This window comes from Sciurus carolinensis, chromosome 3 (assembly GCF_902686445.1).
Source record: "Sciurus carolinensis chromosome 3, mSciCar1.2, whole genome shotgun sequence".
NCBI classification, from domain to species: domain Eukaryota; kingdom Metazoa; phylum Chordata; class Mammalia; order Rodentia; family Sciuridae; genus Sciurus; species Sciurus carolinensis.
The window spans coordinates 53,642,586-53,786,764 of NC_062215.1; the positions used below are offsets into that span (position 1 = coordinate 53,642,586).

A 144,179-nucleotide genomic window follows, 5' to 3' on the forward strand; every position below is an offset into this window, starting at 1 on the left:
TTGAAACATCCTGTCAGGGGATGCCCTCTACTTCCTTTAGATTTCTTATGCTAGTTACTGATGGTGAAATTTATTTCTCCACTTAATAGATCTATTTTCTAAAGTGAACTTTCATGGCATTTAGGGCCTAACATAGCCTGTATCACATTAAATATTATAAAATCTTTTTATGATATTTTGCTAATGTAACTCTAATATTCTTCTTTCTAAATTTTACTTTGTATTGATTATATGCTAAATAAAGCAATCTTCTATAGACTCTCTGTTTTTGAGGGGTTGACATTACTAATTGAATCCCAGTTTCTTCTCTCAGGCAAGAGAGGAAATGCCAGTCCTGGTTTGCAGTTTGATGGGATATAAAATTCTGGTCTGCACCATTCACTTTGTGTTTATGTGAATGCAGCCCTGCTCCCCTGCAGTTGTATATTGTGTGACCCAGGAAGTCTTATGTGGCATCCTTGAGTGAAATACTATAGAGAGCCTCCAAGTCATTGATTCAATGTATTAAGAAACTACTATCTGCCCAGCACTGGACTCTGTGTGTCTGTCTTGGGGTGGGGGTTATAAAGAAGGTCTCTATGGGTGGATTATATGTCTCTGAAAGGCAATATACATGGAAATGCAGAGATATTAAAAGGTTTTGGGAGTCCCTAAAGCAGTCACTTCCCTTCAGTTTCTTCATGGGGTAGCAAATGCAGGCCTTGCAGACGTGTCCTGGTCCTGTTGCCCTGGTGTGCCCATGGCTTGTAGGCTCCTCTCCCAGCACCATAGCCTTGATCATCTCGGTCTTCAGTTTCCCCACTTCCCCTTCCCACTTGCTCTTCCTAGTGCAACAGTAACTGTATGTGGTTCAACATTCTTGTCCCACTGGTTTCTCTGTGGTCTCCAGGGACATCTTCTGTGTTCTCAGCATCAATCTGCTCCTCTGAGGAAGCCCTTTGGGATCATTTCACATTCATCAGAGAGGTCTCATGTATCCAACAAGATTTACTGACTTTTATGGGTTAAGCATTGTATTCAAAAGTTATGGATACTTCAAGGAAAGACACTCTCCCTGTTCCCTTAGAGTTTTTGCAGTTTAAGTAGAGACAGACATTTAACTGTCCCTTACCCCAATTTCATAAATTAATATTTTGCAGGTATGGTATGTGCTTATCTGATATAAAATTGGTACATTTGAATAACAGAGGGGTCTAAACTAGGTTGCATCACACTGAGAACAAATGTCATCTGGGTCAAGGGATGTGATGGTGGAACAGACTTTCAAGGAGTGAAAACACATGGGCAAGGACCCCAAGGTATTAGGGAACTTGGTGCATCTGAGGTCTGGAGAACCAAGCCTGTGTGGCCCAATGGCTGGAGCAAGGGGCCAAGTGACATGAGATGATGCTGGAGGGGTGACCATGGCCAGAGTGTAGGGCTTATCCCATCAAGGTGAGGCTTTCAGATCAAGAGTCAGGAAAAGCCACCAAAATGTCTCACATGGGGAATTATTCGGGAACTTCTCCCTATTTAATCCTATGGGGTTGCAGACTTAGAAGGGTGTTTTATTATTATTTTTCTCCTGCTGTCCTTCAAGATAGAGTAACAGTCTGAAGAGTGTAGAATGCAGTGAGTTTCACTCAGTAGAGATGGTGAGAAGACCCAGGAAGTGACTGAGAAAGAAGGAAAAAAGAAGGCAGAGAGATTGGTGAAAAGTGGAGATGTTTAGGTAGAGGAGGATATTTGAGCAAATTCATTATACATCTGACCTTTATTAGGCACGTAATAGATTGAAGACCTTGAAAAAGATGCTGTTAATGTCCTTGAGATGGCATAGAAGGAAGGAAGGGCAAAGAGGCAACTAAGTCAGAGAAAAAGAAGGCTTCATACATGAAAAGATAGTTGATTTGCATTTTGAAGGAGACACAAGGGCTGGGGTGGGTGTGTTAGGGGGATATACAAGAAAGTAGGAGAAATTTTTAGGGGGAAGAATCAATTTTGGTGAAGGTGTTCAGGAATAAAACAATATGAAGGGCATTAGAACACAGAGAATGGGAAAGGAGATGAGTCTAAAGAATATGTGGGGGAGCAAGTCAACAAGGATCTTTTGGATCCTAGGTTTGAACTAAGAGCTAGGCACTGAGTTAAGTGCTCACATGTATTAACTTGCTTCATCCTCACGATAGCCCAAAGGCAAAATCATTATTATTGTGATCACCACCATTTTATACATGAGAAAATGGAAACGGCAGATTGTTAGAAATAAATATAAAACTGAAAATGACTAAAACTCCACAGCCATGTGTTGTAGATTAAGAAAAAAAATCACATCTAATTAGAAACGCTGAAGACTATAACAATTGAGTCAGGAAATAGTAGACTCAATAGAAATAATAAATCCCAACTTACATCTGGAAAAACTGACCTTGAGGATTTGGACTCAAGATAAAATACAACAGAACATCAGAGAAGAACACTTGGTGAAATTACATGCTAAAGAACATTGAGACATTTTTACTACAACATTCAAAAGGACGTTTATTCCAATGAAATAATTTTGGCAAAGTATATAATTTTCCTACTGTAAAATTTAGAAATTATTTAATTGTGCTCTATAAAACAATGGATATGGAATGAAATTGGCTTAGTGGAGATGGCCTTGAAAGAATGAAAATATTTTTATATATGTGTGTGTGTATATATATGTGTGTAATAAAGGTCAGATGTATAATGAATTTGCTCAAATATCCTCCTCTACCTATACATCTCCACTTTTCACCAATCTCTCTGCCTTCTTTTTTCCTTCTTTCTCAGTCACTTCCTGGGTCTTCTCACCATCTCTACTGAGTGAAACTCACTGCATTCTACACTCTTCAGACTGTTACTCTATCTTGAAGGACAGCAGGAGAAAAAAATGTGTGTGTGTATATATATTATATATATATATATATATTCCAGATAATTTTAGTGTCTTGGGGTTCAAATCATAGGAAAAAGGTGCTCCTTACCTGGCTGCTATGGCCCAAAAAAAGGAGGGAAGGGTGGACTCTGAGGAAGGGGTGGGGAATGGACAGAGACAGTGACAGAGGGCCTTTGAAGATAAGAAACATGGGAGGTGAGGGGTTTCAGTATTAAAAAAATGGGACAATTTCTTGAAAGGATATGTTTGCAAACCAGAGACTTGGGTTAGGGTCACATTTTCAGTAATGTCCACTGTCCTCTGTTATGGGTTTTAGCCACCTAGGCTGGCAGCCAGTGGGGTCCAAAGATCTTCTCACATTTTGGCTAAGAATAAGAGTGAGTGTTCATCCAAAATGAGAAGTGACAGAAGCGAGAAATTTGCCTCTTCCCAACTGTCCATGTTGAGAAGTACTGGTAGCTTCTCAAGGCAAATTTAAGACATCAGTGATTGCAGATGTATTTGTCACTTTTACAATCAGCCCTCATTTCTCTTTAACATGTCATCTGAAGAAGATGGATATTGATAGTTTATGAACTGGATACTTAATACAGGGTCATTAACTCGATCATAAAAAATTTAAAAATAGTCTGCATGCTTAGTTTCTAGTAGAGCATAAACAATACTTGAAAACATACATTTCATGCCATGTTCAAGTTAATAACTTTGTACATAGTATCTATATCTTTCATACTTTGAAAATGAAGACTGTTTTTAAGAATGTTAAATTATCAAATTGTGAATGTATAAAAAGCTATAAAGAAACAGGGAGCTCACTTCTTTGAATAAGCTAAATAAATAAAATATGATAACTTTAAAAGGCTTTAATTAATTTAGTCTTATTTAAGACACTGGTGTGGATGTCTACTGCTTTGGAGGACTGGGTCAGCTGCTGTGAATATGAACTTGAACAAGGCACATCTCTGTTCTTGAGGAGGTTATAGGCTGGTCTTTTTTTCAAGATGCCCCACAAAAAGTGGGTTCCCACTGATAACTAGTGGAAAGAGGAGTGAATACTTTTTGCATTGAGAGTTAGTATTATTGTCTTTGCAGAAGCTTCTTTCTTTTCATAATATGCAGCCTTGTTCACAAACACCAGGTACAGGGTACAACCTCCACCCAACAGAATAGTCGTTCCATCAAGAGTCAAAAATGAGGGATTTCCAGGGTGCAGTGGTTTCTAGCCTTGATCCTTTCAGAGGGCAATTAAAATAATAAATTACAAAAATTTTATGTCAGATCCTAGATAATTAACCAGTACCTTTCCATTCTTTAAAAAGTGATACTTGAAGGATACATTGATAGGCATGCTAGTGACCTGACTCCGCTGAAGCCATGTTATTGTTTTTGACAGCAGTTTTAAGAGTTTCCCTTTTAAGTTTTATAGTTGATGTGTAATTAGGGTTTGCTCTGGAAAAAAAGCTTGCCTTGAATGTGGTCAGAGGTTTATAATATTAAGAAGAAAAATTAATTTCATATCCACCTAAGTGCATATTCTACTTTTTGCCATCTGAAGTTAAATTCTGTTCAACAAAATTTAGGAAATATTCTTTCAGAACCTTCTGTGTGACCAATGTTGAAGGATCACAGGCACTCTACAGCAGTTCTTTTCTAACTTGGATGTACTTACAAATCATCTGGGGATTTTGTTAAAATGCAGATTCTGATGCTGAAGATCAGGGGTGGTGCCCTGAGATTCTGCATTTCTAATATTTTCCAGCAGCATTAACATCACACCAGGAGTTTGTTAAAAAAAGCAAAAATTTGTTCCTCTCTGCAGATTTACTAAATCTAAATCTTTATGTTAACAACTTGACAGAAGTTTAAATGTAGAATATTGAAGTAGCAAAGTACTGCATGTGTCTCAGGCATTTTCTCAACTCTAGGCATACATTAGAATCACTTGGGATATTAATATACATTTACATGGTTACAGGGGCTGGTCAAATCAAATCAGAATCTAAAAGTGTCTTTGTTTTTAATAAATACATTTTTATTAAACTTTTATTCAGTAAATTTATATACAGTAAATTTATTAATTTGGTGTGCAGTTGTTACATTTTGATATGTACATAGCATAGCGTCATATAAGCTATAGCTATGTAATAAGTACATCTAAGTTATCACCCACCTCCTCCAGTCCTTCATACTTCTCATTTTCAGAGTTCACTCTTCCCTTTCCTTTTCCTCCCTCCCTTTCTTTCTTCCTATCTTTTCCTTCCTTCCTTTTTTTAAGGCCACCCTATGATTTTACAGTGTGGCCTGGTTGAGAATACTGCTCTGAATGAGTGCTTTTCAGGCACAGATATGCCCAGAATCACTGAAGGAACTTCCACACACATTGGTTAGTGGCATCTGCACAGGTTCCCATGTAGTGCAGTGCTACCCATACCCAAATCACATGAAATCATGTGGTGAAGTCATTTGATTCCCTGTTTCCATTTTGGTAAATTGAATCAGAACCTCTGGGGATGAAAACTGGGAACCTGGATTTTTGAAATGCTCCTCAGCTGGTTCTTACATGGCCTGAGTTTGAGAAGCAGTGCTTTAGTAGTTTGTGATGGGTTCCGTGCATTTGGGGAGAAATTCCACTGGAAAATTTTGATAAGGATCCCCAATAAAAACCATCACTCTTAGAATCTAGATAGGTAACCAAGTCCCTGCTGGTGTTTCTGGCGCTGGGACCAGCATCCTCTCTGTTCACACTTATATTCCACCAACAGTGCTCTTCCTACTATTCATCAAGTCCTCCAAATTTTTTCCAGCCCCAGGGCCTTTGCACTTATTTTCCATATGTCTGGCTTTTCATCTTCCAGGTTCCTGCTTCAGTGCCACCATTTCAGAAATAACTCTTCCCAAATACTCCATCTAATTGGAACCCTTTGCTGTCTCGGCTACATTATCATTCATTTCATTCATAGTACTTATTAGTTTGAAATGACCTATTTTATATATTTATTATTCAATCAATATGGAAGTTACATGAGGACTCTGCCTATCTTGAATCTCAGGGCCCAAAAGAGGCTTAGTAGTCATTCAAAAATATTTCTTGACATAACTAACCAATTGATCCCTCCTTGTAGAACACTGACTCATTCCTTATTGTCTATCAAATTTTCCAGACTATTGGAACCCATATCTAATGCTCTTAGTTGCTGATCTCAATGTCATTTCTCAGTCCCCCAGGATTGCTTTTTCTCTGCTTGAGGGTATTAAATGTGCCATCATCACTTTGACCTGTGTGTCCTGTGCTGGGTATTTTCGTCACCTGCAAGGCTTTCTTCCTTTCTCTCCCTGAGTCTTTACCTTTCCTATAAAACACTGCTATAGATGCCTTGCTCTCATTTCGACTGGATCCTACTAAACCACAAAGCAGGGTATGCTCCACTGGCCTGTATTAGGGGCAGAATGATTTATTCAGTTGCAAGTCCAGATGACTATTAGGATCATTAAATGGGGATTTTAAATGGACCAGTGGTTTTCAGCCACCATCACCCAAGTCAGTAAGATCAGATTATCTCAGAGTGGAGTCCTGGCATTGTTATTTCTAGAAAGTTCCCTAGGTAGACTGCAGTTAGAGTTGAAAGCCCTATACCAGATAGCCACTCCTCTCAGGTCTGAGACTGTATAGGACACCCTATGTGGGGAATGGGAACCTTACCAATTTGGAATCGTTGCTCCTGTCTTTCTCTTTCCCTTTTCCATTTGTAAGCCTCCTGAGTCTCCCTTTTCTTCCTCCCTCACTATGCCATCATGGATCAGTCCAGGTAAGGAGTTCAGATAGATACCAGGGTTCTGAGGAGGGTCAGGGAATGGAGACAATGTGGAGAAGCAGGTTCTGACTGTTTTGCTCTAACTTCATTGGTTGTGACCCCAGAGGTGGCAATAATGTCTCAGTTCTGGGTACTTCATTGATAGCTGTGGTAATGGATTGGCTCTAATTTCTAAGTCTCCATTTTCCTTCATTGCAAGAGGTATAATAGCTCCTCCCCATTGCACTTGTAGAGGAATTTCACTTTTGTGAGAAGCCTTGGTTGACCACCCCTTTCCCACCTCAATATTCTGCTTATCATTTCTAGACTTTATTATCATTTCTAGACTATAAATTAGATGTTTTTACATCAAGACTATAAATTCCATGAGACTATAGACAACACTCATTAGTATATCCCCTGAGTCAGCACAGGTTATGCTCAACAAGTATCCAGTGAAAGTCTGAATATCTTCCTTCTATAGGTTGACTATAGGTAGTGTCTCCCAAAAGTTCAGGTGATAAAAGCTTGGTTCCCATGGTGGCATTCTTGGGATGTGCTAGACCTTTAGAAGGTGGTGCCTTGTGGGAGGCCCTTAGGTCATTAAGGGTGTGCTCTTGAAGGAGGCTGTAGGACAAATCTCTGAGTTGCTCCTTGCTTCCTGACCCCAGATGTGAGCAGTTTGCTGTAATGCTTACTTCTGACTTACCACTCTGTACCCTGACTAGAGGCCCAAAGAAATGGAGACAAACAATCAATCTTGGACTGAGACTAAATGAACAATTTCCCTTTATAAAATAATTGCCACAGTTAGTTCATCTTAGTGATGGAAAGCTAACTAATACACTTTTCTACACTGCCGTGGCTTTGTGAGCATTAAATTAGCTAGTGTATATAAAATGCTGCATGAACTGTGAAGTTCTAGTTATAGGTACAGCATTATTAAAATATTTACAACATTTTAAAGAAACAGCAAAAGTTACCTGCAGATTGGGATGGATAATAGCAGCTATTATTCCACTTTCATTCCTGGGATAATCGACCTTCTCCATTATTTTATAGACCTCAGTAGTACAAGGAGGAAATTATTTTCCTACAGCAAAAATAATACATATTAATGCAACTAAAAATCTTCTTAAAAAGAAGTGAAGTTGATACTTAAAGTTATAAGGAGAACACATTAAGGTTAGTTAAAGATGTTCATAAATGATATGAAGCAAAAAAGTTCTCCAATTATTCTTATCAGTACACTGAAGAACAGAGGTAGAAAATAAAACTTTAAAAAATTAGTGTGGGAGAAAAAGAGCCTGAGACTGCAAGTCAGGATGCTGGGATCTGTTCTGCTAACTGTGTCATCTTTGTTTTCCTAGCTATGAGATTTTGAGCAAGATGCTTAACTTTTAGAGGTTCATTTTCACTACTTGTCAAAAGAGGGTTTTGGATTAGGTTATCTTGGAGGACCCTTCCAGCTCTGACATTCAGTGACTGTATATTCTCAGGGGGACTTTCAGCAAGTTAGGTGGTTACAGTCTAGTAGCTCTTTCTCTTAGCCAAGTTCATTAAACACTAAGATGGCTCCTAATCAGTGCAGTCTTGGGATGCAGGCAGTCTACTAGCAGTGGAGTTCAGCTTCCAAAGATATGACAACATCTAATAGCTCAGTTCCCAGAAACTTGGAAAAGGAGTAGTTTACACAGACACCACACAGTCTCTGAGAAAATGGGGTAAAAATGTGTCCAATGGAGTGTCCACAGGATGGTATGCTTTCGTCTCAAAGGAAAAGTCTTCCTTTGCCTTTAAAGCAGAGTTGGGATGGGGAGATCCTGAGATCAATCATCTGTCAGCTACCTTTTGCTGCCTAGCACACTTTCCCAGAACTTAGTGGCTTAAAGCAACAACCTTTTAACTGCTTGTAGTTCTGTTGGTTGTTTAGGCATTTCCTGTAGTCTGGACTGTCTTTGCTGATTTCTCAGTGTCTTGTTCATGCATCTGGGATGAGCCAGCAGATCAGCTTGTGGCTGGATGATCTGGGATGGCCTCAATCAAATATCTGGCAATTGACAGTCTGAAGGCTTGAGCTGCATGACTATTGACTGGGGTGTCTGAGGATGACCTTTTAGTATCCATCAGATTAGTGTGAACCAATTCACATAATAGCCATACAGGGTTCCCAAAAGCCACAAGAGGGCAAGTCCAAATGCAGAAATCCCTTCCAAGCCTCATTTGTGACACAAAAACAAGCCACCTGGGCAACCCAGATTCAAGAGATGGGTGACTGATGAATGCAGAAAAGGAGAGTGGAGTGTCCTTGAATTAATATTCCCCATCCCTGTGGTAGGGATATAGGGACCATGATTTGTAAACCGTATTTTCCACTCAGGTTTGTGGCATTCTCCGTGGGTATATCATTTAACATATTAGAGTTCCTCACTTACTATTTGTGACTATGTTGTGATCTTACCGAAACCAGGTCCGTTAGATAGTATAGAAACTGCCCTTATACAAAGAAGGTGAACAACTCATTTTCAGTTTTCATGACTTTGGAGTCAAGGAGTCCCAAACACAGAACTTTCTGTGATCACAGGGAACTGCACAATCTGAGGTTAAGGAATTATTTTCCCCATAGACACTGAACTACACAGTAGGTGAGTCACCATAATTACACCTTTTGTAAACAATTTCATATTTGTATGCATTCTAGCAAGAGATTATTATTATTTTGAAGTAAGTCATATATTTTGGTCTATGATTTTCTTTCTTTTAATCAATAATTTGCATTCAAGATTCTCCCATGTTATTATTATTTAACTGTTCACCAACTGATGCACATTTGAGTCAGTTCCATTGTAAACCATGCTATAATAACTACCCTTGAAAAAAACCCTCTGGGAATTTGTGAGCTTCTGTTTCTTTGAAATGTGGAGCTGCTAGGTCATAAGATCTGCACAATTTAATAATTAGATATAGTAAATATTTTAAAATTACCATTTAATGTGTCTTTACCAATTCAAATATTGGTCAGCAGGGAATGAGAGTACCTCCTTTTCCTATAGCAATACTTAATATTATCAGATTCAAAATGCTTTCTCACTATGATTTGCATTTCTCTGATTACTTGTGATGTTGAACATCTTTCCTACTTTCAATGGACGTTTGTATCTCAGACTCTGTCTTCATTTTTTAAATTGGAGATTAACAGGAAAATAGGATTTGATTTGGGTTGTTTATTTGGCAACTCTATTTCTGATATGCATGTTTTATGGTCACTGAGGAATAGCTGAAGTGAATAAAAAATTTGGAAAGGCATCTAAAATTATAGGCATGACAAATTTGACCTGGATGTCAACGTGCACTATGTATGTAATATGTAATATATGTATAGTATTGTTATGGTTTTGATATGAGGTGCTAATGCAGGAATATTGAGAAGTGAAATGATTTGATTATGAGAGTTTGATTTTTATAATCCGAGTTTGAATGGACTGACTAGGTGGTAACTTTAGGCAGGTGGGGAGTGGTTGGAAGAGGTAGGTCACTGGGAGTGTGCCTGGAAGGGTTCACCTTTCCTGAGGCCCCTCCCTCTCTGCTTCCCAGCTGCCATGTCCTAAGAAGCTTCTCTCCACTATGCCCTTCTACCATGATGTCTGCCTTGCCTTGGTCCAGAGCAATGGACCCAGACAATCATAGACTAAACTTTTAGGAAAATGATCTAAAATAAAGATTTCCTTCTCTAAATTTTACTTGCCAGATATTTTGGATATGATAATGACTAACACACACCTACATATGCAAATACCCACAATTAAGGAAACAACTCTTACCTTGGGGATGGGGACCAAATTCTATACCTAGGTACATAAGGGAAGATACTAATATTACATAAGTATTAGAATGTATTGTGATATTAAGCACTTTATTAAATCTAGAACCCCATTATTATAAACATTGAAATGTTAGACCAGTTAGCATCATGGAAAGTATCTGAGACAGAATGTCCAGCAAAAAATAAAGCAAAATATTTATGCATTTAAATATGCATAGTGATAAATGCAGTGAATAAAGACTGGAAGAGAACATGGAAAAAATTCCAGACATTTGAGTAGTTAGAACTCAGGGTTATTTTTTCTTCAAATTTACTTCAATATGATTCAAGTATTTAAATATCATAACATAACAAAAGAGGTAGACAAACCTGCAATGACAACATAGTAGGCAGCCACAAAGAGAAATTGTCAGAGACCTAACATTTAGCTCTAACAGGAGGAAAGACATCTAGTCAGTCATAGAAATCTAGGAATACGAAGTATGAATTTAAGTTAACATGCAATCTATGTGACTTCAGGACAACATTTTCATATGTAATATTAACCCATTCTGACAAGATAGTGCAATGGTTCTTATTTTCTTGGGTAAGAATATGGAAAGAGTGTTGGGGAATGATCCTGAGGCTTGTTGCAACAAACTTCTTGTTTCTGGGATAAAATTTATGAAAAACAATCATGTTATATTTCATTCACCTTGGCAATAGAAAGCAAAGGTGGTCCTTGTAGGTAGCTTGTAGAGGTCATAGGAAGTTTAGAGAAGAATCTGTCAGAATCATTTGAAGGGCCAAACATAACAGCGAAAGAAATAATATGAATGGAACCAGAAAGCTGCTCAGAAATATTGAGGAAATTAAGTATAGTGTCTGCCTGGGGATAATTTGATTATTATCTGATAATAAGTCTTAATAATGTGTAAGGTAGCTACAAATATTCTTTAATATTTCTTGGAGTTTCATGTAGGCATATTTTATTCAGTTATGCCAACAGACTTACCAACACAATACTTGACTATAGAACAAGTGGTTATGTATTTGGGGGAAGGATGTTTAATAAGATAAATGCAGCAGAGTAATGGATTCAAAGAAGTCTGAGAAGAATTTTTAAAACATCTTTCTTATTATGAAAAGACCATATGTTTTGTTCTCTTTGCTGCCATGGAGTCAGTAATGCCTTCATATTCTTTTCTTCATCAACCAAGATTAGTTTATGAAACCCTCTAAAACTCAATGTTATAGCTTTGAAAACATACAAAGAAATTGTATATAAAATTAATTACATGCAGCTTTCTGAGTAAAAGCACATTAAACAATTCTCCAGGGCCATGACCAAAGACTTGGAAATAAATTTTCTTTCTGAATGGATGTGGTTATTTTTGTTTTCCTCATTGGTCACCCTTACTATTTAGCTTATTTATTCTCTTAAGGACTGTGTTTCTATCCCTATAATTCAGGTTCTACAGATGTCAGGTGATTCCCCTTCATCCTGCTTATTTGAAAGAAATTTGAGTCACCACTCTTGGTTTTGATAACTGGGAATCCACCTTGTGGCTTTTCCATGTCTGGCCATCAAAGCATTCAGCTCTCTTCAAGGAGCAACACAGAACAGCTGCATAAGGATCTCCCCATCAGAACCACTACCTACTGATTGTTCAGAACTCAAGGGAGACAAAAGTAATAGTTAACCCTCACACTGGGTAGGCATTAGCCTAAATGCTTTGAATACTTTTTCTCACTTAATGCTTTTAGCAGTCATATGGGGTGAGTATTATTATGGCAATTTTACAAAAAGTTGTTTTCAGATTTGAACTTCTTGTTTAAGGTTAATGAAGGAGAAAGCCAAGATTTAAACCCAGCTTCTGGCTACATGGGTAAAACTTTTCACAGTAAACCATTTTAGCTCTCAGAAAGGAAGAACATCTATTATATATAATCAAACACAAAATCCATTATTTGTGTATTCACTTGTTTGGTATTTTCTAGCATTTTGTCTTTAGTTAAAGGCACTGGAATGCTGAAATTTTAATCTTGAAGATTCCCAAGTCTTAATAGGTTAGTTATATGAAGTACATAACAAAACATTGGGTGTATGTTAGGTTATCTCAATCAATTGTTGACAAGGGCTAGACTAAAGGGAGACAATGTCTTCACTGCTGGAAGTGACAATTTTTTTAAGCTCCCTGAAATCCTGTAATTTTGATACTTCAACAATACCATATAAAATTCTGATGTTCACTTTACTTGTTTTTAGTCAAATAACTTACGGTTTGGTGGCACTGGGAATAAAATTTATAATTTTATAGACAGAAGAATCCACAAGTGTCTCTTATTGTTTTGTTCATCACATTTGCTATTTTAATTGTTTCTTCTTTTCTCCTACCTGTCCCCACCATCTCTGTATCTGGGCATAACCTCCCATCCAGTTTCCCAGCCTGGCTGTGGAATAGACCAATTTCTCTTGGACCTTCCTTCCTAACCCTGTTCTGATTGTTTCACATCTATAATTAACTTCCTTCCTTCCTGACCCTGTTCTGATTGTTTCACATCTATAATTAACTTACGAAAACTTATACGTTAATAACATTGACATTACCTTATTAAAAAGAAACACCAGAATTAAAAAGTCATTCCTGAAATCTTCAAGAATAAGGGTGCACCCCATGTTAGAGGTTGGGTTATGAAGGTAAAAAATGATGTCGTAGGAATCTTCACTATTTTTTGGACCAAATAAATGATTTATTTCTTGAGCTCTTTTCAATTCATACAGCAAATCCTCTGACATCTTTTTGCTATTACTAGCAGAAAGAAAAAGATTAGCAATATTTATGACTAAGATAACACTAATAGTCAATAAGAATACAGTGTACAAAAACCAGTTGCCAAATCTTTAATATGGAAAATTTTGTGAGGGGAGTGAAAACATCTAAAATTTCATATATGAACAATTTTTTTTCACCATTTGTTTTCACATAACTAATATTGCATTGTATTCATGCAAAATAATAGGTTCATTATGTGGCTAGTCACAGGTAGGACATTTCAAACAGAATTTACCATATGACTTCAACCTTGAACAAAACGTTTCCATTAATCTTATTTATAGCTTCTTTAGTAGTTATGGTGCACTTTTACTTATTATGGAGATATACCATTAAATGAATCTTCCATCCAATCTTCACTGTGGCTAATTCAAGTTCTCAAAACATGGTCAAATTCAGCTGCTCACATCATCTTAATGTTAGGTATTTTTAATTGAGGCTCAACAGTCATCAGTGGTCCAGGGACAAGGTTTATAGATTCCAGTCTATAAACACTACAGAAATACAAAAACTTGCAGGTACATGTGTATATATTTTTGTGGGACAACTGTTAATAGTTATTAGAATAATCTCACTTTAGTTTCAATCAAACCTCTCCTCAGTTCCTGAAATTGTCAGGATACATTTTTTCTTGCTATGTGACAATGGTCTAAATTTCTTTTTTCTTCTTAAATCATTCAACCACATTTTCATGTAATTCCATCTCTTTCTATTTCCTGGCTATTTTTACTAGTATCTTCAAGACACCTACAGTTTGTACCTTAGTGTTTCCTATCTGGAATGCAGTCAAGGATGTGGATTAGCCATTTTGCAGTTATGAAGCAAAATCCATGACTACAAAAATGTTCATGTGAAGAAGAGCACAGTGGGAAGAGAGAAGCAACCTGTGGCACTGATGATATCATGAAGCCACCCCACTAGCCCTGGACTGCCTACCTTTGGACTTGATATTTGGGAATAAGAAACCCTGATTTGCTTAAGCTACTATGTTTATGTTTCTATTATATGCAACCAAACACAATTTCTAAAGGATAAATATACATGTATTGTACATGCACATATTATATACAGGTATTTTACATATTATACATGTGTGCACACACAAATATGTGTTTTAAAAGTTAATTCATGAAATAATCCCATGAGGCTGCCCCCAGCCCTACTTTCTTCTACATCTTTCTACCCCATTTGAGTAAATGTCACCACTGCCCAACCAGCTGCTCAGAGTTTAGGCTGGAAGTTTTGAAAGACAATGGACATTTTGAGTTCCCATGCCTAGAGTACAGGTGCCACTGGAACAGATTCATGGGATGAGGCTGAAAGAATAGACAGGGTCAAGATCCCAAAGGGCACTAACAGCTATACTAGGTCACTTAAATCTATTCTGAAGAAGAGACTTTAAAAAAATTTTGAGAGGGGAAAGGCATAAGATTTTCATGTTAGGATGACCTCTATAACTAACATAAGGGAAAGCAGAAAGGACTGGAGCCAGTCTTGATGTAGAGAAAGTCTGTGAAGTGGCTCTTCCAACTGTCTGCAGGAGAAATAAACTAAGGTAGTGAAAAGGGAGAGAAAGATTGGATTTGTGAAGTTCTTGTAAAGAATATTTGGAAGGACTTACCCACTAGACACAGGGGTTGAAGAACTGTGATTTCTATGGGGGATTTTCTATTGTGAGTGACAGTGTACTTACTGAGATGAGGAATATAGGAAAACAAATTGGGGGGGTTAGGAAAAGATAATTGCTTTGTCTACATCATAAATTTTCATACCTGCTTCAAGAGTGAATGGACTTACTTCTGAAAAGTATTGTGAATAAGAAGCAGAATGTGAATTCAATTTCAAAGACTTCTCTCACTGAAAGGCATACTTATGGGTGGCTGTAATAAGAAAACTCACCCCAGTTCATTTTAGCATTATGTGGGAACTTAATATACTGACAAAAAGTTATTCTTCAACAAATTACTACTTGTACTATAATACATATAATGCCCATTTTAGGTTAAAAAATATTTGTGTTGGTATCACCTCCATCATAAGATACAGCATTTCAAAAATTAAAATTTATGCAAGGAAACTAATGATTCAATACCAAAAGTATGACTACTGTAAAACTGCCCTGCAGTCTATTTGTACTGTAGTATTCATCTTTTGTTCCATAGTGATACTAATCCTAGGGACTTCTCTTACTCAATTAGTTTATCAGAAAATAGGTACATAAAGGAGTGCAGTTAGTTGTTCCTGTGCAAGTCTTATATCTTGGCTAGCAGTCTACCAACTCCTTGGAAGGAAAAAACATGTTGTACATTGTTATACTCCCATAGTACTTGGAACAATGATAAAAGATGTTTAATAATATTTTTAAATAAATGAAAGAAAGAAGTGGAAGAGGCAATCAGAGGCTTGTACAGTGATAGCTATCAGGACATAAACAAGGGCAACAATAGGATTCATCCAGAATATTAGGATTAAATACATTGTATGCAATGGATTGTAAATCAGGGGCAAATACAGAAAGTTCAGGGTGTCTTAGACTCTCATTATTTAATCCACCAATGAAGGTAAATACATCTATTCCTTAGGCCACAGAGTGGTCTGATGTTTTCTGAAAATGGGTACTCATTCACTCTTTGATTCAAGAAATTTAATTGGAGCATCATATTTTTCTTAACTAAAACTTTATGTGCTACCATAAACAGTTGCAAGGAAACATTGTAGTGAATTTCCTACACAGCTAACAAGTATGTATATAAACACTGATCAAACACTAAAATTAATGCACAGGATTATTAATTCTGTCTTTCAAGATATGATTTAAAAATAAAACCTTTCTTACATATTTTTGTAGTCTGCACAGAATATATTTAAAAAGAAAAATCAAATAATGTGGTATTTCAAAAGGTATATAAAAGAACATATGAATGCCCAGTTTCCACAACTGTGTAATTCACAAGGCAGCATGACTAAAAGTGAAAGGGATGTTACTCATTATAGGCACTACATGTACAAACACAAATATTCATTACATAGACATATGGGTACATGTTCTCTTACACACACACCACATTTCATATACAAGTATGCACACTATACAAAACATGTTCTTACCCAAGATTTTCAAGGTCAAAAATGCAATTCAGATCACAGTCAATATATCTGGTACACTTCTTCACAGCTCTAGGATTGGTAATAAATGGTTTTACTTCCATCTCTGTTCTCTCAACCTCAGGGTCATTCTCTAGTCAGTGCTTAACTAGAATACTCCTGTGAGCTCATTCCTGTGAGCTCCTCCAGAGACAGTGATCTTCTTTATAGGCTCTTCAGTCATGTGATGAGAGGTCATTTTACAAATCATTTTATCTTATTTCTGCAATTCAGAAGAGAGAAGATCAAAGGAAGCTTAAAATTCTAAGAAAAGTTTAGAAATTTAAATTTAAATGAGAATTTAACTAAAGTGCAAAATGCAGTTCCCTGGAGTGGAGGACTTTAAACATCTTCTGTTACAAGTTCTAAGCTCTGTATAGAAACTCCCTTCTGTAGCCCTGTCCTTTACCATATTTGGATTAAAATATGCAAAGCTCAACCAGAGATACAGTTGTTAACTTCTAACTCCCTCAGATGGTCAGTAGATTTAAGTACAATAATAAATTGGCATCTTCTACCAGTACAAAAGTCTGTTTTCCCTTCAGATAGATTGCCATCCAATGGAGATTTCATGATCATTTGTAATGATAAAAATAGTTCATACATTTCTAATCCTCCAAAATTAAAAAAACATTTCAAAAGTGACTCATTGAATATTTGTTTCCACTGGCATTAAACATAATTCTAAAGTGAATCTAGTCACTTTTCATGACCTTAGAGCATTGAGTCTCATGTCTATAAATAGTGAAAGGCAGATGCTCAGAGCCATCTCTTAAACCAGCACTCTTTCTCTTGGAATGCTTTTGCACAGACACACAGGGACCCAACAGGTGATCACTGGGTCTTGAAAACCTACTTTGAAACATCCCTTAGTTTCTTTCTCATGATGTTATTGGTTATTCTCTATCAATTTCCTTAGGAATCTTGCCTAAATACCAAAGGAAAAGCAAAACTGTTAGCATTTTCAAGTCCTTTTAATGAACAAAAATGTCTTGGGACATACTATATACATTGACAAATGATATGAATTTATAAAGACACGGCTTCATTTACTGACAGCAATTCCTCTCCACTGGAATGTGTTATGTGAAAGGGCGTCTTATTAGAGGAAATTACCCAGAATAGGAAGATGATTACATTCCTTTGGAGAAATGACTCTGAACCAAACCTCATTTGATTTCATGTTCGATCACCCAGAAAGTCAAGTATATTCAAATACTAAAATTCTATGTATTAGTAATACCAGGCTGTTTCATAGGTGTATAAGTATAATTCATTACAATTGCAGAGTACTTAAAGTTATGAAGTTCTTCCACATACATTTACTTCAATTTAGTCACATATCCACTTTGTAAGATGAGACAGGTTAGGTACTGACATCTCCATTGCAGGAATAAAGCAAAGAGAGGTTAAGCAACCTGATTTACTTTGCACAACTACATAAGAGATAACTAGGCCTGAGGCCCATGGTTCTGATTTAAGTCCAGTGCTTTTTCACAGGGCAAAAGGGTGCCTCGTTGTTATTTTTGGTCTCCTCTGAAGTTCTACTTTTGCTTTTTCAGAATTCACATAAGCAACCACTACAGTGTGCTCAGGAAACAAGCAAGCACACAAATAAAATACATGATAGGAATATGAAATATGAATGCTTCATGATATTTAATAAACCAATTCCCACATTTTTCCTGGAAGAGACCATAATGCAGACATAAAGCAAAATAACAAAAGATAAATTTACAAGTGAAAATTACTTTTCCAAGACAAAGTACTGCAGCCTTTGGATTTCTGCACATACTAGTGTACACTAAACACTTCAGAGTGAAGATGATAAAAACACATGGAAATGTAAACAGATAACACTTGTAATGTCATTTTGGTTTCAAGAGTAGTAATATGGTAAATTATTAACACTGGTATGTTTTGCTTCTTTCCTTGCTGATTTCTACTTTGTTCTGCTCTTTGCCCTAGTCTCTTTGGAAATGCTGCTTCTGTTATTTACTTGCAGCTGGCACAAATGGCTTGCATTTTGAGGCTTGCTTTACGGAATTTTAACAGGTCAACATTTTGAAGTACGCTTCACATTCATAAAATTTCTGATACAAGTTCAAATGAATAACTTATTTGAAAGTTAATGAATGGTAGTAATTCTTATACATACCTTGTTTCTTGTGTATAGTTTGTCTTCTGTGGAAAGCTTTATTAGAAAAAGAAGAGCATTTTCTTGGTATTAGAGCAACAGAGGCTTTTCATACCCTTATACCAATACCAACTTAACTTCCAAAACTTTTTTAACTCCCTGTCTCCTAAGGCACACTTCAGTTTAGATCCTTGCAACAATGATGCAGTATATTTAGTTCTTATTTGAGAACTTAGAGAACTGATATTATATGAAGTGATACCTTTTCCACTTGTCACTATCTCACTATTAAGTTGCATACTTAATGTTTTGAAGTGGGTTACGTATAATAACTTTCAGCACTGCAAATATCTTGTGCCAATGTAGGTGACTGATCTGCTAATAAAACAATGTAGTTTAAAACAGCAGGAGAGCAAATTTTTACTCATATTTATGCTATCCAACAGATCAATGTAAGAAATCTTGTAGGAGATGAATTTAAGGTGGACTTTTTTCCTATCTTGTATGATTGGGAAATAAGGATGGTTTTCTGTTATGAAGTGTCTCATACATAATGTGGCTGTCCAAGAGTCATGCCATCAAACTACTCTCACTACATTAGTGTCTTCCTTCCTCTGTGGTCCTGCTGCTGTCACCCATTCTGATCAACTTTTCATGTGGAAATAAATGAATCATAACCAGAATGAGACTGATATAGAACAGATAAGTTTACAAACTGCTAGCAAAACCCAACTGTGTTGGTGTACACCTGTAATCCCAGTGGCTCCGGAGGCTGAGGCAGAAGAATAATGAGTTCAAAGCCAGTCTACGAAATTTAGCAACTCGGTGAGACCCTGTCTCAAAATAAAATATGAAAGAAGGCTGGGAATGAGGCTCAGCGGTTAAGCACCCCTGAGTTGAATCCCTAGTACCAAAACCAAAAACAAACAAAAAAAAACTGTTAGCAAAAATTCCATATTGCTCATGTCTGCATTCCTTATAGATATAGCACAGGATATTGCTCTTCCTGGGAATGATGTTGTTTTGATGAGAGCTCTTTTATTTTTTTGAGGGAGTGGGTGCTATATGTATGCATGTGTTCATATGTATGTATCAGGTCAAAATCAGCTTCCTTGAGGTTCATGTATTGAGTCATCTAATTCAAACCAAGTCTCAGACATTTTGTTGTTTGAAATCTTCTTTCCAAATTAAAAAAGATGAACCTTTTCCTTCAAAACTTATTTCTTACCCTGGCACTCAAGGTCTACTATTATTTGGTGTCAGTCTATCTCTAATCTTATCTCCAAATATTCTTATTTGACCTCATTTTTGAAGAAACCAGGAATCTATTTTATTGTCTCATAGTCTTAGACTTTTATTAACAACCTTCCCCCATCTCTCAGCTCTTTCTAACTCTTGCTTTCACCAATATGAATAGCAGATGACACAGTAAAAAAAGAATATGGTCTTTGAACTCAGACCTAAAATTATTACAGCTGACCTACAGTAAGTAACCAATAAATAGTATTATGAAATAAGACATAACATTTATTGAGCACTTACTGTGTGTTATGTAGGATTATTCATTTTCTCTTAATATTTATAGGGAAATGAAGTAATATTGATACTGCTACTTTACTGAGAAAGGAAATGTAGGTATAGAGGGTTAAGTTATCCAAAATCACAGGCCCAAGAACCCACAGTCTTCCCAGGCTGGAAGCCAGAGTTGGAGTGCAAGAGCTCGAAGGTGGTGCACCATTCTGCTTCCTTTGTTGAAAATATCTGTGTCTCCTGTGCTCTTTGGCTCCAGAGCACTGACTCTGCCTCACTGATTGCTCTCTGCCTTGCACAGCTGTCACCCACCCGCAGGCCTCAGCTCTCCCACCAACCTCCTGGGGACTCTCAGTCTAACGGAGAGATCTGACTCAGAAATGCAGCCAGAAAAGCAACACACTTATGCTTTCATTTTGTGGCCTGGGGAGTTGTTTACTTCTACACACAGACCAAGTTCCCCCAGCATCTTGCAAACTTAAGTCTGGAACCTAAGAGATGACCAGGGGGTGCAGGAAAGAGCGAGTCATAATTTTTCCATGTAGCTGGGGCAGAGGATGTCTGGATTGAACATGACTCTGCCTCTCCATTGACCAGAACAGGCTCCGTCCCTGTCTGGGTGAAGGACCCAAGAGGTCAGGGCATCCCCTTACAGTGCGAGAATGCAAAGAGAGGAAATTTAACCCTTCTCACTTTTCTCAGAGGCAAGAACACCACGCCTCCCCTCACCTTCGTGCAGATGGCCTGTAAGCCTGCGCAGTCAGCAGCGAGGTCAAGCGCGCCTGCGCACAGCCCCACTTCCTGCATTTCTTCGGAGGCGTGAAGGTCGGCAGTCGCTGACTAGGGTCTCTGCAGGATGGTTGACCAAGGCGAGGAAGCTCGAGGATTGAAGGTGTGTGTCCTGTTGTGGTGGGATCAGGACGGGAAAAGCCCTGTGTTGACCCTAATTACAAAATTCTGCGGGTCCCTGGGTGGGTCCAAAGGGTGTTTGGAACATAAATAAGAACATAAAACATGACAGGAATCTCGCCCCGCGCCCCTGGAGGAGCGGCCCAAATGCGCCTTTCTGGTTTCCACCTGAGGCAACGTGCTTGGGGGACATGAAGTGTTTGCAAATTGAACAAACTTTTTTCACACCTGTACCACACGACCACATCACTAAGCCTCTCAGGTCCGACTGGAAGTAGGAATTGGGCCACCTAGGGATCCAGGGGAGGATTTTTCTCTTTTAAAATGTGTTTACCTTGATCATAAATGTGATGACCCTTGTAATGTACTTGTAATGATGTAATGGCCCTTGTAAGCACCCTTAAGTTTAGGATATACGTTGCATTGGTATTTCTGTGTTGAGAAAAGTGGCATAAGTTCTGTTTTGGTTCCTAGAATAGAACCAAGAATATTTTCAAAAGGGCCTGCCATATCTAGTTTCACGTCAAGATAAAGAAACAGAAGGCAATCCCTCACCTCATGTTTCCCAAATTTTCTTTCTACAATGATAATTGGAAGTTAATATTTACCTAAGTCTGACATGAATCATTCCTTAGTTGTGTTTACATATGTATTATTGGGTAGGTAATTTGGAGAAGAAATTATCTTAATTAAACTTGTATGTTTCCTTTTCACACATGCAATGAGCAAATATTTGTTGAATTGAGATTGAAATGTATTAGGAGGCTATAGGTGGAAAAATCACAAGAGCAAATACGTTGCAAAAGAAAATAAACAGGAAAAAAAACCTGTATTTCATTTGTTTAAATTGTGAAAACTGAGTGGAAATTTATAATTTTATTTGTTTTGGATATTAAGTGAGGATTTAGTCTTTGGTAGTCTCAAATTAATGACCAAAACAGGTGATTTATGTAGTGTCATGAAGTAGGACATTAACAATGTTCTCCTGTGGCTAGTTCAGTACTGAATATTTCCTACCAGTGAGTTTTCCAGTGCTGTAGTCCATTTCCCTCTTTAGAGATGTGATTCAGAATCCCCATGGTGTGTCCTTGATTCTAAAGTAAATTCTATAGACAATGTGAAAATCTGCACATATTAGGAAGCAAGGTTATAGTCACCCCAGTCATAACTTTTTTTGAACAGAGCAGGAAAAATGAGTTTTGTTTTAAGTACTGACTCAGAATCAAAGGACTCCCTACAATGTTTACATTATCAGGTTTCAGTGTAGTTTTCCAGTATAATTTCCATAACTAGTGTGCTGGAAATTTATTTTGTTGTTGGTACAGTATAAGTTATGAGGTTCTTTCTTTGCAGGTTTGGTCCAACAACTTCATTTTTGAATTTAGAAGGCAAAAAAAAAAAACAGTTAATAAAGTGATATGGAAGAAAATGAAGAGAAGCTTAAATGAAAATTCAATTTAAAGGTATTGAACAACTTTACTTTTGAAGCTTCTTTATTTTGTATATGCCATATAAAGCTTGAGTAGTTTGTGGGTGAAACATTATGGAAGTAACTTGAAGAAAGGTGAAACATTGAGTTTGAGTTCTTTTCTTTTTAGGTCCAAGGAGGTAAAATAGAACTCATTCAACCAAAAGTATTTAGTGGCAGAGGTGAGAGTGCAATAAAAACTTAATTTCATTCTGGTGTTCTATAGAACCTATGTGCTTGAATTGTTCTATGCTTTTAAGATGAAAACAAAGTAGTAGATCTATTTTCATTGTATTTGTGATTGATTTATTAAATGTATTTCTAGAAATACATGTGTTTCCTAAGAACTATCATTTATGTTTTCCTAATGTATTAGGTAATGTAAGGACAGGGCAAGAATGTTGAGAACCAGGGGATAAGTATGATGCACATGAAAATAATAACAACTATTATTAATGTGAATGCTTCTAGATGTTTAATTATATGTATTAATTCATTTAATTCTTCCACCAACCCTCTAAGGTAGGTTGTTATCATTATCCCTGTTTTCCCTTTAAGAAACAAAGACATGAAGTGGTTACACAAGAAATGTGTTAAGTGGTAGAATCAGGATATAAACCTAGGAATCTGACTCTAGAGTTCATATCTTAATATTTATGTTATTCTGCCTCTCATTTTGTGTCATATTGGCACAGAGAGTTTAAGGAAATAGCGCATGTTTATAATTTGAAGTTGTAATTCAGACACATAACTTTTACCCAGGTAGTCTGACTCAAGAGCTCAGAGAATTTAATATTTGATCAAAGAGATATTAGAGTCAGTATTCTGTAGATCAGCTAGACAGTGGTATAGTGACCAGAGATCTGAGCTGAGATTTAGGAAGCTTGAGTCCTCTCTGGATTCTTCCAATGACTTCCTTTGAAGTCATAGACAAAATTTTCAGACCTCTTTTCCTCTGAGTTTCCTTATAGGTTTAAAGTCTATGCATTGTGACTTTTGGCCTGACTTGAGATCCTACTTCTGCCATCTGGAGGAAGTAGAGGTAGTTTTTTTTTTTTTCTTTATCATTTGGATTAGATATTGTCTCTCTCTAATGCAGTCTTAAAATTACCCATAAAGTACCATTACAGACACTGGGGGTGCTTGTTGAAAATGCAAAGTTTGGGCTCCAGACCAAATCTGTTGAAATAAAATTTTAGAAGAATGGGTTTATGGTCTTAGAACTTGCATATTAAGCAAAATTCTAGATTAAATCTAAATCAAACTAAACTTGGAGAACCATGACCCTAAAAGATGTGCTCTCTGTGCAGAGAGTGTTGGGGGTTTTGAAAAGCATGTATTCCTTACCTCTGTTGTACAGCATGTATTTTCTACAGTTGATATGGTAATAGGTAAGCACAGGAGAGAAATAAGGAAAACAAAAAATGGGATGAGAGAATAAATGGGAATTAATTCCAAACAGGAGGAATTAAAGCAATGTTAAGGTAGAACAAAGCAGTACTTTTCATGGAGAAAAATGAGGCTCTTTAGGATTTTAAAAAGAATGTAAAAGTCAATTCAAGGGCATAGAAATACATCTATAATAAATATACTAACATATAGAAGTAGACATTAAAATTGTGTACCATATATTAGTAATTATTCTTTAAGTAGATCTGATTACCTTTCTGTTATGTACTAATGTATGGTATAGTCAATATAGGCTATTTGTCTGTACCATTGTTCAATCAGAAGAAGAGGAATAGACAGCTGTTAACATCTAATTCACCTAAAAATGAAACAGGTACAAGTACTCCTTCTGACAGTTATGATTTCCCTCCTATGCCAACATGTAAGAAAATGAGTAGAAATTTTTCAGGAAGCAAGAACTTGGAATGTTGAAAATTGCAAATTTTACTTAATTATAATGAGAATAGAAAGGGTATTTTTTTCTTTTTGTACTCTACAAATACAGAGATTTCTTGGCTTTTCCTGAATGTTCTGGTACAAGAGTTTGAGTTTCTGTGTACAAGGGTTGCTTAGCATCTAAATGGAGTATCGTAGATTTGTTCTAATGAAGTAGTAACCTACATTGCAAAGATTATTTTTTTCCAAACAGATAAAGATTTTGTGATAAGTATGTTTATAGTAAAGAATGGAGAAACTCAAGTTGTTTCAGGAACAGGGGAAAATATGCATGGAACACAGCAAAAATGTGAACAAAAAAAAAGTAGACTTTAGGAAGAGTAGAAGCCCAGGGATTTCTGGTGGATGGTTCTAATTTTTTTTTCTCCTCTTTTGCCATTTTTGCCTTTCTTCATTTGCTGGTTCTTTACTCTTCTATGATGTGAAAATTCATGTGTTAAAATCAATCAACAATGAGATAGTATTAAATGATGGGACCTGTTGGACAGATTAAGTCATGAAGATTCTGCCCTCATGCATGGGATTTGTGTCACACAATGTGCATGTATCTTAGGGAGCTTTGTGGTTGTTCTGTCATATAAGAGGGGTCATCTGTGAAGCACAGAGTGAGCTTTTGTCAGATACCTAATGTATTGGTGGTTTGATATGGGATGTCCCAAATTCCCTAACTGTTAAAAAGTAAACTATTATTTTCAAAATACCAGTAAAGGTATTTTTTTATAGCAGCCTAAATGGACTGAGTCACTCCCATCCAGTTTGCTTCTTTATAACTTCAGCTAGCACATGAACTAAGTTTCTGTTGCTAGGAGTTTACATACTCTTTTAGTTGTAGCTCTCAAAGGTCACTGGTTGACAGCTTTTTGTGTGTCTCGATTATATCCTAGAGACAGGGAGGCTTTGGTTCATTTTATCACTTAAGTGAGACCACTAAAATCCCGACTTACTTTTATGGGTTGGACTCTCACTTCAGAACCAATTAACTATGGTGGTAAGTGCTGGGAAATGGGTTTGCTGACTTTGTATTGCCCTCTGGATGAAGACAGGGTCAGGCAGACATTTGGAAATATATTCATTGCATGATGACTATATACATTTAAATTTGGGAGATACTTAAAATTATTAATAGAATATTATGCAACTAGAATTCTTATATATAGAAGTACTTATTAATTTTTTGAGTAGTTTTGCATAGACGTTAATGTAGTTCTAAAATTATTTTTTTATTCCATGTTAGAGGAATTTGAGGTATAAACTTCCTATTATTCCCATTTTTATGTGTAGACATTTAGAAATTCATGTAAACCTGCAGAAGTCAGCATTTATCTGGTTATCCTCTACCATTTACTGTTTGCCACAGATACATTAAGATTCTTATACTGGGTAAGAGTGTTTTCAAATTTTTTGTCTTGACTCTGTAGTTGGGTTGGAATATAAACAGTTTGTAAAAAAAGAAATAGAAGAGACTAGAGTATGATAGAAAACATCAGTATGTGTCATTCATAGGAAGGATAAGATTTGATGGTGAAATTTTGTTATGTTCTCTCATCTTCTTTTTGTCTGCCTCTGTTCCTCTCTCTCATACAAATTATGTGTGTATGTGTTATGGGTTATGATGTATTTCTTGCTTTGGCATAGAATAAAAATTGGGATAGACTGCTTTTATGTTACAACATATAAGATATAATATTAGAATTTTTATGTTACAAAGTGTAAGTTTCTATGTTAGAATTTATTATCTTTGCTTAAAATACAAAGTATATAAAAGACATTTCTAAAAGTCATTAGGGCAGGCTGTGGCAAATTCAACAATGAAGTGCTATTGAAGATGACCTTTATCTTCAAGTGTTTACACTTTGAAATGACTTTGAAGTAGTTGTTTTGAACAATACTGCCTATTTCCTTTTGTATGTGTTCTTAGTCTTTTGAGATTGGGACTGGGAAGCTATGAAACCAGGAGGAGACTGCTATAATGCCAACAGTGAACCCAGGGTATGTTGAAAATACATAAGCCAATAAATGTGTGTCTGATGTCATTTTTCTGTGTATATTTTTCAGATATTGATTTGAAAACAAATTATTTATACTTAACAGGACAAATTTCCTTGAAAGTCAGATACCACCTTCAGTTTCTTATCTTCCAATTCATCAAGATTCTGTCCCTAAATCAATTCAGACAAATAGTGCAAGAAGCCAAAGTGGTTGGAGGTGAGTCTACTGAAAATTTGTCTATTCTTATCTTTTCCCTCCCCTCCTCTTTGCCCTTCCCCCTCCTTTATCTTTTCCTCCGTTTTTAGACAGAATTGCATTTAGGAAATTTCTATATTAATAACTTTGTTATTTGCATATAACTGAGGGACATTCTCATTATACATTTAAATCATCTCTAGATTGTATATAATAGCTAATACAATATAAATTCTGTGTAAATAGTTGTCATACTCTATTGTTTAAGAAATAATGACAAAGAAAAAGTCTGTATTTATTCAGTACAGACACTATTTCTTTTTTCCAAATAGTTCTGAGTTGTGGTTGGTTGAATCTGTAGATGTGGAAACCTATGGGTACAGATGTTCTGTTTTTATCTACCTATTTAACTTTGCCAGTGAGTTTCGTATGTATAATCTCATGTTGCTCTTTAACACCTTTCTGTTTCAACTTGAAGAACTCTATCATTTCTTGTAATGTATAACCCCTTGAGGTCTTTAAACTTCTTGGCAATTACTGGTAATTTAAAGTTAGCTTATATACTTGTGAACCAGAATTTTCCATGTCTTCACAGGTATTTGGTGAAGGGGGAAGAGAATTTTAGTTTCTTTCTCTTACAATTAACATGTTGTCTTTTCTTTTTATCACTGTGTTTCTCCCCTTCACTAACTTCTCTTCTTTTAGATGGTTCTGACTTTGAACCTAAGTTCTAATTTCTCCCTGAGATGTTTCTAGTTTCACTCCTCCAATAATTAGGTCCAACAATTTGTAGGGTCTTCTTTTAAATATGTTAGACATGTTCTCATAAAGAAATATTACTCAGCCATGAAGAAGAATAAAATTATGGTATTTGCTGGTAAATGGATGCAGTTGGAAAATATCATACTAACTGAGATAGACCAAGCCCATAAACCAAAGGCTGAATGTTTCCTTTGATAAATGCATGACAATTTATATAACATGGGGGGTGGGGAGGGGTAGAGAAGAATGAAGGAACTTTGGATGGTATAGAGGAAAATGGGGTGGGGGGGAGTGGGAAACAGAAAGATAGTAGAATGAAACAGGCAGTATTACCCTATATATGTATAATTATATGAATGGTGTGAATCTGCATTGTGTACAACCATAGAAATGAAAAGTTGTACCCCATTTGTGTACGATAAATCAATCTGTAAAAATAAACAAAAAAATTAGGAAAGAAGGTTAATCCCAGTGGCTGAAGGGTACAGAAGGTTGAAGGCAGAAGTGTTGTGAGTTCAAAGCCAGCTTCAGCAATTTAGTGAGGCCCTTAGCAACTCAGTGATACCCTGTTTCTAAATAAAATATAAAAAGGGCTGGTGTTGTGGCTTAGTGGTTAAATGCCCCCTGGGTTCAATTCCCAGCATATACACAAAAAGAATGTTAGAATGGTATGTATTTCAAAATTTACAGTATGAATTTTAGAAAATGTTCAAATAATATATATATATATATTAATTTTTATTGATTTTTCATGATGTTTTATTGCAGTGTAAGGAGATTTTGTATTCCTGCTGCTGGAAACTGAGTGATTGGCTGTAGTTCAGTAGGTTATTCAGAGTGTAGCAGGTTTATTTAGAATAGCAATCTTCAAAACACAATAATAAATGCTGGAAAGGATATGGGGGAAAAGGATCTCTCATACACTATTAATAGAATTGTAAATTAGTACAATCACTATGGACATCAGTATGGAGTTTCCTCAAGATATTGGGAATGAAACTACCATATTTCCCAACTCTACTACTCCTCAGTATTTGTCCAAGAGAACTTGAGTCAGCATACTGTAGTGATACATGCATACCCATGTTGATAGCAGTGTAATGCACAATAACCAAGTTATGGAACTAGCCTAGGTCTCTGTCAGCGAATGAATGGAAAAAGCAAATGTGGAATATGTATGCAGTAGAGTTTTCCTCAGCCATAAAGAAGAATGAGATTATATCAATTACAGGAAAATAGATGGAACTTGGGAGCTGAAACCCTGAACTGAAGATTGGGAATGGAATATGATGAGTGGCTTTGGTCAATCACAGGTCACCCCTGCATCATGGGGTGTGTACAACGCTCATCCAAATTTAAGAATGTAATAGATTTGGCTTGCATTGTAGGCTTCCTAAAGGAAAATCTGGATCTTATTAGGGTAAACGTAAGTGGATCTCCAAATATCAAATGCCCACTAGCAGTACTCAGTAAATGGCTGTTGAAGGAATATATAAGGTAATTTGATAAAAATTTCTGAAGCTAAGCGTAGATTAGGCTTTGCATCTTATAGATAAACAAACAAGTTTGTAAAGAGGTTGAATAGTTTGGTCAAGGGGAAGTAAATGGAGAGATGTAGGTGAAAGGGTACAAACTTTCAGTGTTGTACAATGAGTAAGCCTAGAGATCTAATTAACGTATTGTTGAGGGACTGAGGTTAATAATACTGTATCATATGTTGAAAATTGCAGAGAGTAGATCTTAGGTGCTCTTACGACATGCAAACTGGAACCAAGGAAGGTGATGAATGTGTTAATTTGCTCATCTGTACTAATTATTTCACATCTTCAATACCATATATATATATGTATCTTGTTTATACCCTAAATATATGCAGTAAAAATAAATTTAAAAACCAATTTTCTTGAAGTTACAAAATAGTAGTAAAATGAAGAACTGGGACTAGAACACATGACTTCCAATTATAATTCGGTGTTTTTCCTTTAAACTGTGATGCTTGTTTTAATAATGTACTTATTATTATAATGCAGTAGACTGGTGTAGGCATTTAACCACCATAGAGAACACAGGCTATGGATAAAGCTTCAGATGGCCCACCATTGTCAGTTGTACGAACTTGACGTGTAATGTTTCTAAATAGAAAAGGGTTCAAATTTTTCTTTAGTATAAAATTGTTTCAGAAACATCTTTCCTTTTTAAAATGTCTTCTTTATTAATGTAAATAGAACTATAAGAGGTTGATGTGGGATGTTATTTAAATACCAACTTCTTTGTTACATTTTATTTGCATTTCCAACATTGAGTTTTTTCCCCTTATTTCAATGTGGTTTAGTGCTCCTCAGTTTGGCTGTTACACCTGGCCTGTATTATTCAAAGAATTTTCTTATGAGAGATGGGAGAAATACTCTGCCTTGTGTATTTTGCGTAATTGTGAGTATTTTTTAAAGCATTCTTTGCAGAGCCTATGCCAACACATCAAAAATGCAGGCTGAAATTTCATTGTGATAGAAATTCTATTTGTTTAGTACTTTAAACATTTTGTTTGCTTTTAGTTCAAGTAGTAATGTTGTTCATTTGTTTAACTAACCTGGAGAGCCTCCTGGACCAAGGTCTGCACTGGGTGCAAGGGATATAATGTGAAATGCAAGTGTTAAATTCTCCTTTTCTCAAATAATTTCTAATCTCAGAAAGATAGATACGTGAATGGTACACTGTGTTATGACAGAGGTATAAGCAGGGTGCTACACATGTAGACAAAAAGGGTGGGCCAAATCAGAGGAAGACATTCAAAGGAGATCATCACCTATATTATCTTAGATATGTAAGTAAACACATGAGAGTTAGTGGCTCCAAGCTCTTAGAATGGGCAGAACTGTTCCAAGTCCTTTCAGAGCACTTCCTCATAGTTCCTGTCACAGATTCATGACAGTGATTAAAAAATGTCTTGGACACTCTTAAAACCTTAGAAGCCCAAAGTTGGTTTTGTGTGTGTAGATTATATTCATTGCTATTTACATGGTATCCTGGCTGCCACTGCACCTGTCGCAAAAGCTCTGAGTGGGAAGGAACAGAGGGCCAGAGTCAAGCACAGGAACCTTGGAGGCTGAGAGGTGGGGCCCTGGCCTCAGATCATGGCTACTTCCCACAATGCCCTTGAACAGAAAGTCTGCAGACTCCTCCCCACGTGGTCATCCTCCTCCCCTCCCACTCCTCCCATTTTCTCCTCAGGATACTTTTTCAGATATGATAAGTTCCTGTTTTCTGTCCCTATTTTCCAAGAGTTTTCCATGTTGTGGAAATATTCTGGTTAAATTTCACCACTTAACAACCTTTAAATTAATGATCGCATTCCTTAGTATAATTATGCAGTGTATTTTCTGAAGATTGTATCATTTAGCATACTGACATGTCTATGAGGTAGGTATTTACAAAGGTTCTTAATCTTTGCCTATGTAATTGAATTATTCAAGGAGCTTTAAAATTGCCTTGGCCCCCTCAAAGAGATTTTGATCACATTCAATGGGGGAATGGCACAGAAATCTGTACCTTAAAAATAAATAAGTAACACTCCCCCCATAAGAAAAATTATGTTTATTTTAGTGTTAATTAAATCTTAATGGAAAAACAAAAACTTATGATCATATTATTCATAGTATAGTCTGCAGACCAGTAGAGCTAGCACCACCAAATTAAAATTTTTAATCTTTTAAAATGCAGAATTTTAAGCAAGTCCCACACCCAAACTATTAAATCCATACCAAAACTTAACAACCAGGTGATTCATATGTTCGATGGACTTTTTGGAAGAACTATTCTTTGAGTCTTATATACAGTGCAGACTCAGAAGTACAGATGTAGAGATGAGGAAGATGAGAGGTGGCATTGATGGAGTACTGAAATGCTTATGCCTGATCAGTTGCACCATCTGCAAGTGGTATCTGTTTTTCATGATTCCTAATTAAAACCCATATCCCACTAGTTTCTCAGGGAAACAACATTCTGAGAAATTAGGTGTAACAAACTTGATTGATCCCTTTCCAGTTTATCAGTGTTATTATGGTAAATGTAAAAATCATGAATGCAGCTACATCAGACACCATCAGCAGGGTGAAAATTCCAGCAATTGGATTCACTTATATCTGTTTAGGGGAGGAACTTTCCACATGCTTTAATGTCCTCCTTCATTTTTCTTAGTCCAAGGCACTCTGTGTGTAGACATCTGAAGATAATTGGAGAGAGGTCTCAAATGTAGAAAATACCTTTGTTACTTTAATTCTCCCTAAATTACAAAACCTCTTTCTTGGATTAACATTTTTCATACTGATATCGATGAACCATGTGATTATCAACACAAGAAGCAAAATGTCATTGTGGTCTCATACACCAGAATGTGTGGTTGTCTGTTTAAGCTAAAGACTAGTGTGGTTGAGTTGTTTAATATTCTCCATGGGTCTGAAGCCATGTATTCAGTAACAAAGGTCAAAATCTAGTGTAAATGGTTCAAGCTAGTGAATTCCTCAGGGAGAATTTAGTAGGAATAGTGATTGTAACTTCAGAGGGAATTTGCTACCTTTGAACTTTTTTCTGATTTTATTATTTATTATAAACCTATAATCAAAATAGCATTTTAATGGGTTCTTTTTAGTTATACATAACATTAGGATTTCTTTTTGACATAATTACAAAATCTTGGAATATAATTTGCTTTACTTCAGTCTCCAGGACTTCCCTTTTCCCTCTCATTCCCTCCCCTGTTCCCTTCCCTGTGCCCTAATGATTTTTCTGCTATTTACCTCTAGTTGTTTTTATATAATTAGTTCCTTGTGGATACAAAATGGTGAGATACACTGTAGCATATTCATATATATACATAGGAAAGTAAGATCAGATTCATTCCAAAGCTTCTCTCTGTGAACTTTGCTGCATGTGATATCTCAGCCTGAAGGACAGTCAGCAAATATTCTTGAAACACTGGCCACATTCTGGTACCATGCCTGGTACTGGCTCTGTTGCAGACATGAAGGCTGACATGGCCTTTTCTGCATGGATTTATGCTCTGGTGGAAAGGCAGCTACAAATAAAGAGTCCAAGACAATTGAGTGCTGTTCAGTGAGTGTAGGACTCAGGTAGTCCAAGGAAGCAGGCAAGGTATAGCTAAGCAAGTCAAAAGCAATGATCCTGAAAAATAAGTGGGGTAAGCCACGTGAAGTAGAAAGAGGGAAGACAAGACTAGGCCAGAGGAACAGCAAATGTGAAAGGTTGGAATCAAGAAGTTATGACCTGTAAGTTGCAAAAGAAGGGATGTAAGAGTCATTGTGGGGTCAGTTGAGACATTGGAGGTAGTTAAGTGTCAAAGTGTGAAACATCTTTTTCTCCTCTGTCTTTCAAAGGAATTGTTCCTTGATCTTAAGAATAATGAACATCCACAAAACTTTCACCAGAATGGTGATTGGATTTTAATGTCAGAATGCCAGAGTGGGATGAGTTTGAAGCAGAGAGAGCATGGAAGCAGGGAGATGAAGCAATAGGATTTTCTAAAGTCCATACAAAGTATGTTGTCAGCCTGGTCCACATTGTGGCAGCTGGGATAAAGAGTGGATGAATTAAAGAGAATGAAGTGGCAAAATACATAGGGCTTGCTAGATGATCTCTTGATGTGAGGGAAATGAACAGGTGAAATACAACTCTCAGGTTTCTGACTTGAGCCTAGATTCCTTTTACTGAGGTCTGAAAGCATGGAGGAATGGATTGGGAGAAGATAGAGTGAGTCATGGGTTTCATTTGGGATCTGTTGAGCTGAAGATGGTTGTGGTATATCCATGGAGAGCTAATCAGTAAGTAGTTGGTGATATGGAACTGAAGGTAATAGAGCTATTTATCACAGGTTTAGATGGAAATCAATGCTATGGGATTAGGTGAGCATTTACAGTGCTGCATCTAGAGTATTATAAGGGAAGAGTGTTTAGGGAAAAGCTTAGGAAACTGACATGTAAGACAGGGTCAGAGAAGTAAGCAATCATATTTATTAACATTGTTATCAAAAAACCCAATGTGACCACACAGAATCTAGTAGATGAGGGTATGTCAGAAGGGGGAAAAGAGCATTGTTATTTTGAAATGATAAGTAAGGAAACTAAGTCTGAGAGATGGCTTGGCTTGATTGATGTGTCCATGTCATTAAATACTGAGTGTGTGATCAATGAGATCAAATACTGAAAAATGCTAAGAGATTGCACATCATTGAAATTGGTTTGGCTTTTCATTTATATTTTCAAAGAACCCAGTTTTCTCCTAAAGATGCTGGAGATAGAGCATGACAGGAAGGAACCAGTCTATCATCTCAGAGTTCCTCCTCCTGGTCCTACCCATACAACTATAATACCAGAACCTGCTCCCTGCCTTATTCCTGACCATGTATCTTACTGCTGTCCTGGGGAGCCTCATCATCATCATCCTCATTTACCTAGACTCCCATCTCCACACTCCCATTTATTTCTCAGCAACTTGTCCTTCTGTGACCTCTGCTTTTCCTCTGTAACACTTGCTATACTATTATTGCAAACCACGCAGAGTCAAGTTACAACCATCCTCTATGCAAGCTGCCTGACCGAACTGTACTTCTTCCTGGAGACCTGGAGAGCTTCCTTCTAGTGGTCATGGCCTTTCACCACTATGTGGCCATCACCTTCTCCCTGGACTACACCACTATCATGAGCCCAGGCTCTTTCTGTCCATGGTGGTGCTGTCCTGGGTGTTGACCACGTTCTATGCCATGCCCCACACCCTACTTACAGCCAGATTGTGTTTCTATGCAGAGAATGTGATCCTCCCTTTTTTCTGTGGTCTGGCTTCTCTTCTGAAGCTGTCCTGCTCTAACACTCACATCAGTGAGTTGGTGATATTCATCACAACAGGCCTCATTCTTGTAATTCCCTTTGTCCTCATTGTTTCCTATAGGCACATTGTGTCCTCCGTTCTCAAGGTCCCTTCTGTTCAAGGTATCCTTGAGGCTTTCTCCATCTGTGGCTCCCTCCTCTCTTTTGTGTCACTGATCTGTGGGACAGTCATTGGACTCTACTTCTGTCCATCAGCTAATATTTTTACTGTGAAATGAACTGTCATGGCTCTGATATACACAGTGATCACTCCCATGCTGAATCCCTTCATCTGTAGCTTGAGGAACAGAGACATGAAAGGAGTGATGGGAAGAATCCTTTAAAACATTCCTATTAACTTAGGATGGTAATGCTTGGGAGCATTGCATCATTTTCTGCTGCAAATGATAATAACAATATGTTGATATTGATATTTGAATACTATTCCAGATCTTTCTTCCTTTCATAGAAGTTACTATTCAAATACACTACATAATTATCCATTAAGTAATACAACTATAGTCCACATTTGTATTTTATATAAAAGGGTTTCTCACTAATCTTCTAATAAGACTTTCCTGTTTGTTAAATTCAGCTGAGTGTGAGGAGGCATACGGTAAAAGGTTTTAATTGACATTTCTGTCTGTAGCTGTTGAGCTACTAACTTAACTTGTGTTGTTTTTATAAGCAGTATCTTTTTTTTTTTTTTTTAGTGCTTGGGATTGAACCCAGGGCCTGTGTTTGCAAACTAAGCACTGTACCATATGAGCTATATCCCCAGCCCCAATAAGCAATATCTTGAAAAGCCTTATCTGTTGTAAGGCACAGTTCCCTCAACTGATATTCTGTGTACTGTTCCTTATTCTAATTTGACTTTCATTATATAATAAAAAAATTTTCTTTTTCTTAGAAGTGTTCACATCCTTATGTCTCTTAACCCATTTTTTTAAAAAAAACTTATTTCCCATGCCTTCATAGTATATTTTTAACCTGTTCTTAACCTCAGTGAACTTTCAGTTTGCTCTGTTATAATTGTTTTCCTTGAATTTGTCTGAGAACTCAGTTAGTCCCTGAATGTCATTCCTTCAAGTATGAGTAAGGAAGCCAGAGTTTGTTTATGAACCTCACTCTTTAATGATGTCTTTTTCCTCCTTGGTATTTTAAAAGGTATCACTAAACTTTATATCTGTGGTGTTATTTTACTCTTGTGAAGATTTGAGCATGGAAATAAAATTTTTATTACCCTGTTAAAGACTGAAAAACGTTGAATTTGAACTTGCCAATGTTCCAACATGGCAATGAATTATCATCCAAATTTAATTTATTATTTAATACTAAGATTACTGACTTATTTTAACATTCTTCATGTGTTGCTAAGGGAATGCTAGTTGCTATAGTGGATAGACTCTCAAAATTCAGTTAGCACTGGGGTGTGGGAGGCACGTATTTCAGGCTATCCAGCTGATGAAGGTATTGTCATCTTCAACATGTGGTTTCCAGAGTCACCTCAAGTTTTTCCATCCATTTGGAAAAAGATAATTGGTAGAGGATCCCATAGAAGAGTTTTATAGACCAGGCCTAGAAGTGGCATGTATCACTCTGATCTACATTTATCTCTCCAGAATTCAGTCATTTTCCTGAACTGAAATGCAGTTTTGAGAGGTAGTGAGATAATATTTTCTTCACCTGAATTCTATTCAGAGATTCACACTTTTTTATGTTCCATTTTTTTTCAGTGAAAAATAATACTTATATGGAAGAGTGGGATTCTTTGTGGAACATTTGTACACGCATGTAAACAAATTTGATCAGTTTCATTCTTGGGAACAGCCTCTTCCCTTTCCTTTTTCTCTCTGATCTTTTGCCTCTACCCTAGTAATGTCCCTTCTATTTTCATGATGTCCTTCTTTTTCCCCTTTTTTTTCTGTCTTCTGCATGTGAGAGAAAACTTCTATGATCTTTGACTTTTCGAGTCTGATTTAATTCACTTAACATGATGCTCCCATTTTCTTGCCAATGTAGGAACCATGAACTTTTGCTCTATACTTAGCTGTCTTTCTACTTTAATCAGGGAAGTTATATGAAATAACTGTAAAGTTCAGAAAGGGAGGGTAGGAGTCACTGAAATATATACATTTGGCTAATGATACCACACAATTTATTGTCAAAATGCATACATTTCTAAATTTTTTATTTTTATATAATTATAGAATCACTAGTTTAAGACAAAGCACCCAAAGGTCATTTGTACCTCCCCCAGATTCCTCTTGTGGTAAAATTCTTCACACTAGAATAGATTATGAAAACAAAGAAATTGATGTTGGTGCAAGATCATTAACTGGAACAAAGAACATACTTGAATTCCACCAGTTTTTTCATGCATCATTTTACAATGTGCCCTTTTGTGGAGTTTTTATTTATCTCATGCATGGATTCATATAACTCTCACCACAAGCAGAAGCTTGGGATATGCAGAGTTTATTAGTGTACAACTGGATATGAGGGTGAATACATGACTGATATGACATATCAGAAAGAGGAGCTTGTGGATAAGTGGGCACAAAATAAAAATGAGTATTATGTTTGGTATAGATTTATTAGACTTCTTAAAATGAAATATATGTTTTAAAATTGTATTTAACTTACAAAAGGGCTGAGGGTGTATCTCAATGGTAAGATGTCCCTGGTTCAAACCCTAGTACCAAAAAAAAATCCATATTCACGGAATATAATGTGATGTTTGGGTATGTACAATTATTGTGTACTATTTAAATAATATCAAACCGAATCAGCAAACATTCATCATTTCTTTATGGTGAAAATATTCAGAATTCTTTTTCTACTTTTGTTTTTGAAATGTACAGCACATTATGGTTATCTTTAGTCACCAGAACCTCTTACTCCTAACTATAATTTAGTACCTATTGATCAGTCTCCTCATCTCTTCCTGTCTATTTCTGTCTCTAGCCTCTATAGATAAATGATTTTATATACTATGGGTTAGAGTGTGAAACTTAGAAGTACAGTCAGACTGCAAATGATGACATTTCAGTCAGTGATGGACTACACGTACAAGGGTAGTTCCATAAGACTGTATTATTGAGTGATATCATAGCTGTGTTAGTATAAGTATACTCGATGATGTTTGCACAATTTAAAATTCCTAACAACACACTAAAAAGAACATGACCCAGCAAACCTGTCTTCAAGAATTCAGAATTTATGAAAAAATATAGACTTTACTAAGTAAAACTCTAGGCCTTCCTATAGGAACTTCTAATAAGGAAAATTTATTAAACAGAAACAAAAGCCTTCCAATTAGTAGCATAAAACTTACAGGAGTTTAAAAACCAGTGGTATACGTAATAGTGAATATTCAGAAGAGTCTGAGACTGTAAAGGCAGTTAAGTAATTTTATACCTAGTATAGGGGCAAATAACAAATTATTAGTTGCAACAGTCATTGAAATAAACTTTGAAGAGATACATATTACAAAATGATGTAAATTCAGACTCTAAAAACTCAAAATGTAAGAGTGTCAGTTTAAAGTTGTCATTTTCAGTTCAGGTAAAGTTGCTATCCATTTGGAATCAACTGTTACAAATGTAAGATCCTCTCTGTGGCCCCAGTGGAAACAGGGAGAAATCTATATGAGATACATAAAATCTATATGAGATACAGAAAAATTAATAAGATTCAAAGCACACCACTACAGAAAACCATCAAATCACTAAGGGAGACAAGAGTGGAAAAACCATTATATTTATATCTGCAAAAATACTAAGCACACAGCAGCAGTAGTGAGTTTATACCTATCAATAATAACCTTGTAAGAAGAAAATAGATTAAATTCTTCAATAAAAGACATTGAGTGAATGTACAAAACAAACAAAAAATCAAGCCCACATCTAAACCTCCTATGAGAGATATTTCACATTTGATAACCCACTGATATTGAAAGTGAAAGGATAGAAAAAGATATTCTATACAAATAGAATATTCTCTGTAAAACAGTAGAGAGGAAACATTGTTTATCTGATGAAACAGTCATTAAATAAAAATAATCAAAAGAGACAAAGGACATTATGTACTAATGAAATGATCAACTTGTCAAGAGGATATAACAGTTTTAAGTATATATGGAACAATGAGATAACTAACAATATGAAGCAAATATGAAAGGGCCTCTCCTTTCAGGCCCTTTAGTAGGGGACCTCAGCACAACACTTTCAGCATTGTGTACCAATCATCTAGACAGAAATTCAGTAAGGAAAACTGGACTTCAGCAACATTTTAGACAAAACAACTAGCAGATATATAGAAGAGCATTTCATCCAACAACAACAAAAGGGATGTTCTTTTCAAATGCACGTGGAACAGTCACGATATCATATGTTAGGCCAACATGCATCTTAGCAAATTTAAGAAGATTGAAATCATACCAAATGCCTTTTCTAAATACAATCGTATGAAACTACAACTCAATAATAAGCAATTTCAGAAAATTCACAAATACATGGAAATTAAGCAAGATGATCCTGTGCAACTAGTGGGTTAGTAAAGAAATTAAAAGGAAAATTTAAAAATATCTTGCAGCAAATGAAAACAGAAACACATCCTACAAAAGAATGTGGGATGCAGCAAGAGCAGTTGTAAGATAGCAGTGAATTGCAATAAACACCTATGTCCAAGGAGAAGGAAGATAAGCAACTTCACCTCATACTCAGGGAAAAGGAAAAGAACTACAAACCTTAGTTTGTTAGCAAAAGAAAAGATATAATAAATATCAGATCAAAATAAATGAAATAGAGACTAGAAAAACAATACAATGAAACAATATCTATGAAGCAAAGAGTTGGTTTTTTGAACAAAAAAGTAACAGACCAATGTCACTCTAGACTGATGAAGAGAAAAGGAAATGAATCAAGTGAAATCAGGAATGAAGAAAGAAACATTACAGTGGCCTCCACAGAACTGCAAGGGATCATGAGATGGTTATGAACAATTGTATGCCCCAAATTAGACACCCCAGAGGAAGTAGATACAAAGAACCTACCAAGATCAAATCACAAAGAAAGACAAAAATCTGAAAAGACGAATAATTGAGAGGTGAGATAGAGTTGATTTAAAAAAAATGTAAAAATGTTTCCCATCAAAGGAAGGCCCAAGACCTCAGGGTTCCACTGTTGAATTCTACAAAATATTTAAGAGCTATTATAAATTCTCCACAACTCTTCAAAAAATCAGAAGACAAAGGAATATTTCCAAATTATTTTTACAAGACGAGAGTTACCTTGAAATTATAGCCTGACAGGGACTTCCTGACAAAAGAAAACTACAGGTTCATATGCTTGATAACAGGGATGCAAAATACTCAGGTGAGTGCCATAGCACATTAAAAGAATCATTCATCATGATAAAGTGGGATTTATTCCTGAGATGCAAGGATGGCTCACCATTTGCAAATCAATAAAATGGCTATATTTCATTAACAAAACAAAGGAAAAAATCATGTGACCATCTCAGATGCAGGGAAAACATGAGAAAATTCAACTTCCTTTCATGATAAACCTCATAACTAATTATGTATAAGAGGACTGTACCTCAACACAATAAAGGTACAAATATAGGAAACCCACAGTGAGCATCATACTGAGCAAGGAAAAGTTCAGAGTGTTACTTCTAAGATCTAGAATAAGACAAAGATGTCCACTTCCACCACTCTTGCTCAAGATAGTACTGGGGGACTGGGGATATAGCTCAGTTTTGTAGAGTGCTTGCCTTGCAAGCACAAGGCCCTGGGTTCAATCCCCAGCACCGCAAAAAAAAAAGAAAAGAAAAGAAAAATAGTACTGGGCCTTGCAAATGACAGGAGAAAGAAGAGGCATCCACATTGGGAAGGAAGAAGTAAAATTATCCCTGTATATGTATGATATGGTCTTTTATGTACTAATTATATAGAAAAGTGGGTTTCAGTTTAGAACATTTGTATATGCATATAGCACTTGATTATTTTCTATTGTTCTTCCTTCACTCTTTCCCTTGATTCCCTTCTTCTTTTCTAGTAATCTTGTCTTTTCATGCCATCACTTTTTTCTTTCTAGATTCCACATATGAGAGAAGGCATGTGATACTTACCCTTTCTTAGTCTGGTTTATTTTGCTTAATACAGCACTCTCCAGATCCTTCTGTTTTCCTAGAGATGACATGATTTCATTTTTCTGTATGGTTGAATAATACTCTATTGTGTATGTTTACTGCATTTTCTTTACTGCTTCTTCCATTGTCAGGCACCTACATTGATTCCAAAAACTTGGCTATTGTGAATTGTGTTACAATACACATGGTTATGTATGTATGTATCCCTCAAGTACTGACTTTAACTCTTTTGGTAAATGGTAAGGAGTGGAATAGCTAAATCACATAGTAGTTTAATTGTTAGGATTCTGAGGAACCTCCATGCTGATTCTCATAGGGGCTGTACTTTACATTCCCACCAAAAGAATATAAGAATTCATTTTCCCCCACCTTCTTACCCGCATTTACTGTTATTTGTGTTCTTAATGAGTGTCATTCTGCCTGGAGTGAGATGGAACTCAGTGGAGTTTTGCTTTGCATGTCTCAGATGCTAAAGACATATAAATGCTTGCCAGTTAAGTTGTTCTTCTTCTTCTTCTTCTTTTTTTTTTTTTGAAAAGTATCTGTTTAGTTCATTTGCTCCCTTATTGATTGGGGAAAAATTAAATCTTGTTTTTTGGGTTCTTGATATATTCTGCTTATTTATCCTCTGTCAGAAGAGAGGTTGGCAAAGATTTTCTTTCATTCAATAGCTTGTGTTTTCACCCTGTTGTTTCCTTTGCTTAGATTCTTTTTAATTTCGTACCATCCCATTTAATATACATCAATAAAAATCATGAATTTTAAATGGTAAAGCCCTGTGTAGTAAATAAAAGAAACTTGATTCCTACCTAGATGAACTTTTACAGAAATGGTTTTTCATTCATAGTAGCTCTGCAACATGGTTAATTGGCAACTTAAGGAATGGATAGTAACAAATAGTCTTTGTTTTTAAAGTTTATTTGCAAAATCTTATTGTTTGGAAATTGGAATTAATGACTGTAGTAGGATGAATTTAATTAATCAGGTAAATACCAAGAAGTGATAATGTTGGGTCATATGTTGGTTCCATGCCTAGTGTTTTGCTGAATCTCCATACAGTTTTCCATAAGGGTTGTATGAATTTAGCATCCTACTAATAGTGTACAACTGTTCCTTTTTCTCTACTTCTTCCCTAGCATTTATAATTTCTTTTCATTCTTGATGGGTGCCATTTTGACTGGTGAGAGAGGAAATCTCAGTATAGTTGTGATTTGCATTTCCTAATTACTAAGATTTTGAACTTTTTTTCATGTATTTGTTGGCCATTTGTAGTTGTTCTTTTGAGAAGTGTCTGTTTAGTTCATTAGACCATTAATTAATTGGGTTATTTGATTTGGGGGTATAAAGTGTTTTGAGTTCTTTTTCTATTCTAGGTATTAAATCCTCTATTAGAAGAGGAGCTAGGAAAAATTTTCTCCCATTCTGTGGGTTCTATCTTCATACTCCTAATTTTTTCCTTTGTTGTGTGTTTTAATTTGATACTGTTCCATTTATTAACTCTTGGCATTATTTCCTGAACTTTTAGGGGTTCTATTGAGGAGATCATTACTTGTACCTAAAAAGCTGAGTTGTTGACCCTATGTTTTCCTCTAGAAGTTGCATAGTTTGTGGCCTAAGTCCTATATCTTTGAACCATTTTGTGTTGATTTTTCGTGCAGGGTGAGAGGTAAGGGTCTCATTTTTTCTGCTACATATGGATAACCAGTTTTCCCAGCAGCATTTGTTAAAAAGCCTGTCTTTTCTCCAAAGTGTATTGTCTTTTCTCCAAATTTTTGTTAGGGATTCGATAGACTCTATCTATGTGGGTTTGTCTCTGAGCCTTCTATTCTGCACCACTGGTCTGTTACCATGCAGTTTCTGTTATTATAATTCTGTATTCTAATTTGAAATCAGGTATGTGATGCCTTTAGCATTGATTTTTTGTTGTAAAATTGCTTTGGCTATTCTGGGTCTTTTATTCTTCCAAATGAATTTTAGGACTATTTTTTCTAGTTCTGTGAAGAATGTTATTGGTATTTTAATGGGTGTTGCTTTGAATCCGTATATTGCATTTTAACAATATTAATTCTGCTTATTGATGAAAATGTGAAATCTTTCCATCATTTGAGGTCTTCTTCAATTTCTTTCTTCAGTGGTTTTTAGTGTTCATTGTAGAGTTGTTTTTACCTCCTCAGTTAGATTTATTTCTAGACATCTTATTTTATTTTTTTAGGCTATTATGAATGGAATTAGAGAAACATTCTGTTGCTGATGAGCCTGGAGATACAGTTTTGATTTCAATTCCAAATGGACCTCATAGTATATTTTCTCTGTGCCTTCCTTGACCGAAATTATTGGGATTGATGCTGTGCATGCTGTGTTGGAGCCTAGGGGTTTGATTTCTCCATAGGTTTTGCAAGAGTGGGGTCCTTCTGGTAGTTCAGGCAGAAGTATTTTGGGTGCAGTTTCTGTGGTTACTCCTCCCATCTTGTCAGCGATGTGCACTCTGAAAGGGTGTGGGAACGACCTGTGATGAGGTTCCTCATAGGTGCTGCATCCTTAACTATCATGTTACTTCTTTCTACTATTGCTAATGACATGAATGTCCAGGAGTGGGACTTTAGACTTCTATAGCTTTTCCCACTTGTAACTGGGCCATCAGTTGAGGGTTATCTCCTCTACTCTAAGTTGAATTATCCACCAGGGTTCAATTAGGGTTAGGCTGTGGCTGGAGTAAGCCACATTTTCTCTCAACTGAACTCTGAGAGAAATCAAACAATCACACAATATGCTTGAAGTCCTGGGATTTATCCCCTGCAGCACTCAGGATAAAACAAGCAACAGTAACAACAATATAAAAGCAAATACCATAAAATCCCATGAATAGCAACAATAAGTACATCACCAATAACATTAGAAATGAAAGGGGCAAAAATAATCTAGAACACAGTCACTAAGTACCTAGGAATTGCAAGTCAAAACCACAATAAGTTATTGAAATGGAGTAAATACGTTATATACATTCACGAATATGTCAGAATGAACCCTACAGTTATCTAAAATTATACTGCACCAATAATAACATAAAAATGATATCACCTCATCCCAGCAAGAATGGCTGCCATCAAAAAGGTGAAAGAAAACAAATGCTGAAAAAGATGTAGAGAAAGGGAAGCACACGCATACTGTTTGTGGGAATAGAATTTAGTTCATCCATAAGGAGAACAGCATGGAGGTTCCTCAAAACATTAAAAATAGAATGACCTTTTACTTTATATTAGGTAGAGGGGAGTGAAGTGTAAGAAAGTGGTATGGGGAAGGAATGATAGTAGAGTGAAAAGACATAATTACCTCATGTACTTGTATGACTGCATGACCAATATGATTTTGAAATATGTATAATCAAAAAAATGAGAGATTATACTCTATTTATGTATGATCTATCAAAATATATAAATGCACTGTTATGTACAACTAATCAGAACAAATAAAAAATAAAATAAAAAAAATTTAAAAAATAGGACAGCCATGTAATACAGCAATCCTTCTACTGGATAAAGTTCCACAGGAAATAAATTCAATACATTGAAGGCACATCCTCTTCCCCATGTTCATTTGGGAACTACATATAATAGCCGTGAAATGAAATTCAACTGAGAAAGAAAGAAAATGGTGTACAGATATACAAGGAAATGCAGTTCTCCCATGAAAGAATGAAATCCTGTAATTTGTGATAACACAGATGGAACAGGAGAGTATTATGTTAAGTAAAATAGCCAAGCAGAGAGAGTGAGTGTATCACATGACCTTACTTTTATGTTGAATCTAAAGAGATTGATTTCATAGTTGGGAGTAGAATAGACCAGAGGCTAGGAAGAGCCAGGGATGGAGGAAGGGTGAGGTGGGGTTGATGTGTGGGCACTAAGACATAGTTACACAGGAACATGAATTTCTAGGGTGCTCTTGTATATTAGGTTGATAGATTATAATAATGTACAGTACATTTCAAGAAGATAGAAGAAAGGATTTTGAAAGTTTTCATCAAATGATAGGTGTTTAAGGAGGTGATGTGTTTAATGTGATTTAAGCATTACACAAGGTGCACATGTATCAAAACACTAATCAGTCCCTGTTTATATGTACAATATTTATACTTCTGTTTCAGTTTTAAAATGAAAAAAACTTAAAAAATATTAAGAGACATGACTTATGGGGGTCATTTTTACATTCTTATGCTGTGTTGTTTTTGATATCTCTCAGTAGAAGTTGGTTTCCTTCAGTTCCTGCATCTCATTTTCAGTCTTATTTAGCATAGGATCAATTCTTCATGTTCCTTTAATTACATTTTTATGTTATAAAGAAATAAAATTTAAATATTAATCATCTATCTTGTCACTGATAATTCTGTATTACCACATCACAGATTTCAGAGTTTGTCTGTAATAAGAACTGGTGTTACCTTAACAACCACATGGAAAATAACAAAATATTTCAGAATACTATGCAGTGGAAAAAGCATAATGCAAATAATGTAGGAATCATAGTCTCCTTTTTTTTTGAGTATACATATGCACATAGAAAAGTGGTTGCTCATGTAACTAAGTGGGAGGTTGTATTATAATTTTCAATATGAGGGATGAAGAAATACTTGAAGGGAACCTAGAGTTTCAAGTTCTGCATGCTGAGATTGCACTGTCCACAGATTCTCAATTGGAAATGCCCACTGGGCAATTGAAAAGAACATCCATGGCTTTAAACAGGTAAATGGATAAAGAAAATTAGGTATATATACATAATGGTATATTTCTCAGCCATAAAAGAATAACTTTAAGACATTTGCCAATAAATGAATGGATCTGGAGATTATCATGATAAGTGAAATAAGCCAATCCTGAAAATCCAGAAATCAAATATTCTCTTTAATATATGGATGCTAACACACAAAAAGGGGTGGGGGAAGAATGGAAATTTAGTGGATTAGATAAGACAGAGGAATGATTTGGACATAACTTCCCCTTGTTCATACATGAATACAACACCAGTGAAACTCCACATCATGTATAACCACAGTAATGGGATTCTAATTAGAATAAGATATACTCCACGTATGTACAACATGTCAAAATACACTCAACTGTCATGTATACCTAAAAAGAACAAATGTAAAAACTAAATAAATACAAGTAAATACAGAATGAAAGCTTTAAAAAAGAGCAGCTGAGAGCTCTGAAGAAAGATCTGGCCTTCAGATAAAGTAGTGAGGTCAGGAGACTATATGAAAGGAATGGATTTGAATATCATCACTTAGAGGGACAACTAAAGAAATGAATAGACCAAGGCAAGAAACCATCTATGTCATGGGGGTGCTACAGTTTTAAAAATGGATAGTTGCTAACCTTCATTTGTAAGTGGGAGAAAATGAGAAGAATCTTCAGTCTCTGATCTTTCACAGCCTTAACAGCTGGTCCAGTGGGTGGCAAGGAAAGTTGGTGAACTTCATAGCTTTTAGTATGCAAATAAGTCATAATGTCATTATTTCCATCAAATTGTCATGGGGATACAATAAATCATACAAGGACCTTCAGCAAAGTCAACAAACAGAGAAGCAACCTTAAAAACTAAAATTTTCTGACAGCCTCTTCCTTTATGCCCCATCCTGGGTCAATAAATTCTGTGTGTCCTGGACTAGTTAATTACAGGTGAACATAAAATTGTCAATGACAGGATTGCACAAGAAGTTAGAAAACTTTTGACAGAACAGGGAATAAAAGTGTAGACATGAAAATAAATAAAGGGTGTAGGAAAGTTAAAAGGTAGAATGATGACAGAATTTTTGCAGGAATATTATGTAGGAGACTCTAAAGGTTTTCTGGGAGATTGACCTATTGGGAAGTTATTGAGTATTAATCTTAAGATTATGGAGCAATATTTTTAAATGATACCAGTGTAAAAGCAGATTTGAGAAAAAAATTAAAGACCTAGGAATAACTTAATAATATAAGAACTGGAGAGCACATAAAATGTAGCTTTTATATAGGGTTTTCCATCATCACCTGGGAAAGACAGAGGAGGGCAAAGTCAGTTCTCTAAGACCACCTTCCCTCCTTCGCTACTCAGATAAACCTCCTTCCCTTTACCTATTGAATAATTATGTAGTATGCTACTTCAACTCAAGTTCCCATGGTGAGGCAAAACTGTATTCCAAAATTAATAATCACTAATAATATTAATGTAAAAATTATGTTAAAAGCCCTTCTCACACAAGGGAATTTTCTTCCACCAAAGGGCCCTTCCTAGGGCTCCATCCATATCTCTGTTTCTCAGGCTATAGATGAAGGGTTTCAGCATGGGAACCCCCACTGTGTACTTCAGAGCCATGACAGTATGTTTCACAGTTGAATTATTACCTGATGGACATAAGTACAGACCAATGACTGTCCCATAGAAGAGCAACACCATAGAGAGGTGGGAACCACAGGTGGAGAGGGCCTTACAGATACATCAAGCGGAAGGGACCTTGAGAGTAGAGGACACGATCCTTGTGTAGGACACAAGAATGAGTAACAATGGTATGACAACAATCCTGTAATAAATATCACCAGCACATTAACATGAGGGTCAGAGCAGGCCAGCTTCAGCAGGGTGGAAATTTCACAGAAAAAGTGTGGGATCACATTGTCTGCACAGAAGGACAGTCTGGGAATGAGCAGGGTGTGCAACAAGGAATAGATTGTGGACAGCACCCAGGACAGCACCACTACAGACAGACACCTTGGGGCTCATGATGGTGGTTTAGTGCAGGGGGAAGCAGATGGTCTATAGTGGTCATAGACCCTGCCATGAAGATGAAATTCCCAAGGTCTCCAGAAAATAGAAATAAATTTGGGTCAGGCAGCCTGCATAGGGGATGCATGGAACTTGACTCTCCATGTTCTGTAGTAATTTGGGCATTGTGAAAGAGGGAAAGCAGATTTCAGAGAAAGACAAGATGCTGAGAAACAAATGCGTGGGTGTGTGGAGATGAGAGTCCAGGCAAAAGAGGATGATGATAAAGAGGTTTCCCTTATCATGTGGCAAGATACATGGTCAGCAGTAAGGCATAGAACAGGTATTAGTGTTCTGACTGGATGGTCAGGTCCAGGAGGAGGAACTCTGAGCTGAGAGTTTGGATTTTTCCCATTGTAATCTGTCTCCAATACCTTTTAGGGAAATTAGCCCTATAAAAATCCTTGTGACAATGATTGTTTTCTCTGATACACAGTCTTTACATGTTCTACAGTAATTGATCTCACTATCATCATAATAAGTATAATCTTAGATGTGTCCTTAATCTCTATGATCATTTATTACTTTTTGTCATATTTTAAACATGTTTGAGTAGTCCATTCTTTCCTAAATTTTAAACATGTTTGAGTAGTCCATTCTTTCCTAAATACGTATTTCTTAGTTTCTATCACTAAAGGAGAGTTGGGTTTTCTGTTACATCTCTCCCTGCTTATCATAACCAATTGTAATTGGTGTCTGCTATATAACATCTTATAGGGTGATGTTCCTCAAAAATATTTGTAAACCCTATCCTCTTTTAATTCTTTGTATAACCCCAAGAAAATCTCATCTATGACAAATACTTAGATTATCATTAAAACTCAGGTAGAGACACCTCTCTCACCCACAAAACTCTGTGTGCCATTGCTTGATGGATCATCTTCCCTTCGATGTATCACAGGCGTCGGCGTCCTAAGCTCAACAGGTCCCTAATGAAACTGAACATGTTGTGTTGGCATCCATACTACTCTCCTCCTCTTCTCTCTCATGTTTCTGTAAATAATGGAGGATCTGATCAGAAAACTGTGAACTTTCTTCCTTCCATTCTTCTCTGTCACCATCAACTCCAGTTGTATGTGTCACATTTCCTATATTCTACATTTCATTCCTCTGCTGCCCCCCCACTCCTTATCACAAAACCGCATTCATAGACCTTGATAATTTTATAACACCTGGATTATGTAAGTACTCCTGGTGAGACTCAAGTCATGTCCCTGTTTTCATACCTTAAATACCTTTCTCCTTCAGTGTGCTTCATTCACACTGTGTCATTCTGAGATGGAAATCAGATCATCTCTCCTGCTTCATTCTTCAGGATATTATCATTGCTCTTAAGATAAAAGTGAAGTTCCTTTGAAGGGTACAAATGGTGCTTCATTACCTCAGCCATGTCTACCTCCACAGTCTCATCTGACCCCCAAGTGATACAAGCCTTCCATTCTCCAGCAGTGCTGGACTGAAAATCATAATTTATTGCCTCTAGAATTTCATACTTGGTGTTCCTCCAACCTATCTCTTTCTCCCCTCTGCTTCCTCTTTCATTTAGCTTATCCTGATTTATCTTTCATGTACTTTGGATGACACTTATGAAACTAAACCTCCATTGTACCCCACCCTTGGTGAGTTGTGTTGCTGTTTGCACAGCATCCAATTCTCATCCCATAGCAGTGAATTCCCTTATTACAGGTTGATGACTGACTTTCCACCAGATTGTGAAGTCCACACAGGAAAGGCCATGTTGGTCTCATGCCTGCAACAGGGCAGCACCTGTCATGGTGCCTGATGTGGCCAATGCTTCATTAGTATTTTTTGGCTGTCCATCAGGACGTGACAGATTCCTTCAACTTTAAGGGCAGAAAACTCCCATTAACTAAAAAACCACCATTCTAAAATCCTCTCAGAGTACAAATTCACTAGACTTCACCACATAGCACTAAATTTTGACACTCTGTTACCAACTTCAAAGATGTAATTTTATGTTTATTAAAAAAATTAGGGTATTTAGAAGTACTACATGTTTCAGTCAGACCAATGACTTAAACATCTTTATATATATATATATATATATATATATATATATATATTTCTTATTATAGACAAATGAGATACATGTTTTTTCTCTGGTTGTACATGAAGTAAAGACATACAACTTGTGTAATCATACATTTATGTAGAGTAATGGTGTTTGATTCATTCTGTTATTTTCTCCCCCCAACCCTCCCGCCCCTCTTCTCCCTCTGTACAGTCCCTCCTTCGTCCATTCTTGCCCCCCTTCCACCTGCCCATTATGTGTCGTCATCCACTTATCAGCAAGATCATTCATCCTTTGTTTTTTTGAGATTGGCTTATCTCACTTAGCATATTATCCAGTTTCATCCATTTGCCTGCAAATGCCATAATTTTATTATTCATTATGGCTGAGTAATATTCCATTGTATATATATACCACAGTTTCTTTATCCATTCATCAACTGAAGGACATCTAGGTCGGTTCCACAATCTGGATATTGTGAATTGAGCAGCTGTGAACATTGATGTGGCTGCATCTCTGTAGTATGTTGATTGTAAGTTCTTTGGGTATAGGCCAAGGAATCGGATAGGTGGGTCAAATAGTGGTTCCATTCCAAGATTTCTGAGGAATCTCCACACTGCTTTCCAGAGTGGCTGCACTAAATTGTAACCCCACCAGCAATGTATGAGTGTACCTTTTTCCCCATATCCTCTCCAACACTTATTGTTGCTTGTCTTCTTGATAATCACCATTCTAAATGGGGTGAGATGGAATCTTAGGGTAGTTTTGATTTGCATTTCTCTTATTAGTAGAGATGTTGAACGTTTTTTCATATATCTGTTGATTGCTTGTAGATCTTCTGTGAAGTGTCTGTTCATTTCCTTAGCCCATTTGTTGATTGGATTATTTGTTTTCTTGGTGTAGAGTTTTTTGAGTTCTTTATTCTGGAAATTAGTTCTCTATCTGAAGTATGAGCGGCAAAGATTTTCTCCCACTCTGTAGGCTCTCTCTTCACATTACTGATACTTTCCTTTGCTGAGAGAAAGTTTTTTAGTTTGAATCTATCCCAGTTATTGATTCTTGCTTTTATTTCTTATGCTATGGGAGTCCTGTTAAGGAAGTCTTATCCTAAGTTGACATGTTGAAGATTTGGACCTACTTTTTTTTCTTTAAGTTGAAGGGTCTCTGGTCTGATTCCGAGGTCCATTTTGAGTTGAGTTTTGTGCAGTGTGAGAGATAGAGGTTTAGTTCCATTCCTTTGCATATGGATATCCAGTTTTCCTAGCACCATTTGTTGAAGAGGCTATCTTTTCTCCATTGCATGTTTTTGGCATCTTTGTCTAGTATGAGAAAATTGTATTTATTTGGATTTGTGTCCATGTCTTGTATTCTGTACCATTGATCAACCTGTCTATTTTGGTACCAATACCATGCCATTTTTGTTACTATTGCTTTGTATATAGTTGAAGATCTGGTATTGCGATACCTCCTGCTTCACTCTTCCTGTTAAGGATTGCTTTCGCTATTCTGGGTTTCTTATTCTTCCAGATGAATTTCATGATTGCTTGCTCTATTTCCTTAAGGTATGTCATTCGGATTTTAATTGAAATTACATTGAATCTGTATAGCACTTTTGGTAGTATGGTCATTTTGACAATATTAGTTCTGCCTATCCAAGAACATGGGAGATCTTTCCATCTTCTACGGGTTTCTTTAATTTCTTTCTTTAGTATTCTGTGGTTTTCTTTGTAGAGGTCTTTCACCTCTTTTGTTAGATTGAATCCCAAGTATTTTATTTTTTTCGAGGCTATTGTGAATGGGGTAGTTTTCCTAACTTCTCTTTCTGAAGATTCATCACTTATGTATAAAAATGCATTAGATTTATGAGCATTGATCTTGTAACCTGCTACTTTACCGAATTCACTTATGAGTTCTAAAATCTTTCTGCTGGAATTTCCTGGTTCCTCTAAATATATAACCATGTCATCAGCAAATAGGGATAGTTTGAGTTCTTCTTTTCCTATTCATATCCATTTAATTTCTCTGGTCTGTCTAATTGCTCTGGCTAGAGTTTCAAGGACAGTGTTGAATAGAAGTGGTGAAAGAGGGCATTCCTGCCTTGTTCCGTATTTTAGGGAGAATTCTTTTAGTTTTTCATCATTTAGAATGATATTGACCATGGGCTTAGCATAGATGGCCTTTACAATGTTAAGGAATGTTCCCTCTATCCCTTTTTTTTCCAGTGTTTTGAGCATGAAGGGATGCTGTATTTTATCAAATGCTTTTTCTGCATCTAATCATATGATTCTTGATTTTAAGTCTATTGATATGGTGGATTATATTTATTGATATCCAGATATTGAACCAGCCTTGCATCCCTGGCATAAAACCCACTTGATCGTGGTGCACTATGTTTTTAATATATTTTTGTATGCGATTTGCTAAAATTTTGTTGATAATTTTTTTCCTCAGTGTTCATTAAGGATATTGGTCTGAAATTTTCTTTCCTCGATGTGTCTCTGTCTGGTTTAGGTATCAGGGTGATATTGGCTTCATAGAATGAGTTTGGGAGGGCTCCCTTCTCTTCTATTTCATGGAATACTTTGAGGAGTATTGGAACGAGCTCTTCTTTAGAGGGTTTGTAGAACTCGGCTGAGAACCCATCTGGTCCCCGACTTTTCTTTGTCGGTAGGATTTTGATGACTTCTTCCATTTCATTACTTGAAATTGATCTATTTAAATTGTGTATGTCCGCCTGGTTCAGTTTAGGTAATTCACATGTCTCTAGAAACTTGTTGATGTCTTTGAGATTTTCTGTTTTGTTGGAGTATAGATTTTCAAATAACTTCCTATTACGTTTTTTATTTCACTTGTGTCTGTTGTGATATTTCCTTGTTCATTACGAATTTTAGTAATTTGAGTTTTCTCTCTCTTTCTCTTTGTTAGTGTGGCAAAGGGTTTATCAATTTTGTTTATTTTTTTCAAAGAACCAGCTATTTATTTTGTCAGATTTTGTATTGTTTCTTTTGTTTCAATTTCATTGATTTCAAGTCTGATTTTAACTATTTCCTGTTTTCTACTACTTTTGGTGTTGCTCTGTTCTTTTACTAGGGCTTTGAGCTGTAGTGTTAAGTTATTTATTTGTTTATTATTTCTTCTTTTATTGAATGCGCTCCATGAAATAAATTTTCCTCTAAGTACTGCTTTCATAGTGTCCCAGAGATTTTGATATGATGTGTCTTTGTTCTTGTTTACTTCTATGAATTTTTTATTTCCCTCCTGATGTCTTCTGTTATCTATTCATCATACAATAAGATATTGTTTAATCTCCAGGTGTTGGAGTAGTTTTTTTTTTCTGTCATTTATTTCTAATTTCAATCCATTATGATCTGATAGAATACAAGGTAGTATCTCTGTCTTAGTATTTGCTAACATGTCTTTATGGCATAAAATATGGTCTATTTTAGAGAAGGATCCATGTGCTGCTGAGAAGAAAGTGTATTCCCTCTTTGTTGGATGAGTTATTCTACATATGTCCATTAAGTCTAAATTATTGATTGTGTTATTGAGTTCTATGGTTTCTTTGTTCAATTTTTGTTTGGAGGATCTGTGCAGTGGTGAGAGAGATATGTTAATATAACCTAGTATTATTGTGTTGTGGTCTATTTGATTTCTGGAATTGAGAAGGTTTTGTTTGACATATATGGATGAGCCAGTATTTCGGTCATAGATATTTATGATTGTTGATAAATCATAATTTTATGCCTTCCTTAAGCAGTATGAAATGTCCTTTATAATTCCTTCTGACTAACTTTGGCTTGGAGTCCACATTATCTGATATGAGGATGGATGCCCTGGCTTTTTTGCAGAGTCCATGTGCATGGTATGATCTTTCCCTTCCTTTCACCTTCAGTCTGTGTGTATCTTTCTATGAGATGAGTCTCTTGCAGGTAGCATGTTGTTGGATTTTCTTTTTAATCCAATCTGTCAGTCTCTGTCTTTTGATTGAGAAGTTCAGGCCATTCACATTCAGGGTGATTATTGAGATATGATTTGTATTCCCAGTCATTTGGCTCATTTTTGTTTTTTGGCATGACTCGGTTTCTCCTTTATTTGGCTGTTCCTTTAGAATAGTTCCTCCCTTTGCTGATTTGCTTCTTTGTTTTTCATCTCTTCCTCATGGAATATTTTGCTGAGAATGTTCTGTAATGCTGGCTTTCTTTTAATAAGTTCTTTTAGCTTTTGTTTATCATGGAATGATTTTATTTCATCGTCAAATCTGAAGGTAAGTTTTGCTGGGTATAAGATTGGTTGGCATCTGTTTTCTTTCAGGGTTTGAAAAACTTTGTTCCAGGCCATTCTAACTTTTAAGATCTGGATTGAAAAATCTGCTGATATCCATATTGGTTTTCCCCTGAAGTATTTGATTCTTTTCTCTTGCAGCCTTTAAAATTCTGTCTTTATTTTGTAATTTAGGTATTTTCATTATAATGTGCCTGGTGTGGGTCTGTTGTAATTTTGTATATTTGGATTCCTATAAGCCTCTTGTACTTGATTTTCCATTTCATTCTTCAGATTTGAAAATTTTCTGATATTATTTCATTGAATAGGTTGTTCATTCCTTTGGTTTGTTTCTCTGTGCCTTCCTCAATCCCAGTAATTCTTTTTTTTTTTTTTTTTAGGATAAACTAACATGCATTTATTTATGCAGTGTTGGGGATAAATCCCAGGACTTTGTGCATGCTGGCCAGTGCTTTACCACTGAGCTCTGCCTCCAGCCAAAGAGATTACTATTTTTAAAAATATATTTTCAAAACAGAGACTTTAGTCAATCCTTATTTGTTGAGGGCCATCTTGGACAAGATGGCGCCTGGCAGTGAGCCATAGGGAACTGGCTACCAAAATAAGGAAGTACCCAAAAAGGTTGCTTGCCTGCTAGTTCCTTGGAGACTTATGACGTGTTAACGCCAGGCTCTAGGATTGGATATCTAATATCGTGCCGCATGTGGACAGCTCGTGATTCATATATTGCTATGCTGACATTCCTCTACATGCTCTCCTGCATGAGGGAAAGCTTTGCTATAATTGGCTGATAAGCTAGGAGCCTGGGGGAGGAGAGAGGGAGAGGGTAGAAGAAGGGAGATAGTGGCAGAACAAAGGAGGCAGAAAAACAGGGAGGACGCAGTAAATCTGGTCAACTAAAGATTGGTGGTGCCTCCTTTCTCCGTGCTGGTTCCGCTGGATGGAACACTTATTAAGCAATTTTTGAATGCTAGAAAGATTTGAGTATAAACATGACCCTTCTGGTTAGTTGTACATGGATTCTTAAAAGATGAACAGATTGTCACTTATTTCCATGTACAATTTACTGTCACCCTTGTAATCCAAAGGAATTAATACTTCTCAAAAGATATGTAATTCCCTTTTGACTCCAGTGAGCCAGCCCCTTTGAAACTGGCTTTCAAACAGAAATTGAGATAAACAGAAATCAATCCCTGTTGGTAATGGCATTGATATCATTAAAGTATTAAACACATTTCATATCCTGAAAAATACATAAATAAGTGTAGAATAAAAATGTCTTCATCAACATAATTCATAGCCTAAAAAACTTTTCAATGATTCATGAAATCCATCCTCATTTTCTGAGTTAAGAAGGCTGAATTTCAGAGGTGTATCAACCACTCCAGAGACCGTCATTGCAGCGTGGAAAGGTCCTCTGAGGGCTTTCCCAGACACAGTTTCTTGCAGTGCTGCTCCTCGCTCCCAAGCAGGGCACTCAGCACACACCATTTTCTCTCCTTCTTGGCTCGTTTTGTTCAAGACCATAAGCTCCAGATGGATTCAGCTGCCAGGTAAATTTGTTAACACCCTCAAGTTCCCCAAACCTCATGTAAAAGATGTCTGCCTTTTTTCCAACATCTACATCCCCTGCATGGATTTGCTTTATGCCTGCACCTATAATTAAAGGTACGCATTCATCACACAGGCACTTTGTCACAAAAATCATGCTTCTTTCTTCTGTTTTATTTCTTAACACCTAAATGTCAAGACATTTTGTTCAGCATGTATGATGTATCTGAATTTCCTTATTTCTGTCTTTCTGCTTGTCATCCATGTGTGGGAAGTCAGCATACTCAGATCCAACAGAAAAGGCATTATAGCCACATCCTATGAAGTACATAGCTCCAGTTCCATCACAGCTTCTAGATTTCCCTTCTGCCCAAATGACTGCTCTAACTCCTGTTTTATGATTCTCAGTTTGATATGCCAATAACCTGGCCTGAACCATGCAGTACCTTGCAGGTTCTTGTGGCAAACGTTGTGAACTTCATTAATCTGTTCTGGATTTCTACAGTAAAATCCAAAGTGTTTAAAGCTGGGCACACTGGAAGCTACTGTGGCCAAGAGTAGGATAAGGTCTTTCATGTTTTGCCTCAGATTGCTAAAGTATGGATTTTCACACAGGTTCTCCAGGTCTATGGTCATCAGGATTTGCTTATGCATTTCTTCATTTGAAATCAAAAATATCATTCCATATTCTTTTATTCTTTCTTGTTTACATTCAGAATAAAAGTCAACGTTAGCATCTGGTACTGTCTTTGTAATTTTTTGGATAAAGTCACATTTGTAAGAAGTCTCCTGTACAAACTGCACCATGTAACACACCAAAGGTTGAAGTAAGACACACACATGAGCCCGACTGTTTGACTTTTTAGTCTTTCCACTGCTTTGGCATCTAATTTTGCATCTTCAGAACTAGAAGTCTCAGCAAGCAAACTTATTTCTAGATCAGCAGGCCAATATGAAATTAGATTAACTCCAGGATTTACAATCATTTTCAAACAGGCAGAACATGGTTTTCTGGAAAAATAAAGATCACAGTTTTTCAGCCTTGATCCATGTTTAATAAGAGCAATTTGCCCAGCATATAGATCTTCACTAGAACAATGGAGACCAACAATTTTCATGTTTTTCACCACCACAAGACCAGTTTTCTTCACTGCAACTCCCAGAAGACTGAATCTTTTCAGTGAATCACTGTTCTGGATCTTGATTTTGCTTCACTTCACTAACATCTTGGCAAGTCATCTATGTAATCCTGTTTTTTGTCTGTAGATACTCTGGTCATCTCTTCATTATCTCCTAAGGGTCCACATTTGTCCTCTTTATTTTCCTGAGATTTTTGCTTTTGAGCTTCTACTCCTGGGAAGAGCTTCATCCAGAGACTGGGCAGAGTGAAAAGGTTGACTTTAGAAATTCCTGGTATTTGACCGGTCATGCTGCCAGTCTGGGTGCTGACTGACCCCCGGCCTCCTTGCTCTCCAGATTTTCCATCTGCCTTGCTTCTTTTAACCCAAGCCCACTGGCCTCTGCTGCCCAGGAAATCTCTCCCTGTGAGGCATGATCCTGACCCAGCAACTCACCTTTAGCCTCCTCCCAGCAACTGGTAAGCAGCGACCTTACTCGGCGCAACCAAGTGACGTCTCCCCAATAATTCTTAAATTTGGCCTTTTCGTGATATCCCATAATTCTTGTAGATTCTGTTTATGATTTCTTACCATCTTCTGTGTTTGGTCAACTTTGTTTTCAAGATTAAATATTTTGTCTTCAATGTCTGATGTTCTTTCTTCCAGTTGTTCTATCCTATTGATTTTGCTTTCTGTGGAGTTTTTAATTTGGTTTATTGTTTCCTTCATTTCAAGGATATCTGGGTTTTTTTTTTTTTTTTCAGTATCTCTAAGTCTCTTGAAATGATCTTTTGCTTCCCATATTTGCACTTTTAACTGTTGATTGGTGTGCTTATTCAATGCCTGCATTTGCTCTTTCATATCATCATGTGCTTCTCTGTTCATTTTAATTATGTACAATATGAGCTCCCTTTCTGACATTTCTTCTGCCATGCTGTCATTGGATTTTATTGCTGTAGCATCAAGGTTTGTTTGGGACATTTTCTTCCCTTGTTTTCTCATATTGGTCAGGTATCAGTGGAACTCTGAGATATTACAGATTTCCTCTACTGGCTTATAGCATCCCTGTGTATTTCCAGTATATCACCTCCTAGACTTCAGTAGCCTGAAGTGTTGGAGGAACTTGATAATGCAGTGCTCCCCAAGAAAGCTGCCCCACTAGGGGTGGTGGCATTCAGGTGGGGCATATTCTCTGCTAGTGGGCAGAGGCGCCTCCACTTGTTGACTGATGGTCTGCCAAAGGGGAACTAGACTGCAGGCTGAGGCATGGCTGGTCTGGGCCAGTGTCCGACCTGATGCCCTGGCCAGGGAAGACTAGTTGTGCTTGGAAGCCTCTTGCTGGCCGTCCCTGCTCCAAGAAGCTGCCTGCTGTCGGGGCCCACCACTGGGTTATAGGGTGGAGGCTGACTGTGTATGAAAGCCTCTCACTGGGGGGTCCTGTTCAGAGAAGCTGCCTGTGGACCGGGCCTGCCGCCAGAGGGAGCCTGGCTGCTCTGGGAAGCCTGGCCCTAGTCCAAGAAGCTGCCCACTGTGCAGGCCCAATGCTGGGTCTGTGGGTGGGGGCTGGCTGTGTGCAGAAGGGGGAGACTGGCTGTTCATGGAAGCCTCTTGCTGCCCATCCCTTGCTCCATGAAGCCACCTGCTGTCCGGGTCTGCTTCCCTGGCCAAGCCTCGCCCACTGGGAAAGACTCACCCAGTGACTCTGAGTTGGTCCTGAGTCTCTCAATACCTCCTCTTCTTGAATCCTGAGTTCTAGAGTGACATGAGATGCAGTCACCCTCTAGTCCACCATCTTGGTTCTCCATCTTTATATATTAATCCACACAAATTCAGGAATATTGATGTGAGATAAAATAGTATGGTGAGCATTTTAGAAACTAGGAGAAAGCAGATCATGTTGAATTTTTTTCAAGCTCTCCAATGAGTTCCTCCTCAGATCTCCATATCACTTATGATGATTAATTTTATGTGTCAACACGGCTAGATTCTGGCATCAGGCTTTTGTAAAATACCAGTTCTGATTGTTGGTATGAAGGTGTTTTATAATATATTGAAATTTAAATCAGTATATTTTGAGTGAAGTAGATTGTCCACCCCAAAATGTGATGAGCTTTGCTACTGTCAGTAGATGGTCTTAAAAGACTTCCCACTCCATAAGAGGAAGAATTCTATCTCCAGAATACTGTGGTCTCAAGACTGTACTATCTACTCTTCCAGGAACTCCAGTAGACAGTACTGCCCTGTAGATTTTAGAAAATGTAAACTAAAGAAACGTTAAGAATTGTTATTGTGTTGAAGCCTACCTTATAGGCCTTATAGGCCTACCTAATGGTTGTAGTATTCTGTGGGCTATATCCTCAAAATAAATCTCAAACACAGACACACACACACACACACACACACACACACACAGCTTTCTTTTGAATAATGCCGACTCATGAAGTCCAGTGTGTTGGGGATACTATGCAGTTTGCCTGTAACCCCAGCAGCTTGGGAGGCTGAGATAGGAGGATCGCAAGTTCAAAGCCAGCCTCTGCAACTTAGTGAGGCACTAAGTAACTCAGTGAGATCCTGTCTCTATAAAATATAAAAAAGAGCTGAGGATGTAGCACAGTGGTTGAGCTCCCCTGGGTTCAATCCTAAGTACAAAAATAAACCAGTATGTCTAAAAACCGTCAAAAATGCAGAGGAGGAGCATTAAGAGAGGTGAGATCATTCACTAGAATGATTTAAATGAATTCTGCTGGGATGTTCACCAGCTGATGATGGTGTTTAACACAAGTGCATTAACAGTTTATACATATGGACACCATGTGTTTATATCATAGTAGGAAGAAATGTGGAGAAAACCATGTTCCTGGTTTCTCAGACTTTTGCTCACCTTTTGAGTTTGTGGGACTATCTTTGTGTCAAGAACATGTACAGGGATCACAAAACCAGAGAAATCATCTAAAGATATTTTCATAATTCACTGAACTTCCTATCTTCTTTAGCCATTAAATCTATTATTCTCATTCTGTACTGCACATAAGAATTAAGTAGGACAAAATTTGTAAATGTAACATACATGCAGATTATCATTAAGACATTCATTCTGTTTTTGTAGCTCAGAAACACAAGAAGTGGTGTCAACACTGTGATCACTGGACTGCACATGAGTAGCATATACGCACATTGTAATTAAATGAAGATTGCTGCGTCCATTCAAATAGTTTACTTGGAATCTCTGAGAAATGACCTGTGAAAATCTTTCTAAAGTTCCTCAGGAAAATGTAAATCAAAGAAAGTTTAAGAATTGTTATTGTACTGAACCCTACCTTATAGGCTTGTTATGTCAAAATGCTGTGATCTTTGAGGATTCACCGCCCAGTAAGTAATGTTAATGAACAGTGTTTTCAACAAAAAGTATTATAAGTGATGAACATTTATCAAAATATTCTGTACCCTGGCAACATCTTGGAAAGCAGATCAGTGGAAAACAGGAAAGTTATCATACCTGAAAAATGACCTTGCAGAACATCATACAACTTGACAAATCATGACCCTCAGGTTGGAAAGGTACTGGATCATTTTACATGCAGACAAATTAACCAGGGTGTCTGAGGGTCAAGTCCCAGTCCCCGACCCAAGATCCTGCTCTCCTTTATTCATTATAAGCATATGAAGTAACATCCTCTGTAGTCATCACATAGATATCTATGCCATACCTTTTCATGTCTCACCTTCTAGCCATCTATGGGCCTGACAGGCTCTGCATCCCAGGGAAATCCAGACTTGGGCATAACTTATTAAGCACAAAGTAATTATCCAGGGCCTTTTTAAGACAAATTCTCAGTCTCACAGTCCTCTATGGTGACTGATTACAGCCACTGATCACACCTGACTCTACTTTGGGAAAAGAAGGGGATGGAGTGGAGAGTCGAGAGATGAATGATCAGTCATTGCCCATTTAGGGCATGGACAGGAATCTTGTGCTGGTGGAGCCTACATTGGGGACTTGAAGAAAAATGGTAGAATGATCCATAAAAATAAATCAAGTACTAGACTGTGAATGATCTGAAATATCTTAGGAGTGTAACAGTTTATACAAGGCATGAGATTGCATGTTTTTGCCTTGCTGTACAATGAGTAAACCTTACAGAGTGAAACTTAACTTGGGAAGTTTCAAGTGAACCTTCAAGTAAGCATTATATTATGTAGCTAATGCTCTGTAACAAAGCCTGTGTCATTCACCTCACGTCATCTCTCCCTGTAGGAATTTTATCATGATACAGTGTGACAGGAAAAAGAATGAATAGAGTACACTAAGATTTAGGGAGAGAGGGAAATAGAGAGATGACTAAGACAACATTTGATACAGTATATTGTTTTGTTTGTTTTATGAGTAGATGTTGTTAATATTTTTCTTCTGCATAATTTACTATTGTTTTAATGTTGACTGACCCCCAAGGGTCCATATGTAAAGGTCTAGATTCAGGATTACAGTATTCAGAGTTGCTATGGTTAAGTAGCAGGACCTTCTGGAAAGTCCTCAGATCATTGTGGATGACTTTGAAAAGGATCCTGGAACTCTCCATTCTAGTTGGAGATGTGATCCTTCCTCTCTATGTGTCCTGCCATTCCTATCCTGCAACATGAAGTGATAATGCAAGGCTGACCTGGCCAAGGTGGCCATTTGTCATTTGAACCCCTCAAACTGTGAGCTAAATGAACCTGCTTGTAAGTTGACTGTGCTAGATATTTTATTGTACTTGTAGAAAGCTAGTACATTGGATCGTTTAATAAATGGTGAGGGAAAAATTGGATTTCTGTATTCACAATTTTTAAATTTTAGTTCACACCTCCACTCTGTACACAATTAATAGATAATGGATCATCGATCTTAATGTTTCCGTGAGTACTGAGGAGATGCCTGTGACATCCTACACTGTGAAGTTCGAGATGTCCCAAAGCAAAAAGCCAGGGTGCAGATGAAACAGATATGCAGTGCTTTCACGTTTAGCCACTAAAGTCATTTGAGATCACTGCAACATGAACTGGAATAAGAGGCACCAAAAGTGTGTAGTTCTTAAAGGATATTCTCTTCTTCCAATGGGCATAACAATCCCTTAGACTATTATTTGGTCATTTTCTGATTCATGTGTAAGCTAATGTATGAACACCAGGGCTGCTCCTGTGCATGGGGTAGTTGATATTGATCACCAAGGGGAAACTTGGTTACTCTGCACAACTGGTATTTGAAAACCTGTGAAGAGTTTGGGTGGCAGTACATATTTCCAAGTCTGTTAGCAAACATTAATGAAAACTATAAAACCCAATATAGGCAACACCAATAAGGATGCAGGTACCTACGAAGGAAGTTTTCAGTATGTCCTTATGTGAAGATCCTCCAACTCATGATGACCAATGAGGAGTGGATTTTGAGAAGTTGAATTTTATATGCCAAACCTGGTTTCTCAGTCAAATGCTGGAAGAGAATTCTCTTGGCATTAGGAAGTGACATAATAATAGATGGAGGAAGGGATGATGATTGTTCTGGATGCTCTTAAGGATTTCATAAAAAATGAGGCAAATGTGGTGCAAAGTCAATTTTTTAACACTGTGTAAGGAAGGATTGATTGGAAATGGTCTGGGGAGTTCAGTTTTTCTTATTCTTCTGATATCTGTATATCTTCATGTGTTTTAATCATAGCAGTCTGATCCTTGTTAAATACATTTCTTCCTTTCCTCAGGACGTGGACAAGAAGATGGGAAGTAATAAAAGGTTCTGCCATCCTTGTAATATTTCTGAAACTGGCATTACATGTTATTCTCCTGAAGTCCACGGGTGGTTTTTCCAAAGGATAAAGCCTAAACTCTTAGACTCCTAAGATATTATGGAACACTCACAATGTCATCCCTGATGATCTTGCTGGTTTCTGTAGCCATCCACCTTCAGTTTCTGAAATGTAGGCTGCAGCCCACAGATCTCCTGCCCCTTCCCTACACAGGCAACAAGAAAGCATGTGTCTTATAGGGACGTTGGTTGCTGACACTAGGTTATTGTCCTCCACATACCAGCACCCAGATTTTTTTGAATTAATAAATGGTAAATTTTTTTAAAAAAAGAAAGCATGTGCCTTGAGCTGCTCAGCATCTTCCTCTTCCCCCAAAGGATGGGGGAACAGATGTGAACTGAGGTTGTCATAAGTCACCACTTCAGGACTCTGGGAGAATTAATCTGTGAGAGGTCCTGAAAAATTTTGTCTTCCATTACTTCTTCCAGCATCAGTATTCCTCTGGGATGCAGAGATCCTTGGTCTCTTGTGTGTAGAAGGGGAAGAATGAGAAGGGATGTTGCAGTTATGTGAAGACTACAGAGGCCATAACTTCCTGTGCCTCTAATGAATAAACGGGAGCAGGTCAGGTCCCTGGTGTCACAATCAACCACCCTGGGTGAGTTGGTAGGTGGGTGTATGAGTTCTTGTCTGTCTTTTGAATGTGATTGTCGTAAATTCCCAGGTTGTATGATGTTCAGCAGAATAATTTTTCAGGTTTTTAAGTTTCCTTTTTTCATCTTTTTTTCCCCATCTTTTAACCTTCCAAGACTTTTTCACATGGTTTAAATAATTCGATTAGTGTTCAGTATATTCATGTTTTATTAATAATATTGATTACTATAACATTGTGCAATGTACTTGAAATGATTGTATCATTTTCACGTGAAAAATGTCTTATGAATAAGGGTTCAGTGCTGTAATAATTCTTGAACATTCTTTTGTTTACATTCACTTGTGGAGTTTAAAAAACTTTGCATAATCCTTCTGTCATAGGTCATGATTAAATTTATCTGAAGGGGCTCACTAACCTACATTTCTAATGACAATATGTGTTTGATACTGAAGTGCAGTTCATTGAAAACACTACTGACATCACCTTGGTGTTCATTTAAAATGTAGAAGTGACTATAGAACCAGACTAGGTTTTTAACAGAATCCCCAGGTGATGTGCATGCATATTAAATTTTAGAAACACTGCTTTGGGTGATTGTTATGTGCAGTTCAGGTTGAGAACTATGGATTTAACAGCTTTTAGAAGTTCATTGGGCTATCAGCAGTGACATTGGCAGATGATGTCTGTGGTTTGTGATTCCTGTATATACTCCTTACACACGAGATCATTGCACTCACTCGTCAGGGAATTCAGAATTGTGAGACACCTGGTGCATGATCTACATGTTTCTTCCCACTTTAATGCCAACACCTGATATTCAAGGGCACATACTGTTAATGTGGCAGTGTGGAACACCATCAGCAGGGTGAAGTTACCAGCAGTTGTACTCATTCATTTTCATCTTAGCAAAATGGCTTTCCACATCTGCTAATGCTCCTCTTCTGCTTTCCTTGACAGCTTTTTGACATGGGGGGGGGGTTATTAGTCAGGACCAACTAGAAGAATTATTAGGATGGATATGTGTATGATTATGTATTCAAATTTAAGAACCTAGTGCATATGATATTGAGTATTTCTAAATTCACAATCTGCAGTGGAAAACAGCAAACTGTAGCCCAGGAAAGGATGGATGTTACACTTTTGAATGCAGAGCATTCTGGAGGCAGAATTCTTTAGGGGGACAAAGTCGTTTGAGTACCAAAATCTTTTTTTTTTCCCCAGGAACCGGTATTTATTATCAAACTATATTCAGTGTCAACAAGATGCCAGAAGTACAAAAAAAATTATGCATTATCACAATCTCAACACAAACAGTCAAGTGGAACCCCTGTTATTAAAAAATTAATTCAAATTACCCCAAAAGCAGCTAAAATTTTTAAACATATTTATATAACTAGCTAACAAATTAAAATGGATAGCAAGAGAAAATACAAATTCAGAGGTCTGTTATTGATGTTTTAGAAAAAGGCAACTGCTTAAGTGTTTCTATGAATTTGAACATCAATTTCTCAGCCACTGAGCTTCATGCCATTCATTATCCAGCAGGCTCCTTCAGCCGACTGTGGTGACTGAAACTTAAAAACACTGCACCCCTTGGACTTCCCATTCTCCATTTGATATTGTCATAGAGCACATGGCCACATTCTTTGAATTTGTCCTTCAGCATATTCCACGTAAAATCAAATGGGAGATTGCTCACAAGTATCTGACAGGCCTTTCTAGTCACCCAGAAGCATGGCCTCCAGCTCTGCCAAAGGAAGCCATGAAGCTTCCTCCAAAGTTGACATGTTCCATTTCAATGGTGTGGTCAAAGCTGGCACCACCACCTACCCCCGCCCCCCCCCCCGTGGCCAGATCATTGTGGTCAATATCAGCACCCAGGGCTAGACCCATGATTAGGACCATGTGTTCAAGGTTGTTCGCACCCATTCTCTCCAGGCCCATGTGCTCAAGACTGTTGGCTCCCATGTGCTCCAGCCCCATATGCTCCAGGTTGTTAAGTCCTATTCACTGCAGGCTGGTAGACATGTGATCTATCACAGAGCCCATGTGCTCAATTGTTGGGTCCATATGGTTGATGGGAGCAGTCATGCACTTCACACTGAAACCCGTGGTGGCACCAATGCACTCAGCACACTCCATGGTCTGGCCCATGCACTTGATTCTGGGGACCATGTGGTCGAGGCCCATAGACCCATGTGCTCAGTGTCAGAGCCCATGAGTCCATGACCAGGCCATGCACTGGATCTCACAGCCCACTTGATTCATTCCATGTTCCAGGTCTATGCATATGAACTCCATGCCAGCACCCTCAATGCAGTCAATGTCCCTTTCCATCTCAGGGATGCTGCCTCCATCTCCATCTCCTCCTTGCTTTGCGGTGATCTCTTCTCTCCTCAGTACATTACTTTGTATTTCATTTATTTGGTCCATGTTCATCCCAGATCCATATAGTCCTGTTTTCCATACTAAGACCAAAGGGTCCCTCCATGCCTACAGACCCTGTGTTTTTCATTGCAATGTTTTTGTTCAGGTGAGTGGCATCAGTAGGCTGCCCTCCTTGTCCTAACCCATGCCAATACCACCAAGTCCATGGGGAAGTTGCTGTGGACATTAAGGAGGGAAAAAGTCTCCCTTTGGTAAGACCCTCTCATCCATTTTGATGAGCATTGGGTTATCAAATAGCATTTGTCCATTCAACATAGATATAGTTGCCTGGGGGCAAATTCTTGATCAGTAGAATAGTCTTTCCTCTAATTTTTCCACTGATGATACAAGGCTTATCACATAGAAGGTAATTTGCTTTTCTTAAAGTCTATTCAGTTAAATATTAATTACATTACAAAATATCTTCATGGCAATGTAAAAGTCATATTTGATGAAAACTTGACCTCAGGACCTGGCAAAATTGACATATAAAATTAACTATCACATATGGTATAGATATTTGAGGAGGAACTCAGAGGAGAGCTTTAAAAATTAGATTTCTTTCCTCTTTTACAGTAATTTAGATACTGCTGTCATATTTATTTTAATCACATTGATTTGATGGCATCCTGTGTATTAAAGTATAAGAATGCTTAATTGGCATCAGTATTGCTGAAATGGGCGGGGCATCTGATGTTCCCTGGAATTTTTCCATGAGCAGAAAGGCTATATGTGAAAAGTTGGAAATGTAGTGACAAAATGTGGTGCTAGGTGGTGAGGTCTAAAGAGTTTGTATTCTGGGAGGTTGAAAGCAGCAGTTATTCTACTTAAGGGGAGTTGACTTCCTTAAAGTTGAAGGGACAGGTCTCATCCTGAAGGAAAGCCAACAAATATTGATGAAGCATTGGCCACATCAGGCACCATGCCAGGCCCTGCCCTGCTGTAGGCGTGAGGCAGACATGGCCTTTCCTGCGTGAAGTTCACAACCTGGTGAGAAGTCAGCTCTCAATCTGTGATCAGGACATGAGCCATATTACATGAGAACATTATGATGTGGAAACTACTGTGGGACTCACCTAGTGTGTGGACACAAGGGAGTTGTAGCTTAGTAAATGTCATGTAATATGCCTGAAAGTAATTGTGTATAAGCCGGGTGAAGAGGGAACAGATGGATAAAGTGATAGGTAGGAGGAACAGTGAGTATGAGATGCCATTAAGTCTAGCATTGCTGCAGAGTGGATTGCAAGTGTCGCTGTGGAGACAGGTGAGATAGTGGATGTAGACACTTGTCAGGTGATAAAGCAACATGCCCTCAAAGGAATGTTATCTTAAGAGCAATGCCAATCCTCTGAAGCACTCATCAGGAAAGGGTCAATCAAATTTCTACTTAAGACTACTACTATGTGAATGAAGCATATTGAAGGTGAAGGGTTTTGAGGCATAGAAAGAGGGACATTACTTGAGAGACTGTTCAATAGTATGGGTGAGATAAGATTCCATCATGGACTAGGAATGTGGCCTTGTGATCAGGAGTGGATGAATTGGCAGGAGAATGCAGCGTAGAATATATATGACATGGTATGCTGGAGTTGATGGTAAGGTAAAAGAATGAATGAAACAATTCAGAGACTTCAGATCTTATGCTGCCTTCCTTTTCTAAAACGTGAGAGAGTAGATGAGGAGGGTGGTACCCAGGCAATGCAATCTGATGAGTTTTGGTAGGGACCTGTTCAGCTTAAGGAGCCTTTGATTCACTGAAGGGAAACAATGTTTATGGGACACAGAGATTTGTAGATTACTAACTGATTTTTATTTTATGTTGTAATTTATTTTTTGGAGTGCTGGGGATCAAACCCAGAGTCTTGAGTATATTAGAGAAGCACTGTATCACTGTACTCAATCCCCAGCCCCTACATGTGAGTTTTAAATGATGATCTCAACATTGGAGTGTATGAGTTTTTCTTGGGGGTATGTATAGATTTATAAGAATATAGCACATAAAATGTCCTTGAGAAAAATCAGCATATAAGATACAGATGGAACAAGAACCAGTTATGTTTCCCTGGGATTACCAGCCAGGCAGGTATGAATGCATTTTGTCTCAGAAGCTAGTGTATAAGAGTGTTAGGAAAGGATGAAATATTCAAACATTTTACAGGGAGATTAATAAGAAATGACACAAATGATTATACAATGAACAGACTTTTGGGCTTTAATGCTTCCAAATATTGTACAGAAAATGAGATCATTTATTATAGAACAAGTATCAGACAATGTATGATATTAGAACAGTGTTCATTTCTTTGTCTTGTTAAGGGATTCTGTTATTTTCCCATAAATATACAGGAGATAGAGCATGACAGGAAGAAACCAAATTCTCAAGAGTTCCTCTTCCTGGGTCTGTCCATCCAGTCAGAGCACTAAAACATGTTCTGTGCCCTGTTCCTGGCCATGCCACATCCTGAGGAACCTCTTCATCGTCATTCTCATTCACCTGGACTCCTGTCTTCACACAACCATATATTTGTTCTCAGCATCTTGTCTTTTTCTGACTTCTGCTTTTCCTCTGTCACAGTGCCAAAATTGCTACAGAAAAAGCAGAGTTAATTTTCATCCATTCCCTTTGAAGACTGCCGGATTCAAATGTCTTCTTCCAGCTTTTTGGAAACTTCAAGATCTTTCTCCTTGTGGCCATGGCTTATGAGCACTGTGACCATCTGCTTTCCCCTGCACTGCTGTCATGAGCCCTGAGCTCTCTCTCTCCCTGGTGGTGCTGTCGTGGGTGCTGACCGTGCTCCCTTCCATGTTGCACACTCTGTTCCTGGCCAGATTATCTTTCTGTTCAGACAGCATGATCCCACACATTTTCTGTGACATCTCTGCTTTGCTGAAGCTGGTCTGCTCTGACACTCATGTCAATGAGTTGAAGACATTCATCATGAGAGGACTCATTATTGTCATCCTATTCCTACTGATCATCCTGTCCTATGTGTGAAAGTTCTCCTTCATATATTCAAGGTTCCTTCTTGTGGTGCCCACAAGGCCTTCTCATCAGTGGGCCCCACCTGTCTGTGGTGTCACTATTCTATGGGGCCATTATTGGTCAATATTTATGTTCATCAACTAACAAATCTAATAAGGCTGTGATATGGTAACTCTCATGCTGAGCCCCTACATCTTCAGTCTGAGGAACAGAGACATGAAGGGAGCCCTGAGAAGAGTCTTTTGTAAGAAGACAATTCTATTCTCTGTATCATGGTAACCCTTGAAATATGTACAAATTTTGTCCAGTATAAACATTGAGTTTGATATTTGAATACTATTGCAGATTTTTCTTTCCATGTTTCTGATCAAGTGAAATAATTTTACAGTAAATAAAAACTGAAACAGAGGTGTGTACTGATGTAAAATATGTTCTCAATGACCTGGTGGGAAGGTTTCCTGTTAGTTATTTCTAGCTGACAATGGAAGGCATAATTTAAATAATTTAATTTGAATTTCTGTCTGAAGCTCTTAAACTACTAATTTATCATGTGTTCCTTTTTGAAAACCAAAATTTGACTTTAAATGCTTGTTCTCCTAGGTCAAAGCTAAGATTCAAACAACTCAGGTCAGGTCAATGGTCGCTCTTTTAAATTGAACTTTTCATTCTTAAATAGAAAACTGTTTTTGAGCAAGTGTTCATATCATTCTCATAACTTTTTTCCTTTTTTTTCCTTTTCATGTATGCATTTCCATTCCTTTTTACTTGATCTATATTTAAATGCAAATTATATTTGCTTTCTTATAGCAGCTTAGCTTGTACTTGCTGGAAACAAAGTCCTCTTAGGGCCCTAAGTGTTGTTTCCTCAAGTATTTCAAGGAGGCCAGAGTCTGCTATTAACCTCTCTCTCTAAGGATCACTGTTCCCTCCTTGGTGTTTCAAATTATCAATAAACTTTACATCCATGATATTATTTAACTCCTGTGATGATTCCATGAAGAAAGGGGAATCTTATTATGGTGTCAAAGATTGAAGAATGGGGAATCCGAATATGTCTGTGCTCCACTATGTGTCAGTATTGAACCTGTTTAAGACTGCAGACCTCAGAAATAGAATTTGTAGCTTACATTTTTTTGATGTGTGCTGCTTGTGTCATTGTCTAGATTTCCATTCTTGGTCATTAGCTTCCTTGTCCCCTGCAAGTGATGAAAACCAAATTTTTCATTTCAATTTTTCCTGTCACTGACCTCCACATCTCTGCAGCACATCCTAATTTTTATCCTGATGTTTCAATACATGTTTTCACTTGATGCTTTCTTATACACACAAAGTTGACCTCTTTTATCATCTCCCACATACGCTGTTTGTCCTACTTTTCATTTCTTGATCCACATCACCTTCCAAATAGTTGCCTAATAAATTTTATGTTCGTGTAATTATGGGTATATGCTCACAAAAAGGATTATTGTTCTCAGCCACATGGAAAAGAATAACACTGGACCATCACCTTTTACCCTGTACTGAGTCACAGGATAGGGATATTGCCAAATAGAGAGCAATGTGCTTGCTGTTGTTTCCTTAGATTGGCACCACCACGTTCCACTTAGCCTTCTAAAATCATCATTTTGAAGTGCTGGTGATGAGAGACAATAGTGTTCTTAATTTGTCCCATGTCTTACCATTACCTCCAGTTCTTACTCCTCAATATTTAGGGGACACCAATGAGGCTCTGTATGCCTGCCATTTTCTCTCCATTCTTTTCAAGAAAAACAGATGCCATCAGTACATAATTTGGCCTGTGTCTTTGAACAAGAAGAGTCAAGCATATGGATGAACATTTTTGAAAGTTTCAGGACAATTTTGGATTCTCTTTAATTTGTACACCTTAGTTACTAATTTCAGGAGTAATCCTGTGATGGGGAGAAATAAATTAATTCTCAGTGTCATATATATATATATATGTCTCTAGTATTTTTGAGATACTTTCAAATCATATACAAAGATAATAATTTTTCTTCATAACTAGCTTTACTTATAATCATGGAAACAAAAATAAATCCTTAAACAATGTACTTTTCTATAATTTTATCCAACAAATGTTTTCATTATGGTAATATGCAGCTTGAAAAGAAAACTAAGGAAATATACTTGTTTAATAAACTTTATTAAAAAGTTCTTATTTTATAAGGTTATATGTGTGAAAATTAAAAAGTGTACCTTATGAGTTTTGCATAAATTTAAATAATTTCTCAGTCCCTATGGATCTTGTGGAGGAATGAACATTGGCCACCAGTACTCAGTCTCCTCTGGGTCCTGTGGGTGAATGCACATTGCCCACAAGTGCCCAGTCTCCACGGGATCTCTGGGTGATCTTCCCCTGCCCATTATTAATCACACTCCTCTGGGCCTGTGGGTGAGCACCCCTCACCCAGCAGTGCTCAGTCTCCTCGGGGTCATTGGGGTAAATGCTCTTCACTTATCAGTGTTCAGTCTCCTCTGGGTCCTGTGGGTGAGTGCCCCTTGCCGTCCAGTGCTTAGTCTCCTCTGGGCCTTATATCACCTGGCTCATTTAAGGCTTAACTCTGTTCGTGAGTGCCTTTCCCTCCTATGCTGGGCAGTCTTTGGCCTTAGAATACTGTCCATATCCACACTACTGAGGAAACTTGGAGAAATCTGTGTAGCTCTTCTTTCTAAAAACCTTGCTTGGCCATTGGTGTAGCTATAGAGACAGGCTTCTCAACAGAGCCTGCAACCACAAGACAATTGTTAGTGGATCTCAATTCAAACAGCACTGAGGACCTAGATCAATCACTTACTAATCACCATTTCCACACCTTTTGGCTCAAGTGGCTGTGCTCTCACACATGAATGAAACATGTTCAGGATTGCTCAGGTCCCTGTGACCAGTGGGTGATAGCCAAGTTTCCAACTCTTGTCAGGATCTTCTGTGACTTGCCACTAAGCATTACCTTTTCTCCAGGGAAGAGACACCTTGGGATCTTTGGATGAGGAACAATTCTCACCTTAATAGGACAGTGTGAAATGTGGCAAAGGACAATTTCCCACCATTATGGAGGACCTCCTGAGATCTGTGAAAAAGCACCACTGTCCATCATCACTGAGGCAATTGAGACATGGTTCTGAGGAATCTGCACAAGTTTCCAAGGACTCCTGAGTCCTGTGGGTGAGCTCCCCTCTCCCACCAGTGCTCAGTCTCCATGGTTCCTTTGTCCGGCAGTTCTCAGCCTTCTGTGGGTCCTGTGGGGTGCCCCTCACCCACCAGGGCTCAGACACCCCTGAGTGTTGAGGGCGAGCACCCCTAGTCCCCGCTTGGTGCTCAGTCATCCCTAGTTGCTGTGAATGAGTGCCTCTCCCCAGCTATGTTGGGTCTGCCTGGTTCCTGTGGGTGAGTGCCACTCACCCACCATTCCCCAGTGTCCTCGCTGTCCTTTGTGTGTGTACCTCACTCCCACCAGTTTTCCTGGAGCTTCTCTTTGTGAGGGCCCCTCCCCTATTGTTTATTCTGCACTACAGCCTGCAGGTAAGAGCACCTCACCCAGTAGTGCTCAGTCTCCTCTGGGGCCTGTGGATGGTGCCCCTCCCTCACCAGTGCTCAGTCTCCTCTGGGTGCTATTGCTCAGCACCTCTGTCCCTCCACTGCTCTGGATTCTCTGAGTTCTCTGGGTGAGTGCCCCTCACCCCAGTGCTTAGTCTCCTCAGAGCCCTATGCCACCGGCCCATTTAAAGAACTATGTGAGTGAATGCCTTCCCTCCAATGCAAGGGCAACCTCTTTGACTTTAAAAGACTCTCCACATCAACATTACTGGGGAAATTTGGAGAAATCTGGATAGTTCCAATTTCCAAATCCCTTGCTTGGCCTTTGGTGCAGCCATTCAGACAGGCTTCTCAACAGAGCCTGAATCCACAAGGAAATTATTAGTGAATTTCAATTCTGAGAGCACTGAAGACCTTGATCCATTCCCTATTATCTATCTTTTCCACACCTTTGCTCATGTGGCTGTTGTTATGGATGATTGAAACATGCCCAGGATTTCTGAGGTCCCTGCGACCAGTGGATGACAACCAGATTTCCAGCTGTTGTTTGGATCTTCTATGACTTGTCACTGCAGACTATCTTTGTTCCACATAAAGACCCTCTGAGGCCTTTGGATCAGAAGCAATTCCCCCTTTCAGAGGACAGTGGGAAAAGTGGCAAAGAACAGTTTCCCACTATCATAGAGGTACCTGAGACATTGCACTGAGGGATATTCTCCAAAATACTCCATGTACTGAAACCTAAGTTTCACCCCTTCTTCTCCAGCATACAGTCTCTTTAGTGTTCTCCAGGTGAGCGTCCATTGCTCAGCAGTGCTCAGTGTCTTTAGGTTCCTGTGGGTAAGCACCCTTTGCCCACCAGTGCTCGGCTCCTCTGGGTCCTCTGGGTGTGTGCTCCTTTTCTCAGCAGTGCTCAGGTTCTTCGAGTCCTGAAGCCTCCCCCGAGACTGTCTTCATTGCATTTCGTCCTTGGTCATCTACTGGTGAGCACCACCCTCTCTCTAGTGTTACTTCTTCATAAGAATATGGTGGGTGTTTTTCCTCCAGTTCGCTGATCTTTGTTGTTCAGTATTTCCTTTCTCAACTGTCCCTTGTAGAGCTTGTTTTGTGGTTTCTTTTGGTCTCTTAAGATGCTAGAAGTTTGAATTTATTGGCTGCCTCTGGTGTGGCACATGAGTGCTCTAAACCTGTGGTAGTCCTTCATCTCCCCAGCTTATGATCATTCATGGAGATAATTGGCTGCCCTGCCTGAAGTATTCTTTATGCTAATTCAGTGAGTAGATCTGCAACTGCTGACAGACTTTCTGCAGGGTGCCTTTCCACACTACCAGAGCTGGCTGTCCTGAGGTTCAGAAGCCCTGAGGCAGAGATTTCCTGAACCCACCCCTCCCTGAGCTTCTTCCTGCACAGGCTCCCTCCTTCCCATGGTTCTCTGAGAAATACAGAGATCAGGGGCTCTGTCCTCCTCCCAGGCTCTCTTGTCATTGCTCAGCTCTCATTCTGTCCAATGATAGCCAGTCTCAACCTAATTGTCTGCCTCCTCTGTCACCTGGACTCTTACCCAGCATGGGGATTGAGTGTGTCTTCTTCTTCCCCATTTTTAGTCCCAGCATTTTGGGGTTATATTCATCATGCTGAGTTCTGTACCCAGTGGGAGGAGCAGCATTGAGGAGATGAATGGAACTCTAGATGTAGCGTGTGTGGATAAAGGATCTGAGTGGGATGGGCCTTGGCCCTGCTTGGGTCCTGGGCCTCACCCAGTGGTGCATCATGCCCTGTAGTCCTCTATCCCCAGTGGCCTTCACCCTGCAATCTACCTGGGGTTCCAGTCAATGGTGGTCAGCAGGCTTTCTGAAGAGCACTTGTGCACTCATTAATAACTTCACTGGTACAGAGGATGTGTGACACCTGCTTTAAAATGAACTTAAAATGAATCTCTGTCAATTGTGGATTCCACACATCAAGTGACTCTCTCCGAATGCTTTAGTTTCTGCAGGACTCTGTGTCTGTAGCCAGCTGACAGTTGCCATGGAACCTCCGTGATGTCTGGTTCAATTGAGAAATTGCTGACAGTGTTTACTGGCTGATAGTTATAGTTCTGACAAGAATGCTGATTGATAAATTTCATTTATAAGTAAGAAAAATTAAGCAAGCAGAACATGTGTATAGTGTGCTACTTTGCAGAACAATTGTGTGTTCTTTGTGGAATGGATGCTAGTCTCAAGTACTGGAAGTGTAGTTTTGTAGCTATTCACAATGGAATAGTTAAATACATAATCATTCCTGCATAAATAACTTCTCTGTCCCTTCATTAAGTTGAGACAGTGCACAAAACAACAAACCAGCTCACAAATGTGGCAGTTGCCCATTTCAGTGTTGTAGATGCCTCCTGCAACTGGAGCTGTGCATGGTCAGGAAAGGACCTGGAGTAGAGCACCGTGTTTGCAATTGAACATGACTCAGGTCATGTCAGGTGTGTCCTGAGCATGGGTGATAGCCAGAATTGGTAGAGATTCACAAAAGAGCAGGGCACAGGAGCCTCAGTTTCTGAGTCTTTGCAGCTTAGGCAGGGATGACAGGTGGAAGAGCGAGCCCTGCTCAGGACAATGCATGGCGTGTACTCACATTCCCTTCCACATGTACACATGCAAATAGCACTGAGGAGGGTGCAGCAGATATGTCAGGGTTTGGGGCCACAACCAGTCTGTCCTGTAGCCCAACTGTGGAGGCTTATCCCACCTAGCTGCCTTCCCTGCTCCCCTCCAGCATCCAGGGCTGCTCTCCTCCCCAGATTCTTCCTGGCCCTCTGTCCTCTCCAAATTACTCTTCTCCTGGAGCCTCTCCCTGCATTCCTCTTGAATAAATCAAACCTGTTGTGTGAGCTGGGCTTGGGCTCTGCACAGGTCCTCTAAACCTGAAGTCAAGAGTTTAAGGAAATCATACTTTCCTTTATTCAGAGCAATCAGTGGGACTTTCAGTAGAACAAGAATGCACTGAAAACTAAGGGGTTAGGCAAACCCACCCACCCTTGTGAGACCTTAGGACATGGCACATAGGAACGCATATAAAAGTCAAGTGGGAAGGTCAGACCTCAACCTCCTGATTGGAGAAAACCTTTCTTAAAATGAAAATACCAAGTGCCAGTGAGGATGAGTTGAAATGGACATTTCCAAATACACTACATGCCCAATAAACCAGTAGGAAGAATTTAGATATCAAAACCCAGCCTCAAGCTGGCATTCCTCAGGTTTAGTGATGCAGATGGAGCAATCATAAGAAGCTCTGCTCCCTTGTCCACTTAAAAATTGTAAAGCACTTCAAAGGGGCAGGAGCAGGGTGTTTATCCAGTAAGGCAGGTTGTGCCCATGAAATGTGCAGAGCAATATGATATGGAAATTTTCTTTCAGACTAAAGAAAACACTTGTGTGATGAAGAGCAAAGGTGAAGGAGCCCAGAAGCTGGACAGAGTGCACAGGCCTGTGGTGCAGCTGCAGAGCAGGCCACGGGGAGCAAGCAGGAACAGACCCACCTGTTGAATGGATTCAGGCCGAGGATTCCCTGGCTTCTGCACATTACTGGTTCTGAAGTTTTGACTGTGATGGTGTGTGCATTTATCCACAGGTATGTGTTCGTGGAATACTGTGTGTTCATTAGCTGGGTCTTCAGGGAATGTCTATATGTTTGCTAGATGCTAGACAGCAGTCCTTCCCACAGGGGGCTTTGCTTTGACCACTTGCCCAGTACCTAGAGAGCCCTGCTCTGCTGCCTGCCACTCCCTGTGCCACTCTCCCAGCAGCCCCAAGCAGAACATGACCACAGAGCCAGCACCATCACACTCCTGGTCGGGCTGGGCCCTCCCTGAGCTATAGGGCTGGAATCTGCCCAAGGACCCACCCAAGAGTTGGGGAACTGAGGCTCTTTTGGGGGGTTCTCAAGGCAGCAGTGGGAGACAGGTCTTGGAATTTGGAAGGGGAGAGGGGGAGAAGAGGAGCAAAGAGCAAGTGATGAGTGTTGGGGCAGGAGCTGCAGGGCAGTGGAAGGGGAGGCCACTTGTGTGGGCACCAACTTGAGGGCACCTACAATAGGCAAGAGCGGGAGAAGCTCCCAGCTCTATCCTGATGCTAATTCCAGGAAGGACAGTGTTTTTGTCTGTTGAGGGCACCTTTTCTGCCCTGAGGCCGTCAGGATGCTTGACACACCTGATGTCATGGACCATCTGCCTCATGTGTGTAAAGGGGCAATGATCACCTCAGTTTCCAAATGGCACAGGATGCTCAGGGGGTTGATGTGATTTTGCCAGTGGTACCCAAGCAACCAGGGGCAGAACAGGTACCAGAACCCAGGCACATCTGCCCTTGGGTGGTACACTAGCACCCTCCAGGTGAGTATGCAGGCAGGAGAAGATCAAGGAGGATCTGGGTCCTGTCCTGTTGCCTGCAAGGCTGTTCTGCCTGGGTGTTCAAGTGAACTGACAGGCACCATCTACCAAGCAGTTGTACCCATGTATTGGTGGGCTCATTCAGAGACTTGGACATACCAAGATTTAAGTTAAATGTAGGAACATATAGAAGCATTTGTGTGTAGAGCAGGATGGGACACAAGGCCAAAGGTCTTCTCAAGTCTAAAACCAAAGCTCACGCCACGTCTAAGACTTAGCTAGGACAAGGCCAAATGCCAAGATAAAGACAATACCAACCCCATCCTAGACTCATTGAAGCTAAGCTCAGCTTATAGCTGATAGGCAGCAGGGCCAGGCATGGTGGCGTTGGATACCAACTTCCTCCCCAGGCACATCTGAGATCATACTCAGCCCTGATGCTGGCTCTTGGCACATCAGTGTATGGATGTTTGCAAAGCATACATGTATTTGTTCATTGGTGGTACTGAGTATGGAACCCAGGGGCACTCTACCAGACTTTTTTTCTCTTTAATTTCTACACAGGATCTCACTGAGTCATCCAGGCTGGCCTCAAATGTGATCCTCCTGCCTCATCCTCCCAGTAGCTGGCATTATGGCTGTGACCACTGCACCGGGCCCTTTGGATGTTTTAACCCAATGATCACACTCAGCGGAAGACTTGTGCACACTGGGATGAGTTCCCAGGTCTCTTCTGGAGTGACCTTCTGGCAGTTCCTGGGAGTCTCCTGAGTCTTTTGAGGACAGTGGGGACTGGGGTAGTTTTTTACGTTGGCTGGGCATGTGGCTGCAGATTGTGGTCCTGACCAGGCCTGATGGATCCAGTCCTTCGATGAAAGGGATAGAATGATGGAAACTGTAACTAGAAAAAAGGATCTGACCAACATGACTTGAGGAGTGACACTGACCTGAGAGGTGCTTGTGACCCTGCAGGGAAGAAGTGGTTGTAATGAAAGATAAATAGAAATATATGCCATTCTCCAGATGCAAAGGCATGGAAAATCCAGACCGCAGATGTCCCTGGCCTCTGCAACTGTGGCCTTGCACAACCCTGCCGAGTGGAGTGTAGTGGATGTGAGGGCCATGTCCAGCCCTGGTTAGAGGTGCAGTGGAGGCACCCACCAAGTGCCTTCCAGGTGAACTTCAGCAGTGGAATGCACAAGGCTTTACTGCTTCTGCTGGTTTCCCTCTCCCTGCTCACAGACTGCAGAGATGCCAGCCTGGGTCGAGGCTAAGGTCTCTGTTCAACACCATGCAGCCCACGGGTTCCTCCTGCTCTGATCTTCTCCACCTTCCCCAAGGTTTCCACAGCAATGTGTGCTGTTTTGTAACACAAAAAAGAGAGAATTTAATTGCATATAGAATTTTTATCCAAAGAAACTTAGTTTGAGTTAGCAACCAGGGTCACCTGGGTACTGGGTTGATGCCTCATTTACTCCACAGCTGGAGCCCCTGGGAGACTGCCCCTAAGCACAAATGGAAACCCACCTAGAACTGCAGGATCCACACATTAGAAGAGGGACATGAAGCAGAGAAGATGCCAGAGCCCTTAGCTCTACCTTTGGAGAATATGTCCAGGTTTGGGGACAGCACTGAGGTACAGGTAGCCCAAGGGTGAAAGAGGAGACTGTGGGGGCTCAGAGCAAAGTTCTCCATGCACACAGGGTAGTCAGGATGGGGAATGAGGTGAGAGGCAGGTCTGAGCACCTGCTGTGAGACCCATGTCCTCACAGTCATCCTCAGTGACCTTCATGGTAGAGAGCCCCAGAGCCCTGGAGAGAAGCAGAGCCCTGTGAAGTGAAAAGTGATCTTGGGAACATGTTCAGGACAGTGACTGCAGCCAAGGAGCCTGGAGCCTGGGCCTGGGCAGGAGAACAGATGCTGCCCATGGCCACTCTACCACTGCAAACCCACCCAGTGGTGCACCTGGTAGACCCCAGGCAGGTACTTCAGGATTCCAGGTAAAACCATAACCTATGACCCACTCTTTCTATGCCTGCTGTGTTGCTCAAATTTGCCTAAAAAAATGGTCTTTTGACCCTGACTCTTAACAGTCTGTCACTTCTCTGACAAGAGTCCAGATCAGAACGAACAATAGGAGAAGTCCATCCCTGCCACATGGGCCCAGAACACTTGGTGGGCAATCAGTGGTGTCTTCAGAAAAAGTTATTCAGGGATAGGGCAATTACCAGATGAACCTGGCCAAGTGCCAACCCTCCCGAAAATATGCCTTGCCCATGCTTCGGAGCAGGGTTTCCATGTGCTCCACTAGGTGAAGCTGGAGGGCATCTTTGCGGGTTGGCTCTTTTCACTCACAAGCTCTGGGTGCCCTTGAGGGAATCTCAGTACCAGCGGGCAGTAAATTGCCAGATAACAGGGAGCCCCAAGTCCCTCAAAACTGTTGGAAGGACAAGATGGGGGACCGTGATGGTGCCCAATTAAAATGAGAATCTCCAGATTGCATTTTTCTCAGTCCCTGGCATTTCCTGCCAATGTCCCAAGTCCCTGCAGGCAAACTGCCCATGCCCAGGATGGAAGCTTTGGCCAGGCCATAGTCCTGTCCCAAGAAGGAGTGCAGTGCTGGAGGGAAATGACTGAGTTCCCAGCAGGCCCCCTGGTCTACATATCTGTGACTCCAGGCTTCAGTTCTTTAAATGGCAGTGCTTCTATGGGATGGACTGAGGAAGATGAGCTTCTTCCTCCGATTTGGCCAAATTGTGATTAAATTCATTTTTCCTTTTTATTTTGTCATGTCTTACTTCTGATGCTGGCAAACACCCCAAACCAGTCAGCAGGGACTGCAGATACTTGGGCCCCAGGAATACAAAAGGTCCTCCTCCCATTCCTGCTACCCTCCTGGAACTTCTAAGAGTCCTGCTGACCCTGTGCCCTTCACTGAGGCACTGTCCATGTCCCTTGCACAGCTGGTGACCGTGAGCAGCCTGTGGTGTCTAAACTTCCAGGCTCTCCTCAGTCACCCCCTGGATTCCCCACTTTCTTCCCTTCTCCCCCTGTGCCAGACCATCACAGCAATTCTCCTAAGGGCATGGGGCACCCACCTGCCCAGACCACCCCAAGTAAGTTTCGGGGGTGGGTCACTGGGGCACAGTCAGGGCTGGAGGGAGAGTCCAGAGAAGAGGGCCTCTGCGTTGCACCCTGGAGCCCCACCCTATGGTTAATATCCCCCTCTTCAGTTCTGCATTGCAGGAGGCAGCAGCTGGAGTCCAGCCCCCTGGAGAAATGTGAGGGACACTGGGCAAAGTCTTTTGGTGGGAAACCCCTGGCATCGGGACTAGCAGAAGGAGAGGGCTCATGGCTGATGGGTAGAGGGAGCCCACAGCTCTAGGGCGTGGGGATGCTGTGTTGTGTGATGGAGCTGCTGTCCTTGGGGCACCCAGGTGTGGCCTTGGCTGATGGGCAGTAGAAGGGCTGGGTCCTGATCCCTCAGCTCGGATGGTAGTGGCTCAGCAGGGCCCAGGATTGTTATCTCCAGGAGAGTTTGAGCCCCTCTTCCAGGTCCCAAGGCCCCCCTGGCCACTTGACATGGCACAGTAACCATGATCAACAGCTACAGGACACAAGGACACATGTTCATAGATATTTCCAAACAATGACTATAGAATGCACCACAACAAAACTTCAATAGTGTTGAAAGTGTGGTGTGGGCATGCAGTGTGATGTACGTGTGTGCTGTGTGTGAAGTGTGATGTGTGCATGCCATGTGTGTGCTGTGTTTATGAATGTTGGGTGCTGTGCATGTCATGTATTTCTTCTACAACACTGTACAGGATGGAGTGTTTTGTGGCAAGTGAGTTGTATTGTGTTGAGTGCGTGTGTTGGGTTGTGCATATGCACGTGGTGTGTGGGGGGAGTTTTATCCATCAATTCCAGGGTGACTGGCTTCACAGAGCCAGGCCCTCAGGATCACAGGGAGCAGAGCTGGTTCCACCCTGCCCTCTGGTGGCGAATGGCAGTCATGGCAATGACAATAACCCTGTTTCCACTGGACTGCTTGCAGCAGAATGGAACACTCCTGAAACTGACATATAAGTCAAGGCCCTAGTGTCCACCACAGAATTTCAGTGTCAAGATGGCAGTCAGCTGGTGGGGCTGGTGCCCAGCAGGAGCATGGCTTCCAATTACCTTATGGCGGACAGGTTGAGAGGCATTCGGTCCTCCCTGTGGCAGCCCCAGGAAAGCCTCCCACAGCCCGCACATGCTCATATGAGCTCATGGACCCCCAGGAGCGGAATTGTGCACTGCTGGAAAGGCAACAGGGATAAAAATCCACAGAAACCAAGATGTGTGTTCAGTGTCCACGTTTCTAATGGATTTGATTCTGCAACTGCAGCCTCAAGTGCTCAGACACAGTAGAGAAGGCAGAAGTAGGAAGCCAGGGAGTGCTCTCCACTGGCCAGTGGCTCTGACAAAGGCCCTGGACAGATGAGGGCCATTCTCCACACCCTCCCCACCCTCATTCCATTACTCAAATCATCAAGCTTGAGACAAGGGGAGCCCCTTGTCGAGGTCACAGCAGGGTAGCACCTCCAGCCTGGGAGCTTCCTCTTCAACATCTGGGGTGATACCTGCTCAAGGGAAGCCTCTTGATCAGGACAGGTCTGGAGGGCTCTTTCTCTGGGGCTCCTGGACCAGGGTGCTCTCCAATGAAAGGAGTGCTATCTTTCTGGATGTTTTGTTTTTGGTGTCCCCCTGCACACCTCCAAAAATACCTCCAGTGCTATGATTGCCCAGGTGGCTTTGTAGAACATACACGCGTTCCAGACTCTCACCACCTAACACCCCCGACAGCACCCCCTCTGCTCTGAATCCTTCTCTGTGCCCTTTCCTGCTCTTTCCAAGGCCTGGAGTCATCCTGTGGTCTTGGCTGGGAGGGTGACGTGGCTGAGGAGGGAGGCCATGCCACTGCCCAGAGGAGAGGCTAAGTCCCCATCCAGGTGGCAGAGAAGGCTCTGGCTGAGACAGCAGAGCGTCAGCCACTGGGGTAGTCATGGGAACAGCAAGTGAAGCAGGAGAAACCAGAAACCCTGGCCATGTCACAGATCCCTGTGTCCTGCCACTTAGATCCAACTCATCCATGAAGAGGTAGACCTCACACTTTCCCCACAGGATGAGGACAGGAAACCAGACAGGCCCTGGCCTTGGCTTGGCAGACTGGATGCTGGTTATATCTGGGTTTCAGAGAAACATGAATAATTGTTTTAGTCTAGGTGCGTCTCATGCAGCATGAGGAGTGAATCTCAGCAGGGCTGCCTGGAAGAAGGAGTGTCCTCCAGGCCCACTTGTTAAAGGCCTGGTCTGGGTCCTTTCCCTGCATTGCTGAAGCAATTTTGATCCTCTTTGGGTTTTCCAACTTTTGTCAGCCTCAGAGATGGCAATTTCCTCCCTCCTGCTCTGGGACCAAGCCAACAAAACAGTGGGACATGTCTTCTCCAAAAAGGAGGGTCCTTGTAACCCCTAGGTGGTGTGTGAAGCCCCAGGGTGGTCACCAAAATTTTTAGGAATACCAAGGTGCTGCAAGAAATCAAACCTGTGATCAAAAGTGGGTGGGCAAGGCCAACTTTCCTTCTATCAGGACAGCTGCTAAGGAAACTGGCCAGAAAGCAGGGCTGGGCGAACATTCAGCAGGTTTATATCTCCACGCCAAGGCAGCGTCACCCTCACTCTCTTCAGATGAGTTCCAGGTTACAATGTATATGATTGGCTAATTTTAGAATTAGGATGGGCAAAAGGGAAGGGCTGCATTTGGATCCAATAATGACTGAATACTAGCTTGTGAAAAAGAGCCACCAGACTTTTCATTTCTTACACTCAGGACATTTTTCCAAGGAACACTCTGCCTCATCCTCCTGGGGCTGGGGACAGAGGCCACACAGACTCTTTGTCCAGATTGAAAGTGTCATTCATTGTGAATTTGCACAATAACTCTGGGGAGATGGAAGGCAAAGCTCTAAGCAAGAGAAGGCTGCCAGGCAGAACCACAGGGGTATCCATGGGGCTTGATGACAGCCCTCTAGATTTGAAGGGGGCTGACAATGTCTGGCAGGGTCGGGGTAGCTAGGGTTTTCCGGCTCCCTGTGGACTGGGTAATTTGAACAATTTTGGTGGACAAAGGGGCCTAAGACTGCACGAAGGTGTGCTGCACTGGGCCCTGGGGCTATTAGGATGGAGCATAGTGGTCTGGAGGATTAGGAGGAGGAGGGAAGTGATTGGGGGCTGAACTTAACTGGCTGCTCAAGAAGGGCACTGGCCATCTCCAGGTGGAATCTCAAGATTAGACTGAGACAACATATAAAAAATAATAAAGACCAGGCTATGTCTCCCCACTCAGGCAAGGGCACAGAGTGCATTGTGAGGGCCGGGGCAGCTGACATTCAAATGCACCTGCAGCCAGTGGGGCAAGAGTCAGCTTGGAAGGCTTTGCATTCTCTCAGTCACCCAGGGTTTTCACCCCATGTTCCATCGCCCTGCAGTGCCTGCCTTGCAGCTGCATGGGGTCGTCAGGCTGGTTTGACCCCATGCTGCAAGAAATCGGCCACTGCTCAAGTTATTCAGGAAGGCAAACATTACTTCTGCAGAAGGATGTGCTTTGGAATAGTCCAGGGGGCAAGCACCCTTCCATGGACAGGCTGCCTCTTTTTATCCCTAAGGCAACACCGCCCCTTGCTCTGATAAGAAGCACTTGAGGACTACAATCTATGTGATTGGCTCATTTTAAAACTTGGACAGAAAAAGAGAAGGCTTTAAGATGTTAAAATGGCTGCAGTTGGCTCTTACAGGAGGCTAGCTATACACTAGATTCTGAAAATGGACCACCAGACTTTCTGTTTCTCACAGTTTCACACTCACCCTACGTGCCTAATGATCCTTGCATGGTCTCAGTGTCCCTTTAAAATATAGTGCAACTTAGCAACCACTGGCAGGCGGTTGTCTTCGTGGGCATTGCCCCTACTTTTCACGTTTTTGAACCTCTATATGGGCAAAGATGACCCCCTTGGGGACCCTTGCTGGGGTCACTGACAATGATACCATAGTGAGCACCAATGCCTCCTGGGGGTCAGTCCTTGTTCCCATTCCTCACTGGTGCAGTCTTCCTGTCAGGCAGTGGGGGCTGGCCAATCTCAAACCCCATTCACAGATTTTTTTTTTACACCACTCACTCTTGGTCGTGGGGGAAGCCTGTTCCTGGATGGAAATGTGCTGGCCGGGTGTGCCAAGGAGGCATGGAGAGCATCCCCCTACAGGGGTGCCCTACCACTGAGCTGCACCCCAGCCCTTTTTATTTTGAGGCAGGGTCCCCATAAATAGCACAGGCTGGCCTCACCTTGAAATCCTTCTTCTTCAGCATCCCAGGTGGCTGGGATCAGAAGCATGGCCAGGAGGGAGAGACTCCAGAGCAGCAGGCACTTCCTCATGCTAGAGCCCTGCTGGGTCAGAAGCCTGGGGGAGGGAGTTGCAAGCTGCCCTGTCTTCTTCCCTTGCTGGGACCACCAGACTCATTGCAGCTGAGCATATTTGTGAAGCCTGCAAGGCCCCACCCGAGAACAGCTTTCCACTGTTCCCTGCTGCAAGCAGGGAGGTGGGCCTCCCCGTGACCTCCGCGGGGTCTGAAGTCCATGGCCTGCGCGCGCACCCAAAGGTTAGAAGAAGGAAAACTTGTTCGCGCCGCCAATTCTTCAAGAAGGAAACATTGCAGACCGGAGGATGGCTAAAAAAAAGAGATCTCCATGGCCAGAGGATGGTTCTAGGAAACAGTGTGGGCCAGGTCTGCGATGACAAGGCAAGTTGTGGGTTTGGCTTTACTAATATTTATTTTATATAACTTAAAATGGAAAATAATAGACGTTTAACACACCGTCGTGTTTTTTTATTTTAAAAATATATTTTTTATTTGTTCTAATTAGTTCTATGACAGTAGAATGCACTTTGATACATCATACATAGGTGGAGTATAATCCTCATTCTGGTTGTTCATGATGTAGAATCCCTCAGTCCATGTAGTTCTATATGTCCACAGGGTGATACTGTCTGATTCATTCTACCAACCTTCCTACCCGCATTCCCCACCCCTCCTCATTTTTGACAAACCTTTGTGCTAGAAGTCAGGGCAAGATGCTGAGGATTCTTCAACAAGCCAGCTACAGGTGTGGTGGCACAGGACTGTAACTCCCTCACCTATGGAGGCTGAGGCAGGAGGATCACACATTTGAGGGTAGCCTCAGCAACTTCCAGACTCTGTCCCAAAGTAAAATAAAAATAGGTCTGTAACTCAGGAGTCAAGTGCATCTGGGTTCAATTCTCAGTACTAATAAATAATTAATTAAATAAATTAAATAAAAATAAAGGGAAAAATCAGGTGCTGTGAGTCGGTGGCAGTGCTGCCAAACAAAGAGGATATCGAGTCCCACCAGTGGCTGCAGGATGCTGGTGGGCTCAGAAGAACCTCAGGGGCCCCTTTGACACTAGAGGCAGGAAGCCCAGGACTTTGAGCAGGCTGGGTGGACAGAGGTCCAATTTTGAAAGCCTCACCAGAACCTGGCAATGCTAAGGGGTTACCCTGGGCTGGAGGCCAGAGGGTGCCTGGACCCATTTCAGGGTTCTGGACTGAAAGCAGCAGCCCATAAGATACCCACACATGGACTGTCCCCAATCTCTGCCTGCTGGCAGAAGTATCAGACCAGTTACACCCAAGTGTGGTCTTGTGCTAGGGATGCTCCTGGGTACCAGGGGGCAGAAGGTGAGAATGGAATTTGGGCGATGAGGAATCCCTGGGGTGACAGAAGACACCTCCATGGCTGCTTGGCAGGAAGCAGTCCCCAGGGAGCCAGATGTGACAGGCATAGAATAGCAGTGCTGGCCCACAGGACTAGGGTTAGAGTGCTGGAGAGGAATGACCTGTGGACAGCCTTAGGAATCTGGAGACACACTGCTTTGGGAGTTGGGGACGGCTGTAACTCCGTGGCTCTGCTTGTGGGCTTCTGCAGTGGCCTTGCCCACAGTGGATCTCTGCCTGGGGCTCATAGCTTGCAGTCCAGGTGGGGGTGGCCATGTGCACACAGAGCTGAGGAAGGAGTGTGGGGATGGAGCCACCATATGAGGGGGACCTGGCAGCAGCCTGTCCTTGGGGCTCATCTCTCTTCCAGACCTGTGATGGAAGGGACAGCCCACATCTCTCCAGTGCCCTTGGGGCTGTCTTGCATTGTCTCAGGGTGGATCTGTCCTAATCTCCTTGAGTAATGGTCGAGCACCACAATCTCCTCCTCTCCAGAACTCACTCTCACTCCTCTGATGAGTAGACTGAGAACTTTCTGAATTTTTAAGTTATGTCTCTCTTTTTTATTTTTCTTAAAACTCTATCACCTTTAATCCCTCTTCTCCCATTTTATGGGAAGCATTCAACAGCGCCAAGCCCCTCCCTCAGCACCAAGCTTAGAAATGTCTTCAGCCAATAAGTATCTCTTTGCTCCCACGTCCTGCCTGCTGCTGCCAGACACTGGGGCAGAGCACTTAGATCAGTTCTTGGCTGTCCTGTACCAAGGGTGGCCTTTCCTCCTGTGTCCTGTCACAGTCCTCGCTCCCGTCCGAGACCTACCAGAGTGGCCTCACTGCCCATATTTCATGACTACATAGGTAGCCTGCAGCAGGCTGAGGCTTTCTCTAAGTCTTTTCTTCCTGGGTGTGTACCAGAATCACCCATAAATGTGACAGAGCTGTATTGACTGACTCCACTTCAATCAGGCTTCAGAATCTTCTCCTGTGCCCAGCTGTGTGCTTCCTTTAGCGTCTGGTTTGAGGAAGGGCTCTGCTAAGTCAGTTTAGAAGAACCCCCGTCCTCAATATCTGATCACCCTAATGATTGGATGCAGTCCCTTCCCACCCCCAGGATCCCCAGGTGATAGCTGGTCACCCTGGCCTGCCTTCAGTGTGACTCCTGCTAGGTCAGTTTAGGCAGAGTCCCCTCATTCCTGTTTGTTGTGCTAGTTAGTTTCTTGTTACTCTGACCAAAATGCCTGACAGGAACGATTTAGAAGTGGAAAGGTTTATTTCATCTCAACCCTTTCAGAGGTTCAGTCCATAGTTGGCTGAGCCCATTGCTCTGGGCCCAAGGTGAGAACATCGCAGCAGAAGCACATGGCAGAGGAAAGCTGCTCAGCTCATGGCAGCCAGGAAGGAGAGAGATGGGGAGAGGGGGCAGGCCAAGGGGACAAGATGTAGTCCCCAAGGGCACACTTCCAGTGATCTCCTTCCTCAAGCCACACCCCTGCCTACAGTGACACCTAGTACCCATTCACATTATTAATCCATCCATCCATCATGATCTAATCACTTCACCTCTGAAGGTTGCAGGGGTGCCCAGAATTCCATCCAGTGCTTGACAAAGATCCTCTGGAGGATCTTTACAAAGGCTCATCCTAAAAGGAATTCCCGAATGTTTTGCTCCGGAGCATGGTGTTTTTTCTGCTGTTTTTTTCTGATAATATATTACTCACTTCAGTCTGAAAAGATTGCTTAAGGGGATGAGGGGAATACAACAAAATTTCCAGAAAATATTACCTACAATCTGAAAAACAATGGGTCTTTACCACTAACAAAGTCAAAAATAATTTTGCAAACATGCAATGAGTCCCTGAAAGCCTCTGGAGAAAATAGATATAGATCTGCCTTTGTCTCCAACAGGCTGGTTAAATTCTAACGATGGTTTTGTTTATGTGTGGTGGTAAGGTAAAAGAATAAGATTTCACAACATTCCTTTCTTCCTACAAAGAATAGGTCACCCCTACAATAAACGTTGGTACACAATAACCATTGTGACTGCTGCCCTCCTGTAGCCCTTAACTCAGCAATTTAGATATTGACCAGATGGACCTAGTAGAGATGGTCACGTGAGATTACTTGTCTATCGCTTTAACTGAGAGAATAGTAAGAATAGTCTTAGGTCACATAGAGTTTAGATATTAAGGAAATAAACATTGTATTAGCTCATTGAGGTAGTTAGATATTCTTAAAACAATTGTGATTAGGTAAGGATAATCTGTAAGGTTACTATTTTCTGCCTATGCTTTGGAAAACTTCTTTAATCTCATTAACCACAAGACTGCCATTATAGCTGAAGAAAAATGTATATAAACCCAGCCTTCCCCAGAATAAAGTGGAAGTGATTGCACCAGATCTAGAGTCTGTGTCTTTCATTCTCCATCCATCGCCGACGCTGTCTCCCCGCACCCCATTTACCTGTGTGGAACCCATGGACTCCTGCTAGGGCTGCACCCCGGCAGAAGGTTCCTTCACTCTCTTCCACATGAGCTTCAGTGGACACCTCATGTCCATACTATGGTGGTCATTTTCCATCCATGGACTCCGCCTGCCTCTTGGTTATAAATTTACCTTGTCCACACCATATTGAGGGTAGAGCCCAATCTCTTTTGCCCACTGCAAACCCTGGTGGCAGTGGTCCCACTACCTGTCATATCCTCACTAATCTGCCTTGTGACACTTAAATATCATTGACTCTCTGCTTTTCCCTCTATTCTCCTGTTTTTCTTGGTACCGAAGTCTGAATCCAGAGGTGCTCAACAGCTAAGCCACATCCCCAGCCTTGCTTATTTTTTATTTTGAACCAGGACCTTTCTAAGTTGCTGAGATTGGCCTTTAATTTCCAATCCTCCTGCCTCAGCCTCCAGAGTTACTGCACCTTTGCACCTGGCTTTTTGTTTAGCACAGGTCTGTGTGTGGCAAGGTGGGCTTTCTCCAGTACACACTTCAGACCTCCTCAGGGCTCTACCCTTCACTCAGCTCCAAAAACACCTCCACATTTTACATATTTGTTACAGCCTGTCCTCTCCCAGTACCAGTTGTCTTAGTTCATTCAGGCTTCCGCAACCAAAACCAAACTGGGCAACTCATAAGGAACAGAAGTTTATGTTCAGGGTTCTGGAGGCTGGCAGTCTAAGATCAAGGCACAGAAGATTTGAAGTCTGGTCTTCCCATTGTACCTCACCTGGTGGATGGAGCAGGGAGCTCACTGGGCTCCGTGTCTAAGGGACTTTTGAAGGGGTCCATTCTCCTGACATAGTCACCTCCCAATGGCCCCCTCCTGATGGCGTAGCATTTGGTTTGAGTGGTTAATGTGAATTTAGGGGCAGGCAAACATTCAGACTATAGAAGGGCAGGAGAGGGGTTCAGATTGTGTGACAACACTCCAGGCCAAACAGCTGGGTTTGTGCTGGGAAAACTCTCTAGCCTTGGGATAACTGATCCTGTGATCCAGGTCAGAGACCAGTGCCTGCCCAGCACATCCATGGACCACATTGACCCCCTGCTTCTGGAGGCTACCTTCACCCTGCTGTGGTCTAGATAAGTGTTCACCAGAGGTCCATGTGTTGAAGGTTGGTCCCCATTTGGTGGCACTATAGGGAGGCAGTGGAACCCTCAGGAGATGGACCTGGTTTGAGGACCCCCAAAGTCTGGCCTTACTCTGTCTCTTTGTGTCCCATCTGCCATGAGGTGCACAGGCCTCCTCTGCCACACACTTCCCCCTTTATGTGCTGTGCTGCAGACTCAGGCCTATTAAGTGTATTTTTGAACTTACTTTTTAAACTAAAAGACACTGGAAAGAAAGTATTTTGCATCATGACTAGTGCATATAAATCCTGCCTAGTGCATATAAATCCTACCTGTATGTGGTGTGCTCCATAGTTTTATCCTGGTCAGTGTTACCTTCTTTTGTTCTATTTCTCATTTTAAAAAATCTATCCAAGAGTCACTATCTTTTCCAAATCCAGTTAGGAAAGTAATGCAAAAGCCCTAATGTGTGATGTTTCTTTATGAGATGACTGACAGAACTTTCTGCAAGGAGTCAAGTCACATCTCTAATAATAAAAGTCATGTTGGAGAATCAAATGATCAATTGAAGTGAACTTGGTGTGAGCCATCGCAAAAGGAGCCCTGCCACCCGTGGGCCCTGGAGACCCAAGGTCTCCATTGTCCATTCAGACTGTACATGTGGGCGCATATATCCATGTGTGGCCTGAGGGTGTGTGTGTGCGTGTGTGTGTGTGTGTGTGTGTGTGTGTGTGTGAGTGTGTGTGTGTGAGGAGTGTAGCCCCTGGGGGTCCACCAGTGTCATCTGAGGAGATCCTGTAGGGAGAACTAAGCCACACCCCTTCTGAGGAGGTCATACCTAGGTGAACTGAGGCCTGGTGCCCACTTGGGGACAGCAAATGCATGGGGAAGGGGTGGGAGCAAGGCTGCCCATGGGGAGTGGGAGCGACTGTAGAGGCTCCAGGGAGGTGGAGGGCACAGGCAGGGACAGAAGAGGAGCAGGTGTGGTCTGTGCTGGGTGCCACCTGGGCCTAGGTGAGAGGACATCTGCCAGGTGAGAGGACAGCGAAGCAAGCCCTATGTATGTGGCTGTAAGGACTCAAGGGGTGGCCAGATGGTTTGTGAGGACCCATCCCACACCATTGTGTTCGGTCAGTCCTAACTAACTACTAACTATTAATTCATTCATTCATTCATTTCTCAGACCCATTTTGGGTGCCAAGGAGAAATCAGACAGACCAGCCCAGAACCTGGAGCAAGGGTCACACATTCTGGGTGACTTCAGGTATGGCGTCCCTCCCTGTCCAATCCTGGTCTTCCTCTGGTCCTAGTCCATGTGGTGCTGCTGTGACAAAATGTCACAGACTGGCTATTTATAAAGAAAGGAGATTTACTCTCATGGTTCTGTAGTCTGAAATCCAAGACCATGCAGCAGGTCCAACTCTGGTTCTGAGGTACATTCTGGATGCTGTGTTAGGTGGCTGAGGAAAGGAGGGCATCCACTCCAGGGGCCTTTTAATAGCAGTTTCCAAACTACCCAAAGGCCCACCTCCCAACTACACCCTCACCTACTGATTCAGCCTTCAATGGAAAGAGCGGGGGACCTGGGGGAGCTGAGGCCTAGCTACCCTGTGGTCAGGGTCCCCCAGGCCTTGGCTCCTCCTTACCTTCAAGATTTTTTCTGAGTTTGAAGAGAGTGAGAGGCTGAAATCCAACCTCTTCCTAAGCCCAGACCAACAATTGGAGGCTAAGGGGAGATGCCAGAAAGCTGTAGCTGCTTCTCCACATCTGGCTTGGGATGTGAGGACCTGTGCCTCCCTCCTTGACTGACACCAACAGCCCCAGGAGCCCTGCATGCCTGGAGGCTGCCTTGCCAGCTGTCTACCCTTCACATCTGCCCAGTGAGGCCAGGGGAAGGCCCTTGCTCTGCCTCCTGGCTTCTGTGTCTTTCCAGGAAGGCCTTCCTGGCAGCCTCTTTGTGGGAATGCCCTGGCCAGGTCTTCCTTGTCAGTTTTCCCCAGAGCATGTCCAACAGCTGCTCTGCTGTGGGGAGGCACAGCTCCCAGAACTCTCACAGTGTCCTGGAATCATTGGGGACCCACAGGCTCCTACCCCAGATGTCCCTCTGAGGCCTTGTGAGCTCTGCCTTTCTTACGGCCAGATGGCCTAAGGTTGTGTCCAAGTCCTTTGGTGGCAAAACCTTTCTCAGGTGTCCATAGCAGATGGGGTCCTTCTCCTATATTCCTAAAAGTTTGCTTACAACTGAGATGACCTTGTCCTTAAATGACAGTGGAACCCATGCACAAACCTACCTGGGCCTGGAGATTTCTTTGATAGCTATTTCAACTAAATTTTTAGATACAGGATTACTTAGATTTTCTTATGTTCTCTTTCTTTCTTTTTTTTTTTTCTTTGAAAAGTTTTCTTAAGTTGTGTGTTTTCAAGAATGTTGCCTTTCCATCTAGGTGATTGAAACTGTTGACTTGGTTTGTTGGGAATATTGGGAGCTCGGCTGAGCAGGAGGGAGAGCTGAGCTGATGTTGGAGGTCAGTGTAGGTGACTGGCTCCCAGACGAGAGCACTGCTGAGATCCCAACCAAGAAGCAGCCTGAGCAAAGCCTCCTGCAGGCTTATGGTACCCTGCAGGCTCCCCCGGAAAGGTCTGCTTGTAGGACCAAAGGCAGCTGACCCAAGATGCCAGGTGTGCACAGAGCACTTGTTCTGCATTTCATTTTCCTCTTTCCTTTCATCTTCTAGAGGAGCAGACTCCTCCCATGGGTAGGGTATTCTTTGTTTCTGTATTTTTTCCAGTTTGGAACTTAAATGATCTATTTCCCTTTAAGTGACTTTTTCTTTCTTTCTTTCTTTCTTTCTTTCTTTCTTTCTTTCTTTCTTTCTTTCTTTCTTTCTTTCTTTCTTTCTTTCTTTCTTTCTTTCTTTCTTTTTCTTTCTTTTCTTTCTTTCTTTCTTTTCTGTCTTTTCTTCCTTCCTTCCTTCCTTCCTGCCTTCCTTCCTTCCTGCCTTCCTTCCTCCCTCTATCCCTCCCTTCCTTTTCTCTCTCTCTCTCTCTCTCTCTCTCTCTCTCTCTCTCTCTCTCTCTCTTTCTCTCTCTGTCTCTCTCTCTTTCTTTTTCTTCTTTTTGTACCAGGGATTGAACCCATGGACACTCAACCACTGAGACACATCTCCAGCCCTTTTTATATTTTATTTATAGATAGGGTCTTACTGAGTTTCATAGGGTCTCACCAAGTTGATGAGGCTGGCTTTGAACTTGCTATTCTCCTACCTTAGCCTCCCAAGGTGCAGGGATTGTAGGTATGCCCACTGTGCATGGCTTAAGAGCCACTTTTGATGCTTCCTACATGTTTTGATACATTGGGCCTTCTGTGTCACCCAAGGCTACACATTGTCTGGTGGATTCTTTTCTGAACCACAGGAATTTGAGGTGTACAATATCTTAGACATTGGGGTGTTTTCCAGTTCTGAGCTCTATAGTGTGCCTGATCATGTGTGACTATTGGGAACCTCACATGCGCTTACTACACATTTAGGTACTGTTTGAGTACAAAATACCCCTGGTTTTAAAAATCATTCAGAAGAAAGAGCACAAGATATCTCAGGGCTCCGGTGTAGTTCAGAAGTCCAGCACTTGCCTAGCATGTGTGAGGCCCTGGGTTTGATCCCCAGCACTGTAAAAAGAAAGAAGAATGTTCATTACAGGGTGAAACTATAATATTTTGGATATACTGATTTAAATAAGCGTGTTACTAACACTAATTTCACTTTTTTCTTTTTCTCTTTAATTGATAAATTTATAATGCATTTATGACATATTATATTCTGACTGGACAGTGATTTCTGTGTCTTACTTTACCTGCTGCAAATCTGCTTCTGTCTTGGTCTTACTCTGAAGCAATTCCATCTTTTGAGAGGTAGTAGTGCTTTTATTGTTGGTCGGGATGGGGCTGTCTGGTGATGGTTTGGTGAATTTGAGAAGAATGTTCATTTTACAGTGCATTGTAGGTATGGGGTATGGCAAGTGGTTATTTGTGTCCTTCAGGTCTATTGTATTCTTAGAGAGTCTTTAGAGAAGTTAGGACCTCCAGCTACGATTGTACTTTTCCCTTTATTTTATGTTTTATTTCTTCACATACTTTTGTCACAGGAGAGCAGGGAGTTGAAGCTCCAAACCTTGGTTCTTGTGTTCTGGTCAAAGTTCCAGGACAGACACAGGAAGTCATGCAAGAGAACTTTGTTATGAGTGAAGGTGGAGTGGAGGCCCAATGGGAGCAGAGAGCCCTGTGGAGGGGTGGGGAGTGAGCAGGCTCCCAGCAGGGGACCACAGGCAGTGCCATGCAGGTTTCTCACTGTGGACACGGGTCTCAGGAGCTGAGGTCCTTCAGCAACCTGCACCACTCAGCGCGGCTGGGGGAAGCTCTGATCCAGTTGGTCCTCTATGGAACTGGCATAGTGCCCCCCACCATTCTGGGGGCTTCATCTTCAAGTCACTCCTGTGCTGGTGTGGGCACTGGGGTTAGAAGTGGTCTTAGTCCTCCTTTTCTACCAAGAAAGCCTCCCTTCTGAAATGCATGGTGACCCCTCTGGCCTAGCTTCTAGCTTCCCCTGGCCTCAGAGGACCTGCCAGGAGTCAGCCCCATGAATCCTTCTGTGAATCCTTCTTTCTTGCCACATCTCCCCAGTCAGCCTCCAGGGAGCTCCCTGTTTCTCTCTGCTCACTCTTAAGGCCTGTGCCTCTGATGTTTCTTACACTGTCTGCTGTACATTCCCCCACTCATCACTAACCCCATGTTTTGAAGATGTCCCTGAGGTACAGGCATCCTCAGGGCTGTTGCATCCTACTGCTCTGTAACCTCTGGCTGCGTCCTGGCAGTGTTCTGCTCTGAAGGCCACTCCCTATTGCATGAGCGGCACTCTATGCTGTCAGCTGGACTGTACCTACACATGTCCACTCTCTCTCAGACCTATGATTGCATTCTGTCCAGGGAAGGTGCACTTTCAATTCAGTTCTAACTCCAATCTCCCAGTATCAGTGTCAGGGGGTGGGCAGGTACACTCAGGGGAAAACTCCTATGTTTTCAGGGGAAGGGAGAAGCTGCTGCCCCTGTAAATGACTTAATGCTCCATCAGAGATATTTTTTTTCAGACCAAACTCTCCAGGACGACTTACAAGGAACCAGCCACTGATGACTGACTCAGTGGTTTTAGGTGACTTAGAGTGAACTTCACTGAATTCTCTGCACAGAGGCATCCCCAGCTGCCTGTTTTTTTTTTTTTTTTTCTCTCTTAGTTTTTTTCTTTTTTTGATTATGTGCTGTGTGACCAGAAAATGAGCATGCCCAGAACTGTGCCCACCTCTGCATTTGGCCATGAGTCTCCTAGGGGAATATGCTCACATTGCCCAGTAAAAGCCCGTTGCTTTATTTTTGAGGACACACTGCTTTGAGAATTAACTCCAGTGCTTTCCTAACTGACTGTGAGTAATAACCCTCTCTTCACTCTTCTCTCCTCTTTGTTTCAGACCCAGAGGGTAAAGGACAAGGACCCCAAGAAAACTGTCATTTTTTCAGGCTGCCCATACTTATGTCCAATTTGGATACAGATTTGGGGCTTACATGACACCCCCAACCCCCAGGATCAACAGTTAGCTAGAAAGGTGTACAGGTGTATCATAAAGGGTCAGCTCAGGAAGGGCCAAATGGAAGAGATGACCACGCAAGGCACAGGGGGCACAGAGCTCCTCTGGGCTCCTGTAGAAGGAGGTGCTTGGTCCCTGAGTATTGCTGGGTCCCAGGCTGGACCCTGAGTCTGAGTCCCCCCACCTACATGAGAATAAGAGAAAATCATAGAAAAAGGAAAAATGAAACTAATTGCAGTTTGGTCACCCTGGGAAGACAGCTAACCTGCCTTTTCCCAAACTACAGAGCATAGAAACTTGTGGGAGGTATCACTCAGGAAGAGGAAAAGATCAGAAACACACAAATGTAGAGTCTGCCAAGCTGGGGCCCCACATGGAAGCCCACAGACCGATGTGTTGCCCATCAGTTCTCTGAGTTGTGCTGCATCCTCCTGAAGCCTAGACCAGGGCTGTGGGTCAGTTTCAGTTTTCCTTCTCCACCTGGATGCTTACCTGTAGGAAGCTGGGTAGGAGGAAATGAACAGGTTAGCAGGAAGTGGCTGGAGACTTTAAGAAAAATATTTTGGAGGCTTCTTAGAAATTTTATAACTTTAAGTGGGCCCATTACAGTGCTCCTCCCAAGTCCAGTCTGTTCCTCATTCTTGAGGGCTTTGGAATGTTGTGTCATCTGGCTGGCCATTTGCTCCTGGACTGCCATGTGGACACTTTCAAGCCACCTGGGGCAGAGCAGATGCTTGTTCCTGAACACAGAGCATGGTCACAAACTGTAGATCAGGAGGTAAGAAGGAGCCCAGGTGCAGAGGTGCCCAGGAAGCCCAGTGACCGCACCTGGTGGAGGATGCCTCACTTACTCTGGGCTGCCACCAGTGACTCCAGTTCACTCTGACAACTTCCTCCTCTTGGGTGGCTTTCTCTAAAGATGTTGCTAATCTTACACGAGGAGTTTTGGTCCCTAATTGCAAAGGTGGACTTGCCCCATCCTTGGTCTCATCTGGTCCCACATCAGAGGAGAAGTCAGTGTTGAAAGGCTCTTTGTATCAAACTTGAGTGACTGAGAGGCTTAGAAGGAGTTGTTCTTAGGCCAAGCCTACCTGGAACCCGACATCAAGTTCAGCTCCATCGTCCTGTAGGTAATGCATATGCTGTGACATAATACCCGAAAAATCAACTTATAAGGTTATTTTGGTTCATGGTTCCAGAGTTTCAATCCATTGTCACTGACTCTGTTCATTCTATTCCTGAGGCAGAGCATCATGCCTGGGAACTAATAGCAGAGGAAAGCTGCTGGCTTAATGGGGCTGGGAAGAAGTGGGCAGACCTGAGGATGAGATCACCCTTCCTCTGCCTAGGCCCCTCCACCTCCCCCATCTTCCAGTATTCTGCTGAAGATGACCCAGTAAAGGAAAAAATCATTGGGGAGGTCAGAGTTGTCTTGATCCAATCACTTTCCCCAAGTCCCACCTCTGAGCACTGCTGCATTGAGGACCAAGTCTTTAACACAGGACTTTGAGGGGACAGTGCAGATTCAGACCCTCTAATGCCACCACGTGCATACTTGAGTTGGACCACTGCCATGTGCAGGTATAAAAGCTGATCACCACCCATTACCAGCAACAACACACAACAGTTTTGGGGTGTGAAAAGCTCAAAATTTTTGTAGGTCCTGGGAATTGAACCCAGGGTCACTCTACCACTGAGCTGCATCCACAGACTTTAGTATTTTTATTTTGAGACAGGGTCTCACTAACTTACTGTTCCTGTCCTCAAACTTGCAATCCTCCTGCCTCAGCCTCCTGAGTTGCTGGGATTACAGGTATGCACCACTGTGCCCAGCCACCAAATTCATTTTTAAGTTATTTCTAGATTACCTACTCAGGAAATTTGAGATACCAGAGAAGCATAGTCAAATCCTACAACACTAAACATTGCTGTAATAATTCTGAAGGGCAGACAACACCAACCCCCAAAAAATAAAAAAAAAAAACAAAAAACAAAAAATACACTTGTGTTACAGTTTTGAAGACTCTTATTTTCTCTAACAAATCTAAATTAACCCATTTGTAAGAGATCCTGCTATATTAAAATTTTAGCCATGAGACAAAGCACAAAGTATATGATAAAGTAATTACCAAATCTATACAGCAACAGTTAGATCTGAGTCATGCTGTGATCTGCTGAAATAAACTGAGGTCACTTGGTCATATGACTTAAATTGAGGATTCTGCATGCAAGTCTTCTAGAAGTCTTCAATGCCCAAACAGTCTGAGAGTTCATTTTACTTCTTTCTTTGTTTTCAGAGAGGCAATTTATTTAGGAATGCAGATTCACATTCAAGGGTGCAGGCAAGTTCACCTGAAGATTGGTGGACAGTCCCCTAAGGAAACTTGAAAAATTGGAACTTACCAGCGAGGGAGCAGAGAGGGTTCCAGAGCCAAAAGCCTCCTTTCAAACAAAACAGATATATAATTTAAGTGTGCAAAATCAAAGAGTGATTTGACCAGGAAACACCCCCAAACCCATAAGTTCAAAAGGACAAAAACGAGGCAGCCCTGGACATTCTAGCTGAAGTTGCTCTGGGAGTTCCAGACAGTCTTCTCAGGTGAGTTCTGATTTAGTGCTGTGACTTCTGGCAGAGGCTAGTCTGGTGGCAGAGCTGTGGTCCCAGCTCTTGCAGAGCTTGGGGCAGTGAGTGTGCTGCTGAAAAGGTGCAGGGTGGGTGATGGTCATCTTGTTCCCCCTCATGACCTTCAGGTTGAGCCTACCTAGTTGATATACAGCAGCGGGACCAAACCCACATCCTGGATCTTGAACAATCTCTCTCCAGGCTTCTTTTAATCAGCCGAAAAATACTTTCTGCAAAGTAAGAGAGTTTGTAGGCACTAAGTACTTGGGCTTACAGGATTCTAAGACTTATAGGACCTTTAAAGATTCCAGACCTGGAGGGAAACAGGCCTAGGGATGTAGGTGAGGGTGATCTTTTTGGTATAGAGTAGCAGTTCATCCTTCCTTCCCTGTTTGTCTCCTTTCCCCAGGTTCTTATTTATTTTATGCTACCTCACTGTGAGACTGCCATGCATCACAGTCCACTGAACTGCTGTTAGGACCTGCCCTGTGGCACCCTGGAGGGAGTGTCTGTCTCTTCTCTTCAGAGTCCCAGTGAATATGATTTCAGCAGTTGCCACCAGTCAACAATTCCCCTGGCCTCTGCCAGCCCGACAGCCAAGGTAACAGCAAACATAACTAGGCACAGGTGACCAGGGTGGGCTTTCAGATATATATGCAGCACCTGGGTTGCAACAACCAAGCCACATTTTCCTGAGTCACATGTTCCCATGAACCAAGCACAAGTCTCTGGGGAGCTGTGACCTGGAGTGGGTTTTCCACCTTCCTGCAGATGTTCGCAGAGGTCCCAGAACACACCAGTTGCTCTGCCTCCCTCCTCTCTTCCTGCAAATGGTGACACAGTCACAAACACACACTCAAATGGCCCTTTCAGAAAAAGAGGTGGAGAAGAACAGTTCAAGAAGAACCCCTCATGGGCTAAAGTAGAGACCCTATGGAGGTGGACAGTCCTGTCCCCACTGAGAAGGATTTACTATGGTTGGACTCTGGAACCATGGTCAGAATTCATCTCTCCATCTTTTCAGAAGGGGTTATGGAACCAACATTGGCTCTAAGGGACAGAAAGTCAGGAGACAAGACTGACTTTTGTAGCTGCAGGGACTCCCTTTACCTGTTTCCCATCCTGTGCCAGCAACGTTGGGTGAAGCCCTGGGGGCTTTCCCAGTGACTCCAGCAAAGGGCTCTAGTCCCACCAGCATGGCCAAATTCTGTCCTAGGGCCCAGGCCAGAGGCCTGAATCTGGGGTCCAAATTGACTGGATTTGGTGGCCTGCCTACATCACGAAGGAGAGAAAAACAACATGGACAGGAAAAACAAGTTGAATCCCAGCTTGGTCTTCCTGGGAATACAGTGAATCTTCCCCCCAGCCCCATGGAAGGGGTCATTGAATGTGGAGGCTGTTGGGTGGGGGGAAGCAGAGAAGCAGAGCACAGGCTGGGGTTGTAGTCCTCTGGCTTCTGTTGCTTCCTCCTGACCTCAGGGCCAGGGCTTTGGGGTCAATGATGGCTTCCATTCTCATCTTGAGAGCATTGGCTGTGGGAAGCCCTGGTGGAGACAATAAAGAATAGGTCAGTAGGACAATGGTTAGGGTTGGGAAAAAGCAATTTAAGGATTCTTGAAAATTCCATTTGAAGGGAGCCTGTTACAAGAGGAGCTTGGACAAAATTTGTTCAAGAACAGAGTTCTTGTGAGATGTGACCTGAAAAAACAGGAGTCTTTGGGCAAGGACTCCAGGTGCTCAGGCTTTCCTCTGAGCTGTCAGGGTCAAAAGCAGGAGTGCTCTGAGCAGTGCAGGCACCTGGCAACTGAGCCCTCCCAGCAGAACCCTGAGCTTTGCTGTGCAGAGCTTGTGTGTGAGAGTTCTTTAGAATAACTACTCCAATAAGTTCTCTCTGTCCCTCTCGTAAATGTTAGAGGGGAGACTTGTGGGTTGGGGGGACCTCTGAGCTTTGTTTCCAGACTCCAGAAGATACGTCCCCCTGGGGGCTGACTCTGGCAGGGAAGGAAACAGGCATGGCTACCAGCACCTGCCTCTACTGAGGGGCCTCCTCACATCAGATCCCTCCAGGAAAACCAATGTGAAGGCCCCATGGAGGGTCCTGGAGGGGCTCCTGGAGAAGACCATGGGAGGAAAGAGTTCCTGCTGAGGGTTCCCAAGGACAACAGAAAATCCATCAAGTTGACAGAGCTGGGCAGAGTCCTTGGGTGTGGGTAAGCCGGCCCTGCTGTGAGCCTCCAGCTGGGGTACCTGACGCCAGAAGCCTTGTTGGTGATGTGTGTTAGGACAGAAAGAAATGTGACAGCTGAGAACCTAGACAGGAAAGCATTTATTATCTATCTAAGTTCCCCACTGCAGATAAGGACAACTAGAGGGAGACCCTGTGGGGAACCCACTTCAGGGGAACTTCTTGTTGAGACACAGTGGGCCTTCCTCCTTTCTGGAACCCAGAGATCACTTCAGGGAGTTTTGTGTGACCAGCCTGGAGCTTCCTCAGGCTGGGGACTGGAAGGTGGGGTGGCAGCCACGTGAGCATCTGGAGCCCTGTAGGATGTGGGCAGCCTCATCAGAGGCTCTGTGCTTGGCCCTACTCAAAGTGGGGACAAATGAGTTTCAACCTCATTGCAAACTAGTGAGCATAAGTGTGTGGGTCTGTCTGTGAGTGTGACTATGTGTGACTAGACCTACTGTGCTTCCTCCCTGTAGGTTTGACTCTTACAGCTTTTCCCCACACTAGGACATTATGAAGGAAGGTCTCTGTTTAACAAGAAGGAGGATGGGGCTGAGCACAGTGACCCACACCTATATTCCCAGTTGCTTAGGAGGCTGAGGCAGGAAGATCAAGCTTGAAGCCATCCTGTCTCAAAATAAAAAGCAAAGTGGGCTTGGGTATGGCTCAGTAGTAGAGTACCCTTGGGTTTTTACTCCAGTACCCCTCCCAACCCTGACAAAGGAGATGAGCAGAAGGGGAGAGGGACTCAGGGCAGCGTCCAATGGTGGATGGACCTGGGCTGAGGGGATCTTCTGAGCCAGGCTCTGAGGCTGTCCCTGTGATGTGAGCACACCATCAGTTTGGTCCTTTGAGGAGTCTGGGGTTTGGGAACACTGCCCTCTGAATCATCACCAGAACCTCTGAGGGAGGAAGAAGAGTGAAGTGGAGGAGAAAGCTCCAGGGCACCTCTGCACCCAGGCACCCCCATCTGGAGCTGCTGTCCTGCAGCCAAATCACTGTCCCTTTTCATCCACAGGGAGCCCAGATGTCTCAGCCCTTGTCTAAAACTTCTCCTCTGGGGAAGTCTGTTGGGGGAGGCAAGTAGGTAATATGGATATGCCCAAGCTTAGTAGCAATGGGGAGACTGGGCTAGCCTGTCGGGGAGGAGCAGGCTCTGCCTGGTCACAAGTGTCACTGGCTGAGGAGCCCTGGTGACTAGGACAGATCCTGGGCCTGTGGTGGGACTTTCTACCCACCCTTCAATGAGGATCACATAGGAATCTATGGGACTCCTGTCAGGGTCAGAAGAAAAGGTACAGCATGGCTGGGTGGGATTCCCAGCAGGGCCAGGCACCACGCAGTCTGCACCTGCCTGGTAAGGGCTGTAGGAGTGCAGGAAGGAAAAGGGAGACCCAAGGGTCCCAGGGCAGAGCACAGAAGAAACAAGGTTTACAGACTAGGCCCAGGGTCCCTACTGAGGAAGCAGGGCAAAGAGGCACTGCATCTAGCAGGGGCTAGATGGGAAACTGAGACTCCCATCCTCAAACTCCACAGTCACATCGTGACCCAAATCCCTGAGACACAGGACGACCCTCTACTGAATCATTCATAGAACTCAAAGGTCAAGAGAGTCAGAAACAGAATTTGACCAAGGCTCTTCACTCGAAACAGTGGGGCAGAGGTCATTGGACCAAGGATGGTTAGACTAGGGGACAAGTCAATCATGAGGGCACCAACACCCTCTCTAAGCAGCTGTGCCTGCCCCTCCCCCAGCCCATTGTGACACCACAAACTTCCTGGATACAAAGAGGAGGGTGGGCAGAGCCCTAGCCAACTACCTGGAGATCTTCCCAGTCTGCCAGGGGAAAGGACATGTTCACCTTTTCATGAGCAGTGAAGAACACGTGAGACCCACAGATCAGGAAAAATACCACATCAGAACCTGAGACATCTGAGAAGAGTGAATAATACATCATGTGAGTACTATAGAAGATAAATGTCCTGTGAACAATGGACACTCATCCAGCAGTGCTCAGGAAACCCAGTGTCCTTTGAGTGAGCACCTGATTCCGCCGCTGCTCAGTTGACTAAATGTTCACCTTTGTGAGGCGCACCTTACTTATACTAGTTCCTTCTGCACTGCCATCTGATGGTGAGTGCTCCCCCCAGAAGGGCTCAGCTCCCCTGGTTCCAATGGGTAAGCACCAGTCCACACCCAGGGCTCAGTCATCTCTGGGTCCTGTGGATGAGCAGGACTCAGACTCCGCTTGTCTGTGTGCTCTGGGTCACACCGATGACATTCTGGGGTCAGGAAAATCACTCTTCTGGAGATAGTAGGTGGAATCGGGGACTACCAGTGGGTGAGTCCTAGGGGTGAGTGCCAGTCAAAGAATATTGCTCAGTCTCCTAAAAATCCTATGGGTTAGAACATATCACCCATGATGGCTCAACATGCCTAAATGTTGAGGGCGAGCACCCCTACAGCTTGGGAGAACAGTAATACCTAGTTTCTATATATGAGTGCCCCTCAAAAAACAGCAATGAGATTGATTGGTTCCTGTGGGTGGGAGGCACTCCCTCTCCATTCTAAAGGGTGAAGGGGTCCTGTGGGTGGGCAACGCTCCCCAGAACACCTTACTTTCCTCAGTTCTTGTGGATATGGGTCCCAGGCTCCCTGGTGTTCTATCTATTGGACCCCTGCCCAGCAGTGCTCAGTCGCCACTGGGATTTGTCAGTGAACCACAAACCTCCACACGGCCCAGTCTGCCTGGACTGGGTCTCCCCAGTCTGCCTGGACTCCAAGTCCTGTGGGTGAGCGCCCCACTCCCACCAGTGCTCGACCTCCGTGGTGCCTCTATGTGAGCACCCTTCCTCCTCCAATGCTCAGTCAGGCCTCTCTGGGTCCTGTGGGTGAGCACCCCTCACCCAGAAGTGCCCAGTGCAGACACCCCTGAGTGTTGAGGGTGAGCAACCCCCTGACACCTCCTTGCTGAGTGTTGCCCAGTGGCTGTGAGTGAGTGCCCCTCACCCAGCAGTGTGGGGTGTGGCCTGCTTCCTGGGGCTGAGTCCCACTCCCCCTCCATTCCCCAGAGTGCACTGTGTCCTGCGGGTGGGCGCCCCTCACCCTGCAGTGCTCAGTCTCCTCAGGGTCCTGTGTGGTGAGTGTGGCCCATCAGTGTTAGGGTCCTGGGGATCCTGTGGGTGAGCACCCCTCTCCCAGTAGTCCTCAGTCTCCTCAGTTTGCCCTGGGTGTGGGCCCTTTGCACACTGGTGCTGTGTCTCTTATGGGTCCTGTGGGTGAGCGCCCCTCACCTAGCAGGCTCAGTAGCCTCTGGGGTTTGTGGATGCTTCCCCTCCCTCCCCAATGCCCAGTCTGCCCTGGGTCCTGTGGATGGCGCCCCTACCTCCCCACTGCCCAGTCTGCCCTGGGTCCTGTGGGTGAGCGCCCCTCGCCTACCACTACTCAGTCTCCTAGGTGTCCTCTTGCTGTGCACCTCCTGCCCACCCCTGCTCTGGATCCTCTGAGGCCCCTGGGGGAGCACCCTTGGCCCTGCAGTGCTCAGTCGCCCCTGATCCCTATGCCACTGCTACCTGGCTCCCTGCAACACTTGTGTGGGTGAGAGCTTCTCCCTCCAAGCCTAGGACACCCTCTTGGCCTTAGAAGGTCAAGGCGCTCAACACCGCCTAGGACATCTGGACAGAGGGGCAGAGGAGTGCTCCTACCTGCTGAAGCCTTGGGTGGCCTTTGGTGCAGCCACTCACACAGGCTTCTCCACAGAGCCTGCAACCACAAGGCCTTGGCCCTTGGATCTCATCTCCAAGTGCACCTAGGACCCGGATCCGCCCCTCATCAGCCACCATCTCCTCCACACATTTCTTTGGCCTCAAGGTCCTGTGCTCCTAGGCATGATGCAAACAGTCCCTGGATGTTTAGGACCCTGTGCACCAGAACCAGACCACATAGAAGACACATTTTCAAGGCTTGTCAGCATCTTCTATGACTTGCACCAGGCACTCTCCTAGTTCCTGGCAGAAACCCACTGGGATCTTTGGGTCTGGCAGGATTCGCAGCAGAAAGGACAGTGGGATATCGGGCAAAGGGCCCTTTGCCCCCATCCTGGAAGACCACCTGAGACCCATGGAAGACCACGACTCCCCCGTGGTCACTGAGGTGAGTGAGACCTAGTGCTGAGGGATTCCCTCCACACATGAGGTTCCAAGGCTCTAGGTCCTGTGGGTGAGCGCCCTTCTCCCACCAGTGCTCAGCCTCCATGGTGCCTGTATGTGAGCACCATTCCTCCCCCAGTGCTCAGTGGGGCCTCTCTGGATCCTGTGGGTGAGCACCCCTCACCTAGCAGTGCCCAGAGCAGACACCCCTGAGTGTTGAGTGTCGAAACCCCGGGACCCCTCCTTGCTCAGAGCTGCCCAGTGGCTGTGAGTGAGTGTCCCTCCCCCAGCAGCATGGGATGTTGCCTGGTTCCTGGGCTGGGCCCCACTCCCCCTCCATTCCCTAGTGTGCACTGGGTCCTAAGGGTGGGCGCCCCTTGCCCCGCACTGCTCAGTCTCCTCAGGTGAATGTGGCCCATCAGTGTTAGGTGTCCTGGGGGTCCTGTGGGTGAGCGCCCCTCATCCACTGGTTCCCAGGTCCCTAGGATCTGAGGTCCCTTTGCATGAGCGCCCCTCACCCAGCACACCTCAGTCTCCTCAGGTTGCCCAGGGTGTGGACCCCTGACTCCCTGGTGCTGGTGTCTCCTCTGGGTCCTGTGGGTGAGCACCCCTCCCCCAGAATGGCTTAGTCACCACTGGGGTTTGTGTGTGCTGCCCCTCCCTCCCAAGTGCCCAGTCTGCCCTGAGTCCTGTGGGTGAGCGCCCCTCGACTACCAGTACTCAGTCTTCTAGGTGTCCTCTTGCTGTGCACCTCCTGACCACCCCTGCTCTGGATCCTCTAGGTTCATGGGGGAGCACCTCTGGCCCTGCAGTGCTCAGTTGCCCCTGATCGATATGCCACTGCCACCTGCCTCCTTGCACAACTTGTGTGGGTGAGTGCCTCTCCCTCCAAGCCTAGGACACCCTCTTTGGCCTTAGAAGGCCACCGTGTTCAACACCGCATAGGACACCTGGACAGAGGGGCAGAGGAGTGCTCCTACCTGCTGAAGCCTTGGGTGGCCTTTGGTGCAGCCACTCACACAGGCTTCTCCACAGAGCCTGCAACCACAAGGCCTTGGCCCTTGGATCTCATCTCCAAGTGCACCTAGGACCCGGATCCCCCCTCATCAGTCACCATCTCCTCTGCACATTTCTTTGGCCTCAAGGTCCTGTGCTCCTAGGCATGATGAAAACAGGCCCAGGATGGCCTAGGACCCTGTGCACCAGGACCAGACCAGATGGAGGACACATTTTCAGTGCTTGTCAGCATCTTCTGTGCCTTGCCACGAGGTGCTCTCCTAGTTCCTGGCAGAAACCCACTGGGACCTTTGAGTCAGGCAGGATTCCCAGCAGAGAGGACAGTAGGATATAGGGCAACGGGCTCTCTTGCCCCCGTCCTGGAGGACCTCCTGAGAACCGTGGAAGAGAATGGCTGGCTCGTGCTCACTGAGGTGAGTGAGAACTAGGCCTGAGGGATTCCCTCCCACGTGCCATGAGATTCCAAGGACTCTGGGTCCTGTGGGTGAGCGCCCCTCTTCCACCAGTGCTCAGCCTCTACAGTGCCTGTATGTGAGCACCTTTCCTGGTCAGTGCTCAGTCTGTCTTCTCTGGGTCCCTGTGGGTGAGCACCCCTCACCTAGCAGTGCCCAGAGCAGACACCCCTGAATGTTGAGAGTGAACAACTCCTACCCCTCCTTGCTCAGAGCCGCCCAGTGGCTGTGAGTGAGCACCCCTCACTTAGCACTGTGGGGTGTGGCCTGGTTCCTAGAGCTGGGCCCCACTCCCCCTCTATGCCCCAGGGTGCACTGAGTCCTAAGGGTGGGCGCCCCTCGCCCACAGTTTTCAGTCTCCTCAGGGTCCTGTGTGTGGCGAGGTTGGCTAGGGTGGCCCCGCATTTTGGGTGTCCTGGTGGTTCTGAGGGAGAGCGCCCCTCACCCGCAGTTCCCCAGGTCCCAGATCCGCAGATCCAGAGGTTCCTGTGGTCCCTGTGGGGGAGCAACTCTCACCCACAAGTGCCCAGGCTCCTCGGTCACATGGGTGAGCGCCCTTGACCCTCTCTCCAATAGCCTCCCCTGGGGCCTGTGGGTGAGCACTCCTCGTCCACCAGTCCTCAGTCCCCTGATTTTCCCCTGGGTGTGGGCCCCTGGCTCCCTGGTGCGTGGTCATTTCTGGGTCCTGTGGGTGGGCACCCCTTGCCCAGCATTGCTCAGTGGCCTCTGGGGTCTGTGGCTGGCACCCCTCCCTCCCCACTGCCCAGTCTCCCCTGGGTCCTGTCGGGGGTAGCACCCATTTCCCCCAAGTGCCCAGGCTCCTTGTGTCTGTGGTGAGCGCCCCTCACCCCCTGGTTCTCAGGTGCACATATTAAAGCGCTCCTTAATTGCCAGAGTCCCTCTCCCACAAGTGTCCTGTCTCCTTCGGTCCTCTGGGTTGAGTGCCACTTTCCCTCTCTCTATTAGTCTCCCCTGGGCCCTGTGTGTGAGTGCCAATCACCCAGAATTCCTCAGTGTCCTCCCTTTTCCCTGGGTGTGAGAGGGGGAGAGGAGGATGTTTATCCAGTAAGACAGGATGTGCCCATGAAATGTGGGATCCAATATGACAGAGAAATTTGTTTTTAGATGAAGTGTGGAAATACTTGTTTGATGAAGAGTTTTGGTGAAGAAGTTGAGAAGCTGGATATTGTGTAGCACAGAGGTACATCTTCAGCAAAGTTCACAGGGAGCAGGAGCAGACCTGCCTGTCGGATGGACTCAGGCTATGGCACCCCAGGCTCTGCACATTTCTGATTTTGAAGTCTTCACCATGGAGTTACGTGCATTTGTCCATAAGTACTTGCTCATGGACACTGTGCATTCATTAGCTGGGTTTTTGGGGAACCTGTCTGGTAGATGCTAGATAGCAGTCCTTCCCACAGGGGGCTTTGCTTTGGCTACTTGTCCTGTGCCTGGAGAGTCCTGCACTGCTGCCTGCCACTCACTGTGCCCCTCTCCCAGAAGACCTGGAGCATTCTTCTACAAAGCTCCATCCTTCTGCAGTGCCCTGGCCAGGTCTCTGTGCCAACTTCAAGCAGAGCATGGCCACAGAGGTGGGACCATCTCCTCCAGGCCATGCTGGGCCCTCCCTGAGCTGCAGGATTGGCCTCTGCCCTAGCACCCAGCCCGAGGATTGGGACTGAGGCATCTTTGGGGGATTCTGGTGAGTATAGGGGAATCCAGGCAGTAGAAGTTGTTGGGAGAGAAGGAGAGAATGTGAGCAAAGAGGAAGTGATGGGTGCTGGGAGACAAAGATCTCAGTATAAGAGGACAGAAGGAACTCCAGGCTGCATCCTGCTGGTAAGTTCAGGGAGGGCAGAGATTTCACTTGTTGAGAGCACCTTTACTGCCCTGAATCTGACAGGATGCAAGACACACCTGATGTCATGGACCTTCTGCCTCATGTCTGTAAGGGAGCAGTGATCACCTCAATTTCCAAATGGCACAGGATGCTCAGGGGTTTGATGCAAATTTTCCAGTGGTACCCAAGCAGCCAGGGGCAGAGAAGGAACCAGAAACCAGGCCCGTCTGTCCCAGGGGCCATGTTTTTTTACGGCACTACCAGCACCCTCCAGGTTAGGATGCAGAGAAGAGCAGGTCAAGGAGGAGCTGGGTCCTGTCCTGCTGCCTGCAAGGTTGTTCTGCCTGGGTGTTCCAGTGAAATGACAGGCACCATCTACCAAGGAGTTTTCCATGAGGGAGCCACTTAAGTTGGTGGGCTCATTCAGAGACTTGGACATACGTAGATTTAAGTTAAATCTAGCAGCACATAGAAGCATGTGTGTATAGAGCAGGATAGAACACAAGACCAAGGGTCCACTCAAGACTAAAACCAAAGCCCAGATCAAGTCCAGGTCTGAGGTGAGCCATGTTAAGACAAGATGACGAGGCCAAATGCCAAAATAAAGACAAGGGCAACCCTGTCCTAGACACGCTGTAGCCAAGCTCAGCTCACAGATGTAATAGGCAGCAGGGCCAGGTGTGCTGAGGCAGGGTCACTCATGGTTGTGCTGGGTACTCACTTCCTCCCCAGGCAGGTCTGTGTTCATCCAGGCTCTTGCAACATCAGTGTATGGATGTTTGAAAAGCATACATATATTTGTTGATTTTTGGTACTGGGTATGGAACCAAGGGGCACTCTGCCAGACTTTTTCTTCTCATTTTCAACACAGGATGTCACAAAATCATCCAAGCTGGCCTAAAATGTGTGATCCTCCTGACTCATCCTCCCAGTAGCTGGTATTACAGCTGTGGCCACTGCACCAGGCTCTATGGACATTTTAATGCAGTGATCACACTAAGTGAAATACTCACACACACTGCAGGATGAGTTCCAAGATCTCTTCTGGAGTGACCTTCTGACAGGTTTGGAAAGTCTTCCGAGAATTTTGAGGACAGTGGGTGCTGGGGTAGTTTTTGACTTTAACGGGGAATATGGTTGCAGTTGTTGGTACTGACCAGGCCTGAGATGATGGGTCCAGTCCACAGATGAAAGGGGACAGAATGATAGGAACCATAACTACCAAAAAGAAAATGACCCACGTGGTTTGAGGAATGAAACTAGCCCGAAGAGGTGCTTCTGCCCCTGCAGGGAAGAAGTGGTTGTAATGAAATGTGAATGAAAATATATGCCATCCTCCAGATATGAAGGCAGTGTGGGCTCTTTTGGAAAACTCTGACTGCAGATGTCCCTGGCCATAATGTCCTCACTCAGTTCTGCAGAGTGGAATTGAGAGGAGGCATAGGCCATGTACAGCCCTGGTCAGATGTGGAGTGGAAGCATCTACCAAGTGCCTTCCAGGTCAGCTTCAGCAGCAGAATGCACAGGGCTTTGCTGCTTCTGCTCGCATCACTTTCCCTGCTCCTAGATCACAGAGAATCAGCCATGCTGTGGGGGCTAGGTCTCAGGTGCTCCTCCATGAACCCATCGGTTTCTCCTGCTCTGATCTTCTCCAACTTCCACAAGGTTTCCACAGCAATGTGTGCTGTTTTTAACACAATAAGGAATTTAATTGCAGATAGAATTTTTATTCAAAGACACTTAGTTTGAGTTAGCAGCCAGGGTCACCTGGTCACTGTGCTGATGCCTCATTTACTCCACAGCGGGGGCCCCTGGGAGCCTGCCACCTATCACAGACAGACTCCCAGCTAGAACTACAGGGCCCCACTTTTGAAGGGGAAGGATGAGGCAGAGGAGATTCGGGAGTTCTTAGCTCTACCATTAGAGAAACGGTCTGGGTTTTGGGACCTCTCTCAGATGCATGTACCCCAAGGGTTTATGGGGAGATGGTGGGGACTCAGATGGTAAATTTCTCAATGCACACAGAGTAGGGAGTGTCGGGGTTTCTAGAGCCCCCGGCCTTAGACATGGTCAAGATGGCGCCTGACGCTGAGCCAAAGGCGGCCAGCTATACAGTAAACAACCAGCGAATTCCAATAATTGGCTAGTTAACGATGTGACTAGAGCATGCCCCCTCGTGTACCCATCCCGCGCCTGCAGCTGTCCGCGTTTATCTCGTGTACTCTCCCCTGATTGACTGAAGTGTATATAAGCCTGGTGGGTGGGAGAGTAGGGGGCGGAAGCTGAGGAAGGGAGAAACGGAAGGAACGGAGCGGAAGAAGCTGCGGCGACGGCGACGGCGGCGGCGCCGGCGGCCGCGGCAGCAGCGGGAGCGGAGCTGGAAGGAGGGAGTACGCGGGAGTGGAAGGAGCTGGGAAAAGGGAAGCTGAGAGTGCGCAGAAGCTAGGGGTAAGAGAAGCGTAGGAAAGAAACTGTGCACAATAAACTTCCAAAGCTTCAGACGTTTGCCGTGTCTCTCTCTGCGGGCAGAGGGGACGCGACAAGGGAGGATGGCGATTGAGGTGGGCGGTAGGTCTGAGCATCTGCTATGAGGCTCATGACCTCACACTCATCCCCAGTGAACTTCATGGTGGAGAACCCCAGAGCTCTGGAGAGAAGTGGAGCCCCAGGAGGTGAAAGGGGTTCCTGAGAATGTGTACAGGACAGTGACTGCAGCCAGGGAACCTGGAGTCTGGGCCTGGGCAGGAGAGCAGATGCTGCCGATGGCCACTCCACCACTGCAAGCCCACCCAGTGGTGCACCTGATGTTCCTCAGGGAAGTACTTCAGGACTCCAGGTTAAAGCTAAGCCTAGGAACCACTTTTGTAAGCCTGTTTTGTTGCTCAAATTTCACTCATGAAGGGTCTTTTGACCCTGAATCTAACAGCCTGTCACTTCCCTTCTGACAAGGGACCAGATCAGACCAAAAATGGGACAAGTTTATCCTGGCGACCTGGGCCCAGATCACTTGGTGGACAATCAGTAATGCCTTCAGAAAAAGTTATTTAGAGACAGGGGAATTGTCAGAATGAACCTGTCCAAGTGCCAAACTTACCCAAAGCAGGTGTTGCCCAGGGTTTGAAGCAGGATTCCTAAGTCTTCAGCTGGGTGGAGCCAGTGAGCATCTTTGCAGGTTGTCTTTTCACTCAGAAGCTCTTGGTGCCCTTGAGGGGTTATCAGCAACAACCCTCAAGACTGAAGGATGGACAAGATGGGGGCCCTTGGTGGGCTTCAATTAAAATCAAAAAATTTCAAAGAAATTCCAAACTGCTTTGTTCTCAGTCCCTGTCATTTCCTGCCAATGTTTCCACTTCCCTGGAGGCAATTGTTCCATGCCCAGGTTGAAAGTGTTGGCCAGGCCAAAGCCCTGTTCCAGGAAGGAATGCAAAGCTGAAGGGAACTGGGCTCCCTAACACAATGCCTCCTCATATCTTGTTCCTCAGATACCTTCCTGTGGATGGTAGTGCTTTCTGGGAGACAGCAGAGGCAGATCAGCTTCTCCATCCTGTCTCCTGGCTTTATACCTGTAGATTGAAGTGCTGCTGTGGGACAGACTGGGACAGATCGACTTCTTCCTCCATTTTTGCCAAATTGTGATTAAATTTATTTTTCCTTTTTATATTGTCTTCTCTTATTTCTGATGCTGATGAATTCCCCAATCCTGGCAGAAGGGACTCCAGATTCTTGGGCCCCAGGAATACTAAAGGTCCTTACCAATACCTGTCCCCTGCTGGGGGCCCAAGGATCTCCATCCTGTTGACCCTGGTCCCCTCACTGAGTCACTGTCCATGTTCCCTGCACAGCCAGTGGCCATGAGCAGCCTGGGCGTATGGTGTCCCAGCTCCCAGGGTCTCCTCAGTCCCCTCCTGGACCATCTACCTTTCTTCCCTCTCTCTCTCTGCCAGACGTGCCACAGCAAGTCCCCCTAAGGGAATGGGGCACCCATAAGCCCAGACCACCTCAGCTCATCCTGGGCTTCACTTCCTTCTCAGGGCACAGTCATGGCTGGAGGGAAGTCCAGAGATGAGGGTCTCTGAGCCCCATGCTGGAGGCTCATCCTATGGTTAATACCCCTCTCCAGTTCTGCATTCTGGGAGGCAGTGACTGGAGTCCAGTTCCCTGAAGAAATGTGAAGGACTCAGGGTAATTCCTTTATTTTAATTATGTATTTTTTTTTATTTGCCAAGATGGGGCTCAAACTTGGGCCAGGTGCATGCCAAGCATGTGCTCTACCTGTGTGCCACATCTCCAGTCTTAGACTCACTTTAGATCCAGAGACACAAACAGGTATAAAGCAAAGGGATAGAAAAAAATCCAGTAAGCAGTGACCCACAGGGAATAGGTGTGCCTATACTAATAGGAGACACAATGGACCTCAGATCAAAAAAGGTTACAGTTATCTCATACTAGAGAAAGGTGCCAGAAACAATCACTGGAGGAAAGATAACCTATTCAATAATGGTGTGGGGAATATTGGAAATCCACATGTAACATAATGAAATAAAATCCCTATCTCTCACCCTGCATGAAACTCAAAGTGGATCAACGACCTGGGCACTAGACCAGATACCCTAATAGAAGAGAAAGTGGGCCCAAATCTTCATCATGAAGGCTTAGGATCTGACTTCCTTAGAAGGACTCCTAAAGTAGAAGAAGTAAAGTGAAGAATCAATAAATGGGATGGGTTCAAACTTAAAAGCTTCTCAGGAAAGGAAACAATTGATAACATGAAGAGAGAGCCTCCAGAATGGGAGAAAATCTTTACAACATGCATCTCAGATGAGCATTAATCCCCAGGATATATAAAGAACTCAGAAAACTTAACACCAAAAAAAAAAAAAAAAAAAAAAAAACAAATATCCCAGTCAATATATGGGATAAGGAACTGGACAGACACGTCACAGGAGAAGAAATAGAATTGATCAACAAATGTAAGAAAAAATGTTAAATGTCTGTAGCAATTAGAGAAATGCAAATAAAAACTATTCTAAGACTTCATCTCACTCCATTCAGGATGGCAATTATACAAGAATACAAGAAACAATAATGTTGATAAGGATGTGGGGAAAAAGGTACACTCATACATTGCTGGTGGAAATACAAATTGGTGCAGCCATTATGGAAAGCATCATGGAGATTCTTCAGAAAACTCGGAATGGAACCACCATTTAACCCAGCTATCCCACTCCATGGTTTATACCCAAAGGACTTAAAATCAGCATACTACAGTGATGCAGTCACATCAATGTTTATAGTAGCTCAAGTCACAATAGCCATCTATGGAACCAACATATCTGCCCTTTAACAGGTGAATGGGTAAAAAAAATGTGATATATATATATATATATGAATATTAATATATATATTCATATATATTTTTTTTCAATAAATGTGCTGGGAATATTGGAAATCCACATGTAACAAAATGAAATTAAACCCCTATCTGTGTGAATACACACACACACATATACATATTTATATATATGCAAAGAAATATTACTCTGTCTTAAAGAAGAATAAATGATGGCATTTTCCAGTAAATAGATAGAGCTGGAGAATATCATGCTAAGCAAAATAAGCCAATCCCACAAAACCAAAATCAGAATGTTTTCTCTGATATGTGGATGCTAATTCACAAAGGGGCAGGGAGACTAGGGAAGAATACAGTTACTTTAGATGAGGTAGAGGAAATTGAAAGGATGCTAGGGAATAGGAAAGATGGTAGAATAAATCAGACATCTTTACTCTATGTACATATGTAACTATTCAACAGATGGGATTCTACATCACATATAACCAGAAGAATGAGAAATTATACTCCATTGTATATGATGTATCAAAGTTCATTCTACTGTTATGTTTAATTAATTAAAACAAATACAAAACTTTGGAATAATATTACTTGGGACAAAGAAGGACAGTGTTTACCAATTAAGCTTCAGTCAGCTAGAACATTTACATGTATGAAAATACATGTGAAAAGGGACAAAATTCTGACCCACAGCACAACATGGAAGAACCATGAGGAAACTGTACTAAATGAGATGAGTCAGGAATTCCACTCCTCTGAGATCCTTAGGAGCCACATCCATGGGGACAGGTAGTGGGTGGTGAGTGCTAGGGCCAGAGGCAGGGAGGGTTTAGTGTTAGTGGGATGGAGCTTCAGTCTGGGAAGGTGAGGAGGTCCTGAGAATTGGCTGCTTTATGCCACCAATGGTACGCTCAAGAGTAACCAAGATGGTAAATGAGATGGGACATACATTCTACCACAGCAACCAAGTCCTATTAAAAACAATCAAACTGGAAAGTGGGCCCTGAAAAGAGTCTCCATTTGGGGTCAGAGGGACACTGAGCCTGCTGCATGGACATTTGCTGCCCAAGCTCTCACAGGTGGCACTTTCTGCCTCTGCCACAGAGGTCCCCTGTCTCAGGAATGCAGCCTTCCTAGGACCAGGGATAGAGCAGGCAACAAGGATTTTTCACACAGGGCAGCCATGTCTTACTCCTCTATCACCTCTTCCTGAATATGGAGGAAAAGTTTGTCCTGGGCTGATCCCTGGGGAATTCTCCTAATATCTTTATCCTATAGCTGATGTGACAGGACCCCACCTGCTTGGAACTGGGCTTATTTTGTATTTTCTATCCAAAGAAATGTATGTGATTACCCTGGAGACCTTCTCTACTATATCAATATATGGTTACTTGTCTACATAATTAAAAAATATGGTGCCTCACTGATAATCTCAATGAGTAATAAATTGCCCAAGTAGAAGAGATTTTAAAGCAGGCTTCTATCAAACAAATCCAGAATACAATTCAGTTGGAGAAGTCACAGCAGGTGCTGGTTCAGAAGTGCCACTATCTCTTTGATGTCCAAAGGAATAACACTGCTATGGCCTTGGAAGTTACTTACCAGAAATGGCTACATAAAGTATATAAGGAGGTAAAGAATTGCCTGGATTATCATATCTCTGTGCAGAATATGATGCAATGAAAGGAACAAGAGCACATGATAAACTGGGTGGAGAAGCATGTGGTACGGAGCATGTCTGCACAGCAAGAAAAGGGGAAGATGGCCAAGTGCATTGCAGATCTCAAGGTGCTCACAAGGAAGGCTCCAATGCAGCCAGTTACAAAAATGTATCCATCCCAGTTGAGACAGCTATACACAGTTGACTGAGTAAATGAAAATAAGTCTATGTGACAAATTCTTTCTGTATGATTATCTACTGAAATTACAGTTTGCCTTTCCTAAAAAGAGTAGTTCAAATTTCTTTCAGTGAGAAAGCTAAATCTGTTGGCCAGTGAGATATTTCTCATCATTATTTTGCATTTTGAGTTGTTATTTGATCATTTTTGAAAAAGCAGTTTGCTTTTATTAGAACATATTGCCTGGTGAAAGATTACTATTACAATTTATATTTAAAATTAATCCCATCATCTTCCAAAATAATTAAAAAAGAAAAAAAATAAACCTACCCCCTTCTCCTAGTGCTGCCCCTGGTTGAAGCCTCCCTGGAGTGCTCCAGGCCACAGTGACTTGGATCCCAGAGACTGAGGTGCCAGGTGGGATGGGCAGCTGTCACTTCTTGTGTGTGTGGAGTGCCAGGGACTCACTGCCTGGGGGATATGTGGACCCAATGGGTGACTGCCATGGAGTTCAGTATTGCCAGTGGGAGTGCAGGCCTGCCGTATGAGGGAGGGCCAGGGAGCACCCATGGCAGGAAATGGGAAGGGCTCTGTGGGATTAGTGACCCCTTCACGGACAGAGCTCAGACCCCTTGGAGGAGTCCGCTGCCTCTGTGCTCTGAACCTGCTCCTGTAATTGGGGTCATGAGCCGCCTCCCCTGCAGAACTTCTAGGCTAGTTCTGTTTCTCTGGGTCCACTTTGGAAGCAGGACCCTAATGACCTAGTCTCCTGTGGCCACTGTAACAAACAACAAAATAATGGCTTGAAACAATATTGATGTATTTATCATCTATTACTTCAGGGAACAGAAGATTGAAATGGGTCTTCCTGGCTGAAAGCAAGGTGTGGCTGGTGGTGTTCCTCCCACAGACTGAAGGACAGCTCTGCCCCTACTCCTTCCAGCTTCCAGGGGCAGTTCTGGTTTGACCCCCTCTCTGCTTCTCTTCCCACCTCCCCATCTCTGCCCCCTGGTCTCCTGCTTCATTCTGTGCATATCTGTGATGACATCAGGATACCTGGGAAAACCAGAATCACCTCCCACATCCAGATCTTTAGCTTCATCCCATCTGCAAAGTCCCCTTGCAGTGTGAGGTGATGTGGGTGCAGGTCCCCAGGGTTACAACTAGGATGTCTCTGGGGCAATTTTCTACTTACAGAACTATTAGCTGCCTGTTGTACTGTTCAGGTTACTTAGGGGATGATGCTTAGATACATCACAGACAATGGACTGGTCACTTGTGATGAGTCCAGGTATTTTCTTGATTCCCTTACAGAAATGTGCTGTTCCTCTTGGCTGACCCCTGGCCTTTCCCACTAGCCCATAAAAATGTCACAAACAGGGTGACTGGAGCTCTCTGCCTGGGAAGTCAGTGTGGAGTCAGTCCTCCTTCTGGGATACTGGGAGGACTCAAGGAGATGGAAGTGGTGTTGGAAGCATGTCTTCCCCCTCCTGTCACTGAGGAGCCTGGCTGCTGGCCAAGGTCTAGGCTTGATCATGTGGGGCACTCCCAGGCTGCTCCCAGGAGTCTTGACCAGTCCATCAGGCTGTGTGGGATATGGGCTCTGAGGGCACCAGTGTACTTATGGCAGCTAGGTCCCCAGGAGAGTGGTGACTGTCCCCACATATAGAGCAGACACGAGGCCACAACATCAAGGAAAGCTGTCTCCTCACAGTTTGGAAGATGCAGTCCCCTATGTGGACAGGAGCCCTCACACCAGGTGTGACCTGCCTGTCCACATCCACCCTCAGGTACTCAGTTTCCTTTACCATGAAATGGGACCATTATTCATACCAGGAATCTAGGTAGTTGGAAAGAAAGACCAAATTCCCACACTTTGCACCCTGAATATTTACTTTTCTGGACAGAACCCTGTCAGTCCACACATGGCTGGTGGAGACTAAAAACCCTTCCAGAGACCGTTGGCCTCCCAGCCAATGCCTGCCCCTCACCCCTATTTTCCCTTCTGGTTGTGGAGGTGATGTGTTCCTGGAGTCATCTGCCCCTCACTGGCCAGGGGAAGTAGCTCTGATGGAGCTGGAGGAGCTGAGGACCCTCCACCCTGCCCATCTCTTGCCTGCTTCATGTGGGCAGGGTCTGGCTCACATAGCACCTTGGCTTCTGGATCCATGGAGCACTTGGTAAGGTGACAGTACCCAGGGCCAAGGAGACCTGACTAAACATAGTGGCAATGAGAGGGGGCTCCAGAATCATGGAGGAGAACCTGCAGCAGTCCAGATAAGCACTTCCCCCTGGCACATCTGACACCAAGCAAAATGCAGCTCAGGTCCCAGTCCAGGCTTAAGAGTCTGAGGCAGGACCCAGGAGTGTAGAGCTGCCCAAGGTCATGTGGAGAAACAGTTGTGGTGTTCAATTCATTCCTGGAGCACCTACACCTTAGTCAGGGGTGTCCTGGAGAGTGTGTTTGGGCTCAACTGATTGCCTCCATGATCAATAGCAAGCAAGTAGGCTCTGGACATCTGGGTTCCTGAGGTAGAAGGGATCTGACCAGTAGTAGTAAGCAGTGTGGAATTCCCCAAGGTCAAGGCCCTTGAATTTGAGTCCATGGCTCACAGTCCCTTGTAGCCTGTGGAATCCAGTCTCTGCTGGTGGTGAGCAGAGGGTGTGTGTCCATCTGAGTTTCCCTGGGCATGTAGTCATGCCCATACCATCAAGAGGGTCCTGCCTTAGCACTGCACTCCCTTGCTTTCTGAGGGTCACTCACAGCCAGCTGCATTCTTCCCTCCAGTGTTTCCACAACTTTGAAATTCAGATTGTACATACCACTCTGTCCTCTTCATTCTTTTTGGGACAAAAAATAAGTCTGCCTACAGCCCATGGTGTGGTGAGGCAAAGAAATCAATGTCATCTCTGTGTGACAACTCTCACTCCTTCTTGGCCAGTATCAGTCACATTAGGCACCTACCATGTCCTCTGCAGGGAGGCTGTGGCCAGCCTCTCACACAGTGCACCTAGTGACTGTGCATCTTATCTATACCCCAGCATGCAAAAAATAACAGCCCCTGTGTTATGGACTGAATTGAGTCTCCCAAATTCATATATTGAGGCCCTGACCCCCCAGTCCCTCAGAGTGTGGCTATCTAGAGATGGGGTCTTTCAAGGAGTGACACAGGTTGTGAGGTAACTAAAATGACCCTGATGAATCCTCCCAGTGTCTTTGTGAGAAAAGGACATCAGGACAGAGACACAGAGGGACAGACATGGGAGGACACAGAGAGAAGACGGCAAGGAGAGACCTCAGAGAATCCAGCTCTGCCTGCATCTGGATCTTGGTCTTCAGCATCCCGAAATGTGAAGATGCTCTTCCATGGTTCTGGCCCCATTCTGCAGTGTTTGCTATGGCAGAGCAGAAAATGCTGCTGGTGAGGGTCCCCAGCAGAGGCAGAGCAGCATAGCTGGTCTGGGCTGTAGAGGGAGAGGGCAAGGAGGGTTGTGCCAGGAATAGTGAAGTGGGGAAGTGGGGTCTAGAGGCAGGCAGAGGCCTGGGCCAGGCAGGTGAATGCCAGGAGTATTCATCATCTGACCACAGCCCCAGGTGGACACATGTCAGTACCTAGGAGTGAGCTAGGACTGACACCCCACCCACCACAGCTTGGGGTGCCTAGAAAAGTCAGCTGGCCTCATGCAGACCAGACACCTGCTCTGTATACCTGCCCACCCACCTGCCTGGACCAGGGATGAGATGCCTGCTCTGGTTTATGACTCAGTACCTCCTGGCATGACCAGGTAAGCCTGTGGGTGCCCTACCCCATGTCCCCAGGGCCCTTAGGATCCTGGATGCCACCCTGAAGGTCTGGGCTGACCTAGGTTGTCATGCTCCCAGAATCATGGGCCCCCCACTCCCCAGAGAAGTGGCCAGGATGCAGGGCAAGACTTGCTCAGAGCCTCAGATTCTTGCTCTGGAGAGAGGGCATGCTACTGTGACTTGTGGTGGTCTCCAAGAACGAGCAGTGGGCTGTCTACCATGGTGGGCATTCATGTAGGTGGGCCAGAATGAGGTGGAGGTTGGTAGGTTGGTGCTTTCCAAACAGCAGGGTCCATGCCTGGGGTCAATGGCTGTGGAGTGGGAAGCCTGGGTCCCTGAACCAAGGTACATCTCCCCCAGTCCAGGGCCTGAGGTGTCATGAATGTTTGGCATCAAGGAATTGCTTCCAGCCCACATCTTGCAAGTCCAACGCCTGATACTGCCGGACTACCTGGAACAGTGGGGGAAGGGGTGGTATGGGTGAAATGTGGATCTGGCACTCAGGGCCTCCAGCAGAAGGGCAGGCCCAGGAAGACCCCTTTGTAATCTAGGGACTGGGATTGGCTGGCCAATGTTCAGGCAAATGCTGTGACTGTTCTGGCTCTGTCTTCACCCTACAAAATGGGAACAACACTGCTGCCTCCTTCCATATGATCTTAGAAGAGCAGACAGGATAGTCTGTCCACTTCACACACTGCATGGGAAACACTGAGCTCAGAATGTCCCCAAGAGTACCAGCTGTTCAGAAAGGAAGTGGGGGAAAAGTAGAGTAGCAGGTAGAAGCCCTGGTTGTGGTCACATGCTGGGCCCTGACCCTGGTCACCTCCTGCTGTGCTTCCCTGTGGGGTGGGAGAGTGAGGAGGAAGCATCAGGTAGGTTGTCAAAAAGCCTGAGTGTGCTGAGACGGGCAGGAGTGGATTCCACAGGCCTCAATAGACAGCTCTCTGTCTTGCCTCTTCCAGGTCTACCAGGACAGCAAGTGCTTGTTATAATGTCACATGCTTCTACCTTTCCCAGCTTTCAAGAGAGCTTGGCTTACTCCAGAGCCTCCTGTTTCAATGTAGATCTCTGCAACCGCACCATGAGCCTCAGTGCCAGGGGAGGATGCTGACTCTCAGCATCTCGGGCACCTGCCTCAGCAGGTTTTGATGGAGCTCAGTTCAAGGCGTGCTCAAGAATGCAGGATTAGGAGTCTGGAGCCAGGTCCCACCGGTGGCTGACATGCTTTGTGGCCTTGTTGTGTTACTTTCACTTCAAACCAGAAGGATTCCAGAACAGAATGAACACATAAGTGGACTTTAAAGGACACTGGACACACCACTCAAGGTCATGGTCACAGTCCAGGATGCTGCTTTCTCATCACCAGGCTGAGATTTGACCACCTATCAGCTTCCAGGAGCTGTGCAGTTAGGTGGTCCTGGTTGTAGATCTGTTGCTAAGCCATGCTGAGGCAGGAGCCTTTAGAAGTCCAAGCCATTATTCCTCTTTACTGTTACTCTAGGGCTCAAAGCCTCTAGTAACCTCAGAGAACCCGGGCCTGTGCCATCACCCCAGGTGAGCAGTAGCCCAGGAGGAACACCAGTGCTGTGCTGCCAGCACTCGGGCGTGCTGCTGTGAGGCAGTCCAGAGACCATGGAGAAATGCAGAGCCTTCTACTGGCTGGGGCAGGGGAAGTTGCCCACATGGGGACAGACAGACTCCTGAGCTTCATGTGGGGTAGTGCTGGTGGCAGCAGGGGCAGCACAGGTAGTGCTTGCAGCCCAGGCATCACCTTTGCTCCAGGGCTGGGTCTGCCCATCCCCATTAGAATCTCAGCTGCAAGAACTCCAGTACATGCTGCATCCAAGAGCATGGGGATAAGAAGAGCAAGGATTGGGCCTCACCCAGCTGTGAGGCTAGTTCAGAGCCAAGCCTGAGGCCTCCCTCCCCTCTCTGCCTCCAGACTGGGTGACACCTGTGTCAGCTTACCAACCCTCAGGAATCATCCACTTTTTGAGTGACTACCTCCCAGCAGAACATGTAGCAGGCTTTCCCCTCAGAGACCTGAAGACCCAAACAGCAACTGCCCTGCTCTTTTCAGTGGGGCCTGGACAGGTACTGCCAGCAGAACAGGTCATGGAAGAGTTATGGAAAGTCCACCAGCCTGCCCTGTTGTCTCTGTCTTCTCACCTGACCCTCTTCACCACTCACCTCCCCTCTTCCTCCTCTCTGGGAGGTACGGTGTAGAGGCTCCCCACTTGCTGCATCACTGGGGCTAGCCTGGGGTCCCTTCTGACCCTAAGTACTTAACAGGACCTCCTTTCTAAAAAAGTTGGGACTCTTCTGTAACCAGGCCCCTCACTCCAGTCATCAAAGGGTGTCACCAGCTTCTCAGCAACCCTAGTTGAACCTCACCCAAGTACCAGGCCTCAAGATCCCCTTTGTCCCCTCATCCCAGAGGTGGGACATCTATAAAAACTTAAATAGAGCAAGAGATAAAATACTTATGACAAATTCAAAATGGCATTTGGGTTTTTATCATGGTCATAGAATTGAAAACTTCTGGGTTAAAGGAAATCTCTTACTTGTACCACTGTGGAAAAAATTAGTCCCCAGCTAAGTCTTCTGCCAATAGGCACCCCTCTTCTACCCAAGAGCTGGTGGGTTTTCTGGACCAACCAGTGGGACATTTGAGGCATCCAGCAGTGACTGTCACATGAGTTCATTGTGTGTGCGTGGGCAGTGGGAACAGAAAGCATCTCCTAGTATGGCTTCCCTATAAATGCCAGTTACTGTATGTTCAGGTCCCTGGCTTCAGCCTTCAGGGCCAGTTGGATGGTGGGGAGCTGTGGGCTCACCTGTGTGCAGGGAGCCTTCTGAGCTCATCTCTCAGGAGCCAGGGCTCCTCAGGCAGTTGACAGTAGATTTCTCCAGGGTGGTTTCCCATTGCACCCAGCCAGGGTCACTGTCCCCCACCTGTATAGAATCAACAGGGAGGTAGAAGCTGTGCCCAGCCCCTGACACAGCCCTTAGTGGGCAATGCCTTCTGCTCAGGGTCTAGAGTGGCCCTTGATGAGCCTCTTTCCATGCTGCAAAGTCCCTGCAGGCTGGGCCCCAGCACCAAGCTCTGTGCAGGGGTCAACAAGCAATGGAGAGTGTGGTTGGCACATAGGGAGGGTCCAGGGTTTGTGAGGACAAGCAGTGGAGTCATGACCTTACCTGGGATTGGCTCAGGCCTCTCTAGGGGTCTGAGGCTGACACTGTGGCAGTGTTGCTGCACACAGTGCTTCAGTGAGTTTAGTCTCAGGGTAAATACAGGAGCCAGACAAGGAGTATCTGGCACTGATCCTGCTTTAGACCAGATGGCCTGGCTCCAGAGGTCAGGGACATGACCTTCTCAAATATACACTACCTGCTGGGGAGTTCCTACTCTGTCCAGCCTGATCTGGAAGACTCAGGACCACGTTTGCTGGACACATGCAGCTGGAGCCAAAGCCAGGCAATGCCCAGCAGGTCTGGTGACTCTGGCACCCTCTCCAGTTCCAGGCACCCTACAGCATCCACTTTCTTGCCATCCCACAGACAGCCCACTCAGGTCCACAGTGCCTAGAGACAAGGTTATCATCCCCTGGACAGATAGTGACAAAAAATCATCTGATCCATCCTGTGTTTCCACAAAAACTTAATGATGTGCTATAGCAGATGGTGAGGTAGGACCTGGGGACTGCCCTAGACCCTGCACCCTCTTCTCACTCCCACCACCCCTCACAGAGGAGTAATTGCCAAAGCAGACATAGGAAGAGGAGCAACAGTTTCAAAGCCTTTTGTTGGAGTGTGGTACTAGAGAATGGATCTATGTGCCCTCTACCGCAGAACCACACTCTAGTCTTCATTCTGAAACAGGATCTCACTAATTTGCTGAGATTACAGGCATGTGCCACCACACCTGGCTTCAGTGCCTTTTAATACTCTCTTGAGACTGATTGGTCAAGAGGTCTGATCCTCTCATTACAATCCAGGACTGCTTGCACTTGATGCTGGAGGTCACCACAGGAGTGACTGCACCCACCCTAAGACAGCATGGTGGACTCTACACACCACCCTGCATATATTTGTTGCAAAAGAAATGCAGGAATGCATCACACTGTTTTTTTTTTTTTAAATAGACAAGGGAGAAACATGTCAAAGAGGAGAAAACCCAGGCTCAGGTCCTCTCCTCTGCTCAAGGGAGTGACCGAGACACTTACTCATGTAGGAATAGGGAGACCGACTCCAAACCTTTCCTCCGTGTGCATCACACACTTCCACCCATGCATCTTTAGTCATTGGAGCCGAGGGGCCAGTAATGTGCCTTGAGTTTTGAAGCTAAAGTGACTTTTAGATTTTCATGTTGATATAGCAAATTCCTTTACATTTCAGGAACCCAATGTAACCCATCCCTTTGATGGCAACTTTTAAGCTGCTTCTGATTTTCTGTGATGACAGGTTACTTATCTCTTATACAGGTCTTGTGCTCAAATCAGACTATTTCTGTTGAATTCATTCCTACAAGTAGAATTCTGAAAAATAAATATTGCACATTTAAAATTTTGGTTATTCCTGCTAAACTGCCCTTCTAGAAGTTCGTCCCATGCTAGGAGACTGTCTGACCTTGGTGGAGGGTAGGAAAATACTGAGAATCACAGCTGTGGTTAGTTGGGTAACCTCTCCCTCATGGTTTGCTGACATATTTTCAGAGCATGGAACTTATGTCAAGAATTAGCATTCACAGGGTGTTCTCCTTCCATTCTGAGTACTTTCCCATGTGATTGCTATAAATTGTCAGTTGCAATGTGTCCAAATAGGCTTCATCATCTCCCTTTGTATACAGGGTGCAGATGCTGGTGGGGCTAAGTAAGTGAGAGATCAACCCACTGGAAAACAGGAAATGGCTGGGCTCTAGGCCCACCTCTGACTCATATGTCCCCCCAGGCACCAACTACCATGCTGGCTAATAACTACAGATCCCCAGGGTATGGGGACAGGGAAGGTTGCCACCAAATCAGGCATGAGATTGGATGGAAAGGTCAGGAAGGGCAGCAGAACAAGCTGGCATTCTCAGGTGAGGAGAGCCAAGGGAGCCTGGAGCTTGGCCATGGCTGTGCTTGGAGATATTGTTTTTGTGGGATATGAAGCCTGGAGAATGGACACGAACTTGATGTTGGACAGAGAAGTTTGGAGCTGAAACTTGGACCACAGGATCATCCATGTGGCCTTGGCACGGTGTTACTGAATTCCAGTGGAGGCAGGGCATCCAGAATAGTGTCAGGAACTGGGTGTGGGTGCCTAAGTCTTTCAACAATGGAAGGAGAGTCCAGGATGTCATCTCTGATGAGGGTATCTTGTGGGGCACATGCTCAGAGACCTTCCCAGAGAATGGCGGCCACTTTTGGGCATATACCTTATGTGCTGATTGAAACAAAGTCCATCAGTGTTTGGGGAATCCCACATGTGTGTGGAAGACACTGGCCCACTCACAGAGCCTTACTGTAGAAGAACCTGGTAAAAGGACCAGTTTCCTTAAACACCCTCTTTCTGCTTCCCCATGCCCTGCCTGGTCTCCTGAGCTCTCTAGGAAGGGTACTGGGAGCAGTTGGACAGGGTCTTATCACCCATGGCACATCAGTTCAACCATCCTAGAATCACTCTGCCTGGACTCAGTACAATCACTGTATTTCTTCTGAGTTGTTCACTAGAACTCTGTGTCCTGAGCCAGCATCAGGACAGCAGGTGCTACCTGGAGCCTGTAGGTGGAGGCTGCTGGCACAAGTCTCCTGCAGGATTTCCCAGGAGATTTTCTACTTTGGGCTCCAGCACCCTGGAAGATCCTTTTGCCTGCTGTTCACAATCTGGTTCTTGCAGTCTGGGGGTATACACTCAAGTCCATCACCCTCCACTGTGGAACCAGAATGTCTCAGCTGAAGAGCTGGACTTACTGATGCAAGCAGTGGCTCAGAATGCCAGCTGGAAGTTAAAGAGGGTGGGTACTACTTTCCATTTCTCTCAGTTCAAGGTCACCCTCTCAGAGATGCTTTGGCCCAAACATTCTGATAACCCAGCTGCTCTCCAGAATAAGACTTTGTTTTATCATTGTCTTACACACATGGATGCTATTGCTCCTTGAACCTCACAAACATACCTACTAGCACATGTGTCCAGCACAAAGATGCTCAGCAAGAACTCTATTTACCCTTTCCTGAACCCCTGGGGTATATACCCTACCCCTTCTCTCAGGCACCCTTAGGATGGATGCATCATGTACATTAAAGTTCTCTTATCCCCTCCCTGTGTAGAAGCACCATCCAGATCTGGTCTGTGACAGAGATGGAGAATTTTGTAGAGTGTGAAGCTCTCTAATTCAACTGAGAGTTCCTATGGCAGCCTGGGCAAGTTCACTAATCTCCTTTCTGAGCAAAGGAGATAAATGACCTGCCTGCCTCTCAAGGGTCTGAGATGGTCAATCAGTGTCTGCAAAGTACACACAGAATGAGCTGTACTATTAATTAAGGAACTGAATAGAAACCAATATTCTTCTAGGGAAGACATTCTCCATGCAAATGCCCAGTGTAGAGACATCCAAGGTGGCAGAGAGAGGAAGGCCACATTTCCAGTTGCTCTGTGGCTCAGGACTCAAGCAGTGGGACTATTGTTTCTCAGGAAGGTGGGCGAAAGAGGGATTTCACTAAAATTCAACATTGGATAATTGGAGTGTCTTAGAAACTCAGAAATTTGGGTGCATTGAACAACGAAGAAAGAGTATGTTGGAATCAAGTCATGCTGCTTTACCACAGAGGGGAGGGAGAACAGAGACAGAAATGCAATGGACAAATTTGGCACAGAAAGTCCTGTAGCTCAGAAAGGCAGCCCAAACTTAGCTAATCCAGAGCCTGCACAGCCATCTGGTGTTGGAAAAGTGCACTATTTATCATCTGGCCATGGACAGCTGAGGTGGGAGCCATCTCAAGGAGGCCACACTACAGCTTGCTGCTGTGGAGCTGGCATACTATAGCAAACTCTGTCCCTTTACCTTATTTTTCCTCCTCCTTTCTTATAATCATAACATGTTATACCTCTTTTGCATTCTCTTTCTTCACATTTTAAACATTGTAAACTCCCTTCTGCCTTCCTATAAAATTTTCTTTTCTCTTAATGAACTGTATTCTGACCACCTTTTAGATCTAGTTCATTTATAAAACTTCTGACCCCACCATTCATGTTGCAGCTATTGCTGCTGTGGATGACTTAATTGACACACTGCTGTTTGCCTGAATGCCAGATCTAGTTCATAGTTGGTTTTGTTGTTGGCAATTTCTGACTCCTCCCTTTATTTTTCCAGGGCAACTGGTTCATAGTTGGTTTTGTTGTTGGCAATTTCTGACTCCTCCCTTTATTTTTCCAGGGCAACTAGGTGAGCTATAGTGACAACATTCTGGCAAGACACAAGCCATTGTTCTCCAACTTCACAGCAGGGACTTCCTGCATCATCTTCTCAAGGATATATGTTTTTTATACTTATGGATAATTTTTATTAGAATGGAAGTATGTAAGCCAAGAGCATCAGTGAAAATAAAATGTCAGGAGGAATCCAGAGAAGTTGGGCACAGGCTTTTGACAATTTCCCCATCTAGGGCCATACAGGACATGCTTTCTCTTTAGCAGTAAACTATTTGGACATGTGCAAAGTATCTTTGCACTGAGAAAACTGTTCCAGTTTTGGGGTTTGAGGCTTTTATTGAGAGCCAGTCACATAGAGACAACATGCTACATGACAGTCACAGTTACTGAAACATAAGATCCAAGTGATGAAATCAGAAGCTTATCAAGTATGCTGATGTATGTGCAAAGCACTCCTGACAGGCTGAAATGATATGATCCATTGCCCCAGGTACACAAAACATAATTATCAACCATTAACATAAGAACATTCTGAGGGCCAAAGGTCAGTCATGGTTCTAGGTTCCCTTGAAGATATGCAAGGACTGAACTGCAAGACCTACTCAGGAAACACTTTCCTCACACTCCACATGCCCTACTCAAAACTCAACAGTGCCCCATATATGAGGGATTGTATGTGTAAACTATGATATATATTGAGATCACATCTAGTCATTGGTTGAACTAAGATTTGAACCTATGGTGGTTTTATTCTTGATTATTCTGTACTGCCTTCTCACTAGCAGCTACTAGTGTGCTGAGTATTTACAGATCACCCAATCCATTGGTATGAATAAATCCCCAACTTGACTATAAATCAGTCTGAGCCATCCTCCCACTCTGCTGGGGGGATATAAAGGTGTATTATCCTCACTCATATCTGACATCCCAATGGATTCTGTCTTTGCACAGAAAGGTGGGTGTCTATAAGGTCATCATTAGATTTACAGGTGGTACAATGTTGTTTATGCATAAAAAGTACTAAGAGATAGTACATACATTCAGGGGGAAAAAAGTATTGTGGGTCAGGCATGGTAGCACACTATCTAAATATTAGGCTAAATCTCTTCACAAAACACTTTAGTGCATTTGCCATTTATTTTCATCACTCATTATGCACTAATTCACCAATTGATCAATCTTTTCTGTAAAGGATCCTATAGTAAATATATTAGGCTTGTGGGTCATACAGTTTCTGTTACAACCACACCACTCTGCCTTTGTAGTGCAAAAGCAGTATCCCATGAGAAGTAAATGAATGGCCATGGACATGTTGCAATAAAGCTTTATTTACAAAACAGGTTGAGGACTGGAATTGCCCTGTTGTACATGGTTTGTTGAGCCTTGTATAGGATACTGGGGGAGACAGGGAGATGAACAAGTCTTAGCTTCCATCCTCAAACAGTTTGATCTGGAGCAACATGCAGAGTATCTTAGCATGTTTCTAATTTTATGAACCATGTGGGAGTAAATTATTGTTGGAGGAGTTGGGAAAGAAATCAAAAAGGTGTGGGACTTGAATCAGCCCTTGAAGAAAGAATAGGAGTTCACCAAAAAGACGTGCTCTGGTGTAGGGGGAGAGGGTATTCCTGACAGTGGGAAGAGATTGTGTGGGGTTGTTGGTAGAGGAGGCATGGAAGGAAGAAGGCAAAGCATCCCCATTATTACACCAAGAACCCGGACAAAGCTTATTCTTGCTCTTATCACAGTACATAAAATCAGTTGTACAAAAAACTGTTACATTTCTCAGTTAGCCATGACCTCAATGATTTCAGAAATAATGCACTTAATTTGTCTCCCATTCAGTCTCTTCCTTAAACCACCACACTCTTCTCCTGTTGCTCCAATGTCTCTACAGTTGTTCTGCTACTAAACTTATCTGCCCATCTTTGCCAGGAACACTGGTCAGACTTTGATGAGATCTCATAGAATGGACCAAGTCAGCTCCTACCAAAAACCTCCTCACAGAAAGAAGCTGCATCTCCCTGCCTTGTCCAGTGAACTGTATACAAAATTTATGCCAAACAAATCTGTTAAATGAAGCTTTTATTGAAGAGCAATAAGTGAAAAATAGAAATCAAGGGATGGTGAAGAAGAGAGAATGATGGGAAAAGTTCAATAGCCATACCTGACTTGTCAACTTCCAGGACAAGCTCCAGATGTATCCTGCTTTCATTTTTCTTCTTCTCTGTCATTGTCAGTCATTAGCTGTCCCAGAGAAATCACCTCCTTAGTTCCTGCAAACCCCACTCCTTAGCCTATCATAGAAGAGCAGCATGAAAGAGCTGGACCTCGGTACCCCTCAAATCCATCCATTATTTTTTTCAGTGCACCATCCTTCTTTACAGAGCCCTTGACCTTCACTTCCCAACATCTCCTTAGGCAGTTGCATGATGCAGCAGAAAAAGCATTGTCTGTGAAGTCACAGCCACATGGGCTTTCATCCCGACTGCTGTGTGAACATGGATCCACCTTCATTTAATCCCAGTCGTCTCATCTATAAAATGAGGATATTGATTCCTGCTTTACATGACTGGTGTCAAGATTAAGTGAGATAATGTATGCACAAGGAGTAGCACAGAATCTGTTCCTCTTTCCACCATATATAATCCACTGGCTTTTTTCTATGGTTTCTTGAGATTGTTCAGTCTAGTACTGGAGGACTGCAGTTATTTAGTTATTTTTCTTAATGTTAACTAAGACCTGCTTTTCTGCAATAAAAGGCACCAATTTTGGCCTCTAGGGACAACACATGCCAACTCTACTTTCTCTGTGCTTCTTGGGTTTTTTGTTTATTTGTTTGTTTTTATTTAGCAATCAAATGAATCTGTTCTAGGTCTACAGATGTTTTCTTCAACCTGAAGATCACTGGAGCTTTAGATCCTTTCTCACAGGACCTAATTTCCAGGTCATTTTTCATTCACTCTTTGCTTTGTCAATGTTCTCTTAACAGGACTTGGGCACAGTGTTCAAGCTGGGGTTGGTCTGTGTGGAGTTCCCTGAGGTAATAAGATGTCTCAGGCTTACCATTCATGCCTGATTATTGAGTGCTTGCTGGGAGAAAGCATTGTGGGCTCTGGGGTTGCAGCCATTGTCCTTGCCATCTTAGCTATGCACAATGTAATAAACACTACACTAACTGTATGAACAAAGTGAGGGTGATTTCCTCTCCTGGCTGAAATGGGGAAGATTCCAAAGAAGAGATGAGGCTTGAATTAAGTTGGGGAGAATGAGTAGAAGTTCACTTGGGAATGGGAAGAGCAGAGCAGTTTGTGGAATGAGAACGTGAAAGCAAAGGAAGTTTTTTGTGAGTGGGAGAGAGTTGAAGCTAAAATGTGGCTTCCTCCTCCTTAATATTTAATGCAGAGTGGATGGAGATGGGGTGGGGAAGAAGACAGGACACAAAGTAAGAAGATAGCAGAGAAATGTAGGGTTCTCTCACCTGAAGGGCAGCATGCCAGACCTCAACTCATACCCTTCTGCAGAGTATGGGGCAGGTCTCTCTCCTGGTCAGGGGTCCTCAGTCTTGGAGGCAGATGCATGATCATCTTTCTCAGCCCAGAGACTTCAGGGTGTATCCTGTGGGTTGGGACAACAGTACTATGTAGAGAGAGGCAGAAAGACAGACTGCAACAGCCCTGGAAATTCCTGAGCCCTGCTCTTCCCACTCAGCTTACTGCCCAGTCAGTCTCCGTGCTGCCTGGTGGATACAGTGCAGACTGCTCAGCCTGGTGTCCACAGCTTTCCAACATGGCTCCCAGCATTCTCTTTAGTCTTCCCCCCAACTGTTTCCACAGGCTTCCACTTCCCCTGACCCAAGCCAGGCTGGCCTTTACACTGCTGCTTACAACTTTCTCACACGCCCTTCCCCTGCCCTCTCAACCCCACCTGGAATGCTTTCTCTACCCTATCCCAATATCCAATTCTTGTTCCACTTCCTCCAAGAAGTCCCGTGCCCTTTCTAGACTCTGCAGCCCCCACATCTGCCTCTCTCCTCCATCTCTTATAACTCTCATTTGGAACTCAGACCTCATTTGCTGACACTAAATTGGCTTCTGCTGTGATGCTCATCTTCCCCACTAGAGGATGAGGCTTCTGAGGACACATATTTAGTTATCTTTTCCCACCTAATCTTTGGGCTTGCACAGGGCTTTGTCCTAACTCTCCTGACAGAGACAACTCTAGAGAAGAGGTGGTATTTGAGCAGGGCCAACTTGAAGGTGTTCACTGGACAGAAAAGAGTGGAAGTTGATTTTAGAGAGAAGGAATAGCATGTACAAAGGAAATTACAAGGGAAGCTTTAGGGAAGTTACTTAATATATTTAAGCTACAAATTTTTCCTCCAAAAATGGATTATTATACCATCCTCATGGTATAATGGTTAAAGCAAAACCCAGGAAATAGTAGACACTTTGTAAATGTTGACCGTTCACCTTATAACTACTTTCCGTGATGGGGAGATAGGTTCACTGAATTTATGTCACCTTCCCCTGCAATGTCAGGCACCTGACTGCCTTTCCTGGTTTCTGAACTGCTGCTACTGATGCAGGGCTCTTTCCTGAGGCCCAGATATGACAGATGCTGCTTTGAAATAGGTAGGAAAGCCTCACTTCAAATAGAAAAGTGAAGTAGGGCTGCATCAGATATAGGACAAGTATCGTATCTCCCGCACAATTTGTTGCCTTAAACCCCACTGTGGACAATGTCACTCAGATACACCAAGACACAGAATTACAACAGGGCACACACCTGCACAAAGGCACAGGCATATCTTGATATGTCCAGACACACGGGCATGCCAGACATGCACTCACACTCACTAGGACAGGATCACCACCTGAAGCACACACAGAAAATCATAGTCACTAACACACAGACACAGAAACACACATGATCCATGCACTACAGAAAATTACACATGAAGACTTACACACAGGCCCCACAGAGATATGACAGAGATATAGAGACCTCGGATACAGTGGGACTCCACAGATTCACACACATGCTCACAGCTCCCTCCCCCCTCACTCCCCTGCTCAGATTGGTCTGCTTTAATAGAGGGGTAGCAGGCAATGGCACACAGGGTAAACCATCACTGGCCCCTGCACTGTCAATCCCAGGGTCTCTATCTAATTCCATGAATCCAGTCTCTTCCTGCAGTACAGATTTTTCTCTCAAGGGTGCGAAATAGCTTTCTCTTTGATAGCGGTTTTAACGTGAAATGAGTTTTTACCACTCCAAACGTCTCCTCCCCTCTTCTAATTCTCTCTGCCAACATCTCACTCAATTCTCTTCAATAACCTTATATTACCTGTTGTGTCTACTCCATGTCAGGCAGGTAGTGGAGCAGCAGGCAGGGAAGGCATTCAGAGATGAGCAGGACATAGTCAAGGAGTTCTTCTTATTGTCTTGATATCAGGCAACTGGTAATGATTCTCTGATATCATCTCACCCAACACCATATCACAATCAGGGGACACAACGCCTGGAGAACACCATGCCTGAAGTCATTCAGCAATCAGGGGATAAGCCAGAACTCTAATTCCAGGTTCTGAATTCCACCTGTGGTTCAGGCACTACCCTGTGCTCTCTACCTCATGTGGGCAGGTACTTATTTCTCTCTCTTCTTCATGCACTTGATCTACCTAACTTGCCTTTCTCCACTGATTATTCTATTGCCTGTCAACAAGTCTCCTGCCTGTGAACTCACCTGTGGGCATGATCAGGCTCTGGCTACCACAACACAGACCCAGGGTTTGGTCTGCTTGTAGAAGAGGGAGAATTATGGCAGGTGTAATGTGGAGAAGACTTGGCTCCACAGTCAAAGGTGGGAGGGGTGACAGGCAGGCCAGAGCAGAGGGGACCATCCACTGATTAATTAACCAGGAAACTCCATGGAGAGCTACAGCAGCCTCTGAAATCCCTGGTCCCATGCGGACCCCTTAGCCCTCAGCCAGCCTGGCCTCCCCTCACCTACCCTGTTATAGAGAGTGAGTGGAAAAGTAGGAAGTAAGGTGTCTGGGATCCTGGAACTGAAATAGACAGTCCTCAGCATGGTGGCTGGCTGGGTTGACCCACCAGGCTCAGAGGATATTGCAGTTACTCCTCAGCTTCCTACTCAGGGAAATGACCTGAGAGGACTGGTTAAAGACCAATGGCCAGGGGACCCAGTCCTCTTCTCCCTGGTTTTCTCCATGTGGAACTTCAACCATCAGCACTAAAATTGCAACATCACCATGTGAGTCCTCACTCAGAAAGGACCTCCTCCTTCTAATCCATATGAGAAGAGCATTGTGCAGAGCTGGGACCTGGATGTCCATCTCCCAGTGTGGCCCAAGCAGTCCTTCTCTGAACCCCAAGCCCATCTCGGCCCCAGAAGTCCAGCCTAACCCAGAAGTCAAGGGAGGGGAAGAGGAGCCACAGGTACTGGCCATCACCCCAGGACAGTAGGACTGAGACTGGGGCAGCTGAGCCTCACTTCCCAAGTGGACGTGGGAGATACTGCCCTCACTCCATTGCCAAATTAGAGATGCCAGGATCTCTGTCCTGTCCAGCTTATTGTAGAGCAAGATGAACTCTGCTTCTCATTTCAAAGTCACCTGACTGTCTTGACTTCCTCACTGACCTCAGCAGAACATCCTCCTGGATCTAGTGGGGTACACTCAATTTCCAAGGCTGGACCAATTTCTCTCAAGCATTCTCTCTCTGTCTCTGTCCCATGCCCCTCATTTGCCTGGCTGCCTTTAATCCTTGTGGAGCTGACAGTCCCTTCTCATGGGATGAACTTCTGCAGCTTGACCATTTTTTGGCAGCATTTATTCACTCTTTTTTGGGTGCCCAGCCCTGTTGATCTCCCAGGAATGTCAGAGAAGTCTTGGTGTGAGTGAGATATACAAGTCCTGACTGCAGATAGACTCTGGGAAAGTCACTTCTCCCCTCTGGGTCTGTTTCCTCATTGGCAAATAGAAAAGCAGGAACCAATGGCATCTGAGGATTCCTTCATGTATGAGGATGCAAAATTATGGGAATGCACCCTTGATAGTGAACATTCACTTTGGGGAAAGGAAATCTCAGCAGCAATAGTTGCATTGCTAGGCAGTAACCCTAGCTAATACTGAGCATTTATTTCTCTTTTCATTATTAAACACAGACCTTAACTTATAAAATATTAACTAGATGGCATTCATGTAATGATTACAAAATTCCATGAGGTGGACATGCCACAATTTAATTGATCATTACTGTAATGTTGATCAAACTATTAAAGGTGTGACAACTTAGGCCTATTTTTTCTGTGAAGTTTTCCTTAGACCCCAGAGAGAAAAACCAGGATCAAATAGATGACCATTTCTGTAACTCCTGATAGCTGTGGAGGAGTTCATCAGGCAAACGTTTTACTAATGACACTGTCATCAGCAATGGCTATATGTAACTCCTCAACACTGAAATATTTTTATTATTATTTAATATAAATTATTATTTTTTTACTTTGGACACATTGAAAATCTTGTTTTAATTTCCTTTGAGGGATTAATTGCATCTCTCTACAAATGAGTTGTCCCTGTGCTTCCCTGTCTTTACCTGCCTGTTTTCCAGACTGTATAGCAACTCTAGGCCATGGTCTGATCCTGTCTTGTTTTCTTTAATGCAAACTATTTTAAATAAATTCAATTTTATATCAGCATAGTTCTAATTCTCAGGAAAATGAATAAATAAATGAATATCAACTGTCACAAGGTTTGAACTATTTGTGGAGTAACTTCCAAAGATATAGAATACCATAGCTAGATGTGGTAGTACATGTCTCTAATCCCAATGACTTGGGAGGCTAAGGCAAGAGGATTGCAAGTTCAAGACCAGCCTCAGCAAACTTGTGAGATCCTGTCTCAAAATTAAAAAAGGAAAAGGACTGGGGATGTGGCTCAGTGGTTACGTACTTTTGGGTTCAATCCCCAGGACCAAAAAAATAAAAATTTAAAGATAAAGCATACCATGTAAACACAAGTTGCAGTGTAATAAACCTAAGCATAATTGAGTTGTTCTATTTATATTTTCCTCTAAAATACCAAAGGGAGAAATTACACTCTATTTCTTTCTGCTATACAATTATTAACATCAATATTTTGAATTTGTTATAATTAGTTATGCATGACCGCAGAATGCATCTAGATTCATTTCACACAAATGGAGCACGACTTTTCATTTTTCTAGTTGTACCTGATGTAGAGTCATACCATTAGTGTGATCATTACCTATGGTAATGATGTCCATCTCATTCCACCATCTTTCTCACTCTCATGACGCTCCACTCCACTCCTGCCCCTCTGCCCAATCCAAAGTTCCTTCATTTTTCCTTTGCTCACCTGCCCTTATCGATCAGCAGCCACATATCAAAAAACATTTAGCCTTTGGTTTTGGGGATTGGCTTATTTCACTTAGCATGATATTCTCCATCTCCATCTACTTACCTGCAAATGCCATAATTTCATTCTTCTTTAAGCCTGAGTATATATAACACAGTTTCTTTATCCATTCTCCATTGAAGGGCAGTTAGGTTGATTCCACATTTTAGCTAATGTGAATTGAGGTGCTATAAACATTGATGTGGATACATTTCTGTAGAATGCTGGTTTTAAGTCCTTTGGGTATAGACTGAGGAGTGGGATAGCTGGGTTAAATGGTGGTTTCATTCCAGGTTTGCTGAGGAATCTCCATATTGCTTTCCAGAATGGTTGTACCAAATTGCAGTCCCACCAGCAATGTGGGAGTATATCTTTCTCCCCATATCCTCACCAACACTTACTGTTTTTTGTATTCTTGATAATTGCTATTCTGACTGAAGTGAGATGAAATCTTACATAGTTTTGATTTGAATTTCTTTAAATTACTAGAGATGTTGAACATATTTTCATATATTTCTTGATCAATTATAAATCCTTTTCTGTGAAGTGTCTGCTCACTATTTTGTAAAAAGGACATCACCTGAGTTTTAATGAATTCTTCTTAGGTATCTTCTAGTGTAAAAGATGCTAAATCAGTTAAAGGCAAAGTTTTAAATTATGTAGATCTGGTTCCTAAACTGCAATCTTAAATAAAAGTTCTATAAGAGTCGCTTGTGACCATATAGTAAGAAATTCACATTAGTATCTCTGAAATTAACAGCACAAGGCCTACCATTAGGTGTAGAAAACATTGGAATATAGAAAACAAGACTTCTCAGTAAACAGTCTACAAAGAAATATCAATTTGTCAAAAAATTGTGAGAGTGTTCTTAATGGAAATAAATTGTTGGGCTTTGTTTTTAGTCAAGATAGTTGCATATATAATCTCAGAGGATAAGAAGTAAAGAGAGAGCCTTCTTAAAGAGACTAGTAAGAAAGAGAATATAACAGAGTCAGAGTTTGTATAAAGAACCCATGTCTCTGAAAAATTAAAATTTAAAGGTGATGAAATATGAAAAATAGAATAATATGAAGTCTTGCATGTGAACAATGTCAGATCCCCATAAACATGCTTAGGATTGGGGAATCTCACACATATCATATAATTTAGAACTCGGAGAAAAATGCAGTTTGAAACAACAAGCACTGAATATGTAAAATGGAGAGAGAAAACTTGCTATTCAGGAAGAAAGAAGATACCTGAAAGAAAGTGGAAATCATCTCCAAAAAGTTGATAAGATGCAGATGTGAAGAATTTGATCCCTATAAATATAAGGATATAAGCAAATGACTATGATGACAAAGTTTATGAGATGATTTTCAGACATCTTAAGAAGGAATTGGGTTGAATTCTATCTCTAGGAGACGTTTGGGAAACCAGTCCAATTTGATGGGTTGAATCATGCTTTTATTTAATCAACCAAAAACACTGTCTTTCTGTGGATGGGCATGGTCACTGTGGCTGGGAACTTGCTCACTGTCCTGCCATTGTGCCAACACATGTCTCTACACCTGGATGTACTTCTTTCTCTCCAACTGGTTCCATGCAGATATCCTTTTCACCTCCACCACCATGCATGAGGCTTTCCTGGACATCTAGAGCCAGAGAAAATCCATCTACAACTCAGGGTACCCAACTCAGTTCTACTTTTTCCAGATCTTTGGGCACATGGACATCTTTCTCCTGACCACAGGAGCCTGCAAACTATGTATCTATCTGCTCATGAGGGAGTAATTAGGTTAACTTTTCTTTTGTTTTTTCTTTTCTTAGATAAAACTAACGTACAGTAAAGTGCAGAGATTAATAAGTTCAGTTCAATAAAATTTGATAAAGGTACACACCTTTATTATCATCATCCAAATTAAGGCATAGGACAGATCTATTATCCTAGGAAGTTCCTCATGTCCTTTTCTAGTCATTCCTCACCCTGAGACAACCAGTGATGTGATGTCTATTATCACCAACCTGTTCATAAACTTCATCTGAATGAAATAAGACATTTTGAGTTTGGATTCTTTTCTGACTCCCTATCTGCATTGTCTCAGCTGTCCTGAGCCATCTTGTCACAAGAGAATCACCCATGATCCTCACTCTGCTGTCGTCTCCCTAGTCTATGGCCCAGCATCCACTGTGTAGTTCACAGCAGTAATTCCAAGGATAAACATTCTCACCTAAAGCCCGAGGAGAAAAGTAAGAAGTATGATGGATTATTTTTTTCGGGGTGAGGTGCTGGGGATTGAACCTAGAAGCACTTAACCACTGAGTTACCTCCCCAGGCCTTTTAAAATTATTATTTTTATTTTTTATTTTTTATTTTGAGACAAGCTTTTCCTAAATTGCTGAGTCTGCCTTCAAACTTGCAATCCTCCTGCCTCAGGCTCCTGAGTCGCTCAGATTTCACATGTGCACCACCATGCCTGGCACAAAGGATTTTCTGGAGATAAATTCCAGAGCCTCAATCTCTATTTGGTCTCAGTGAAGCAAGAAAAAAATAAGCTTAGGAAAACAAAGGGAGAATAAATGAACTGGATGAATAACAATGATAATAGTAACAGCTGCACTTTATCTATTAGGCATTACATTCATTTCTCATGAATACATTATCATATAAAATTCCTAACAAATTCCATGAAGTAGATAATTTTTACACTGATTTTATAGATGCTGAAATTAAGGCTGAGCTGTGCATTCACAAATTATGCAACTTATAGATGCAAGAGCCAGATTTGCACCACGTCTACAGGTGTGATCCTGAGAGACCATTATTTCCTAAAGATCCTCTTCCAGGAGCAGTGAGATTGACATTCAAATTTTCTGGAACCTCAACAACTTTCTGAGTTGTGAAAGAACAAGATGAAATGACTGAAGAAGAATCTCTATCCTGAAGATTATGCTTAGTTTAAGAAGAACCAGTGACCTTTACAAAGAGCTGGAGATTCAACCAAAACAAACAGAATGGAATGTAAATTGTTAAACTTGGTTGGGATCCCACCGTTTGGCAGTTTCTATGTTGGGGGCTAGAATGTAAAACTCAGTCAGACATGTCCCTACCTGAAGAGTGTGGTATTTCTAGGGAATGAAAGCATCAAAATAGAGAATGATAAGTGCTTAGAGCCACAATTACCAGACTGTCATTCCCAGACCAACAACTTCAGTGCCACCTGGGAACTTACTAGAAATGCAAATTCTTAGACCTGTTTCAGACCCAGTGAATCAGAAGAGGCATCTGAGCATTTGCTACAATAACTTTTAAAGGTGATTAGGTGCTCAGTTGATGAGATAAGTGAGGGAGTTGAGGAAAAACATTATACTGACGAGTAGCACATGGGGAGGTAGAAAGAAGGAGACAGCCAGGAACTGAAAGCAAGTTTGGAGGACAGGAAACATGGGTGAGTTTGGAGGGTGGTTTAAGAATATTCAAAGTCACTCTTGGTGACCCACCAAGTGGCTGTTTCTCTCCTCTCCTCTCTTGTTTTCTCACTAATAGAACCAAGGTTTACTAGACTGCAGGTGGAGATCCTTTGATCTCAGGGAGGGTGACTCCCCACACCCACCACAGGAGCTAATTTGTCCACGCCAGTCTCAGGGTAACCTCATTCCTTGGTATGTGCTTTGTCTCATTCTTCTTTGCATATGACCTGGTCCTGGCTAATGAGATGACAAAGAACATTGACTGGGAAGGCCTCCACTCCTAATCAAAGCACAAGACTGTATGCCTCTAGAGAGATGACCTGGAGAAGGGACAGTCCATAATATTCAGCTAATTTGGTTGTTCTCTTTGACCTGGGATCTTCCTCTGTACATCATGGAGTACAGAGCTCAGAACAGACAAGATTACCTTTACTCACAGGCTTAAGAATATCTGCCAAGATTGTTTAAGAGCTTGTATGTGTGTGTGCATGCAAAAACTTGAGACAATGAGAAATAGTTGAAAATGTGTAAATTCTCATAATGGGGTTAACATAGAGTGTTATATATGCTTGGGGTTGTTAATAGCACTTCCTGCTTTCCTGTGCTATTCTCTCTCTGAGGAAGTTTTACAGAGACACTAACAATTTAAAAATTTTTCTTTTGCTGTTTTCAAGCTGTTGTGGCATGAGGGAACTATAATGTGATAAACTATAATCTGAATTTTCTGAAATATATTCTGACTGTGAGAAATTTCTCATTTTAAAATCTCAACTAAATATTCCCTATTTTTTCTAATTTTCTTGCTTCAAACTAAGGGATTGGTCCCTATAATAATTTCCTGGAGATTCTGGGCTTAGCTAAGTTGGAACCACAAAGATGAAGATGAAGATGAGAATATTAGCATCATGGTCAGTCTACACCCATTCTCCATTTCCAATCATTTTGTTATTTGCTTTGTGGAAACTACTTCCTTTACCTGGTGCACAAGATCTGGGTTTGGGGCCATAAAACCATATGCTGTGCCTTTGTGCAATATTAAGTTGAAGGATTTTGAAGGATTGAACTTTCCATAAGATCTTTTCCATACACATTTAGTCCCTGGGATTTTAACCTTTGAGTGGAAATACACAGAACTAACGAAAGACTAGACACCATTTATTTCAGGGGTGCTACTCAGGACGGACACTCAAGGACTTCCTGTTCTCCAGAACCTCTGAGTTTCCCAAGTTCTCTCCACTCAAAACTGGCTCTTCAGTCTTTTATTTGATGCTGTAGTTTCCTCCATATTTTTACAATTTTTTTTGTGTGCATAGAAGCAAGCTAGTTGATTTCTGTTGCTTACAATTAAATAAACTGTGGCAGAGACCCTTGCATTTCATCCTTTCCTGCACATACATTAGGGTCATAACCTCAAGTGGCCCATGGGCTGATTCACCCATCTCTCCCCACTGCAATGACCTTGGGGGATGTTGGGATCAAGTTCAAGTTGGTAGAGCTTCTGTCAACTTTCTGTAATTACATTCTTTGAATAGATGGAGCATAGAACTCTTACCATATGGAGATATAGCATGATTGAGAAATGAACTTTGTTGTGTTCATCCACTAAGATTTTTAAGTTAATTGTTGCCTCAGCATAGCCAATCTCATCCTGACTAAAACATAGTGCTAACTGAAACACTGATTGATAGGGATGAAATGTGACAAATTCAATGCTGTGACTTCTTACATACATACACACATGAGGTCATTTGTCTTTGTCTGAATTTCTCTCCTCCAATAAAATAAGCATTGCTTCCCCTATAAGATGTGGATCCTAATCCAGATTGTGTTTTCCTAGTTTACACTTGTGATTTGTTTCAGTCTGTTGTGAACATTGCAAAGGAAGGCATTTCAGCAATTTCTTTCTTTCTTTCTTTTTTATTGGATCTTTTCAGTTATACATTATAATAGAACTTATTTTGAAACTTTTTTTTATTATAAAAGCATGGGGTATAAATGGTTCTAAGGTACTTCTGCATAGCTCACCTAGAATCTGGAACAGTAAAGCTTTACAGAATAAGCTGTCACTTTCCATATTTCTCAAGGACTTTTGACACTTTCCTTTAATGGCCTGGAGATTGGTAGTGACACCAGCTGGAGTTTGTCATAACCAAAGGAGCCCTTGACTCCATGACAGAGATCATAAGAGAGAAGGAAGATACTTATTTCATTATTAAAGTTGCTGTAACTTTAAAATTTTCACTTTCTAGAGGATGGGAGATGGTATTTCAGTGGTAGAAAGGTGGCCTAACATGTATGTTACCATAGGTTCTATTCCTGGTACATGCATGTGCACACAAACACAAATTGACTGTCTAGGTATGATAGTGCAATTGTAAGAGAACCATGCCCATGAGCCTTCCAGAAGCACAGCTCAGCCTCTTCCAGATTAGTAAATACTTCTAGAGAAGAAATTGCCCCAAGTACATAAAAGTAAATAGACTCCAATCACTAAGTGAACCCTCTGAACCTAGTCCACTCCCTGATCCTAGCCAGGCAAGGCCTCACTAGCCTGTGAGCTCTCTGATGTTTTTTTAAACAGAGTTGTAGTGGTAAAATATATATCAAATATACCATTTTAACCATTTTAAGTGTGTAGTTCAGTGGAATTAAGTACATCCACATTGTTGTGCAGCCATAACCTCTATCCATATCCAGAATTTTTATTCTTCCCAAACTGAAACTCTGCACCCATGAAACATCAACTTCCATCCCCCTCTCCTCCAAGTCTTTAGTCACCATTGTTCTACTCTCTGTCTACAAATTTTAATACTCCGGATAACTTATTTAAGTCAACTTATATAATATTTGTTATTTTCTGTCTGACTTTTATGTTTTTAAGAAGATGATCGCATGCTGGGCATAGTGGTGCATACAATTCCAGCTTCTTGGGAGAATGAGGCAGGGTAATTATGTTTGATGCAAACCTGAACTTAGCAATACCTTGCCTCAAAATAAAATAACTCAGTGCTAAAGTGCTTGTCTATCATGCACAAGACCCTGGGTTCAATTCCCAGTACAGAAAAAAGTAGGAGAAAGAGAGAAAAGAGAGAGAGAGGGAAAGAGCAAGAGAGGGAAGGAGGAAGGCAGGGAGAAAAAGAGGGAAGAAAAAAAGAAAGGAAAGAAAGGAAGGAAAACAGACACAAGGGAGAAGAGGAGGTATTCAAATAGGGATTGATTTTCACCTTTACATTATGAAAATAAATTATCACAAGCCCCAAATTCTTTGAGTCAGACTTAGTTAAAATTACACTTCAAATCATGGCCCATATGTTTCAATAAGTTTTAATGGAAACCTTCCAGTGCAAAGGTCATTAACATGAGAAGTTTTAAACTCAAAACTTAGCCATGCTTTGGGTTTGTTTTTCTTTTTTTATTGTTTGTTCTATTTAGTTATACATGAGAGTAGAATGCATTCTGATTCAAGATATACAAGTGGGGTACAGCTTTGCATTTCTCTGGATGTGCACGATATAGAGTCACACCATATATGTAATCATACAAGTATAAATGGTAATGATGTTTGTCACATTCCACCATCTTTCCTTTCCCCCACTCCTTCCCCTCCCCTCATTTCCCTCTACACAGTCCATTATTCTTCCATTCTTCATTAATGCCCTCCCCACTCCTGCATTATGTATCAGCATCCACCTGTCAGAAAACATTTGGCCTTTGGATTTTGGAGATTGTCTTATTTCATGCTAGGTTAATGGATGGAACCCTATGTTTTATTGCTTAGAAAGTTGACAGTATGTGCAATTACTATAAAACTTAAATACATATTGATTTTGCATCTTGTCATTGTTAAGTGAGTCTTTGTCTCAGACTGTGAAATAGGACAAAATCATTTCAGTTACAATAGTTGCCTCCCAAAAACTATTGATTGGTGGCCTGGAAACCCCATCAGTTTGTTACTGATAACTATAATTAATAAAGTGTTTATCATCTAATCCTCAAAGTCATAAGCTCTTTTCCCTAAGAAGTTTACTTTTCCTGCTGATGTTGTCAGACTTAGCATCTTCATTATGAGCTCATTAATCTCCTTCTAGATTATCTGATTACTAAATATGAACCATCTAGTTTCGTATTAAGATCCTTGTGAAAGTCTTACCCAAGAAAAACTAAATGTCATTAATAGATCGATTTTAAATTCTAGCAAATAAAAATCTCATTATTCCTCAGACCTAGTCAGGATGTTCATATTCTTGCCAAAGGAAAAAAAAAAAAAAAGAAAAACAGACCATAGCCCTATTCACCCAAAGGATTGCCCTCAACACCCTAGGTGATATCACCACTTACTGTTTGAACTTTGGGTACACTTTTTAAATCACTCTAAGATTTTATATTATATCCATAAAATGAATATAATAATGATGCCAAGCTCATGAAATCTGTGTGTGTTTGAAGATGAAATGAAATTGTGCATATGAAGTACTTAGCACAGGGCCTAGCACAAAATAGAGATTCAGGAGATGAGGGCCATAGTGAAATCAGTATATTATATTAATATTTTATCACAATACTTCAAGTATTATGTTATACTATGTTCCATTAATAATGATCTGTCGGGGTTTCGGCCGGACCCCTGGCCCTAGGTGGAGCCTGGCCAAGATGGCGCCTGGCAAGCTGCCAGTGCGGTTGAAAAACTGCTATTCTGCACGTATACAACTAACTTCACCTTGAGGAAGTCTCAGTAATTGGTCAGGGCCTCTGCATGATTCTTGCGTGATTCTTAGGTGCTTCAAGTTATACCCATATACGTCTATCTTCTCCCCACATATCATGAATATTCTAATTAGTTAATATAACCTATATAAGTGACAATAACTTCCCTAAAAGGGGAAGAAGAATCTGCTGTTAATAAAGAAGTTTGCCATCCATCACGTCTCCGGGTCGTTCTTGCTGGCGAGAGCGACAAGTGGTGCTGAAGCCCCGGGAATCTTACGTGCCGCGGAGAGGTGAGTGAGGTGAGCAACGATCCGTGAAAGTGTGCACCCAGATCTGTCAGTGGACAGGGAGGTTTCCTAGAGACGAGAATATTGTGATTGCGATAAAGTTCCTAGGAACGAGAGGTTAAAGTTTCCTCAAAAAATGGGGAACGAGGTTGCTAGATGTAGAATGGAAGGTCCCTTGAAAGAAATTCTTAAAGCATTTTTAAAGCAGGTAGAGGAGATTTCACCTTGGTTTCTGGAGGAAGGATTGCTAACTATCCCACAGTGGGAACACCCGGGGGAAGATTTAAAGCGCTGTCCGGTAACGCTCCCAGGGACGTTAGCAGTTTGGTCATTAGTCAGAACTTGTTTGCGTTCCCCTCGGGAGGCTTTACAAAAGGCAGTTACACAGGGAGAGGAAGTATTGAAAAAGGTAAAAGAAGAGTCACAAAAGGATCCCCGTAAGAGGGACGAGTCATAAAAAGAGGTTCCCCAGAGGAGGGACGATTCATCACAAGAGGTTCCCCAGAGGAGGGACGATTCATCACAAAAGGTTCCCCATAGGAGGGACGAGTCAAGTGGTACCAAACTGTGTGCGTGTGTGAGTGAGCGTGTGTGCGTGCGCGCGCCTGTCTTTTGTTTGTGTGTTTAAACTAGTAAACTACCTCTTAGTGCTGTAAGATTTAATCATAGGAATAGAACTGTCTAAAACTAGGCTAAATTCAAAAATTTCATAAGAACAATAATTTTTCACAGACAAGGGTAAAATAAGTGGTAAGTAATAAAGTAATAAAATAATAAAACAATAAAGTAATAAAATAAGTAAGGCTAGGAAGCCCGGTAACAGAGAAAGATTAATAGGCTTTAAGCCCGGTAACAGAGAGAGGTTAATAGACTGAAAGCCCGGTAAAAGTTCACAAAAGGCAGACTCGTTGCCCGGTAAAATTAGTTAGTTTCAATTTATAAAGGGGTACCAAATTGTGTGTGTGGTGTGTTATTTTTGTGTTTGTTGTGTGGCTTGTTTGTGTCTTGGATCAATTCTTAATATTGTAAGAGATAATTGTTTCATGATTTTCTGCATTCAAACCTAACCTGATTTCTCAACCAGGAAGAAAAAGGGTTAAAAAGTCCTGGGTAATCCTTCCTCCCCCTGCCTGGCCTTGCTGAAGCCATTGGAATGTAACTACAGCGTCTCAAGGAGAAAAGGGGGGTAGCCTGAAGATAAGAAAAAAAAAAAAAAAAAAGAGAAGTGTCCGTTTTAAACTCCTGGGCCGCTACAAAAAACTAACTTATTCTTCAGGATTCTTGTTTTGTTTTTTCTTTAATGCTGTATTTTTGAGCTCATAATTTTGATCTTGCATACCTAGGTTAATGATTTTTTCTTTTTGATCAGTTCTATTTTTTATTCAACTGAAGTTTTTAAACAGCTGTTTCATTGCAATGAACATTTACCTATAAAGTTACAAGGCCTTTGATTTTGTGTTATGTGTTATGTTGTGCTGTCTAATGTCATGTTTTGTCAAAACTGAGCGCTCTTAAAATTAAAATTTAAAAATGGATCCAAATACTTTTATTCACGTGATTTAAAAAAGGTTCAATTTAAATTGGGTAAACTAATGAAAGTAAAATATCTTTAAAAATAACTTGCAAGTCTCCAGGTGGTCAAACTAATGAAATGTTAATGTTAAACAATGTCTAATATCAATTGCTTCTAGGACTTTTCTTCAACAGGAAAGAGGCAGCAGATCCTGTTCAGGACACTCGTCTGATATCTTGGTTTTTATAAAATAAATAAATTGGAGTTAACATGTATGGGATTACTCAAATGTGTTTGTAGAGACGTCTGGTTAATTTACAAAGTTAAAATGCTAATTGTTAAATAACATCAAGTACTTTTAACTTCTTAAATTACATGGGGTATCATACTTAAACATTATTGGTGTTTTCATAGGTTGGTAAATAAAAAGGGTTTACAATTACTTTATGTCCTCACTAAACTAGAAACAAGGTTACTAAGAGTTATGTCCTAACAAGTGAAATTCTATATACAAAGGGTCCCAAAAGTTTCAACTGTGTTTCAATTAAGAGTACTATAAACAACAAAATAATTAATCTTATTAAAATAGGGTAATTTATCTAAATTCAGAAATTTCATAAGAGTTGTTTCAAAATGTGAACAAAAAGGTGTCAACAGATAAAATAAATAAATAAATAAATAAATAAAAGGTTTTGGGTATAGAAATATATTTAGTAAAAGGTAAAAGAAACGTTTCTGAATAAGAAAGTCTGTGTGTAACAAAGGACAAGTTTCAACAAGTCTGTGTATAACTAAATTGGTTGTATGTATGTAAAACAGCTAAAGCTATTTAAGGTTTTTCCTAAGGTAAAATACTAATGTTCTGATATAAGCCAAAGTTCAATCTATATGGTAAAATGACATGGTAAAATGACAAGATTTCTTAGAAACACTAATTTACTCTTAACTTTGTGTCTCTTAAGTTTTATTCTTTAGAACAATTGTCTTAAAAATAGGGGTTTATACAATTATGGTTAAGCAACTGTTAAAGATTGTACTACGTTATAAAGTCTAAATTTTTCTTTAA

The 144,179-nt window shown here is 42.3% G+C and overlaps 5 pseudogenes; 2 read left to right on the top strand and 3 right to left on the bottom strand.

The window, feature by feature from the left end:
- Positions 1-3,935: 3,935 nt before the first annotated feature.
- On the bottom strand, positions 3,936-16,675 carry LOC124980921 (aspartoacylase-like; annotated as a pseudogene).
- Positions 16,676-33,684: 17,009 nt separating this feature from the next.
- LOC124980889 (olfactory receptor 1E1-like) lies at positions 33,685-34,590 on the top strand (annotated as a pseudogene).
- Positions 34,591-54,916: 20,326 nt separating this feature from the next.
- On the bottom strand, positions 54,917-57,790 carry LOC124979357 (cytidine and dCMP deaminase domain-containing protein 1-like; annotated as a pseudogene).
- Positions 57,791-64,098: 6,308 nt separating this feature from the next.
- LOC124979358 (heterogeneous nuclear ribonucleoprotein M-like) lies at positions 64,099-95,120 on the bottom strand (annotated as a pseudogene).
- Positions 95,121-98,711: 3,591 nt separating this feature from the next.
- On the top strand, positions 98,712-113,527 carry LOC124979359 (ATP synthase F(0) complex subunit B1, mitochondrial-like; annotated as a pseudogene).
- Positions 113,528-144,179: the final 30,652 nt, after the last annotated feature.